Source organism: Macrobrachium nipponense, chromosome 2 (assembly GCF_015104395.2).
Source record: "Macrobrachium nipponense isolate FS-2020 chromosome 2, ASM1510439v2, whole genome shotgun sequence".
Lineage (NCBI taxonomy): Eukaryota > Metazoa > Arthropoda > Malacostraca > Decapoda > Palaemonidae > Macrobrachium > Macrobrachium nipponense.
In genome coordinates this window covers 129,932,382-130,054,881 of record NC_087201.1, presented here as the reverse complement: position 1 = coordinate 130,054,881, position 122,500 = coordinate 129,932,382, and the positions used below count along the sequence as shown (strand labels likewise).

General features: G+C 36.6%; 2 protein-coding genes across 2 annotated transcripts in view; one reads left to right on the top strand and one right to left on the bottom strand.

The window, feature by feature from the left end:
* Positions 1–3,683: 3,683 nt before the first annotated feature.
* LOC135221311 (uncharacterized) lies at positions 3,684–98,819 on the bottom strand. Its single transcript, XM_064259115.1, has 4 exons — positions 98,289–98,819; positions 63,848–64,286; positions 9,568–10,626; positions 3,684–3,895 (listed from the first exon to the last, which is right to left on the bottom strand). Exons 2-4 carry the CDS (start codon positions 63,897–63,899, stop codon positions 3,684–3,686), a joined length of 1,323 nt encoding a protein of 440 aa, XP_064115185.1. The 5' UTR covers positions 63,900–64,286; positions 98,289–98,819.
* Positions 98,820–116,686: 17,867 nt separating this feature from the next.
* The window catches only part of LOC135220988 (5-oxoprolinase-like), a 44,103-nt gene continuing 38,289 nt past the window's right edge, over positions 116,687–122,500 (top strand). The window contains exons 1-2 of the mRNA XM_064258692.1: positions 116,687–117,061; positions 121,963–122,154. Of these exons, the coding sequence (XP_064114762.1) occupies positions 116,891–117,061; positions 121,963–122,154 (363 nt within the window). The 5' untranslated portion in view covers positions 116,687–116,890. The remainder of the gene's footprint in view (positions 117,062–121,962; positions 122,155–122,500) is intronic.

The window sequence follows — 122,500 nt, the reverse complement described above, 5'->3', positions numbered from 1 at the left end:
TGTCATGCCACCATCCATGACAAATCTGCCAGGCTGCACTTCCAGCCATGATAACCACCCACTCACTATTTTGATGTAGGCCCAGTCAGTAGCTGGCTTTGACTAAGACACCTGTCCATTTCACTGATAACCTTAGAGGAACCTGGTCATCTTAAAACTATGCACTGTCAAGTGTTCTATCACCCTGCTGCCTTTGATGCAGCAGCTCAGTCATCCAGTTATCTGAACTGAAGCAGCCTGAAGTAAGATTAATTTTCTTCCATTAAAACAAGAAATTTTTTACTGATGACTAACATATACCCCTTATTATAAATTAAAAAACCTAATCACCCAGCATTGAACACTGTAACCTACATGTCAAAGCTACCATATCACACCACCGACTGTGATGAAGCCACCCAATTCATGTCCCCTCAGGGAAAAGCAAGATTTCACCCTGCAATCTATGACAAAGCTGCTTGAGCACCCAGATTGGTTACCCCCACCAGCCATCTAAAGCCGTGTGTTCACCACTGACATTTTTAGTCATCCAGTCTTGCTGCCTGGTCATTTTGAAGCTCTCCAAGTCCCCATGTCAGACTGAATAGCTATCTTAAAATGGTCAGAGGGGGTGAAATGCTGGCTTTAAAATGCCACACATAGGGAACATGCACTAGGATAAATATTCTACTTTAAACAGGTTTGAATTGGCCAATGGGGTGAACAGCTAGTTTTAGAGAGGTAGCAATGTGAACTTCCCACTTTACAAGCTGTTGGGGTGAAAGGCTGGCTTTAAACACTCAATGTGATAGACAGTTACTAGCTTTAAAACAGCCTGTGGGGGAGGGTCTACTTTAAGGCAGCTGGTGGGGGAGAGAGTTCCAATTTAAAGCATTCAGCAAGATGAATAACCAACTTGTAAATAATTGGTGTGATGATCAACGAGCTGTTAAATGGCTGGCAAGGTGAACGGCCTACTTTTAAATACCTGTGAGGTGAATGGCCAATGAAGTGAAAATTGTACTTTAAATGGCCACAGCTAAATAGGCCAGATTTAAGACAGTTGATGCAGTGAACACCCATTTTTTTATATTTTATATCCAGGTTTAGCCAATCCAGTCTTAGGAACAATTATTGGCCTTTCTCCATTATAAAGCTAGTAATTTCTGTATAAGCTTTGCTCATGATTCATGGGTACTTTAGCAGGAGTTGATTAAGAAAAGAGGTATGACCTTGAAATGATACTTTATTAATCAGCTAAAGCGGTATTTCTATGAATTTGCTGGCCAATCAGCAGACAGGAAACTTACACAGTAACTAACGGACCAATAATGTACAATTATTTGATATCAGCCTTTACAGCTCCTAAACAACGAAAATCAGGCATTGTCGTGAGAATCACAGAATTTGGCGACTTGCTGTCAGAAGCTGGCAACATCCTGTCACTTGCAGCGTGAGAAATGCAGCTTGGAAGTGCTGGCACAATTCCACCCTCCCCACCGAGAACTGACCGGCCGTTGAAGAGGGTATCCTGCTCTTGAAAACAGAACTGGAGGAGTAATGTCATCCGGCAAATATGCTTGTTTCAGGTGGTCGACTGCGACCCAATCTGTCATGCTGTGGATATCGATGAACGATGAGGGAGGCTTTCTGCTTGAGGTCGATGACCTGGTAGGGGCCCGTGTAAGGCAGGGTCAAAGCCGGTCAAACGGCATTGGTTCCGATAAATACGTGTGTTGCATTGTGTAGATCCTTTGGCATAAAGTTCTTGCCATTTGGCTTGTAGGATGGGCGGCAAGGGGTGAATTTTCCAACAATGGTCTGGAATCTGATAGTGTCGAGTGAGGTGTTAATATGGGGGAGAATTCGCCAAGTATCACGAGCGCACCATACTCCATCACAGCTGCTGACATATCAAGGCCCTCTTTAGGTATGGTCCAAAGGCCAAGGAGGACCCATGGGAGATATAAGCACCAGGCCGAAGAGTTGAAGCAAAACATGAGGGAGGGCTGTTTTTAAGGTGCGATGGATCCTCTCCATCATACCTTTGGATTTGGGATGGTAGGTGGTTGTGTTATGCAACTAGGTGCTGAGGAGACAGTTTAGGGCAGGGGTGGACGAAGTTTTCTGTGCAAGGGCCACATTTAAAAATTGACAATTCTATCGGGTCGCATAGTATATAAAGCAAAATAATTAATATTTATAACAGAAAGACTTAAAGGCTTTTAAAGAAAAATGCATTTAGTTTTTATTAATTAATATTGTAACACACTGTAGAAGATTCACATGAAATGCATTTACTTGAAAGACAAAGTAACTCCCTTATTTTTAGAAAAAATATTTTTATTAGCTAATATTATAAAATAGAAAAACATTTATTTGAAAAATAAAGTAACTGTTTAAATTTGAAGAGACAAAAAATTATTAATTAATATTTTAAAGAAAAAACTTTAAATAAAACATATTAAGAAACAAAGTACCACAATTAAAAAAAATTATTAGTATTTCAGGGTAGAAACTTCACATAGATAGCCTCTACAAACTCATTTTGGGTAAAGTTTGTAAGAAAATAAAAGCTATTCTGAAATAAAATGACTAACGTCTTATCTCTTTGGCATCTGCCAGGACACTGAAATGATTCAAACGAAAGGCAATAATATCATTGGCACAGTAACATAGTTGCCAAATTACACATTTGCGGGTAAAGTGTTAATGTTCACAATATTAATTGGCATTGTTTGGTAACTGTCTCTAACATTTGGCAGGCTGCATGAATTCCTCTGGCAGGCTACCTGTGAGCCGTAGTTTGCCCACACCTGGTTTAGGGACATCCAGTGCTGCGATGTGAAGGTAGTGCTTCTGTCTTACATGACGTGATCGGGTACACCGAATCTGGAAACCCATGATGAGAGGAAAGCACTGGCACATGCTGCTACTGATGCATCTTATTGGGCAGTCAACCATTGTGAGTAAGTAACGATGCCCTTTGGAGTGCAGGAAGGGTCCTACAATGTTGATGTGGACATGGCCCAAACAGGGCTGAGGTTGATGAAACGGAGCCTACACCTGAATTTGTGTGATAGAGGATTTTGGAGAATTCACAAGAAGAACATTCACGGGTCCATGCCTTTGCGTCTTCTCATATGCCATACCAGATGCAGCACTTCTGGAGGATGGCTGTAGATCGTCCTGATGGGTGTGCCAGACCATGTACGATGTCAAGGGCATGACATCTAAGTGACTGTGGGATCCATGGACATGGCCGGCCAGTTCTGATATCAGAGGATGGAGGTGGTGCTATTGTTGTTGAAGGGGACGTCGTGCCATTGCAGAGACGTTAAAGAGGTCTATCAGGCATTGGGCAATGGGATCCACTGTTGCTTGTCCACCAATTGCTTGTGATCGAGGCCAAAGTGTACTACATTGATGGAGATTCTGGAGAAGGCGTCAGCGATGGGGTTGTGTTTCCCAGGAAAGTGGCGAAGGGTGCAGTTGAATTCAGTGATGGCTGACAAGTGGAGGCGCTGATGGGGTGACCAGGCATTGGACTGCGGTTTATTGAACGCATTATTGGCAGGTGGTCAGTTTAAAGGGTGAAAGGCTAGTTTTTCAGGTAGTAGACATCGGAAACAGGAGTGTATGGGAGGGCCAGAGGTCTTAATGTGGTGGAAAATACTCTGCTTGGCAGGGATTTGATAGTATTGTCATGGTTCAGGCTTGAAGACATCTGGGTATGTGGAAACCAGGTAGGCCAACTCATCTTTGGAATCTGTGACATGGAGGGTGTGTTCCGTGGGGGCTGCAGTGATGGCCGTTGTGGACAGACTTTTGGCATCGATGGGGCACTTGATGGCGATGTCAACAAGCACTTGGTGGTGTGCCAGGAAATCCACCACGAGGAGAGATAGCAAGACATCTGCAACCAAAAACTGCCAGTAGTACTTTCTGTTACTGAGGTTAAGGACGAGATGCTTCTGACCGAAGGTAAGGATGGGAGAGCCATTGGGAGCAGTGAGTGGGACATCAGATGGGTGTGTGCATTTGGTTACTTGACTAAATACAGGCATGAGGGAACAGAAAGCTCGTATCGACCAAAAAGCTAGTACCTGTGGCAGAATCAAGGATAAAAAAGACAGGCGCTGATGGAACATGTATGATTGGATATGTCAGGATTAGGGTTAGATTCTGGTAAATATCCCTCAATCCCTGGTTGAGGGATATGCCCCTGTTATGGCTACTGTGAGGGCAGTAGCCATTTCACGCATTTTTTGACCATGGGCATCCTAAGAGGCAGTTCTTGGTGGCAGGGGTAAATGTTCTGTGGTATCAGCAAAACTGAAATGCAGCTGCAATGTGTGGCTGGCGCCCTTTTGTTTCAGAGGCTGGAATGGACAATGAAGATTTGTCCTGGAAGGGTGGAAAAGGCATGAGCGTGACAGCAGTTTGCAGTAGCATGGGCATCCATGAGATTGTCTGCTAGGGTGGTGAGGGTATCGTCAACTATCTCCAATGTCAGTGGGTGCTACCCTTGCTGACGTTGGCAGGCACTGCAGCCAGTGTCCTGAGAATGTCAATTGATTTGGGAGGGCATTGATCACGTAATGGTTGCTGCGCTGGGTCAAAGATCTGTTGTACATGAATGGCTGGGGATGGCATGAATCTGTCTAGTGAGACCTTCTTCAAGTCTTCCTACTGAATGATGTTGGTGCCTTTAGCATTCAGCCACTCTGTTAGTTGGGGGAAGAGGTTGTCTGGCAGGGCAGCGTGAACATAATCTGCCTTGGTCAAACGATGAACATACGCCCTTGGTTAGAAATGTGACTTCAGTTCGATGGAACCAAGTGTAGGAGTTAGTCGGTGTGAAGGTCGGAAGCTGGACTTGGGCGATGGTATCAGCAGGAGTGGCAAAAGGGGGCCAGGTGATGTTTCGTCGTCGGAAGTCTCAGACATCTTTGCTGGGTGTTGGAGTGGCGGGGTCACCACTTTAGCAGGAGTTGATTAAGACGAGGTATGAACTTGAAATGATACTTTAATAATGAACTACAGCGGTATTTGTACGAATTGCTGGCCAATCAGCGGACAGGAAATTTATACAGTAACTAACGGATCAATAATGAACAATTATTTGATATTAGCCTGTATAGCTCCTATACAGATGAAAATCAGGTGTGCCGTCCGTTGGCTCCACTGCTGACTCTATGCGTTGCTATAGTCATTGCCGTGAGAATCACGGAATTCGGCGACATGTTGTCGAAAGCTGGCCATGTCCTGTCGCTTACAGCGTGAGAAACTCAGCTAAGAAGTGCTGGCACTGTTATGCCTGTTTTTATGTTTCAAAACGTGATTATATAATGTGGGAAACCTGAATATTTATATATGCATAAATGGTGTCGTGCCTTATATACTTATACTTATAAATCTATATTTACAAATTGTCTGTAAAGAAACAGAGCTCCAGGAATAGTTACCACCACGGTTTATCTGACAGGTCCTGTTCATAGAGCCACTGGTTACGTAATACGTATAACTCTTAAAGATATAAAGCAAAGAATAAAATAACCCAACTATTTCACTCACAGCATACAATACCTTAAATGATAAGCGCGCATTTTATATTACCATTTACGCGAAACACGACTGAGAATGTTTATATCAGTAATTAAAAAGTCAATCATTCAACGTACAAACGCTCGAAAAAAGTAATATGCTGTGGAAATATAACCGTTCGTCCTGAAGAGGGCAACTTAATGAAAAATGTTGATGATGCTGAACAACACCCACGCTAGGACACATAATTTATCTTCAAAACGTCAGCGCCGTAATACCTAATCAGGCTGAAAATTAAGCTAAATACCCTATTGCAATTAAGTGTCATAACAAAATCCTTTATCGACTAATTGAGTACGTACCAGATCATTTTATCTCTAAAACTTTTAACGATAAACAGAGCAGGCTGCTGCAATGTTTTTAACCAAACCTAACATAGTTAATTTTTGCTGAAAGAGACCTGAAATAACAGAAGAGATCATTTTCCCTCTCAGCAGGAGAGACAGTCATCTAATCGATGAGTAATCAGTAATCACATAATAAAAAAAATAGGTACATAAGACTTATAAAATATCCAATATTGGGAAAAGTCAGAGATGTGGATGCAGAGAGCAATTAGATGAAAAATAAGATCTAGACGGACTAAAATGCTTCACTTGATGAAGAAAAAGTTACTTAGATCAATTCAATATCAGCGTAGATGGAAATTACCGTACAAGAACGCGTAAGTAAGCAAACACTTAAAAACTGTTTCCTTCTTCCACACGAGTATAAAAATGAGAGTTTAAACCAATAAACCAATATAATTTTGGGTCAAGAATCTACCTTCACATTATTGCGAACGTATCAGTCTGTGAGCAGGCTACCTGCGTAGTAAAAAAAATAAATAAATGGACAGAATAGCTCACAGGTACTCAAGTACGAAAACTTCACAAAAGCATTTCTTCCCCATCCTTTTATAAACTTTCAAGACTGGCCACACTTTTTCCAGGGCTTCGAGACTTCGTTACCTTTTAGGAGGCAAGTCTGCAATCATCTGTGGTAAATCCACTGGATAATGGATGGCACAGAGAGGAAAGGATCCTGGCCTTTCCATGATTTAGCAAAGGTAACAGATGGCCTGTTTTTTTAATAAGTTGTGTGGGTGTCTTGAAACTTTTAGATTAATGCATTAAAACATTCACGTAAAAAAAATTGAATTATTTACGGGTATTAGGAATAAATAAAATGTTTTCTAACAACTTTATGATAGGGCAGTTACAGCTACAGAATAAAGTTAGATGTTCGTCTGATTTGGAGATGACATTGCTGTAAGAATAATAAAATTATTTTAAACCACATTTATATAAAAAAAAAAAAACCTGGTCAGATCAGTTTGCTCTCTCGATTGGTAGCTAAAAGCTTCTATTTTGGTGGCCCTTAAAGGCTTCATTCTCTGTTCCGGGTCGAGGCGTTAATACTTACTTCTTACTACCGGTTTTTTTTTTTTTTTTTTTTTTTTTTTTTACTTGATGTTATATCTATCACATCTTTATTCCTCGGCAAAAGCAAAAATTTTACTTAGTATGTAAGAAGAACGTACATGTGAACTAATTTCCACAGACTTAAAACTGAGAAACGGCTTAACTCGATGTGGTGGTAAGTTTTATTCGTTCTCAGTTTACGGCATCAGTGCTCTGCTTCCGGTAAAATTTTAGAAATGTTTGTTGATTTTCTGCTATTCTTTAATTGAACAGTGGTGATCTTGTCACGAATTTTAAACAATTTCCATGTTCCATCATCGGCAATCGTTGACTTAGTTTTTCGTATGCTAATGGACAGCAACTAAAAAAAATAGAAACATTTAACTGTACAGGCGTTTTACCTTTTTACATGAAATTCGATTTATTTGAGTGCCGGCGTATTCAATAATAAATGTTGAAAAATTAAAAACAAAAGCTTGCTCTTCCGAAGAGTTCTAACAGACGGAAGTGCAGTTCCAGGCAACGCAGTTGCAGTGCAACGAGTTTGTTTATATTTACTTTTGGGAGACGGAAACCGGGCCAAAAGGACTGCGCATTTGATTTGCACACATATCTAAATCAAAACACAACATGGCCTACATTCCCGAGAGTGCTTACATAATGTTCTGTGGCAATATGCGTTTTATATGACTTATGTATACTAAATTTTATCACAGGCACCAGCATTTCCAATGGGTATCGCAATTTAAAATGGACTCGTTCTTTTCAGCACAGCTTCTCAAAATTTCCATTTTGTCTAACATAAAGGCTTTGAGTACTTAATTTGACTAAATGCAGTCATTATTACTGTCATTCTAGCTAACTATAAATCTGGTTTTGACGGACAAGACGCTTGAGTTTAATATCGTCATAAAGGAATAAACGAAACTGCTCTCAGCAGCAATCAGTAACAGTGCTTTGTGCAGTGCTGCGTTCACTGAACCAGTGATCTTGACCCCAGTTATGATTAGTCGTGTAAATTATTGTTCGTCTTTCTTTCAAACAGACAGTAGAGGCACAATTGTTTTAAGCCGCCTGAGGATTAGACACACTTGCCTAACCATCAATGTTTTGGAAGGTAGGATTACTCTTGTGCGTGTTCGCTGTAATAAGATGTCATTGGGTGAGCATTCTTCTGAGATCATTTACGAGCTTTTTCAAGTGAAACCATCTAATCATTTATGATGAGAATCAATAAAAGCTCACTGCTTTACGTACAAATTTAGATTTGCACCGATGAGCACTGATAAAACCGTTGTTAACTATTCTATTTCCACTTGCTAAACGTTTGTCCTATAGAAAGGTTAATGCCATTTACAAATATTTACGGTTCAATTATATGTTAAAGTATATTAAGAGCTATTTTATCACTTATAAAGTATATTTCTTACACTTGGTCAAAACTGGTTCCGTTGAGATTCGCTATACTTCTCACCAGGCGCATTAGTAGTGTTTGTACTCCTGTACATCTCCAGACAAAACAAGATTTATTGCTGGAGGCGCTGCAAATGAAAAGGTAACCTTTTGGGTATGGGAAGAATTCCTTTCTGGGTGATATTATGTATGTTTTCGAATAGTATCTCTTCATGGTATCTACGTTAATCTGTCAGAGTGGGAAGTGTACTGTGTTCCAGATGTGTATGGAAGATGAAGCTGAGAGTGTCGAAATCATAGAGAATTTTCGGTGACATGTGGACGTTGAAGGTTCTCAACAATAAAGTCATCGATTCAAAACGAGTGCCGGTGAGGAGTGTCTGAGAGCGCCGGAAAACAAAAGGGATGCACAAGCGGACCAGTTACCAGGCCTAATTTACTACTAAGGTATTTCAGATACACATGACTTTATATTAATCAAGGAAATATCAGCACGAAGGATGAACAAAATTTAAATTCCAGATGAAAAGAGCTATTACCTAATGATTATTCTATTTAATGCCCCTTGGATAAAATGTACAATCCTGAACCACCATGGCAGTGGTTTGGAAAACATTTAACTCTATAATTTAAACTGTAACAATGTCTCAAGTGTAAAAAAGCTAGAGTCTTATTATTTGCATATGAGAACTGAGATGATGCATCAAACCCATTAGGATGTGTAACTATAAAGCTCATATTATCAAACTCTGTTTTTAACTTTCGCTTCGTTCAAAAAATGCAGACAAAGAAAATATAGCATCATTGTTTCGTAAATCCACCACATCAACTCAAATTGAATCCTGTTATAAAACTGTTTCGTGTGGTTGCAGAAAAATCATTTACTGGAATTAAGGATTCCCTTTTGCTAGCTTTACTAAGCCAAGAATCCACAGTGATTAGACTTTTATACTCTTCTTGTGCTTCAGATATCATAAACATAAAACAACAATCAGGAAGTAAAAACTTCGAATCTTCTGAGATTTAAGCACTTTAGTCTACTTCACTTCTGAGAATATTCTCAAAGGAAGATTTGGTAAGTATTGTGGTCATTAGACAGCGTATTTGTTTATGATGGTTCTTGAGTTATAAGAATTAATGTCTACAGATTGAAAATGAAACTTACCTTCAGCATGAAGAGGAACCGGTGGAGGACTGTAGAGAGTTGCGTTGGATGCAGTACTAGCTAAATCCGTCGCCAGTGTCGCATCGTCTCTCCCATCTGAAGGAGTATAGAGGTCAATCTCTGAATAGTGATGTTCCAGCTCAGAAGAGGACTTTTCACCTGAAAACACTTGGGAAGTCCTCTGTGAGAGACAACTTTGAGTGGGTGACTGAGTTAACTGTGTATCTTTAAAAGTAGCACCTCTAATAAGTTCTGATGACTGGGGAATTGAACACTCTTCTTCATTTATGTTTATTTCATTCTCAGTTGTGCCCTTATCAGGTGAAGCACTGCAGGGTTTAACTATTTCACTGTCGTTAACCTTGGTAGAGATTTGTTCCTCTGATAAAAGACCAAGATTACTCTCTATCTCACCTAGGGGCTGTCTTTGGTCATTATGTTTATCAGATCGATACAAGTTAAATAGTTCAATATCACTGGAAGTTTTAGAAATAACAGAACTCACTTGGGCTCTGTCTCTTACATCTGGGAATTCTGTTGATCTTTCAGGGTGATAGGGTGAGATTCTACTGGAAACAGATGGAGAGCCAGACTGTAAACAGGCCATAGCAGGTAGAGAGAAGACATCAGGGTTAGGAGAGCTCCTTACAGGCGGTCCCCTTTTTGGCAATGGTGGTGGAACATCTTCGGGCAAAGGACTGAAAACCCCAGATGGAGTAGCAAGAGGAGAAGAGAAGGCAGAGCCTGGTGGTGAGATTGGCCTAAATACTCCCTTAGGAGAGTCAGTATCCTTCGGAGATACAATCTGTCGAGCTATTGAAGTTACGGATCCTGAGTGGGATAGGTTAAGAGACTGAACTCCATCACTGCCAAGGGCTGTGGCAAATACCGAAAGTGGGGCTTGGCAAAGTGGTGATGGTATCTGTTGTGACTGAGAACTCTGAGTGGGTGACTCATTGGAAGGAGTTGTTATCCGACTAGAATTTGACGAAAGGTAAGAGGCCAAGCTGCTAATGGTGTTCTCCAGGTCTTCCACAACCGTTTGAGTATCCATGGCACCTGCAAATATAAAATAAAAAAATTACTGTTTATATAAAATGTTTGAAAAATGAATACATTTTTAAGATAATGTTTCATAGAATACTTTCGAAAAGTACTTATGTACACTATCATCACACATACATAAATGTACATACGGAAATAAACAAACGCACGGGCACACGTAAAGATTCAAAGAGTCTATGAATTTAGAACATGTATGAGACTTAATATCTTACAAGACCAAAATTGTGTAGTGATTATGATGCTCCTGACGGGCAGGCCTAAAGCAAATTAAGTTGCTTAAAAAGAATTGAAAATGTCTTCAAATTCTAGGACTGTAACGCTTTTATGAATTTTGTACCATTTTCATAGTAGTTACTGATTTAGTATGCTATACAATGTACAATGTAACAAGAAGTGAAAATCATGTATCTGTCTACTCATTTTTCTTCATAAATATCCAGAACTCCTCGAATAGTCCTTTCATTAAAAAATTGCAATCTTTTTGCCCTCGAATGAGAGAGAGAGAGAGAGAGAGAGAGAGAGAGAGAGAGAGAGAGAGAGAGAGAGAGAGAGCCTGTCATTTGGGGAGGGGGCACTGCCAACCGTTGACCAAAAACCTTTTTCATCAAAGCATATCTCACATCGCATCTCCCCTCGTTTCCCGGACCTTTCATTATACAAGTTCTTTGTTGTCCAGTTCTCCCTTTCTACTTAGTAATTATTATTTCTCCGCTCAACTTTCAGTTTCCCGGCTTTCGTTTTCAATCTTCGAAGGCTTAGTCAGGCACATTTCACCTGCTCTGTTATTCAGATACTTAGACTGGGAGAATTTCATCCGGGTTTTAACGTTCTGTTCCCTTATTTTCATAAGCAACTTCCGACTTCCATCACGATGCGTCTGTTTCGTTCCATTTTAACATATGTATTATTTATTTACTATCATCAAAATTAATTTTCTTTGTGTCCCTATTTCTTTTCCTGTTCTTTTCAATGATTTTTCTCTTCAGGAATAGACGTCAAAAGAACTCCTACTCAGAGCTACCAGCTGTTACGAACTATGCATTAGGAACATAGTTAAGTAATATATTTTACTATGCGCACCATTTAGAACTCTGCATAATACATTAATTATGGAAGTGCTACGCAACATGTACACGATGAACTGCTGCAGAGAGCAATATACCTTCCAAGAAATTTTACGTCTGAAATATGACGAACAAATTAATAATCGTTTGAGTATGTCGAAAAAGTTGCTTCTCTTTTTCACATGCATAACTTTTGTACGTTGGGAAATTTCAACAAGCTCACACTGAGTGGCTTCATTCCACGTAAACTGATACAGGACCGCCTTTCATAATTACTGAAACTAAAACATGACTGAGCATCGTAAGTAGGTGTCAAGTCATTCTATTCTTATCTTCAAACTACCCTTAATAAATGTTACCCTTTCCTCGGTCTACTAACCACGGTGGGATAAATGTCACTTTTACTCGAGACTTTCCACCACATTCACACCATCAAATGCATTTAGTGACACTATCCAATTCAAGTAACCGGCAAACATCATTCTCACTCAGTTTTCTTCCCTAATCGTTGCTACATTATTGGTAGGGGTGTAGGAATACTACCATCGTAGGTCCTGCGTGTCGTAAAGGACGACTAAAAGGACAGCTGCTGCCTTGCAGTCTTACTTTTTTAGTAAAAGGCTAAGCCCACCGCCAATAACTGAGGAAACTGCTACCTTGCAGTCTTACTTTTTAATAAAAGGTTAGGCCCACCGCCAATAGCTGTGGAAACTGCTGCCTTGCAGTCTAACTTTTGTAAAAGGCTAGGCCCACCGCCAATAACTGTGGAAACTGCTGCTTTGCAGTCTTACTTTTTAGTCAAAGGCGAGGCCCACCGCTAATAACTGTGGTTGATGACAGCAAGTGCATGCGGTCGTAAAAACCCCTTTGCCAAATGTTGTAAAGAAAGGCACATCAGGCAACCGACCCTTTAGTGTAGGGATAGCGGTGGGAAAGAAGATTTCATATTGCTAAGTATCTGTTCCTCAAGACTGATATTTATATTCTAATCACTTTTTAAACGAGTTCTTGGTTTGATTGCTTTATCTTATCAGCTAATGCATATCTAGTTTGCAGGTGACTGGCATCATACAATGCCATGTTATTAACACAGAATACGCAAATAATCCATGTGCCTGACAATCTCATGCATTGTTTTCATTATTATAATAGATCTCTGTCGGGATGACTTTCTGTCTTTGTATAAACTCACATAGATTAAACTGATAAGGACTGCTGCACATTAAAGCATACAAGCGACGAATGTGGCTATGGAATTTATTAACAGCTGTGTATTAGTGTATTATGAACTCAAGGATTTTAGTCCACTAATTATATGATTCGTTGTCTACAAAATGATGCACAACAGAACTGTTTATGAAGCTGTCGTTGGCCGTAAGATATAAATCATAGCGATAAGGAAATTAAAGATGACCTGTTCATTTTACTGCTATTGTGCAGATCGTGTTTGCAACTCTACAGTATATTTCTCCACTGAAAAGATCATTTCAGATTTTTTTTTACTTTGTGGTAACTTTTGTGTCGGGATTAGCAATCTTTTCATTCTTTCAGGTCAGATTCAGTTACCCTCATCAAGAACTCTTCATCATTTCACTATGACAGAAGCTTCGTCAAATTCTTCATAAGGATTTCAAAACCACTGCTCTTGCTATTCGTCGAACAAAGGCGTCAGAAACTAGATTCAAACTACTAATGTAACGTCGTTTTGCTTTCCATTTATTTTCAAAGGTAAGTAGACAAGTTTTTGTTTCCTTCTTCTTTGTCTGTTATTGCGGGCACAGCTTTTGCCATGATAGCGAACGTGGGAGCTGAATACAAAAGATTTCTGGGAGAGATTTATTTGTGCGAAGGTAAATTCCCGATCCGTATAAATGGCGTGCCGTCTTCAGTGTTGAATGGGATACCGTATACACTACTTAAATGATATTGGAGTTTTCCTCTTCCATCCATCTCCAATATCCGCTTAATGAAACGATTTCTTCAAGTTCCGCTAAACTTAGAGCGCTTTCTTTAGGAGCCGTATTTCAATACGGTGTGTCTATCAAGATAATGAAATTTTCTTGTCTTTTTATAGCCGAAATCAGTCATCCTGAGGACATTTCCAGATTATCGGGGTCCATTCCTTGAAGAAAGCCTCAGACAATCACAAACGAGTCTCTCTCTCCTGCTGCAAGGAAGAAAAATTAATTCACAGTGGAATATTGATCACAGCTGAGCCATATCATCCATCATACCCAACTCTTCCAATCCAACACGGTTGTAGGACACCTCCCACCCCACCCCATCCTTCCCAACCCCAAACCCTCTCCTTCCTTCTCCTTCCGTCAGGGCAACCGCATGCAACGTTATTCTCTTTTGGGTTTCAATTTTGGCATCAAAATTCCAAATACTTTCAGTCAATTGTAGCATCTTATTAGAGGTAGATTCCTATGGTACATTATCTCCGAAACGAACATTTGTCATAGAACTACCACCCAAAATGAAATATTCTAAAATATCTAGTTCTCAGAAACAGCAAAATCAAATAAACATGTAAACATTATCGAAAAAAAAGCTACAAGTAAGTTAAGATTACTCACTGACGAAAAGAGTAAACTCTGAAAATCTAATCTCGCTCAGGGTACAATTTGCTACTGCTTTTTTTTAATGATAATAATCTCGTGCGCACCGTTCTTTAACTGCTGAATGCACAGTCCACTGGGATTAAGGACACCAGTCATGTTATTGCTGGGCAAAAACGTGGCTCTGTTTGAAATACCTTAACATAATAGTTCTTAACATATCTTAGCAGTATGCTTAAACTATCTTAAAATAATAATGTCATTGTGAGAAATTTCTCTAACACAACATACCACGATAAATGACAAAGGAATTTTAGACGAATTACATGTTTCCGATTTTGACAATGTTATAATGAATACCACCAACTTATAAATGCTATCACCTTTTCAGAAGAAAGACATCGACAAATATACCGAGAGCAGGTTTTCTTATGTTCACAACTCTTTTAGCTCAACATACTTGAGCTTCTTCCAGTGGCTTTCTACAAATAAAGGCCTTTAGATTTGCTTTATTGAAATGAGGTCCCTCCAGGATGCTGGAAATTGTTTTTATTGATATGCAACCCTTCTCACTCTTCAGCTGCTGTCACTGCATGTCCAGCGTATATGACCAAACATTCTGTAAGCATGGCTGCATGTGTCCAACACAATATTAATATGATTATGCTGGTGTTGAAGTTGTTAAACAAATTTCTGAGAGGATCTTTACTGATTTTGATTCCATATGAGATTGAATGAATCACAAAGCATCTACTACACGACAAGTTCTGATGTCTGACTGGGGTAGTTCATTCACAGATAAATCAGATCTCAGTACGTGAGCTTGTGCTGATTTATCCGTGTATGAAGTTCACCAACTGAACTAGAAAGAGAATGCTGCAAAAATGTAGTTTATGGTGAAATAACTAATTTCTTTTCTACATCTGGCTGCTTGCAAGAGCCTGGTACACTCCGGAACTCTTCAGTGCCTTTGAGAAAGCAGATGGTGGAACAGAAGAAAACATTTCATTGACATACTAATGTGGAATATCTTCCCCATGTTGTGTGATTATTTCTATATCTCTCTGGACATCTTTGGGAGTAGTATCTCTCTATTGGTGTGACGAGATGCAACGCTTGTATTTCAGTAAGTCTTTGATATGCACTGAGCAATTTCAACCAAACTTGGTATACATATAACTTAGCATCTGGGAAACAATACTCTGGGGGTAAGACATCACTGGCACCAAATGGGGGTGTGTGAGGAGGGGGGTAGAAAAGGGGTGAAAAGTAAAAATAAGTGAAAACAACAAATGTTAGTGTCTAATCCATAGTTTTTTTTAAGTCAATGAGATTAATAGTGACAATCCCGATGCCCTTCAAGTCCAGGTTCAGCCCCAATAGGGAGGGCTGATGTAGCAAAAACGTAAACTAAATCATGTTGTGAAGCAAGTGTAATTGTCACGTTGTGCGCAAGATATTAACAAAATCTTGGAAAATCACATATAATACTTAAAAAAAACGGAAGGTGTATACTTTTCGATGTACACATTTCTCTATGTACATACACTCTACTGTTTACGGCAGTCCCGAAGTAAACATGTAGCCTAGTTGTTACCACAAAAATATATATTTTTATGGTTGCTACCATTTTAACACCACGAAGGATTAAAAAGAATAGTCATTAAAAATAAGACCCAGAACTTTCATTTGATGCATTCGAATTTCTCTTACAAACCTATCTGATGAGGCCCTGCTTCTTCTGTTGATGTACCCAATTCATGGTTTACAGTTTTGTCCATCCTATCATAAACCATTTTCCTGGCTTCCAGTCCCATAATCCTACTGGTACTCACGTTCAGTTTCAGTTTTTTCTTACAGACACTTTCAGACTTTTCCGACAAATTTTGCAGTGTTTGTTTTTAATTGTCAGCTACTAATATTGACAATTGCATCAGCAACAGCCAGCCACTCAGCATTCCATCGCAGCTTCCCTCATCCCACAAACTCGTACCTCTTACCTTTCCTTGAAGTTTTGATTCTATCCATAAAAATGTTAAACAGACATTAAGGCAAAACATCTATGACTAAAAACTATTACTGCATCAGGCCTGTCACTCCCTCATCTGCACTCAACTGAAGCGTTCTTTTCAGTTTTCATCATAAAAGCTTTAATCAAAATCTGCATGTATATTGCCGGTATCTCCAGTCCGCAGCGACTGGCATGAACCAAGTGATAAGTATAACGAGATTTCAGAAGTTAAGATTATAGTGTACAATAACTCTCTGGGAATTGCTACAAACTTTTGATGGCAGCATCTATCCTTCAAAAGCTCGTTGGAGTCTATAAATACTGCTTATACATTTTTGAGCAGCCCCTTCGAATTCATGCTGGACTTTTCTCTTTTTTCATAGGATATTATTCTCATGCACGATATTTATGACAAAGTTAAGTCAAAGTTTATCCATAACTTCAATAACCAGTTGAATTCCATCTTAATTATTACATGATGTCTCCTTTTTCTGCTAATTTTACGGACGTTACGTTGTGCAGTCCTCTTAAATGCTCCTTGGTTGTGCGCTCCTACTACTCCCTAAACAGCAATGAATAATTTTGGCTGCAAAATCCGCAAGTTATTTTGTGGAAACTGCAGTCCGTCGGAAAATCAAAAAGATCTCTCAGTCATCCATACAAATCACCTCCAGATTATGAACTTTGCTTTCCTCAGTGTTTCATGAGTCCTTCAATCTGTTATTGTTTAAAAGGAAGCTCGTCGTTATCTACGTTTTTCTCTTATCGTCCCCTTTCAATATTTTCACTTTTAATATCTTCATAGCGTACAAAAATATAGAACATTAAACAAATAGATATACTTGACTATGTCTGATATATCAAAATGATTATAATGTTAAGCGGTAGATATATATACTTGAGAGTATTGAATACAGGGAGTAACAACGTAACCTCACGCATGTTACAAGGAGCAAATAACAAAAAAACAGATACCGAACTATAACTTAAAACCAGCATTTTAACCGTTTTCATAAATTCATGAACACTTAATTTTGGTTAGATTTGACGTAAGAGCACAAATACAAAACTATATAAACAAGAAAATGCTCGACATTCAGCATGTATCAACATTAAAAAATATTCAGAACATCTACTCTCATTATTGAGATTGCCTTAGGAAATGTCAAAGGATGAAGATGAGAGAAAGCAATAAGATTAATTAATTTCTTACGGTATTATTAGATTGCACGTACTACAGTAGTACTACTATATGCGACAGCATTTCTAGACATGAAAAGGTTACTGATGCCAAACTATAACAAACAACAATTTTCTGATACAATTAAACTTTATTTTCTTGCATTTCTTAATTCTTTCAAATTATGAGGCCAACGACAATTATATAATAAAATTTGTGTAAAATTATTCTTCTATATAATTAAAATTTGCTTTCGAGTAAATGATCACAGAAACAGTATAATTTGGCTACTGTGGACTTTCTGCCTAACAGTGAGAATAAGTATATTGGCAAAAAACTACTAGTATCGAAAATTCAATGGAATGTATACAGATGCAGCTTCCATCTTCTGATCAATGGGAGGGTCAATTTGATGCTTTCATATAAGAATCTCTGCTAGAGACAAAGAAAACAGTTGAAGGAGAGCCTGCAATAAGAGACTGAAAGACTAGCCAGGAAGGAAGGGATATTCATTTCCTGTTCACTATACTCTTTTCGGATAGATCAGGACTTTGGAGTGAAATATTGATGTCAACAGAGCTGCTATATAATGATATCTCGGTCTTGTGCCGATGGATTGCCCATTTTGAAGCGCTGTTTCGAAATAATGGTTGAAAATGAGTCATTCCAAAGCTGATAAATTAAAAGTTATTAGAGATTAGGCCAATGAGGCTACAGTAAGATGCTGTATCTTGGTAGTGTCACCATGACTTGATAACTGACCTGGATGTGTCACTTTGGAATCGACAATGAGAAGTTTTCAATAAATATGCAAGAGGATGGCAGAAGGATTATAATCATACAGTTAACATCTATACACACACATATATATATTATATACATGTGTGTGCGCGCGTGCATTTGCATGAGCAATGTGTATGTGCAAGAATATTTGCCACCTCATGTATATGTGTTAGTATACTTTTATGTCTTGTTGTTCGTTGTGTAATGTTCAAATCGCTTCCCTACGAATTCAAGTTAATTGGTTAAAATTGTCTCTCTCAATAATAACTTATCTATTTTAGTTAAGCTTAGTTTGAAAAGTACCGTTGACAATCAAAATGTGTCATTTGAACGCTCAAAAATTTGTAACAATAATTTATTATTTCACTGCATCTCATTCAATACTTCCATACCTAATACTTAAACTTTTTGTGCCCTCATCTGCAGAAGGCATCAACAAAGACTACGAAGCGTTGTTATCAAGACCCTGCAATGCAAGACGCGGCGCATCCGGCAAGAGACCCAGTTATCGTGATAGAAGGAAGCCTCTTGAGCCAAGAAAAATAGGGAAAACGTCTGACCTCCGTCGCGCTAAGCCCGAAAGTCATCTTTCTCAAAATCCAGATATATAGACCTAATACCCCTCGACCTTTAGCGGCGGAGCCCTATGATACGAGTTTTCAATTATCCGTATCAGAATTTTCCACAAGGCAAGACGGAAATTTAATATATCTTACTTGGCTGTCGCTTTCATCCCTGGCTCATCTGTTATGGTGGGGCACAAGCCAGATGAAATTGTCGCCTCCTATAATACCTCAGTTTCCACCCACTACCTTAGATTCTCCTTCAGTGCGCCACAATCAGATTCAGGTCATATACGTCAGCTGGACACGGAAATGTTTGCCATGCAACATAATAATATAAGTAGGTAAGTACCATTTTTTGTGTGTCATAAAGCCCTGGAAGAATGTTAGTAAAAAATAAATTACTTTTAAAATCTGTTCAAGATTGTTAAGAAGGAATCTCAAACCACACCCCATAAAATTAGATAAAGAAAATCAAGCTGTAATTCGTATCTTAATGAATGATGTTAAAAACCGGAATTTTAACAAAGAGCAAAGAAACGTATGCAAACACAAAATTCTAATAGAAATAAAATCAGAATCCAGGTAGGAGGAAAAAAAAAGTTTTGGAAAAAAAATTCAATGGAATTCGAGGGGATTCTGTAACAGCGCCATAACGCATCAGATAACGGAATTTATTGATGTCAAATTCTGACTTTTATTGCTTCTCTGAAAAATTTGGGTATTATTCTTCGTCGAAGCCTTTGTAGATGAATTCATAAATATACATTTAAATGCATACAAATCTTTTTAATTGTAAGCCTGTATGCGTATTCAAAACACTGATTTTTTTTTTGTGCAGTTACTTTTTAACACACTCATGGATACAAAAAGACGTACTTTTCTATGCGAACATCCTGTTTAGGTGACTGTGTAGTGATATATATATATATATATATATATATATATATATATATATATATATATATATATACATAATATATATATATATATATATATATATATATATATATATATTATATATATATATCACACAATCGAAAGTCCTGGTTTCGATCTCGATGTGAGTCAGAAACTTATTTCTGTTCCACATGAGGCTGTGTTGATTACCTGTCTTATTCACTCAGAAAGGATAATTCGAAAGAAATGTAATCAATTGGGTAGGGAAGTTGGGTAAAGTTCGCGGGTATGTTAGGCAGTAAGTCTGCTGAGGTAAAAGCCTTTGGTACAGGGGTGGGTACTTAGGTTCCAGCTTCTTTTAAGATTTGTGTGGTTCAGTTGGTAGTGCCCTTACCTTTCAACTGAAAGACAGGTTCGCTCCCGATGTGGGTCAGAAATTTATTTCTGTTCCACAGAAATAACTAACAGAAAATGTGGATGACATCTTGAAGAACTGCAACCGTATAAGAGGAACTTTTACAGTGGTTATCAACAATTCATTCTTAATAAAATGGGAGAGACTTTACCTTAAACAACCAAGGAAAATCTCTTGGGTCCCTTTTCGAGGCACCTATGATCTACTTGATGGTAGGATAGCCATTTTCATTCCACAAAAGAGTTCACGAAAGAAGGTTTCGGGAGTGGCAGTGGAAGTTTAGCAGACTACTCCTCAGTATCTTCAGCAACTCTAACTTGATGTTACCCTCGATGATACGGAAGATGACATAGATGACCAATGTAAGATCTAGATTAACGTGTCGAATAAAAAAAATCGTAAAACGAGCCAAAATTCGACCACCTCATGACAGCACTACCTGGTTCAATTTATTCACGAAAGCATCTACAATCGTCATGTCTTCCTGCTACAACTAAATTTCTGCTTAAACACGCACACGCGCGCACACACACACATATGTGTATATATATGTGTGTGTGTGTGTGTTGTGTGTGTGTGTGTATGTGTGTGTGTGTATAGTGGCAAATAAAAGTACATCAAACAAGAATAAAGAAAAAAATATATAAGACTAAGAACGCGATCAATGCAACAAAACAATTACTCAACTCATCCACTATTTCAGAGCTTCTCTAAAAGAACTGAGACAGAAAGGGTTGTGTACGAGTGCGTGTGGTGGGAGGGGGAGATATAGAGGAATACATCTCACAGTACTTCATTCTGTAAGAAACCGTATTCTGGAATACTCTATACTTCCATCATATGTCATATCAACCAAGAGTTCACCTTGCATTGAATATACATTGACAAATACATAATGGATTAGCTATTAAGCTGTATACGAAAAAATGTCTGTTTATAGGTTTCATACCAGTTTTATGGAGTTTAAGCCTTTGTCATTCCTTCAAGATCGTTCAAAATTTTACATTTGCGTCGTCCCAGAAGGTAATTATAGTTTCTAATTCTGAAGTTCATGAAAGAATTGTTTAATGAATGTGTATATTTGCAAGCCGGCATCCTAGCATAACCATCTTAATGTATAGATTAGCTTTAGTTACCCATCCCCTGGCACAACTCACAGCCAAAACAATAAAAGGCGATCACAGGATATTGACGTCTGCTGCCTGTCCGTTCTATCCTCATTGCTTCGTCTCATTTGATAAATAAGATATAATTTTTGTAAAATAAATTCCTGTTTCCATAAACATCATTTCCCATTAGTTCCTTTTGTAGAAGACTGCCGAATTTTTATTCGAACGCAACAGACAATGAACATATCAAAGAAAAATTCAAGCATTCTGAATTACTACAAGGTCAGTACAGTAGGCTGAAGTTGAGAGTTAAATCTTGTTCCCATTTATGTTAGTCAACTGGATATTATTTATCATTTGATGACTAACGTTATTGATTGCAAAGTGGTACAGCCGCCAAGTTATCATAAGGAGCAAAACCTCCTGTTCTCTGTTGAGCTGGTGGTTTTATCAGTTTTTCCACGTAGACCGTCGATGCTTGATGTATTTTCACCAAAACTATGAAGTTTTCTTCAGCAAAAACCATGACCAATTGGGGGTTTGTTGAACTGACGCCATGCCGTATCAGAACCCATCTATGTATAGCCATATTTTCTTAAATGGCTTCCAACATTTCTTATTTGAGCCACATACGTAGAAACTTTACTGAAATCTCCCTTTCCATCTTTTTAATATATCATAATGCTTTTGCCTTAATAAAATACTACATGTATGCTGATATGTATTGTCTCAACATACGCACCGTCGAATGCTCCACAACTGACAATAGGAGCAAAAGAAACAACGGATATGAATGCTCTCATAGTATTTTAATCCATATCAGTCTACTGATCCTTTATGAATATGTACGTAGAGGATTTTCCCTCAAGTCAATGACATCCTCCATTGATTACTTCTACTTCCTACTGACAATCCAAATCTAGCGACATTGTAGGTTGCAATACTTTAAAGAATCCACTGTAATAAAACTCAGTTACATAAGCAGAAAGACCAGCTCATTTGAATAAAAAATTTTAGCAACCGTCAAGAGAAAACTACCATCGGCTGCCTTTCTGCCTTTCCTGTCCTATTTGAGAAAGAAATTATTATCTTATAAATAGACACGTCAGTCACAATAAACGAAAAAGGCTGCAGGTCTGAAGAGATTTTTCAGTGCCTGTTCAAACGCACGATGAAAATCGTAGAATTACACGAGAAAGAATCCTCTTCTTGGGTAGAGAAAGACTGTAATGATTTTTGTGGAATAGGAACGCACCAATGGAAAGGACATGTTTTCATTATGACTGAGCAAACGGGGTCTCAAGAGAAAGGTAAACAAGCGTATCGACAGGGAGTCTTCCTATTGCATTCCCTCGCCCTTTCTCTCTCTCTCTCTCTCTCTCTCTCTCTCTCTCTCTCTCTCTCTCTCTCTCTCTCTCTCTCGCCTACTCTGCAGGCTAAAACTCTCACGAATACACACAACCTCGCACGTAATTCGGTGAGCATTTTTGGCAAGCTTTCTATCGCTTTAATACGCATAATCCAATATCAAATACCGAACATAAACACGCGTTCTAAGTTAAATCATAATCGCGTTAGAGGTGGACTCATTTTTGGCACCGGTATACTATGATTTCATCTCTCCCAGTGAAATATTGGTTTAAATGTCAAAACTTGGGTCTCGCGGTAGACATTTTTGTAAAGAACTTTCTCGTTTACTTTCTATACAATCTCACTCTCTCTCTCTCTCTCTCTCTCTCTCTCTCACTCTCTCTCTCTCTCTCTCTCATATATATATATATATATATATATATATATATATATATATATATATATATATATATATATATATATTTATATATATATATATATATATAATATAAAAACCACACAATACGTGTAGAACACAAATAAATTTCTGACTCATCAGGTTCGTGTTCTAATTGAAAGACCTCGGTTCGATCCTGATGTGAGTCAGAAATATATACTATATGTATGTATATACTATATTTGAGGGTCTGGCCTCCCGATGAGTTACATAATCTGGAAAGTAACGAAGACTGACACAGCCTACAGCACGCTACCCTAGAACCAAATCATGTAGCTCATTGTTTACAGAAATTTCATAATTAATATCCTATATTGACTAGTATTTTGTTATCATTGATTAACTTTATAAAATTCATTCACTTATTCAGTTTCAGAGGTTTATCCACAAAATACGTATAATGCAGAATACCGTAGCAAATGAGTAACTGGTTACCTATCTACACCTGCAAGATATGAAAATTACACGAAACTCATACAAGAAAAAAACTTTGTATTCCTGTTTTAGTATAAGAAACTCAAAAATACTTTATGAAAAAAGTATTTCAAAGATATACAAAGTGCGAGCAAGCTCCAAGTAGGTGTGTAGTTTTTTTACCCGAATTCATGCGTACTTGTACCCACGGACACTCGCACAAACGAACAATATATGCACGGTATTAAGTACATTACTACATTGAATAAATACAAAGCACAATGCAATGAGAACTCAAGTATTGATAGTGAAGCTAAACAGTGTTGACAAAGCCATGTAAGCAGGGAGTGGGATTGGTGCCAGAGTAGGACACAGAACTAAAAGGAAGAGTAAATAAAGTACCTGTCAACGGGAGAGACGAGTCACTAATAACAGAAGCTGATGAAGACCTGAGCGTGCTTATGAATGGGCAGGGGAGACTTATCACTTGACAATCTTGCATAGCAGTGCAGCGAGCAACAAAGATTTTGTTTTACTTTCCCTTCATATGATTACATACAACGAGATGTATTACATTTGACATAGCTAAGTTACATTTTATATCTCTTATCCGAAATTACTTATCTTTTCACGTGTAACAGTTAACAAAACAGCATTTTTAGTTTGTCTATGTTTTATCAATAATATCCATCGAATTACTGACATGCAATGATTTATGTTTAAAAGATTTTCATTCTGATTAATCACACAAGGGAACCTTTATTATATGTTATATTTCATGGATTACTTCAGATCTAACAATTAGCTATTACGATTTACTTTGTGATTTTTACGACAATGTATAATATATATATATATATATGTATATATATATATATATATAAAGGTTTTTTGCCACGAGGGAAAAAATCAAAAGCGAGATAGCCAAGTACTTTCGGTCCTGTTCGGACCCTTTACTGAGGCCTCAGTAAAGGGTCCGAACAGACCGAAAGTACTTGGCTATCTCGCTTTTTCATTTTTTCCTTCGTGGCAAAAAACCTTTATTTATACATAGCATCACGTTTTATATACTTCGTGATCAAGTTATTGCCATGCATATATATATACATATTCTATATAATATATATATATCTATATATATATATATATATATATACAATATATATGATATATATACACGCGCGCACACACACACACACATATATATATATATTATGACGAAGTGCCACTCTCCCTCTTTGTACATACATATATTGTATATATTTTATTTTCAACAATTTGTACCTTTTCCCTATTTGAGTATTTCGGTCTCTCTTGCTTCAGCGCCATCTCTTGACCGCGCAACCTACTTCCACTCTGTGCTCCTTGCTTTTGTATTTTCAAACCTTTCTTCGGACCTTAACTATCGGTATGAAGTAGGAGTATACTTTCAACTACTAACAGTGACAGTTATGATTGTTATATTGTTCTTACTTGCTATTCAGTACCGTAACTATATTGTGGAATATTTAATTTATGTTTGTGTTGGTGTTTTGATATCTAGTTTACGTAATTGTTGGATTATTGGTATTATATTATAGATAAATACGTGAGCAGTGTTTCCTTTGTCACCATTTGAGTAATAATGGTTCGTTGGTAAGATACTAAGCTAAGGTACGTTAAAAATTCTCTTAAGACCTGAGATATTCCATCATAGAGGTGACTATATATATATATATATATATATATATATATATATATATATATATAGTGTGTGTGTGTGTGTGTGTGTCTATGTATGCATGTATGTTTATAAAATTTCCACAATGTATCTATATATATTTTCTCACCATACCGTATATAAGTACGCAGAATAAAAGTATTTTTGTCCTAATTCACATTAATAAAATGTTTCCGGAGGGCACAAGAGACTATGAGTGTCTTTATTTATTTTATACCAAATAAAATACCTTAGCTGTATTATATAATCCATTAAACATCTCAATAAGCATTGAAGAGAAACTGTTGTTATAATTTGCAAGATGAGTGGAAAACTTTGTGTATGATGCATGCTTGAGAAGCTTAATTTGCTGTCACATAAATTATTATCAAAGTATTCAACCCTGTTTTGTGCAATATGAACTTCTTAAAAAAACTTAATGCTATTTACAAAACGGATTCTGAACTGACAGGAGATGAATCACATGAAGGGCCAAAGATTTCAGTAACAAAGGAAGAAACAGAGATACAGATATTGATATAGGTTTAGATATGTTAAAAACATTACTGAAGAAAAAATGCTTAGATGTACCGAAGACTAAATTATTACGAAACCTTCCATGACATGTCGTTATTAAGACGTGTGGTTTGTTTGCCAGTTCCATGGCAAACAAACAAATACTTGCATTGCAATTGTCAACAAACATGTTTGCAGTTATCTTCACAAATCTTTTCCAAATTACTTGTCATGCGAGGCATTAAAAAAAAAAAAAAAAAAAAAAAGATCGTAGGGCTCTTTTAGATACAAAATAATGGAGGGGGGGCGGGGGAAACAATGAGCTCCTAACCACAGCATCAGGATGGAATTTTCAAAAAGTAATTAATGTTTCTGCAAGAATATCAGCGTGTGTGTGTGTGTGTGGTGTCGTTTTAATAGCTGCATAGAAGTCTCAACTTTCCGGCTTCCTCACACTTTTTGAGATAAACGTCACTGCAGGCCCTTATCCATGTAAGGATTAAATTAAGAAACTTTCCCCTTCAGTATCAGGATTCGACCCTACGTACGGGAGGTTCCAGTGACTTAACAAAAAATACATGCACACATACGTATATAAATACATACATGCCTACACGCGCGCACGCATATATATATATATATATAAATGGCTGGACGAGGTGGAATATTTAGGGGCTTCTGTACTAATGGCGTCTGACACTACTTGCTGGCCATTCTGAGAGTACTGGCTAGACACAAAATTCCTTAACTTCGTTGACTGTATGACCAGATGTATGATGAACGTGGATCTTTCATGTTCGTGTGTTTCTATGTGTCTCATGTACTATTTAAAAAGATTTTGTTGAGCCCAACATTGCTTAGTTTTCCTCAAAAGTCATATGAAAAATTTTGTAATGCACCTAGCTCGGTTTCCTCAAAATTTAACATGCTGGTATGCTAAACGTTTATCTGAAAATACAAAACTATTTTACCCCATTAAACATTTAGGCTATGCAAAGTTCAATAAGTAGCAGAAATGTAATAAGAGATTTGAGTAGCACCTTATGGTTCTCCCTTTCTTATTTTACCTTCACTTACTCGCAATATCTGCCCTCAACAGGAGGTTGAACTTTAAAACGAACGCTACAGAGGAGGTAATTACATCCCCGCCATGGCTCAAGTATTCTTCGTCAAAGAAGGTATTCTTCGGAGAACAAAGACTTGTACAATTCTGTTTCATAACCATTGTTTTCATTGTCAGCTTTTCGTCGTGATTCTACGAAACAAAGGAAAAATATGGTAATTTTTCCTCCTCTTTTCATCTGTTTCCTCGTCGCATTTAACAGTACACAGCCCGAGGCTTCTAATGACACGAGCAAGTTATTACAGCACATTTAGTTAGCCATTCTATCCTGCCACACGCCCGTCCATAACAGTAACTTTACCCTGCATGACCTACAGTAAAAAATGTATGTCCTTGTCAAACTTATCACAAGTAATGACTGTTCTTAAAAATCACAGTTTACTAGTTAAATATTTTTGTTCAACAAAAGTGGGGGATTTTCTCTCCATTTCAACATTAGCATAAGAATTAGTTATTTCTTCCAAAAATCTGTTCAGCCAAAGAACATCAGTGGAATAGCTACAACACTGATAATGGAGTCGGACGAGGAAAGTAGCGTAGCCATCAAATGGGGAATATCAGACTAATGTAGGATGATATATCAGGAGTTAGTAATAACCTATTTAGAGAATTTTCCTAAATAGCCCTAAGCCCACCTGGTGGTCCACAATTTGCCTCATATAACGTTAAAGTTAATACTGCTATAACGGCAATGATCTTAGCATAGTTAAACAACAAACTGAGAATCTCAAGGCCAATAAATCTCTTTTACCCACACACTGGCTTAATTCAGTGGATTATTCTTATTTACAGGACTTTTGAATGTTGTTTTGATATCATGATTACACGCTTTGGCCATAGCATTTTCAGTGAACGAATGTTCTTATGGGTCTGTGCGTGTTTGGCCTCGTGCACACGAAATATAATGTATTATGGCCAATATTTTTATGTGAAAGCTGAATGTTTTGGCACTCAGTGAGAGAACATTGAAAGAGAAGTGTGTTGGCATAGGAAGGACCAAGAGTAATTCTGTTTGGGGTACCTGAATGATGCAGAGCCAGCTGAAGACGGGTAGCACTTATGATGTCAGGAAAGCGACAAAGGTAAAATTTGAGCGTAGCTGGAGAAAACGCCCAATATTGAGTAAGAAATGGGAACAAATCTTAGGAAGAGTCTGAATCTCTGACTGACAGTGTTTGGAGAATGTTAAAGAATGATTATGTCAGGTTATCTAAATGGAAAAGATAGGTAACAAGAAGAGACGGTACTGTTGGTTGGTACGAAGTTCCCGGAGTACATGTCAACGGACACAGTTATATGCAAATATAAGAAGGAGGCCTGATGGTTTTCATAAATATACATGGAAGTGAGAAAATCCAAAGGAAAAGTGTGCTAGATTTAGCGTTAGTACAGAGAAGAAAGCCCCTAATTGGCGTGATCGGTATGGTCTTGGCCTGCCACTTCGGTGGCCGCGAGTTCGATTCTCAGACATTCCACTGAGGGGTTAGAGATGTGTATTTCTGGTGATAGAAGTTCACTCTCGACGTGGTTCGGAAGTCACGTAAAGCCGTTGGTCCCGTTGTTGAATAACCACTGGTTCCAAGCAGCGTAAAAACGCCATACAAACAAGTTCAGAGAAGAGCAAGTTGATAAATTCACTGGTAAGAAGAGGCTTGGGTGCAGATATACCTTCACTATTTACTTGAGGCAAATGTTAAGAATTATACATCTTGCCTGTCAAGCCAAGCACTGGGGCAAATGTTAGGAGAAATATTAGGCGCCTTTGACATTTTAAAAATAAGATGTAATAAGAGAAATTAAAAACTTACGACGTCCATTAAAAGATAACAAGACCGACGGTAAAATCTATGAAATATGAAGATTTCACTCAGTATTGGGGAGGTAAATCTGATATTCCATCTTTATTATTCTGGAAGGAATTTCATTGGCCAGCTCCTTTTCTCTCTCTCTCTCTCTCTCTCTCTCTCTCTCTCTCTCTCTCTCTCTCTCTCCTTCCCCATTGTTATCGCCAAATATTATCCCCGAATATCTCCAGCGGAAATACGATTTCTGTCTAACCTTCGAAAAGCGACAGGTGAACTGTTTAATGTTATGGCTTCTTTAGTAGAGAAAAAGAAACGTTATTTATTTTTGCTTAAACTAACCTTGTTTGATAAAACCTTAGATGTTTATTGAACTAAAGTGAGTACAAGACGTTATTCTGTTCATTGTCATGTAAAGCGATGTTAACGTTATTTCGATCAAACCCAACAGCGAATGATCAAATAAGTTTCTTATTTGCTTGCAATTCACAAGCTTTATGATGACATACAGAAATTTATATATCAACCATCTTTAAAAATTACCCATAATGAACCAGAGGCTATTAAATTCCGGCTTGCATGAGAAAACACGCCATACTTTGTGCTGCTTGTGGTTCTGCTGTTATTATTATTATTATTATTATTATTATTATTATTATTACTGCGAGCAAAGCTGCATCCCAAGTTGGAATAGCAGAATGCTTCAAGTCAAAGGGTTCCAATACGGAAGTTAGACCAGTCCAGAAAAAGAAACACCGAAATATAGAACAAACTACGTAAGATATGATAAAGAAAAACGAGATAACACTATTGAAATATGAAATGATACTCGTGTGAACGGGCTCAAAGAAATTAAATGAGAAAGTATAAGCATTCAGTCTGAACTTCGTCCCAACGATTCAAAGACAAAGATCATTCTCTCATTGGTCCCTGCTGGAACAGAACTTCTGGAAAACTACGCGGTACTGAACCTCACTAAAGAAAAGGCAAGACCTCTACATTTAATGGGGCGGAGGTATATCCTGAGAGATTCTGAAAGCAAAGGATGATCAAAATGACGAAAAAGTTTATAAAGCATGCGCAATGAGCTAATCGAACGACGGTGCCAGAGATTAATACTAGTATCAGGAATAAGAAATTTAAAGAACCCAAGCTTTTCTTCAGCAATTTAAGATCTCAGTGGAGCCAGGGAAAAAATACTTTCAATTTTATTAGTGAACTTCATTCCCCCACAATCTGCATTAATCTGGCTAAATCCCTATTGAGAGAATCGGCAACCACATGTCAGCAGTCAAGATATAGGATCCCTAGTATCATTTGCATAAGCAATAAGCTTATTTTCTAGGCTAAACCACATATCAGGCCTATATAAGAGTGTTGAGCTAAAATCTTTATGCTGAGGAACTAGAACTCAAAAGATCACATTCCCACAGTCACCATAGTGGAAATCGACGCTACTTTTAAGGCATTAGTTAAGAATTCAATAATAATGATAAGAATTTCTCCCAAAACGCCCATCTGTATGAGTTTGAAAATAAAGCCTATTGTTTAACGAAGGTTCTTGGGAATTTAACATGTATAACACCAAGAATCTATTTATGTAGTACGGGCGAATGAGTGAAGTTAATTCGCTCAAACCCCCTATCATAGTGTTTAAAAGCCAAGACTATTAGCAGGCGTAAAAACATTTGGAGCATACAAAAGTAATCGTAAAAGAACTTCACAAAAGTAATCGCAAAAGAACTTCTCATTTTTTTACCTTTTATTTGAATAGCCAAACCTTTCAGTAATCCTTCTCCTGCAACGAGTAAAAGTCTCTAATAATTAGTGGACCATTTTTAACCCGAAAGGTCGGTTATTCATGATGATAAAGCGACAGAAGCCGCTTAATAGAAACAAGTCGTTAACGAGGTTCCAGTGACCTCCAGCATTGTTACCGTCATCATTAATCTACCAGTTTTAATTCACGCTCCGTGCACCTCCTTCCCCCGTCCCCGAGAAACATTGATTGGACACAACAGTTTTCTATTCTACTACAAAATTGTTCCCCGGCAACTTCTCACTCTCTGTCCCTCTCGATTGGCCATATTTAAATTCGCCTGATAATTTTATTTTGCTGGAGTATGCCATTCACTATCTTTCAACGACTCTCCCCTTGAGGAAAAAAATATAATGAACGATCTCTCAACTTCACATTGGTCTATCCCAAGACAAATATAATTTTTTCTTTTACATATTTGTAAACCATAACACCAAACTTGAACCACTGCAATATTCCTTCGTACAATATTACTTGTATCTCCCTGCATCTATCATCGTACCGTACATTCCCTCGCCTCGGGTATGTGAATCCTTAATGCTTTCCTTTTCTCTCTTCTATACCCTACTAGCCCTGCCCCCATCTCCCCTCCCTTCCCTTCCATCCTCCTCCTCCTTCCCCAAGATGAAAAGACTTCCTACCCCTCAGTCTCAGGTTGATCTATCGTCTTTCTGTCCTACTTGATTAAAACACGACAAGGGAAAAATGGATTGCTGTGCCGCACTGGTGGCACCACGGCGCTCTCGTCTATTGGAGAAACCTGATGTTGATCAAAAGGATAAAAGCGCGGCTCGATAAGGTGTTCGACGTCACATGTCGATTTTTCTTTCGAGAGAAAAGGCCATTGGGAGGGGCAATCGAATTCCACTATCCTTCCCAGGAACAAAGGAAATAAGAGAAAAAAGGGGGAAGAAGGAAGAGAGAAGGAAATGAAATTCAGCCTTCTTAAAGGATGAAAGGTTAAAGGTATCAGGGAAACCAGAGTAGTGACAGAGCACCAACAAACTTGGCAGTGGAAGGCAGCGACCAATAAAGAAGCTTATCTCCAAAAGTATAATCGCTGTAAAACTCGCGAATTAAGACAGGCATACACCATTATGTAGGCATTTACAAACAAAGACAATCTCAACTCCAGAACATTTCTAGATAATGTTCAGTACATAGTCTATATGTATAATTTTACCTGCAGTTATCTTCAGGACAAAAATGTCAAAGATTAATATTTTCAACAAGCCCCTCTTCGAAAGGCATGAGTCATTTGCTAAAATGGAGACAGTCTGTGACATCGCAATATCAAATTATGTAAGTAAAGATATAAAATGAACGTAAAAAGACCCCGTTTATGTTAGTATCTTGTGATGCATCTCGACTTTGAGTCTTCAACAAATAATTGAATATTCATTTACTTGTTCCATAATCGCAAAGTAGGAAGGTTTATCCAGTGTCTTTGGCATTTTCGTTGAACTATTATCATATAAATCATATCTCTCAATGTGATTTTTTTCAATTAGACAGATATAATTCACTTGATATAGTCTGTTAACACCGTTACAAAGGATTCACAGAAACCATTCACTGATTTTTATATAATAACCAAAAGTTTAATCTCATGTTACGTATTTATTTAATGTCAAACAAATAAAAATTCACTCTCTAACCAATAGCTTTAAGTAATCACTTAATCCGAGATAAATAAAAACTCGAACTATTACGTTAATGAGAATATTCCATCCACAAAAACAGTAACTCAACATAAAAAAAAAAAGAATCAGAGGAGACTGGAGGTGGAGGTCAATACGGTTTCCTTACAACGAAGGTGGGAAACATACATACAACATTAAACGGAGTTATGTTTTATAAATATGGAATAATCAGTGGAGTATGAATCCTTACTTTCCACAAGATTGAGCATTGTCATAATGTAGCTATTACGTTAATAATCCAATACCGAAACGTTAATAACTGTTTACGCTTGTATGAGAGCTTTGAAGGATTCTGTTTAAGCTTAACATGATAAAATCTACATAAATACGTGTACTGCGCATGTGGCTCTAAATGCCAGGAAAGATGAAAGCTGAACCATATCGCTTTATGTTATTGCATGATATCAACGCATAAACTAGAGAGAGAGAGAGAGAGAGAGAGAGAGAGAGAGAGAGAGAGAGAGAGAGAGAGAGAGAGAGAGAGAGCAGCTACTGATGTTTCATGGAAATGATCTTGTTTAATTTCCTTCGCTTTCAAATATGCCCTATGCTTAATCGTGCTTTCTCAAAGCAAATCAAATATAAACGGACATTTTCGAACAGTATTATTTGAAAATTTATAAAACCGTGCAGATTTTTTGGGTGAACCCGGGATTCAATATATTCATAATTTTCTCATAAAGTTTCCCGTGATGACCAAAAAGGCCGACGATCTCGAATGAACTTACTCGCTGCAATATCGTTTTCCAACAGAAACCATCCGAACTTTACGTTTAACTGTTGATTTACTATACTATTCAAAATTCTTCAAATGTAAGTCTTGAACTCTCTCTCATGTTAAGTATCTTGCTTTCGGTTCCATTTAAATTATTTTTTCATGTTCAGAAAATGAGAAGCTGCCATTGAGAAATTTCACAAATAGTACAACATTACGAGATCTTTCGTCAGCTCCAAACAGTAATCAACTATATGTATATAGGATTTATATTAATCTCCAAAATGTGATCCTATGAAATGTAGTCTAGTATATGTAATAGTGGTTCGCATCAAGACGTTAATATTTTACTGTATTTTTGAATAATGATGCATTATGGGAAAAAAAACTCATACTATCGGGAAAAAAATTTGTTTAAGAGGTTTATAGCGAGAATGGCACGTGGAGATAAGGTTTCATCAAGTAGAATTTTAACTATGAAAGATGAATAATCATCATAATTATAAATTATTGTTTGTTTGTAAGTTTGTTTGTACGGTGTTTTAACTTTGCATGGAACCAGTGGTTATTCAGCAACGGGACCAACGGCTTTACGTGACTTCCGAACCACGTCAAGAGTGAACTTCTATCAAAAGTTATATACATCTCTCACCCCTCAGTGTCAATTGGAATGCAAGACAAACGAACTCGCGGCCACCGAGGCGGCAGGACAAGACCGTTATCGTATTGTCGTCATAGCCAAACGAGTAGTTAAGAATTTCCTTTTGCCTGCCATGTCTGCTCATTTATTTACTAGAACAATTATTCTTTTACTAAACCTAAAATTCTTCAGTTTGCGTAGTTGTTATAACCTCTGTACCTGTTTCATCCAAAATGAAAGAAATGACGGGAATAATCAAGTATGTATGTGTGTGTAAGAGAGAGAGAGAGAGAGAGAGAATGTGTGCGCGCGCTCGTGTCTATGTTGGGTAGTGGGGTTCATAACCAATAGATTGTTTGTGTTCCACAGCAATAAATAGAAGTACGCTTCTTGTCTAGTAGGCGGCTTTCACTCACAGCAACATTTCGTGAACAACAGTTGGTAGACTGCGGTGGGTAGGAGCCAGGGTGAAAAAAGACACAGCTATAGTAACCTCATCCCAAATGATTTATTGGCTACTCGAAGGTAAACACCCCTAAGGGGTTTGATGTATAATGAGAAAATATATGCATTAACAATATATAAAATAACAATACATACTATATACATACTTTATATATAGTTATATCAGTAAATTCTTAGGTTACTGCGCCATCAGTTAAAATTCAATTTATACTGACTCACTTTTTATCTTATATCTCATCCACTTTTCTTTGATCTTATATCTTATCCACTTTTCTTTATTTTGGTCCGACATTCTTGCACATAACGTTAACGCAATTTATCCTTAATAATCAAAACAAGTTAAAATCTGTTCTAATGTGAGCAAACAAGTTACAACTTTCGCAACTTATCAACCCTTACTGGTTACAATGATCGTTTAATCTGTACTGGAGCTGGGATTTCTATGTCCCGGAAGTAATTTCCAGTTCCTCCTAACCTAGATGCACGTAGTCCTGATTCCCTCCATCGTGCAGTCTCAAAGGACTCTGTCCTGAAAGTTGTGGATGGGTGCGTAGATGAGAAACATGACTAATGCTGCAAAGCTTAAACAGCAACTGACTAAAAAAAAAAATTGCCAAGGTGAAAGCGACGCAGGGGACACCAACAACAGCCAGGAAAGCTCTTGATCTTGACCTTCGCTTGTCAATGAATTTCAGACTTCCAGTCTTTCAAAGAAATATCCCATAAAAATAAATGTACAGTAAATGAATTTAAAGATACTAATGTGACCCAGTAATATCTGGGCAGTTTCCACTAAAGAACTCCCACCCCCAGAGCAGAGTCAACAACCCAGTTTCCTGTATCGACAAGTGAAACATAAGTCTTGCGCCTTCAGGTGCTGCTGAGTAGTAGGAATGATCAGCTATTCATTTCTGACAGTCAATTCATTCCCTGTGGTCCTGTTGGGAGCAGCATCGCCTTAGATTATGTACACTAAAGTCCACTGGAACCTAGCAATATAAAGAAGACCTTCGATCCACGTCCCAACAGAGGACTCCACTGCAACGGTCGAATGAAATAGTACAAAAATTAAATCACACTCGTACTGTACGGTAGGAAACTTATGTAATAAATTACACAAAAGTGATGTTAATCCTGAAATCCCCTAAGCAAAGTAAATCTCATTCTGGAGGTCACCCCACATTCATAATGCTGTATTGTGTCAAGTCTTCGAGGTCTCATGGCTGGTTTTTGCATTTGAAGATATTCTTGGTGACGTTGCATTATTGGTGACGGTTGCATTGTAAGCTGTTCTTGGTCATGTCCCATTCATGCTCCATTGTAAATAACTGATGGATAAAACCGTTTTAAAACACCTATGTGAAAAATATGTTATTCGGAGACACTGACAACTTTTAATCGATATCACTGCGAAAGTTGCGTAAACATTCGCACCCCTTTGAGCTATCTTTTTGTGTTGTCATGTTTTTCAGTGGACTTTTGGATTTTCTGTGCGCAGAAAGAGAAAAACTAATCACACTAGCGTGATTAGACAGTACGTATATTTATGGTTTTCATACCTCTAACATAACTGAAGGACTCCTCTTACTCATACGTTCTTTCACATTCTGTGAGAAGGTAGGTCGGGGGCAGGAGTTGGACACTTATGCGCAGTTGTACTCATCTAAAAATAATAAAGAAATCTCAGATAACTAGTTTTGAATTCATAAAGGAAAGCCTAGGATAGTGAGATCAGAGAAGCCCATTTACTGTTGTCTAAAGACCATCATTACCTTTGGGAATGATTTGCCTGAAGTCTATATCTGTAGAGAAATTAATCTACGGATTGATGCCCTGGTGTTTATGTCGCCGTTGTTTTCAGTGGTTTTTTTTTAATCACATCAAATGGTAAATAATGTTGATTGCAAAACAACTACGACGGGATACGCGAAAGATCATCTTTACGTGACTCAGTACATAACAGTTTATACGAAATTAATACTGAAGAGAAGTACACCATCTCTCCATTACATAAGCTCATATCTTTTCGAATACCGGTACTGAAAGATAATGTGCTAAAGGAAATACGTCTTAGGAACAGATCGTACTTTTCTCAGCAGTGTTCTGTTACTGAACTTGTCCAGAAAATAAATGAGGTTATGCGTAACCTCAACAGTGTTCCAATTCAATAACCAAGGATTTGCCCAAAAGGAAGGTGTAGCTATGGGTTCCCCCTTGTCCCCCGTATTTGCAAATCTATGTATGGAGTTTGTTGAAAGGGAAATCTTAAACAGGTGTGATGATACAATAAAACCATTGCTCTGGGTTAATTATGCAGACGACATATTCGTTGTCATCCGAAGAAACGATCAGAATTAAAAGACTATTAGAAATAGCCAACAGTATTCTCCCCTCCATAAAATTCACAATAGAGAGAGAAGTAGATTACAAGCTACCTTTTTTGGACGTACTAGTCATCAGAGATCACAATAATCATGAATTTAAATTTTCTGTGTATCGCAAAACAACCAACTCAGAAAGTTACTTACATTTCTATTCATTCCATGCCAATAACATTAAGAGCAATGTAGTAATGAACTTTGCCCTACGTGCGTTTAAAATATGCGACCCGGAGTTTGTCGATGGAGAAATTCAGCACATACGATCAACCTTCCGAGGACTAAGATACCCCGATCATTTTATTGACAAAGCCCTTTCACGAGCTAAGAAAGCATTTTATCGTTCTGTTAACAACCCCAAGGAAAAACCCAACAGATTGTTACCCCTCCCATTTAATCCCAACCTCGACAAATTATGTAACTACGTATGTTAACAATAGCCAGAAAGATACTAAAATAGTTTTCAAATACCCAAACACGATTAGCCATAAACTAATTAGAAACAACAATAACGATAAGAATACTACCATTCCAGGTGTTTACGAAATCCCCTGTCATGACTGTAAGGAAAAATATTTTGGGGAAAGTGAAAGAGGACTACCGACCCGATTAGGGGAACACAAATGCGCATATGCACTTCATGCACAGGACAATGCAATAATTTCCCATGCTTTTCAGAACAACCATAGACCGAATTGGGATGGATCTAACATAATTTCTAAAAATAACAATGTCCAAACCAGAGTCCAAACAAGAAGACTAGTGGAAGGCGCCGCCATAAACTTAGAAGCTTTTTGCGGTAACAAGTCGTTCGCTGGGGAAGACCCATTAGTCAATTTTTACATTCTTAAAAACTTTGTTAAAAATTTTAATTTTAAGACAAGCTCTGTTTTTTCTCCGCCTGTTTCTGCCCCCTCTTCTGCTCTACTCCCTCAGACATATTACAGCACGGGGGACGTGACGTCCAGCAATGTTGGAGCCGCGCCACCAGGGGAACACCATGCAGCATCATCACAGCCCACAAGACGTTCCAGCAGAATAGCAAACAGGAATTCGAACATCATAAACGGAATTAACTAGTTGGGCTGTTGAGCGCTTCCTCCATTTGCGTTCGTCTTTGCGGAATTGTCCTGTTCAGAAGTTATGTTATATGTGCACTTGACTGAAGATGAACCTAGTACAAGGTTCGAAAACTTCTATCTATTAAAGACTTTATACTTCACATGCGATATTATTGTGGACCTACAACCATTGTCATCATTTTCGACACGGAAAATTGTGCCCCCTATTAAGTCTCTTGCTTGACTCCAGTTAATAGGATGATCTAAATCTCTCATATGTAGGAATAATGCACTCGATATTTGCTAAGTTCTCACAGAATATTGGTGCTGTTTGAGACGTTGTGAAAGAGATTTACCGGTTTGTCCGTAATAGACTTTATCACACTTTTTGCAAGGAATTTCATATATGCAGCCTGGAAGATCTTTAGGAGAATTTTTTATTACTAAACTCGAGACATTAATATTACTGAAAACAACATTCATGTTAAAAAATATTAAAATTCTAGAAATTCCTAAAAACCTTTCATCATAAGGTAATTTTAGAATGTATATGCTTACTAAATTCAACTTTGTCATTAGTTAAATAAGCATAACATTCTAAAATTACCCTATGATGAAAGATTTTTAGGAATTCCTAGAATTTTAAAGTTTTTTAACAAAAATGGTTTCAGTAATATTAATGTCAAGAGTTTAGTAATAAAAAATTCTCCTAAAGATCTTCCAGGCTGCATATATGAAATTCCTTCCAAAAAGTGTGATAAAGTCTATTGCGGACAAACCGGTAAATCTCTTTCACAACGTCTCAAACAGCACCAATATTCTGTGAGAACTTGGCAAATATCGAATGCATTATTCGTACATATGAGAGATTTAGATCATCCTATTAACTGGAGTCAAGCAAGAGCCTTAATCCCATGTAATGACATAGTTAAAAGGAATATCATTGAATCGCGTTTCATCAAGTCAAATAATGGAAATGTTCTAAATTTAAGTCTTGGTTTATTTAAACTTGATGCCTTCATAATGAAAAAAGTTGTAGATAATAAAAGCAAAATTAATATATTCAATATTTACATGTTTTGGACTATATGATACGTTGTAGTTTCTGTTAGGGTTAAATCTATATTTAAGTTTGTGACCGTGTGATATCCGATAACCCTGGATTATCTCTTTAATTTTTACCCTTTTGACAGTTAACCATCTGGTATTCTTGATCTTGTTCTTTACCTGATAACTTTCTTTCCAACTGTATTTTATTCGTTCCTTGACAATGTCTTAGTAAAGACGAAAGCGCTTGAATTTCTGCCTATCATTTTCCTGTGGTAATCGCTTATTTAATCAAGTCACGTGCATCTACTGTGATTTTTTAAATATTATATATATATATATATATATATATATATATATATATATATATATATATATATATATATATGTACGTACATATATAGGACGAGAGAGAGAGAGAGATTGAGGATGGCACACTCTGTAAGTGAGTGCGATGAGCTACCGGTAAGTTTTCTGTTTGAAGCACCTAAAGTTATGGAAGTTTTATGCCTAAGGGGTTCATCCATGATTCTGCAATTCCAGTGTAAGTGTGGCAGCAAACATTTTGGGACATAGTTTTTCTCTTAAAGAAGTTTTATTACAAGCAATTGGAAAAAAAACCTCTGGCTTTATGAAGGTTCCTGCGAGACACTCACCAGTATCACTAAAACAATAGCTTTAATATATATATATATTATTATATATTATATATATATATCTATATATATATATATATATTATATATAGTATTATATATATATATACATATCTATATATATTAACTATTATACTATAAATAAGAATCACAAATAATTTGGAAACATGATGATATAAATATGAATCACAAAAATTTGGAACGTGATGACATAATATAAATAAAGGCAAAAGACACGAAGGAAAGTGAAACAATGGAGTACTGCTGCAAGGCCTTTCGACTCTTTCGACCTTTACTCTATTCAGCGTTTCTTAACCTGTGCGCCCCGTGAGGTGCTAAGGTGCGCCCCAAGAAATAGAAAAATTATATTCTAATGTTTGAAATATCTGTTATTGTTTTCATAAATTTTGCAGACACCAAGTATGTGTTTCTATGTCTGAGTCAAGTCTTCGACATTTGACATTTTAAACTGGAAGGTAAATTCCTTAATCTTTCCTTTTCATTTCATTGGGGGTTTGAATTAGTCATTGCTGGCCTCTTTTCTTTAAGAAGTTCCATCCTGCTAATCTTCTTGGTAGTTGTTTAGCTGAAAATGACAACCGTGTTTTTTTGTTTTTGTTTTTTTTTTCTTAAGGCTACTGGACACATTTTCCTTTCACGAACACCTTTCTCACAAGTTATGTGTTTGTCTGTACTTTGCAAAATTCATTGCTAAATGAAAACTTATATTTTTAATTATTTCATCCTTAATCTCAGTATCGGAAAAATATTTTTAAAAAATAATAATAGTTTTGTTGCCGATATATGAATTTCCATGAATAATGTATTAAGAACCAGTCCTTTTTCCAGTACTTTTTGACTGGTTCTACAAAATCTTCAGTCTCATTCGTGGTTGAAATGGAACTGACAATCTTAATCTTTTATTAGTTTTGGTAGATTTTTTTTATATTTGTTTTCATGATTCTCTCTGATACTTGAATATTAAATTGTAGAATTGTTGTAACGATGAGTAGTATATTCTTCTGTTAAAATAATTCCTTATAAAAAAAAAAAAAAAGTTCCTGCATTTTCCATCGATTCTCAGCCACAGTAGCTGCCTGTCACTCTTAACCTCTGATATCCTCTAATAAAAACAAAGCAGGAATAATACTAAATTTCCCCTGAGGCCAGATACCAGAATAAACTAAGCCTAATCTAGTACAGTAATCCAGATTTGTGGATCCAAGTTAATGACTTCACCATATGGTCAGTGGTGGGTGGAAGGACATAGCTAATACCCAATTTTCCTTGAGGTCGGTTGGCTATAGAATTAACCATTGCAGCAATCCAGGTTATTTGTTTGTATGGTGCTTTTACGTTGCATGGAACCAGTGGTTATTCAGCAACGGGACCAACGGCTTTACGTGACTTCCGAACCACGTCGAGAGTGAACTTCTATCACCAAAAATACACATCTCTCACTCCTCAATGGAATGGCCGAGAATCGAACCCGGGACCACCGAGGTGGAACGCAAACACCATATCAACCACGCCACTGAGGCGCTTCAATCCAGGTTAGTGACTTATAATCCAGGTTAATGACTTCACCATATGGTGGCTGACATGTCAAAGCGGTTTTATGATTCGTGACGATGACCTCCGTGTCCTGTTTAAAAGCAAGGGCATCTGCGATTCTGGTATTTTGTACGGGCTGCTCGGTGAGCAAGAGCCCGTGCAGACACAAGGTCAGCTTAATAAAAATCAGCAACAACGATTCTGACCAGTCAGTCAGTAGATACCTAACTGCTGCTACATTACTCTTCAAAGGTCTCGTTCAAGACACTCAGATAATCATAATTCGTTGACTTTTTTTATTCAATAGAAAACCAGGTGGACTACCCATAAAATGGACAGATTTTTAAGCAGGATACGTACCAGCGAGGAACTTAATTCTAATAATGAAACCGTTTCGAGTAAAGTGAAGTGTCCAGCTAAGAAAATTAAGATTAGACCTAATCGGAAATACGACAAAAGTTATTTAAGTTTTGGCTTCACGTAGACTGGAGATGAAAATCGGCCTCTCCCATTGTGTTTGGTTTGTGGTTGCAAAAGGTCAAAGGAGTCGATGCTTCCTAGTAAATTAAGTAAACATTTCCAAACATCGCATTGCAGTCTTCAAGGAAAAGACGTAAATTATTTCAAAAGAATACTTGACCAACAAACAAAGCAAGCATTTGCTTTCAAAAGTAGAGTAACGTTGTCTGAAAAAGCTCACATTGCATCTTATGAAGTATCGGAAATGATTGCCGTAAAGATGAAGTCACATACTCTTGCTGAATCTATTATTTTGCCCTCTTGCAGAAAGATGGTGAAGACTAAAATGAAAGGTGCGCCCCAAAGCTTCTGTTAATTCATAGATGCGCCCTGAGGTAAAAAGGTTGAGAAACACTGCTCTATGTACATACGTATATATCCACTGTCAAAAATTTTTTTTATTATGAACGTTGTTAGGCATCATTCTTGAAAAAATATTACGTCTTTATAAAACAATTTTCAATAAGCAGCAAATGCCTTTTATTACTCGAGTTTAAAATATTCAATTACAAAAACAGACAGACAGATGGACAGATAAAATGCACTGTAAACAAAAATAAAAGAGAACGGGGTTTTGAGGAAAACTTAAATCAGTGATCAGAGAACAATAAACAATCATGTTAAAGGAAAACATGCGGAAACAAACATGACGAAAATATGAAACAGAAACAGATGCATGACTTCGGTTTGAAAAGAGATGAAAGCGCCAGTGAGTTGTTCGAACACACGAATCAATGCTTCATTGTAATGAAGATAAAAAGGAACGTGCACCCAAAGACTAATGTTAACACAAGCACAAACAACCACTTACTTGTATTACACATAAGTGGGAATAATTCTGACCAACAAACAGATTGTATAACATGTAAAGTTAGAGCTACGGTTCGCTAACATGTACAGTTAGAGCTACAGTTCGCTAACATGTAAAAAAATCAAAGGAGAGAGAGAAGAGAGGAGAGAGACGAGAGAGAGAGAGCCGATAGCCTCGAGTTAGATAGAGAGATGCTCCTCTTTGATGAAGAAACTTAAACAAAAAAACAAAAAAAACAAAAAAAACCGCGAGGGAGAATGAATTTTCGAGGCAGAAGGAATATACGCACACACATCTGTTCAGGTTCCAATGATTTTTCTAGGTTCCCTAGAAGGAAGTCTAAAAAGCCCTGAGGGTTCTCATGCAATTACTGAAGCCAGACATACTCACACACGCGCGCGCACAGTGAAAACCAGAGAATGAGGACAGTTGTAGGTTAGAAGACAAAACAACGCTTACGTTGCATGGTTACCGGTGGAAAAGAAAAGCAGAAAAATGTGCAGAAATGTGTGCGCTGGAATTCTCTTTGTATGTGGAGCTTCTCTCTGTACTGGCAGTTTTCCTCACTTTGATTATGCATTGTAAGAATGCCTCCACAAAAGAATATTAACATCAAAGTCCTCTTCGGATCTAAAGAGCCACGTATCACTTCCTTCCAAAGATCTTTTTAAGACTGTCAACTTTCTGCAGTTCGTGGAGACTAGACTTATTATGCAAACTAGCAATTCTGAACAGGAGAATAAACTCAAGAATGCTTATCACTTCATTTCAGACACATATTCACTTAGAAGAAACGCTAACCACAACATTCTCGACTTCTTTAACAAAGTGGATATAATATCTTAGAGATATGTTGTTTTTTTATCTCCATAACAGCGAAACTAAGATATATGTAAAAAGCTTGCCAGGTGAAACACAAGCAACATTCATTGACAAAAATTACAACTTTCTCTTCTAGACTTTTTCGTGGTGAGGAGGGCTGACATTTCATGAGCACAAAGACACGTGCCATTTAGTACTCCTGAAAAGCACTGAATATTCAGCACTTTCTTATATTAGTCATGGAATGATAACTGTGAAAAATGCTACGTGAATCACACAACAATCGTTCAGATCATTCAGTATCTCTCCCATGAAAACGAATAACTAAATTAATAAATCTGACGAGACCCGGAATAAGCCTAAACCTTCCTTCCATAAATCTGAACAGATAAAATTATCTGAGAATATACGAAATGGCTAACACATCGTTACTACTAGACTATATGCAGCGCAATTCATATTAGTTCTCAACTGGTTTACGACAAAATGCAATAAATAAACAAAATACACCGTGCAAGAGCAAAGAAATCAATCTATTACTACACCGTTCAAGAAAGGGGAGAAAAAGGAAGACGTAACCGTTATATAAAGAATTAAATACAGAAATAAGACCACCGAGATATTTTGGAAAATCCGGTTTATCCACAAAATAGTTTCATTGTTTTTTTACCTTTTTCGGTACAAGATAAAAATTGGAATTCTAACAAAGAAAACAAGTTATGAACAATTTGTTTATACAAAAAAATTCTGTAAGGACAAGTCCAATTTTTTTCTAAAATTCAGGTGTTTACCAAATGAAACTCGGATAAGGTATAAAAAGAGCCTATGTCTCACCTGAGGCCTTATATTTCCCTAAACTCATTTTATGGTGCCACTCTGTTATGACGTAGATGTCCTGATTTCGGTAGAAATCTGAACAGCCTTTCCAATACAAACATACCTGATTGTAGGGGTTTTATTATTTTGGAAATAGAATAAAAACGAAGGCATAAAATGCTATCTTTTCACTTGTTAAGCCGCGTTTAAAGAAAAAGTGAAGGACAAAAACGTCTGTGTCAATGAAATTCTTTATCAAAATATAACTAGAAATTTAGAAAGAAATGGAAATGGTTTTTCGTTGGAAGTCAACGTAGAAAAATTATTCAAGTAGATCTTCAAGTAAAATATGAAAATGAAGGCAATCTATCTGAAAAAAAAACTCAAATATTGGGGTTTTCTGTTTGTAGTTACGCTGAAGAGACAGAACCGAATGATGCGAGAATTGGTGGTCAATGTCATTCCAGTTATCATCATCGATGACGCAGTTGATTATAAAGGGAAGACCACTAAAATCGAGGGATATAGAGACACAGAACTGTATGAAGTGAGAATTGATGAGAAATTCAATTATCATAAAAGAAATGGTTACTGACAAATACGCAAAAGCCAACAAATAAATCATAAATCATCTGACAAGACTCGAGATCATTTAAACTTTCCTCCAGATGTTTTAACAAATAAGATTATTTCGCTATTGTTACATTCTGTGCAATTCAAAAGAGTTCTGAACTGATTTATGATAAAGTGTAAGAAAGAAAATACATCGCGCAAAATATTATGTAAAGATAATAGATGATATGTCATGGCAGTGAGGGTGCAATTCACTCCCTAGATAGAAGGGTAAGCTTCTTTGAAGGAAAAGTTCCAAAAGAATAACATGAGGCATTATATACGAGAATACCTAGAAAAGCTTTTACTTACAAAGTGAAAAGCGGGTCAAAAAAAAAAAAAAGTTTAGACAAAGATAAAGATGTTTTATAAAGGTATAGAGTGGAACTGGTTTCCGAGGTGTTGAGAGCAAAGAAAAAATATCAATGGCATTCATGGACCTAGAAAAAGTTTGATTGGCGTAAAGGGTAGATTGTCTAGAGCGATCAGAAGTTTTGTGTGAGCTCCAGTTTAAGACAAGGATGTAAATCTATTTTTATGACTAGTCAGATGATGTTGTTACGAATTCTCTCTCTCTTCTCTCTCTCTCCGCATATATGTATATATGAATATACATACATACATATATATATATATATATATATATATATATATAGTATATATATATATATATATATTGTGATGGTAATTGCTTCATAGCAAAGGAAGTTAAAGGAAAGGAGAACGCATTTTCGAGAAGTTCGGCAGTAAGGAGGCTTTCGCGCCCGTGTTGGAGGCGCCTGTCTTCGTGGTTGTTCTAGAATCGTCGGGCGTGTTGTGGAACGCAAAAACGCGCCAATGTTACGTGAGAAACGCCGTGATTCTCTGATGCAATACCTCGTCTAGATTCATCTAAGAAGTTCTAGAAATCCCTGGAGTCGGTGACGTTCGCCGTAGGCTCCGCCCCCAGGATGCCGTATAAATACGACGGAGGAAGTAGCAGCAGGAGGGAGGAGGATATAAAGAGAGTGATCGTAAGAGGAAGAGATCGTAAAAGAGAGGATCACCAGTTAGTAAGAGCCACAGATCAGATTATCAGTGAGAGATCAGCAGCAGCAGAGATCTTCCGTGAGATACGAGAAAAAAGGATCCGACGAAGTATCAATCAAAAGAAGAGTCGTTCGAGTGTTGGTTGGATATTGGTCTAGTCGTCTTCCGGTGTGGACGGCCGAGTTGTCTCTACGTTGAGCAGACTTCGGAGAAGAAAAGGGGAGAGTTCCTGTCTTACAAGTAGACTATGTTCCTGCAATACTGAGTCAAAAGGGGAGAGTTCCTGTCTTACAAGTAGACTAGTTCCTGCAATACGGAGTCAAGTGGACGTCTGGAATCGCCGCTCTACTTTTATGAAGCCACCTCTTCGAAGTGCCAAACTGTTTAGCAAGTATTCTTATTACCTCACTGTTTCCCCCAGTTCATGCAGTGTAAGATTCTATCTGTTTATGTAAATAGGAGATACCATTCTGCATTTACCTTTGTTAGTAAGCTTGTAAATAAACCTTTGTTGTGTTAGTGTTTCTTTCTATATTCGTATCCCTAGTTTCAACTGTTTGTGTTGATATATTTTTTTTTTTTATTATTTCATATCGAACCTGAAGCGGACCTCTCTCAGAGGCCGTAACATTATGTCGACCCTTTCCAGGATATTTCGACACCGTAACATTGTCTCTGAGATCCCAGAGTCCGTAACATATATATATATATATATATATATATATATATATATATATATATATATATATATAATGCACATAATCATATAGGTATATTATATACATGATATACATGCATACACACACACATCATATATATACATATATATATATTATATATATAATATATATATATATATATTATATATATATATATATATATATATATGTGTGTGTGTGTGTGTGTGTGTTTAATAATGAATGCAACATCAATGGGACATGCAATGAAATGCCCTTTTCTAGTAGAGCAAAAGACATCAAAAAGGAAAATGTAGGACTAAGGGTGAGGCTTCCCACCACTAGGGTAGTGATACACGTTACCTAAGAAGAATGGCTGTTTAAGAAAAGTCACTGTATCCAACTAAGTTTAAGCGATTAGATATAACACAGGAGCTTTAGGCCCTCACTAAGGTCCTCTTCAGCTGAAGGTCGAAAGCTCCTGTTCCATATTTACCCTGCTTAAACTTGGTAGTATGAGACGGTGGTTTTTTATTTACCATTCAAGGCGAACACGAAGAATGAGAATTCATTTCTGAGGATTGATTGCGAGTTAAAAAAAAAAAAAAAAAAACAGAAGCACGAGAATTACAAATCTTGACATGAGAGAAGTTTGGGATCCGGGGAAATGTAATTGTGGAGGAAACTCAGGATGGGTGATGTTTTATGGATGATACGTTGCTGATTGGTGATATTAATAAGTATTGTACTTATGAAACTGGGAAACATTCTTAAAACTTTTGCAGGTGAAAAAATTATGCAAATGAAAGCTTTACCTAAGCGATTATAGAGCATAAACAAATAATAAATGGATTTATGAATACTACCTTGCAAAGAACTTAATGAGTGTTAAAGAGTAAATGTTCTATAAAATAATAGCATGAGATAATAGGTTGGAATGTCGCAATAACCTGTTGAACCAACCAATCTTCGCGTAGCTCATCTATGATTGATCTTGTCCGAAAAAAATCACCTTTGGTGGATGTATTTTCTGAACAGTATAAATACACCAAACCGAAATATAAAAAAAACCAAGCGGTATAGCTGATATAGATCATAATGTTTTGTTGTTGTATGGTTTGTGGAAATTATGAATAATTTGGAAACGCTGAGAATACGGAGGAAAATTACTCGTCAATTCAGAAGTCATATTCTTGTTGAGACTGATTAATTAATAATTTAGTCTGAGGTCACTGAAACCAAACCTAAGAGAATTTTGTTTTTCTTGATACCCATCCAGATTAAAATTCCTGATCCTTGAGAACTGTTCAAACTAACAGACCACACAAAGAAAAATACCAAATTTTACATTGTCCACTTACCACCTGTTATTTCTCGTAATATACTTATATTCTTTAACTATATTTCATTTATTTAGTTAATAGCCTCTTCATATTCAAAGATATAAAGGTTACATGTAAACATGCTGTATATGTTTATATCCATATGCGATGGTGGGTATGTATGAGCTGGCTTGGATCGAACTGCCATAAATCGTTTCACTTATATGCCATTCTTGACTATAACAAAACAGAAAAACACACACACACAGATTTATTAACAAAATATTTCAATAATAGTGAAAAATACATTTTTCTCTATAGTATGCTGTTAATCCAAGGAGAAACAAAAGCAAAAATGAAAAGTGGTAACGGCGGTTGTTCCATTATTTTCACTTGACGAAACAGTCACCAATTCTTTAATCTAAGTTCGTGATTTAGTGCAACTGCATTTTTTTATGCAGAGAAAACAAAATGGTGATGGACCTTTCCAAGAAAATCCGTTTCGAAATCCAAAATTTCATCACAACACTATAGTTCTGGACATTCAAACTTTGCAATTAGAGTTTCGATCTGACTTCTAGCGTTACCTGACTTCCATTGATATCTGTCTTTGGATTACGTTCCAAAAAGTGTGATAAGCAACAACAAGAGTCGATGCCACAGAAAGAGGATAAAATGATATCACCCGGGAGATCCAAATAACCGCTCCGAGTGAAATTGGGTTCAACGAGTTATGCAGAATCTCCAGGTTTGAGTGCACTCAGCCCTGGATCAATAGGACCGCTCGAACGAAAACCTGATTGGATATCAACTCTGCTGGAGCTCTATCCGATTTTCAAAAATTGAGCTAAAACAGTGGTCACGGTTCTGTAAATCGTAACCATCCGTCTACTACGTAAATGAACTGTGTGCTTTTGATTCTGGTAGTTTTCATGCCAGTTCTGCCAGGGGAAAAAAATAACGTGTGATGTTTTTAGACTGAAGTGGCAAAGTTTTGTTTACTGCATGATAAAAAAAATGAACAGATAACTAGTAACACTATCATCATGGTACATTTTCTAATACTTGTTCCGTTGCACCAAAGGAAACGCTAACAAATTAATAATTAACACAGCAGCACTAAGCAACAACATTTTCTCGCACTTTCAAAAGTCATGGCCCTTAACAACTCATATCACTATAGTAGATTCACATCACCGGTGCATCTGATGTCTAGGCCAGTCCCTTACGACGCTCCTGATTGGCTGTTGATAAGCCAACCACAGGGCTGGAAACTCCCAATCTCTCTCAAGAGACATAGGCAGGATATATGTTCCACCTCTCCTGAGGGATAAGTCTTTCAAAAGCATTCCTCAGGAGAGGTGGAACATATATCCTGCCTATATGAACTCTCGAGAGAGACTGAGAGTTTCCAGCCCTGCGATTGGCTTATCAACAGCCGATCAGGAGCGTCGTAAGGGACTGGCCATGACATCAAATGCACGGCTGATGTGAATCTACTATAGTCTTTCCTCTTATGGCTTTCTTTAATTCTAGATTTAAAATGATTCCAACCTAAGTCCGCATTTATTTCGTTTTTGCCTCTCCTTCCCACGAATTCACCATACAATCAACAACTAAATTCAGTCTTGTTATTCCTTCCTCTCTAGCCTCAGACTCTCCAAACAAACAGCAACAGACTCTACGTAACTCTACAATTAAAACAACATGATTCCACAATTTTAGGATAATTACTCAAATAAGGAGAAAGCATAAGATTCGGGACTTTTGGAAAATTTCTGAGTTTTTATATATTTACACCATGCAACAGCAGCATTGTAAGAATGATATACTGATTTTCTTTCGGGAATCTTAAGAGAAGTTTGCTAGAAGTATTACTAGAAGGAGAGAGAGAGAGAGAGAGAGAGAGAGAGAGAGAGAGAGAGAGAGAGAGAGAGAGAGAGAGAGAGAGAGAGAGATAAAAATGAAAATACTGTATAAATCAACCTTGAAACCTGGCCCATTTTGTTGCATGAGAGTCGTACAATATCCAGCTCTGCCAGTTCCAGTGGGTCAGCGCACATTCAGAAATTCCTTTCATATTAGATTAGTAAAATAGTTTCTGTAGTTCATCCGACAAACATCACTGCAGGGAATTAACAAACACGAGTTTTGCGCGCCGTGTTTTCCTCTTGAAAAAATGTGGCACTGGCTGCTGGTAAAAGTAAATATAGAATGGCTTTTATGCTTCTCCCGTTGGGCCACATCAGTTTTATCTGCCTCGATATCCCAATATTGCTCGAACACTCGAAGCAAACTCAGGAAAACCCAAAGCTTCATTACTCTGATTTTGATACCTAGAATTCCTCATTCAGTTATCAATCAAAATTAATCTATCAACACAAGAGGCACTTATGCCAGCGTGCAACATCGTTTCGTAAATACACAATGACGATATATTTCTTCACAATACCATAATGTTTTCAAAACTTTACATAATTCATTACAGGATGATTCTGTTACTTCTGAAAGATATATGAGATACTTAAAAAGGTTGCATGACAATTCTTATGATGGCGCAAAATCTCATCTCATAGACAGAGATCCTCCATAAAGGATATTGATATCCTGAATGTGCACTGAGACTACCTGCATGTTCTTTGGTAGTTCTTTATATCTTTACCTGCACTGTTCGGATAATATGCAATTTACTATTACACACAAACAATTTCCTAAAACCTCGAAACAATTTGTTGTATAACGACCTCGATGCTAAGCGGAAATCTAACTGACATAAGCTTGTACTGATTGCTATCTACTTTATTTTAATTAGTTAATACGCATATACTAATACTATATATATATAATAATATATATATATATATATATATATATATATATATTAGTTATATATTCAATACCAATATCGCATTTACTATAACTTAGGAATACCTTACACCCTGGCCAGTATTCCAACCTTAGGCATACAATCCTGACTAACTGTAATCCGTCAGTCATCTAACGGCTACCTGACACCCGTCCCTACTCTAGATCAACATCTCTCAGTGGCCCTTCCCTCTCCCCGTGCATAATCACTGAATTTTCGCACTGGCCTCGTTAGATGCCATAAATTTTAGCATTCCTTTCTTGAGCAAGCAGCCTATGATACTTTTATTCTGTACTACATCCACGGCCTCAATACACTAGGACTTTTCTCATCAATTTTTCCTGATTCTCTTCTACAGGAATAGATGGTACTTGGCTGCAAACCTGATGCCCCACCACTTGGTGATTGTCACTTATGGCAGAGCGGCGGGAATGTAACTTGGTCCTTTCCCAGCATCCTATAGTACTGGAAGGCATAAATGCACTTGGATTAGGCGACCAATTTCATTGTTATTTAGGGAGAATTTCTTCCAACAAGGGATCCACAGCCCCTCCTTCTGCCTTGGGACATAGTTCATTTGTATCCTGAGCCAGTGAATCATCCAAGGGCAACAATGTCTAGGTAGTGACGCCTTAATCACCGCGACAGGGTAAGTGCGCTTGTTTCCAAGTGGAAGCTTCTTTTCCTTTGCGACAGTCTTATCACATTCACATTACAGTATCTTCACAACTATCAAGGCCACCAATACCAGGAATATGTCATATGAAAGCATAACTTCTACCAAGATAACAGTCCTCTTGGCTAATAAAATTCATACTGACTATAAATGGCCTACTCGCAAACCTTGAACATGACAATTATACATAACCAAGGAAAATTTAGGTTTAAACAAAATAAAAAATAAACAAAACAAAATATGAATATATTTCAAGATCAGTGTACGTGTGTGTTCTAGTACTATATCTTAGTTAAACATAAAATGAAAACTGATAAATTTCCCAAAGACAAGCAGTTGAAAAATGGTCAAGCAAAATATTCTTTCATCCAGAATATCTACAACATACTTCATACTGAGGAGGGACAACATTTCTCATAAAAGAATGTATTACTCCTCTCTCTCTCTCGATAGTTTAGACAGACCAACGCTACGTCTGCTGTTTTCTGCCTATGCCAATGTAGCCTGGGGACCTGTGGCTGGGTCTGAACTAAACTTTTCTCGAAAGTTTTTGGTTCCTCCCAGACATTTTGAACTTGTCAGACTTTCTTTGGGTGGCGCGAAACATTCGTTGAGCGGAAAGCGATGAATATTTCCGGCCTTTGAAGTTTACCGCCGACTAGCAGTGATTCAAAGAGCCCAAGAAATGCTGCCGGCACTTGTGAAAAAGTTTGGCTTCAACTAAGGATAACTATTTAGCATATATCGCCCTAGTGATGCTTGCAATTAGCAAGGCAACAGCACAAACGAGAAGATAATTTCTGAAGGGTACTCGAGCAAATTATGGACAACTATGGTTTCTCAGTTATGCAAAACGATTCTCATGTTCATGAGGCAATCTGGATCGTGAATGTGTCATCATCATCATCCCCAACGCCGTGCGACACAAATGGACTGGACTCGATGAAATGACGCCACTCATGTCTTTCCTGATCTTTGTCTTTCACAAATCTCCACTCATCCCCAGCTTCTCACTGTTTTCATCAGAGTTGGTCTGAGCGTTTAACTCTTCTGTTACATACAGGAGCCCAGTTGACATTCTCCGATACTGTTCTCCCAGGGGTTTTATGAGACATGTCCGAGCCATCTCCATAAGTTTTTTTTATAAAGGTAGCGACTTGATAATATCTTCAATGAATTTTTCCTTCCTTACTATTCCATTGCCTTATATTCCAACTGGCGGGTGATGGTGTTTGAAAATACTCATTTTATGAACATTTTTCAGTAACGCCTTTCTAGCTTCATCTCATATAACCAAAAAGTAGGGAATTAAGCAAATACCATAACAGCATCATCGAGCACTTCTGTCAAGGTGTGAATGTGGGCAAAATTTTTTAAAACTGTAACTCTTTAGCCCCTCACCTTGAGTAGATCTGCGATCGATCCTGTTTTCCTTTAGGTGGAACTACCTCTGCTGAGGCAGGATGGACCAAGAGAATTACTGTGCTGGGTCAGGGTTGGCCTGATTAGATTTTATGAAGATTAGGCTGTCATGTAAAATGTTCAACGTTCGACCATTCACGCATACAACAGTGAAATGAGGGAGTTGGAGTGCTGGGATTGCAATATAAAGGGATCCAGAAACTAAAGAAGGTGAAATACAACGATCTAAAAGAGAAACTTGGAGAAAACCGTCCATTTGCACGAAGTAAAAGTTAGACGTTAAACACCAAGACTGAAGACAGAAAGCGTCAATGGAGTAAAACGCTAAAATTGGATACAGCTCTGAGCTGAAGGGATGCAGCAAAAGCCTTCTGGTAATCCCTAGAGCACACCAAACATATATATATATTATATATATATATATATATATATATATATATATATATATATATATATATATCAGTAATGCCTGCTGGCTGCAGTGCACTACTAATATATATACATACGCGTGTATATATATATTTATATATTATATATATATATATATATATATATATATATATAATATATATATATATATATATATAACTCCACGTAAGAAGGTAAGGTGAGTGAAAACCGGGACTTTGGACAAGTACTTTCGTAGTTTATTCTAATTACATTCTCAAGTTCACACTAAATACAAGAGAAGGTAACATAGCTTTATATAAAAAAAATTGACAGGGGCGCGGTTAGTTTGTTAATCTGGGCAAGCGTGTTCTTTAAGCAAAAATGACAAGGAACGACGATCAAGGGACAATCCAGGGTGAAGATTTACATTCCTTGTTGACATGGCTTCAATGAAAATGACTCCAACAGATTCCTTTTGCGGTGATCGTTGACCTTGTAGATTATCGAGGAATTATCGCAGTTGATCGCATGGCCTGTCTTAAGCCAAGGATCCACAATGTGCCATTATTTGTTAAACTTCTTGAAATGGCATATTTGTGCTCAGCATCTCACTTTTAAGTCTCAAGCACGCGTTCCTCCGTGCTACATTGTATATATGTATGTATGTATATATATATATATATATATATATATATATATATATATATATATATATATATATATATATATATTATATATATAAACATATACACGCACACATTGTCACGTGGTAGGATGGGAGATGTGGAAGACTGCTAGCTCTTTTATGGCCCTTGACACTATAAGCAATTTGACTTGGATTTGCCACCTACCAACCAGATCTGAAAAGGTGAGACCTTCAGTGAACAATTAAGATAATCATCAATTTCTTGGGCTGCAAGGTAAACACCGGGTGTCCTCATAATACATATAATTCACTAAAGGGGATCAGACGAAATATACAAGAGGTAGCAATACAGCTCCTAGCACTCAGTTACTGTACTAAATGACAATCTCAAGTTAGGTTGCTTGGGTGAGTGTGTTGGCACCCTCAAGGTGCGTAGGTTTGGTCTTGCAAGACGTACGGGTGTTTTTAACAAAAACGGTGGCACTCAACAGCCTCAGGGGTACTCAACAGTAAGGTTGTTCCAAAGAATGCAGGTGGCATAAAAATGTGTGTGGGGTGTTCCAAAGAATGCAGGGGCCACTCACTGTGCGTAGACAAGTTGGTTCCCAAGGGAACGTAGCAGTGTCCCAGTGAACAACTCAACAGGGGTGAAGAATGTAACATAGCTGATTCCCAGACAATCAAGGGGGACTCGTAGCACAACATGAGTAGTGAGTCTCTACAAGACTCGGCACAGTACACAGTAGCTGTGATGCAAAGTAAGGGTCATACAGCATGTGACACAAATCCCTTAGTAATTATCTGGCTATCTCAGCATGTAGGTTGCACGAAATAAGGCTAGGTAGCAAGGAGGTTTTTGGTGAGCCAACTAATAGGTTGTTGTAAAACAACAGTTCGTAGTTCCGTGATATACATTCACAAACTAAACTTCAATTACACACACGAAATTCACACTGTTCTCTCAATGGGAATCATCAAAGTTTGATGGCAAGCGAGATAAGGGAAATGGAAAGTGAAAGTCTTTCACTTGAGATTAGCGAGAACTGTCAAAAGTTACTCTCTCTCTCTAGGCAAAACACTGTGAAAGTCAAATAGACAATAAGCAAATGTGAACTCAGACCTGAGGAGAGCCCTTCATCATGTTGGGTGGACTTCACACTGACAATGGAATACTCAATATAGAGTGGGCTAAATACTAGCACATACTTGCCCAGTATTTGCCGAAATTTAGAGCGTACTAAATACTGGCACATACTTGCCCAATACGTGCAAGAATTTAGGATTCCCTACATTCTTGCACGTACTTACCAGTATGTGCCCGAATTTAGCCTGTGCTAAATACCGAAACGTACCAGAATGTGCCAGAAAAGCGCTCGCTAAATACGGGCACGTTTTGTGGAGAAGGAAACTTTTCTGAAAAAGGAGAACTTTTGAAAATGTAAGATTTTCCATCTAAATCAAACTTGTTCTTCCATTCGAGAACCAGGGATGCTCTTGTGCTGCTGGTTTTAATCCCCTGCTCACATTCACTGTAAACTCTAGGGCGTAATGAAGATGAAAGTGCACATCATATTTCCAGGTGGTTTATGATTATCACATGTAAAGGGCAACTCAATAAAGAGGGTGGCTTTTTGCCCGTAGAGCAAGTTCCAAGTCTGACATCACTCTATGAAGGAAAATAGTCTTCTTTGGAAACAAATTCCCTAGAACATTTTCTTATGTCTGTTTGTTTTTAGCGCATGCATATTGACGAGGGAGCTTTTTCGCATGACTATACAGGAACTGCAACTCATAACTGAAAGAAAAGCTTCTTTCTCTAGTACGCTCATATTCCAGTTTGATTTAAGAAAAGCAGTTTTTGTGACAGGCCGTACAAGCCATAAAAAAAATAAAAAAACTTATTTCCGCAAAGCAAAATCTTTCGTCGAAAAGCGTCATCCTGTTAAGCCTACCTGATTCTAGTGAGAGTTCCAAAGAAAAATTCTCTTGCAAATAACTTTTACTTGAGAGATTAAACCCCATTTTCCAGTGATAAATTTGTATGAACTGCAAATAGCAATTAAACACGAAAAAGTTTTAATAAGAGTCCTTTACAAAATTCTTTACTAATCTACAACTGAGTTTGACATTCTTTGAACCAGATTTTAGGGATGGGCAATGCAATTAATGATTATCCTGCTGAAAATGCACATCTTAAATTCGTAAAAACATGCTTAATTGTAAAAAAAAATAATAATAATAATAATGCGTACAATGTTCATATTAATCGCAACTAACGATCCGAGGGAAGAAAGCTTGTCGAGTAGGGGATACATCAAAGGCACTTGATTAATGACTTGCAAGATTTAATAGTAAATAAGAAGAAAGGAATTCGTAAGATTAATAACACCTGATAAGATAAAAATAAGGTAAAACCATATGTTAAACACTTCCAGCTAAGAAATATACACAAAAAATAACAGCTATTCTGCTAATATACCCTACCAGGCGTCCTATCTTAAGACATTAAGAGCTTTGACGGGACGTCCTTAACCCCAAGGGAGTTCTAGTCTATAAGAATCTTAATGTCATCTCACAGGGAGCATCCTATATCATTTGCCGCCTAGGCTGAGTGCTTTATAATACAAATATATCCGTTACAATGACAGTATTTGGAATGGTGAGACTACTAGATGGATTTACTCTTCTGTCCAGTATGGAGATGTTTCCTGGAAATGAAATGTCAAATAAAAATGTATTCAAAATTTTATGTTTAATAGAATGTGTCTATTGAGCAGAAAAAATAATCGTAGTACAGACTTAATTAAACCCTTGTGTCAAGTAAGAACATTTTTTTTTTCCTAAATTTAACCTAAATATTATACGTGGTGAAGAAGAGTCGGGAAAAAGATTGATTTTAATACATTTTTGATGGGGTAAGATTGTGACTTAAAAGCAGACTGGGCTTTTGATGTAGTCGGGATGTGGAGTGGTGGACTTCATTATTGCGTATGGTTGGGGCATTATTAAATATCTTACTTTATCTCTTGCATTTTCCTGATAAAGACACATAAAAAAAACTACGCCTGTAAGTTAACCAATAAACTTTGGTAAGGAGCGACTGAAAAGTATATTCCAGCCACGTTTGTTGGAAAAAAAATGTGGAGTATAACCCTCTTGTCACTGCAGCTTTTGTGTAAGGATTATCATTGGAAATGTTTTTAAAAAATCCTTGTGTTCACGAAATAAAAACTTTTTTAATCCCTTTGTCTGACAGAACACAAATAAGAAATAGATTTACTTTGGTCCCTGTTTGGTTAAGGAACTACGAAATAAGTTTAATGCAACAAGTATCTATTGGAAACCAAGTTCAGACATTAATTTTTGTGGAATATACAAGGGAAAAAAGCTACCACTGTAGTGTGTGAATACAGGAGAAGCTGATTTATTCAAATAGTCGTCTGTGATTGGGAACGACTGTGAGCACATGTACACTAGACCATTGTATTCCTGGGAAGGATTTGACGTAAAATTTGGTATAACTGGAAAGTGGAACAGATAACCTTCCAACCCTTCTGATTATTTGAGAGATACAGAAAAAAAAATTACTTCTATAAATCGACTCTGCCATTATGATTATTAGAGAGGAACTGTGAAATAGATATTATCTATACAATCATACAATGTTGTTTACACTGAGGGATATCGGTATGGTACTGATGTATTTCAAAAGTTTGATTTATGGGCGCGATTATAAAATACATTCATTTTAACTATGGAGGACAATGGAACAGATTAACTACAGTCATTGTTTGATATGACGGATTTTGGGCGATTATTTTAATACTTTTGAGGTGTTGGCTGAAAAAGCGAAATAGATTTATTTTAACCCTTGCATTTGGTGCACAAGAACTGTTGAAGAGATTTGTGGTTATCTGGTGCTCGGTAGGATAGGATTTCGAAATCGGTTTATTTCCAGCCCGTTGGAAAGGAAATATGAAACACATTTCTTTTAACTCTAGTGTTGCTTGAGGAAGGAATGTGAACCATCTCCATTTCGTCAATAAAAATGAATTATTCTTGTCTGGGAGAGACTTTAGAATAAATTTATTTCAGCCCTAAAGCGTGGTGGGAAGGTTGAAAAGATTTATAAAGCAAACAATTTCCAGCTATGAGGAACATCGTACAGGAACTATGGAATTCATTCATCTGAACTCTTCGTTTGATCTGGGATGATGACAGTGATGATGCAGGAATTTAAAGAAAGCTAATTTGAACCCATCATTTTTCAGTCTTGTTTGTGACATATATTTAATTTAACATTGTGTTAGTCTGAGCCGAAACTCAAAACAGATTTATTTGACCTTTGTCGTGTTGTTTGAAGAACGGGTGTGAAATGTGTCTTTTAATGGCTGAAATTACTGCAGAAGACCAGACAATTACCAATCTCAGATCTTGTGGTTGCTAATTAGGGGCTATGAAATTGATTTACTGAGACCTTTTTGCTTGGTGCAGTGGAATGCCGGAATACGTTTTTCATTAGCACTCCATTTTGTTGGGAAGACCCTGCTACAGATTCTTACAGCTTTGCCTTCTTTATAGTTGCCCGGTGTTTGAAAAAAATTGCTGGGGAGTTTAAAGTTTAAACTAGGTCTTTCAATCCAAACTTACTGGCATAATTACTATTATACAGAGATAACGATTTGAACAAAAGAATATAAATACAAATACAAAATTACTTGCAGCCTGCAATATATGGATACAGACTGTACCCATACATATATATATATATATATATATATATATATATATATATCTATATATATTATATATATATATATATATGTGTGTGTATATATATATATATATATATATATATATATATATATTATATATATATATATATATATATACGCACATACATTCTGTAAACAAATTTTAGAGTGCACTAGATCCCTAAGATTCGTGTCTCGTAACAACCCAACATATATATATATATATATATATATATATATATATATATATATATATATATATATATATATATATATAGATATATATGAGAAAGCCAAATTTAGGAAAAAAAAGAGAGAAATCTACTTTACCTACAATGTATGAGAATGAATATTGAACACTGAGCAGCGGGTGATATCTGCATTCTCAAACTGCGAATGCGGATGTTAAGAAATTGTCAATGCAGATGTGGATGCGGATTTATAGAAAATGCGGATGTCAGATGCATCTCTGTTATTATACATATATATATATAATGTACATATATAGCCTATATATATATATTATAATATATATATATATATATATATATATAAAATATATATATATATATGTATATATATATATAATACATATATATGTATATATATATATGAATATAACAGAGATGCATCTGACATCCGCATTTTCTATAAATCCGCATCCACATCTGCATTGACAATTTCTTAACATTCGCATTTGCAGTTTGAGAATGCAGATATCACCCGCTGCTCAGTGTTCAATAGTTCATTCTCATACATTGTAGGTAAAAGTAGATTTCTCTCTTTTTTTTCCTAAATTTGGCTTTCTCGTTTTATTATACAGAATACATGTTATACAATAACCCATTTCATACAGTATATACCTTATAAGTAGCTTTGTTATACCATATTTGTTTTAGTAATTTCATGTCATTTACAGCAGTTGTAATAATAAAGGCATGCTAATGCGAATATTGGCTTTGAGTTTTGTTACCCTTATCATGCAATGAGCATGAAATAACATTGTGCCAAGGCAATTAAAACTTTTGTGTAAGCTCTTACTGTTTGTACGTTCATATGAAAGTATACACACACACTAAGTATCAATTATGTTTCTAATTTCAATTAGTACATCAAACATTGTGTGGTAACATAATTTTGAATTATGTGGCTGAAAATTGTCTTTAATAATTAGATATATACAAATTATTTATATTCACAAAGTATCTGCATCCACATCCGCATCCGCAAGGGTGTGGTCATCAAATATCAGCATCTGCATCCACATCCGCAAATTTTAAAAGATTGATATCTGCATCCACAAATCCCATTTTCAGACGACGTCCGATACATCTCTAGTATGTACAAATTGTGTATGTGTATACAATGAAGGGTGTATAATGGATCCCTTAATTTCGCGTCTTGTAGTAATAGCCTATATATATATATATATATATATATATATATATATATATATAATATATATATATAGTATATATAGATATATTGTCGTACAGCTGAAGGAAGGAATGAAAGCAGTTAACCAAGTGCTTTCGTGTATTTTTCACACCTCCTGAGGAGTGTGAAAAATACACGGAAGCACTTGGTCAACTCCTTTCATTTCTTCCTCCAACTGTACGATAACAAGCTTTAGCGATAGATTGTCAATATATATATATATATATATATATATATATATATATATATATATATACACGTATGCTTAAAAAATCACAGTAGATGCACATGACTTCATTAAATAAGCGAATACCACAGGAAAATGATAATCAGAAATCCAAGCGCTTTCGTCTTACTAAGACATCAAGTTTAAATAAACCAAGACTTAAATTTAGAACATTTCTACTATTTGACTTGATGAAACAAGATTCAATGATATTCCTTTTAACTCTGTCATTACATGGGATTAAGGCTCTTGCTTGACTCCAGTTAATAGGATGATCTAAATCTCTCATATGTACGAATAGTGCATTCGATATTTCCCAAGTTCTCACAGAATATTGGTGCTGTTTGAGACGTTGTGGAAGAGATTTATCTCGTCTGCTCCGTAATAGACTTTATCACAAGACTTTTTGCAAGGATTTCATATATGCAGCCTGGAAGATCTTTAGGAGAATTTTTTATTACTAAACTCTTGACATTAATATTACTGAAAACAACATTTATGTTGAAAAGCTTTAAAATTCTAGGAATATCTAAAAACCTTTCATCATAGGGTAATTTTAGAATGTTATGCTTACTAAATTCAAGTTTGTCATTAGTTGAATAAAATGTTTTTCTAGCTCTTTTCCATGCCACATCTACAAAAGTCCTTGGGTATTTAAGTTTCAATGCAATATCATAAATAGTTTTAATTTCAGCGTCAATAAACTGCGGGCTACAGACACGTAAAACCCATAGGAACATCCCAGAAAAAACAGAGAATTTAACATTTTGATGGTGATTGGAGTAGTAATAGAAGGGACTACATTATTGAGATTATTAAGGAATTCCTGGAGATTTTCGTGAACTGGCCAAATACAGAAAATATCATCCACATACCTAAATTATATCTTTTTGGGGCAAAATTCTTGGTAAGAGTTTTGTCTAAAAAAATTCCATGTAAATATTGCTAAGGACAGGAGATAAGGGATTACATATAGCCATGCCAAACTTGTACCAAAAATTCCCCATTTCAACTAAATTGCCTCTTTTGTTCATTACTACTCCAATCACCATCAAAATGTTAAATTCTCTGTTTTTTCTCAGTAGCCCGCAGTTTATTGACGCTGAAATTAAAACTATTTATGATATTGCATTGAAACTTAAATACCCAAGGACTTTCGTAGATGTGGCATGGAAAAGAGCTAGAAAAACATTTCATTCAACTAATGACAAACTTGAATTTAGTAAGCATAACATTCTAAAATTACCCTATGATGAAAGGTTTTTAGATGTTCCTAGAATTGTAAAGCTTTTTAACATAAATGTTGTTTTCAGTAATATTAATGTCAAGAGTTTAGTAATAAAAAATTCTCCTAAAGATCTTCCAGGCTGCATATATGAAATTCCTTGCAAAAAGTGATAAAGTCTTATACGGACAGACCGGTAAATCTCTTTCACAATGTCTCAAACAGCACCAATATTCTGTGAGAACTTGGCAAATATCGAATGCACTATTCGTACATATGAGAGATTTAGATCATCCAATTAACTAGAGTCAAGCAAGAGCCTTAATCCCATGTAATGACAGAGTTAAAAGGAATATCATTAAATCTTGTTTCATCAAGTCAAATAATAGAAATGTTCTAAATTTAAGTCTTGGTTTATTTAAACTTGATGCTTTCATAATGAAAAAAGTTGTAGATAAATATAAGCAACAAAATTAATATAGTCAGTTTTTACTTGTTTTGAACTGTAAAGATACTTTGTAATTTCGGTTAGGGTCAAATCTGTTTAGGTTTGTGACCGTGTGATATCCGATAATCCTGGATTATCTCTTTTAATTTTTACCCTTTTGACAATTAACCATCTGGCATTCTTGATCTTGTTGTGTACCTGAGACCTTTCTCTCCAATTGTATTTCATTCGCTCCTTGACAATGTCTTAGTAAAGTACGAAAGCACTTGGATTTCTGACTATCATTTTCCTGTGATATTCGCTTATATATACGTATATATACATTTTAGGGTGTACTGGATACCTTCTTCTCGCGTCTCGTAACAACCCATGGCTCTTCACACACAGTTCCCGAAAAGACCTGTCACTTCCAAAGAAGTGGCTTTTCTGTTTGCCTTTCGCTCCCCAGAGAGTTATTCTTCACCATCTCTGCTACAGCTCAAGTAGATGCATCTTCCCCCTCTGCCACCGAGAGCTTTACAGTAGATTTATGACAGTGTGAATGGACGGGACCCTTCCCTTCCCTCTCTGTTTGCAAAAGCTACGTATAATAGTTTTTTTTTTTTTTCATCCTAAATCTTCTTTGCAAGTGGCGTGTCCCAGCGGGGAGGCTTAAGGTTTCATATATTCTTTGGCCTAATGATCTAATCATATCTCAACAAGTTTATCTATGCTCAAGGCGGATTTGTTTATCATAAATAAAAAATCGGCTATCTATCAGAATTTCATCCAGAATGCTCCGTTATTTTCATGGGATTTTAAATCATTATGAACGAAAGTTGAAATTCCTGTAAGGGAATGAGATAATCCAAAAGTTCACGACTGCTCAATTTTCGATAACCATTCAACGTTCGGGGGACTGATCACACCTGAAAAATCCTACGAAATCATCGATACTGGCAATGAAAGAGATTTTCATATAAATCTTTCAAATCATATTCATATAAGCGAAAAACCACCTCACGCTTTGCAAGATTCTGTAAACATCGTTCATGATATAAATGAAAATGTAATTTTATACTGCTGATCATATATCAATAATAGTTGATTTTTATTTAACAATATTGAAATTAATATCTGTAAATGTGGATGTCACCGTGTCGTTTATATATATATATAGATATATATATATATATATATATATATATAATATATATATATATATATATATATATATATATATATATATATATATATATATATATATATATATATATTCAAGTAATGACTTTTGTAAATATATATGGTTTGGAGTGTTTTTGTTATCAAGCAAATTCCCACACCCACGAAGTTTATGGAAGTGAAGTGCAAATGAAAAAAATGAATAAAAATAAAATGGTGTTGGTGAGATGAACTGCTTTCGTAGAATATTAAAAGTAAGAGGATTGGAAGGGGGTGAGAAACGCGGACGTAAATAAAATAATTTGTTAAAAAGTTATGAGAATGTTTCGAGATGTTTAGTCGTGTGGAAACAATGTAGAACGATTGATTAGTGAAAACGGCACAAAATACGGAATTGTTTGAGGGGAGAAGGAAGAGGAGAGGAAGACTTAGAAATGGCCGGATAGATAGCGTTAACAAGATATTGGAAGGGTAGGGCCGCAATACCCTGTTAGCGCAAGAATGTATCCAAGGTAGTTTTGCATAGTGCAACAAGTGTAGGGCGTTCATCGTGCTGCTGATAAGCTTTTATGTGAAGGATTACAACACCTTTAATGGTGTGAAAGTTTTCTAAATAAGGTTAATAATCCACGATTCAGCAGTTGTTTAAAATTAGAATGTGACAGTGATATTGTGTTCTCTCTCTCTCTCTCTCTCTCTCTCTCTCTCTCTCTCTCTCTCTCTCTCTCTCTCTGGGGAAATCCAGATATAGCTATATATATACATACATATATACGTATATCTACTTACATATATATACATAGATTTATACACACACACATAAATACATATATGTATGTATGTATGTATGTATGTATGTATAATGTATGAGAAGCCAAATGCAACACTACTAATAAAAAATTAAAGATATATAATCAAGGAGAAACCTATCAATATCTCTACCATTCGCAGGTCTCCAAATCTCACAATATTTATGCTAATTCTGCTCTATATTTTTTAATCATAAAAAATAGGGTCGGTGACAGAAAGATCAGCAAACGTTCTTCATATTCCATTAGGATTTTCATATATGAAAATACTAATCTATGACACCTAATACTTGTCACTTGTATGCATAACTTCCGAAATCCTACATAGTACCTAATTCACTATTTAGCTACCTACATGAATTTCTGTCTCGTATTTAGTTCTACATTTTACCCTTACCTCCTTTTGAAGTAAAATCATAACATTTTAATGAAAATATTATACATTTACATCACTCCACCTAAATTTAAATAACATTTCCATTTGACATGAGCCCTGAACTGCGCCGTTATCTCTACACTTACATTATAAAAATAAAAACGAGAATGAATTTATATGGACCTACCTTTTTCCTGCTTCCGTTTTCTTCCATCGGCGTTCCCAGGAGGCAGCTCCATTTTCTTTGGTCGTTTGGAACGTCAAACATCACTTAACAGATACTAATAATGGGAAAGGAGCGCGTATTCTCGTTTGCATAAGACCCTGCCTGATGAACGAAAATCCTCATGCATTATTCACTTGGGCAAATGGATGGCGAATTTAGAAATAATATTCGACTTGCATTCTTAATGAATGAGGCAAAGGCACCGACGCATTTGGGTACCAAAATTCGCGGTACACTAAACACTTTTACACTTTGCAGATCGTATCACAACACTTTTAAACGCTTGCACTTATCATAATAATTTATCGCTGTATTCTAAGTGAAAATATGCCTCCATTTGTTGGTCCAAATGACATTTAATGGCGATGGCCTGTTTAAATGTTTCTTCGTTCATCTCCACCTGCAAAATGGAAATTTATATATTAGAAAAAACATTCCGAAGAGAGTGCAACATTAACATACAGATATTACGGAACTCTAATGACCAACCCTCATGATGACACATTTCATCTACTTATTCATCGCATGCACTAATTACTTCACTGTCAATTAAATAATCTGTAGTTGATTTTAATTTGTTATTCCTTTTCTTAAAATACTTCTGCTAATTTCATGCAAGTACAGCTCATAAAATCAAATCAAGCGCACAGGTGCTTTAACTTTTCAGACTAACTAATTCAAGTTAGAAATCGATGAACAGCCAACAGATTCCAGTGAGATGAAATTTGATTACGAGTTGCCTTGAAAGGTTTCATCTCTAACAATGATTGCAAAGATAATCGATAATGAAAGTTAATGATATTATTCATTCAACTTTCATTCTGTTTGATAAATACAAGCTCCCATTTCTTACATAAAATCCCATGATAAATCAGAAGTGGCCGTAATTATGGGCAAAACGACACACGAATAAAAGCAACTTTCAGAGGTTGTGCCTAGAGGTTAATGTTTACAGAAATATTTTTTTTTATTCCCAATTTACATCGCTGTACAGGAATCCCAAGTAAAGTGGAAAGCATGTAAAGAAAATCGACTTATCAGGAATCGGATTCGTAGAGAGAATTATTCAGCCAACTCAACAGATCCGTTTCCCGCTAGTTGACTGTTGTGATTTAGTGGTGGGTGAGAATGCATGAGGAAGAACTGCTGTCTTAGTTTTTTATTTACAAAATATATTTGTAGCATTAGGATTTCGTACCTACGAAATGGTCAGAACCTTCTGAAGGGGATCAGTGCAATACGAGATTGCAACTACTTTGCTGTTGCAATTAAAATTATACGGCTACTTTTGACAGCTGGGTTATCTTCAGTTTTCCTCTCGCTTCCTGTTTGAACAAACTTTTTTAAAAGTGATGGCAAGATGATTTGGAATACTGCTTTCATTATTTTCAAATTGGATTTCCATGGAAATATAAACATATTTTTAGTCATGTGAATATCCAGAGTAGTGCATGAATGATCGAGGATAATAAAGTACCATTTCGGCAAAAGGTATGTAAATATGTTTTCCAAAATACCAAACTGTTTTAAAAGCAAAATGAAAAAGCTCTAAAATAAGGTTGTATAACCAATAATTCATATTACTGACTAAAAAATATAGCAAAGCTCATTCAACGCAAGCTTCCCCATTCCCATGCTACAAAAAAATAAATAAATAAATAATTGCTAGAAGAATTCAACTGCAACTAAACTAGGTTTACCACAGCCTAAAGGAAGATTCCCCGGACATCAGCTAAAAGACCTGTTTACAGAACATTCATCCGTTGACTAAACCGCTGAGAATAGAAAGTGCCTGCTTCATACTATCAAAAGGATAATAAAAAGGGCCTGCTTCATACATTATCAAGGGAGGAATAGTGAGTGCCTGCTTCATACATTATCAAAGGGAGAATAGTAAGTGCCTTCTTCATACATTATCAAAGGGAGAATATTGAGTGCCTGCTTCATACTTTTATCAAAGGGAGAATATCAATTACCTGCTTCATACATTATCAAATAAAAAATAGTAAGTACCTACTTCATACCTTATCAAAAGGAGAATAATAAGTGCCTGCTTCATACTTTATCAAAGGGAGAATATTAATTGCCTGCTTCATAATTTATCAAATGAAAAATAGTAAGTGCATACTTCATACATTAAAAAAGGGAGGATAATGAGTGCCTGCTTCATACATTATCAAAGGAAGAATAGTAAGTGCCTGCTTCATACATTATCAAAGGGAGAATAGTAAGTGCCTGCTTCATACATTATCAAAGGGAGAATAGTAAGTACCTGCTTCATACATTATCAAAGGGAGAATAGTAAGTACTGCTTCATACAGGTATCAAAGGGGAGATAGTAAGTACCTGCTTCATTCCAAATTATTCCAAAGGGAGAAATAGTAGTACCTGCTTCATACATTCTCAAAGAGAATAGTAAGTAACTGCCTCACATTATCAAAGGGAAAATGTGGGACCGTACCTGGGTTTATTACATTATTCAAAGGGAGAATGAAGTGATGCCTGGCTTGGTTCAATAATTATCAAAAGGGCAAATGTGAGTGCCTGTTTCATAAATTAATCAAAGGGAGATAAGTTGATTGCCTGCTTCAACATTATCAAAGGGAGAATAGTAAGTTGCCTGTTTCATAACCATTTCAAAGGGAAAGGGGAAATGAGGGTTGGATTGCCTGCTTCATACATTACAAAGGGAGAATAGTGAGTGCCTTGGGAATAAGTACATATTTCAAAGGGAGAATGTGAGTGCCTGCTTATCATATCAAAGGGAGAATTAGTGAGGGCCTGCTTTTCCATCCATTATCAAAGAGAAAGATATTGAGTGCCTGCTTCCATACATTATCAAAGGGAGAATAGAGGGCCTTCTTTATTACAATTTCAAAGGGAGAATGGTGCCGTGCTTTTCTTATACATAGTATCATTAGGGAATAGTGAGTGCCTTCTTTCATACATTATCAAAGGGAGAATAGTGAGTGCCTTCTTTCATACATTATTAAAGGGGAGAATAGGGAGGGCCTCTTTGTTCATACATTATCAAGGGAGAATAGTGAGTGCCTTCTATACATTATCAAAGGGAGAATGAGAGTGGCTTCTTCAATACATTTATCAAAGGGGGGAATAGTGGAGTGCCTTTTCATACTTATCAAAGAGAATAGTGAGTGCCTGCTTTCATACATTATCAAAAGGGAGAATAGTGAGTAGCCTCCTTTCATACTTATCAAAGGGAGAATAGAGTGCCGTCTTCATACATTATCAAAGGGAGATAGTGAGTGCCTGGCCTTCATAACATTTCAAAGGGAGAATAGAGAGTGCCTGCTTCATAAACATTTATCAAAGGGAGAATGTGAGTGCCCTTCTTCCCATACATTATCAAAGGGAGAAATAGTGATGGCCTGCTTCATACATTATCAAAGGGAGAATAGTGAGTGCCTTCTTCATACATTATCCAAAAGGAGAAAAGTGAGGGTCCTGCTGCATACATTATCAAAGGAGAATAGTGAGTGCCTGGCTTCATACATTATCAAAGGGAGAGTAGTAGTGCCTTGTTCATACATTATCAAAGGGAGAATAGTGAGTGCCTGCTTCATACATTTTCAAAGGGAGAATAGTGAGTGCCTTGTTCATAACATTATAAAGGGGAGAATAGTGAGTGCCTTTTCATACATTATCAAAGGGAAATAATTGTGATGCCTGCTTCATACATTATTCAAAGGGAGAAAATAGTGAGTGCCTGCTTTCAAATAAACTTATCAAAGGGAGAATAGTGAGTGCCTGCTTCATACATTAATCAAAGGGAGAATAGAGCGTTGGCCTTGCTTCATACATTATTCAAAGGGTTAGAACTAGTGAGTGCCTTCTTTCATACATTTATCAAATAGGGGAATAGTGAGTGTCCTGCTTCATACAATTATCAAAGGGGTGAAGCATAGTGAGTGGCCTTCCTTCATACATTTAATCAAAAGGAAAAAGAAAAGTGATGGGGCCTGCTGCATCATTATATCAAAGGGAGAATAGTGGAGTGCCTTCTTCATACATTATCGAAAGGGGATAGGATTGAGTGCCTTATTTTTTTGTTCATACATTATCAAAGGGTAGGGAATAGTGAGTGCCTGCTTCTACATTAATCAAAGGGAGAATAGTGCGTGCCCTGCTGCATACATTATCAAAGGGAGAATAGTGGAGGGCCCTGCTGCATACATTTATCAAAGGGAGATAATATTGAGTGCCTTGCTTCATACATTATCAAAGGGTGAGAATAGTGGAGTGCCCTTCTTCATACATTATCAAAATAAATGGAATCGTGCTGCCTTCTTCATACATTATCAAAGGGGAAGAATAGTGAGTGACCATTCTTCCATACATTTCAAAGGGGAGAATAAGTTGAGTGCCTGCTTCACTTACATTATCAAGGAGGGTGAGAATAGTGAGTGCCTTCTTCCATATACAGTTTATCGAAGGGAGAATAGTGAGTGCCTGCTTCAATCCATTTTTTTTATCAAAGGGCGGGAAGAATAGAGCAGTTGCCTGCTTTCATAACATTATCAAGGGAGAGTAGTGAGTTTGCCTAGCTGCCATACATTTTTTATCAAGGGAGAATAGTGAGTTGCCTGCTTCATACTTATTTCAAAGGGAGAAGAGTTGAGTGTCCCTGCTTGCATACATTATCAAAGGTGAGAAGTAGTTGAGTGCCCTGCTTCATACATTATCAAGGGAGCAATAATGAGTGCCTCCTTCATAATACATTATCAAAAGGGCGAGAAATGTGGAATGGCCTTCTTCATACATTATCAAACGGAGAATCGTGAGTGGCCTCCTTCATTTACATTTATTATCAAAGGGGAAGAATAGTGATTGCCTGCTTTTCATACATTATCAAAGGGGAAAGGAAAGGTATGTGCCTGCTTCATACATTAATCAAAGGGAGAATATTGGGAGTGCCTTCTTCATACATTATCAAAGGGGAGAATAGTGAGAGCCTGCTTCAATACAATTTATCAAAGGGAGAATAATGTGAGGGTTGGGTGCCGGCGGTTGCTTGGTCATACATTATCAAAGGGATAGTAGTGAGTGCCATTCTTCATACATTTATCAAAGGGATAATTAGTGGAGTGCCTGCTTCATACATTATCAAAGGGAGAAATAGGTGAGTGACCTGCTTCATACATTTATCAAAAGGGAGATAGAATAGGGAGTGCCATTCTTCTATACGTTAATCAAAAGGGAGAATAGTGAGGTGCCTGCTTCCATACATTTCTCAAAAGGGAGAAAATAGCGAGTGCCTGCTTCATACATTATCAAAAAGGGAAAGAATAGTGAGTTGCCTGCTTCATACATTATTTCAAAAGGGAGAATAGCGCGTGCCTTGCTTCAATACATTATCAAAGGGAGGAATAGGTGAGTGCCTGCCTTCATAAACATTAATCAAAGGGAGGAATAGCGAGTGCCCTTCTTCATACATTATCAAAAGGGATAAGTAGTGATGGGTGGCCTTGCTTCATACATTATCAAAGGGAAAGATAGTGAGTGCCCTTCTTCACTACATTAAATCAAAGGGGAGAAAGCGAGTGCCTGCTTCATACATTATCAAAGGGAGAATAGTGAGTGCCTGCTTGCATGCATTGTATCAAAGGGTAGAATAGTGAGTGCCTTCTTCATACATTATCATAGGGAGAATAGGTGAGGTGCCTTTCCTTCATACATTATCATTAGGGAGAAATAGTGGAGTGGACCTTCTTACAATACATTGATCAAAGGGAGAATAGTGGCGGTGCCTGCTTCATACATTACAAAGGGAGAATAGTGAGTGCTGCTGTGAGTGCCTGCTTCATACATTATCAAATGGAGAATAGTAAGTGCATTCTTCATACATTATCAAAGGGAGAATAGTGAGTGCCTTCTAGGGTAGGTCTCTTTGGAGGTGCCGATCGGTCTACCCGCCTCTTTGGAGGGGTGCCGATGTCCTACCCCGTAGGGGGGCCGATCGTAAAAGTATTTGCCAAAAACACACTAATCAAGACAGGCTAATGAAATTATCAGGCATTATTAGCACTATAATAACGTATATTTTCTGTGAGTTTTATCATCCTACAGGGAAAATAAATGATTTTATAAAAAAAAAAAATGTCAAATTCGGTGTCTGTTGCACAAAGGGATAAATTTGGTGATCGGTAAAAAAACTACTCTCTTGAATAGAAATTCGGTCTGTAGGCATGTTGGTATATCCACCTGGAACATGCACTTAAAGTATTATCAAAATAGAACAGTAAATAAGCACGTATTAACAAAAAAAAAGAGCAACAACTTCAGCGAAAGCCACGCCGATAAATGAGATAATAGCTAGGAAGAAATATTCAGAAAAAATTCAAACCTCGATTTAGGGTACAAAACCTTTTGAGAGTTTGTAGTTATTATGTCACTTGATAGCCTAAAACTTCTAAAAATTATATTATTTAGGACAATCAAAAAAATACCCACCCCCCTTCCCGAAAAAAACCAAACCAGAGAAAAAACGAATAAGCGATTTTTTCTTGGGACAAGAAACTTGAAAAATTAGTTTAGATACCCCTGATAACCCTAAAGCTGTTTTTTGAGAGATAAACTATAAAATTTGCGATTTGTATATATATCGGCGATGGTTTTGCTGAAGTTGTTGCTCTTTTTTTTGTTGTTACATGCTTATTTACTGTTCTATTTTGATAATACGTTATGTGCATGTTCCAGGTGGATATACCAACATTCTGTCAGACTGAATTTCTATTCAAGGCTGTAGTTTTCTCACCGACCACCAGTGTCCCTTGTACAAGAGACACTGAATTTCACATTTTTTTCATGAAATAATTTATTTTCCCTATAGGATGATAAAACTAACAGAGAATATGCGTTATTATAGTGCTAATAATGCCTGATAATATCATTAGCGTGTCTTGATTAGTGTATTTTTGGCAAATATTTTTTTCGATCGGCACCCCTCCAAAGTGGAGCCTATCCTTCATACATTATCAAAAGGAGAATAGTAAGTGCCTTCTTCATACATTATAAAAGGGAGAATAGTGAGTGCCTGCTTCATACATTATCAAAGGAGAATAGTGAGTGCTGCTTCATACATTATCAAATGGAGAATAGTAAGTGCATTCTTCATACATTATCAAAGGGAGAATAGTGAGTGCCTTCTTCATACATTATCAAAAGGAGAATAGTGAGAGCCTGCTTCATACATTATCAAAGGGAGAATAGTAAGTACCTGCTTCATACATTATCAAAGGGAGAATAGTAAGTGCCTGTTTCATACATTATCAAAGGGAGAATAGTAAGTACCTGCTTCATACATTATCAAAGGGAGAATAGTAAGTACCTGCTTCATACATTATCAAAGGGAGAATAGTAAGTGCCTGCTTCATACATTATCAAAGGGAGAATAGTGAGGGCCTTCTTCATACATTATCAAAGGGAGAATAGTAAGTGCCTGCTTCATACATTATCAAAGGGAGAATAGTAAGTACCTGCTTCTACATTATCAAGGGAGAATAGTAAGTACCTGCTTCATACATTATCAAAGGGAGAATAGTAAGTACCTGTTTCATACATTATCAAAGGGAGAATAGTAAGTACCTGCTTCATACATTATCAAAGGGAGAATAGTAAGTACCTGTTTCCTACATTATCAAAGGGAGAATAGTAAGTACCTGCTTCATACATTATCAAAGGGAGAATAGTAAGTACCTGTTTCATACATTATCAAAGGGAGAATAGTAAGTGCCTGCTTCATACATTATCAAAGGGAGAATAGTAAGTACCTGCTTCATACATTATCAAAGGGAGAATAGTAAGTACCTGCTTCATACATTATCAAAGGGAGAATAGTAAGTACCTGTTTCATACATTATCAAAGGGAGAATAGTAAGTACCTGCTTCATACATTATCAAAGGGAGAATAGTAAGTACCTGCTTCATACATTATCAAAGGGAGAATAGTAAGTACCTGCTTCATACATTATCAAAGGGAGAATAGTGAGTGCCTTCTTCATACATTATCAAAGGGAGAATAGTGTGTGCCTTCTTCATACATTATCAAAGGGAGAATAGTGAGTGCCTTCTTCATACATTATCAAAGGGAGAATAGTGAGTACCTGCTTCATACATTATCAAATGGAGAATAGTAAGTGCATTCTTCATACATTATCAAAGGGAGAATAGTGAGTGCCTTCTTCATACATTATCAAAAGGAGAATAGTGAGAACCTGCTTCATACTATAAGCAAAATGGGAGATAGTAAGTACCACCTGTCTTCATACATTATCAAGGGAGAGGAATAGTAAGCCTGACTGCGGTTCCATAACATTATCAAAGGGAGACTAGTGAGTGCCTGACTTCATACATATCAAGAGAGAATAGTGAGTGCCTTCTTCACACATTATCAAAGGTAGAATAGTGAGTGCCTGCTTCATACATTATCAAAGGGAGAATAGTAAGTGCCTTCTTCTACTTATGAAAAGGGAGAATAGTGATTGGCACCTTCTTCATCATTATCAAAGGGAGAAATAGTGAGGGCCTGCTTCATAACATTATCAAAGGGAGAATGTGAGGCTGCTTCAATCATTATCAAAAGGGAGAAAATAGTCCAAAGGGGAGAATAGTGACATTAAATCAAAGAGAAATAGTGAGTGCCTGCTCATACATTATCAAAAGGGAGAATAGTGTGCCTTGGCTTCATACATTATCAAAAGGGAGAATAGTGAGTCCTTGGGCCTGCTTCATACATTTATCAAAGGGAGAATAGTGAGTGCCTTCTCATCATTATCAAAGGGATAATTAATGAGTGCCTTCATACATTACAAAGGGAGAAATAGTAAGTACCTGCTCATACATTATCAAAGGGGAATAGTAAGTACCTGCTTCATACATTATCAAAGGGAGAAATAGTAAGTACCTGCTTCATAACATTATCAAAAGGTATAATAGTAAGTAACCGCTTCATACATATCAAAGAGGAGCATAGTAAGGCCTGCTTCATACATTATCAAAGGGAGAATAGTAAGTACCTGCTTCATTACATTATCCAAAGGGAGAATAGTAAGTACCTGTTTCATACTTATCAAAGGGAAGAATAGAAGTACCTGTTTCCATACATTATCAAAGGGGAGAAATAGTGAGTGCCTGATTCATACATTATCAAAGGGAGAATAAGTGAGGGCCCTTTTCATAAATTATCAAAGGGGAGAATAGGGAGGGCCTTCTTCATACATATCAAAAGCGAGAATAGTGAGGGGCCTTTTCATACATTATCAAAGGGAGGAATAGTGAGTGCCTTCTTCCTACATTATCAAAGGGAGAATAGTGAGGCCCCCTTTTCAACTTATCAAAGGGAGACATAGGAGTGCCTGCTTCAACATTATCAAAATGGAGAATAGTGGGGCCTGCTCATACATTATCAAAGGGAGTATAGTGAGGCCTTCTTCATACAGTATCAAAGGGAAATAGTGAGTGCCTTTTCCATACATTATCAAGGGAGAATAGTGAGTGCCTTCTTCAATACATTATCAAAGGGAGAAGAATAGTAATGTGCCTGGTTCATACATTATCAAAGGGAGATAGTAAGTGAAGTCTTCATACATTATCCAAAGGGAGAATAGTGAGTACCTGCTGTCATTACATTATCAAAGGGAGGAAATAGTGAGTGCCTGCTTCATACATTATCAAAGGGGAGAATAGTGAGTACCTGCTTCATACATTATCAAAGGGAGGAATAGTGGTGCGAGCTTCATACATTATCAAAAGGGGAGAATAGTAAGTGCCTGCTTCAACATTATCAAATGGAGAATAGTAAGTGCCGCTTCATACATTATCAAAAGGGAGAATAGTAAGTACTGCTCATACATTATCAAAGGGAGACTAGTAAGTACCTGCTTCATACATTATCAAAGGTAGAATAGTAAGTACTGTTTCATCATTATCAAAGGGGATGTGAGTGTGCTTCATACATTATCAAAGGGAAGAATATGAGGGCCCTCTTCTATACATTATCAAAGGGGAGGAATAGTGAGGGCCTTCTTCATACATTATCAAAGGGAGGAATAGTGAGGGGGCTCTCATACATTATCAAAGGGGAGAATAGTGAGGCCTTCTTATACATTATCAAAGGGAGAATAGTGAGGGCCTTCTTCATACATTATCAACGGGAGAATAGTGAGTGCCTGCTTCATCCATTATTCAAGGGAGAATAGTGAGGGCACTTCTTCATAATTATCAAAGGGAGTTATAGTGAGTGCTTCTGCATACATTATTCAAAGGGAGAATAGTGAGTGCTGCTCAACATTATCAAAGGGAGACTAGTGAGTGCATTCTCATAATTCAAAGGGAGAATAGTAAGTGCCTGGCTTCTACATTATCAAAGGGAGAATAGTAAGTGCCTTCTCATACATTATACAAAGGAGAATAGTGAGTAGTACTGCTTCATACATATCAAAGGGAGAATTGAGTGCCTGCTTCATACATTATCAAAGGGAGAATAGGAGTCGCTTCAACATTATTCAAAGGGAGATAGTGAGTGCCTGCGTCATACATTATCAAAGGGAGAAAAGTAAAGTGCCTGTTCATACATTATCAACAATGGAGAATAGTAAGGCATGCGTCATTACATTACCAAATGGAGAATAGTAAGGCCTGCTTCAGACAATTATTCAAAGGAGAGAGTAAGGCCTGCTTCATAACATTATCAAAGGAGGAGAATAGTGAGGCCCTTCTTCATACATTATCAAAGCGGAGAATAGTAAGTGCCTGCTTCATACATTATCAAGGGAGAATAGTGAGTGCCTGGGTCATACATATCAAGATGATAATAGTGAGGCCTTCTCCATACATATCAAAGGGAGAATAGTGAGTGCCTGCTTCATACATTATCAAAGGAGGGAGAATAGGAGTGCCTTCTTCATTCCATTATCAAAGGGGAAGAATAGTGAGTGCCTTCTTCATAATTACAAAGGGAGAATAGTGTGTGCCTCTTCATAGTTATCAAAGGGAGAATAGTAAGTGCGCTTCATAAGTATCAAAGGGAGAATAGTAGTACCTGCTTCATTACATTATCAAGGGCGAATAGTAAGACCTGCTCTAATTATAAAGGGAGAATAGGAGTGCCTGCTTCATACGTATCAAAGAGAGAATAGTGAGGGCCTGCCTTCATACATTATTCAAAGGGAGAATAGTTGAGTGCTGCTTCATCCATTATCAAAGAGCGGATAGTGAGTGCCTTCTTCACACATTATCAAAGGGAGAATAGTAAGTCTGCCTCATAATTATCAAAGGGAGAGAGAATAGTGAGTGCCTTGATTCAATAATATCAAAGAGGAGAATTAAGTGAGTGCCTTCTTCAAACATTATCAAATGGGAGGAATAGTGAGTGCCTCTTCATACATTATCAAAGTGAGAAATAGGAAGTGCTGCTTCATACCATCTATCAAAGGGAGAATAGTGAGTGCCTGCTTCATAACATTATCAAAGGGAGAATAGGTTAAGTAACCTGCTTCATTACATTATCAAAAGGAGAATAGTGTGTGCCTTCTTCAATACCTTATCAAAGGGAAGAATAGGGAGTGCCTTCTTCAACATTATCAAAGGGAGAATTAGTAAAGTGCCTGATTCATACTTATCAAAGGAAAAGAATAGTGGAGTGCCTGCTTCATACATTATCAAAGGGAGAGTAGTAGTACCTGCTTCATACATTATCAAAAGGGAGAATAGGTCAAGGTACCCTGCTTCATACATTATCAAAGGGAGAATAGTGAGTGCCGCCTCATGACATATCAAAGGGAGAAGAGTGAGTGCCTGCTTCATACATTATCAAAGGGAGAATAGTGAGTGCCTGCTTCATACATTATCAAAGGAGAATAGTGAGTGCCTGCTTCATACATTATCAAAGGGAGAATAGTGAGTGCCTGCTTCATACATTATCAAAGGGAGAATAGTGAGTGCCTGCTTCATACATTATCAAAGGGAGAATAGTGAGTGCCTGCTTCACACATTATCAAAGGGAGAATAGTGAGTACCTGCTTCATACATTATCAAAGGGAGAATAGTGAGTGCCTGCTTCATACATTATCAAAGGGAGAATAGTGAGTGCCTGCTTCATACATTATCAAAGGGAGAATAGTAAGTGCCTTCTTCATACATTATCAAAGGGAGAATAGTAAGTGCTTGCTTCATACATTATCAAAGGGAGACTAGTAAGTGTCTGTGCCTGGTTCATACATTATAATCAAAGGAGGTAACAGGAAATGAGAACCTCCACATGAAAAGTAAAGAAAGTGTAACGGAGGTGCTCACAAGTCAGCAATGCAAGTCTCACTATGAGAAGCATTTCGATCAACAAGACATGGACGATATGTGAAGATCAGTCGTATGGACGTTTACGCCGTTTTAGTAAAAAAATGTTTTTCAGCAACTTCCCAGCTCTCAAAACCTTCTGGACTAAACTGAAGCCCTGACAGGTAAGGTGTGAATTACTATGTGATTCCACCAAGGAAATAGTATGTTTACCAAATTATCATGAACATTTTCATCGGGTGCTTTTATACCACATGCATCGCTTATTTCATTGTAAAATAAAAAATAAATAAAAAACTTGATAGAATGCAGAAAAGGTAAGTGCTTTGAACCTCGATGAATTGAATTAAATCATGAAAGTTTGGCTTTAAAGGCACAGAGTAAGGTACTTAAAGCCACTCGACGAATAAGAGAGGGTTATGGAGCCGTCGGACAGCAATGTAAAGTGCTCCTGAAAACAAAGATGAAGTGTCGTTATCTAGAACCGCTATCTAACGCTCAGTTATACCTGCGAAGTTCTGCCTGAACAGTCGACCTGTACAGGCAGAACTGAACGTTACTGGGTTTAGTTTCCTGCACAGGTCGACTGTGCCGTGCCGGCATAACTCCGCAGGTATAACTGAACGTTAGTGGCGGCCTTTAGTTCCACTAAGAAGTAATATTCAGAGGCTGACAGCAAGATAGAAGAAAAGCAACATCAAGAGGGGTTGCAGCTAGAGGCCGACGGAACACTTTAAGAATCCTTTGGAAGTCTAAAATATGTGTAAGAAAAATATACTAAATATTCAGGTAAGGAAACTTGATTTTCCGAGCAACACTGCAGACAAGAACACTGAAAATGTTTTCCAGTAAAAACACATATATTTAAGGAAAATATTTAAGTATATTTCACCAATACACAATCACTTCAAGAACATACGAATGTTGGCCCCAATAGGTAATTAATTCCTGAGTTTTAATGAAAGTTATGATGAAAAGGAAACCAATTTTTTTCGCAAAAAAAAAAAAATAAATAAATAAAGAGACTATTTCTAAATAGCTCGAGTGTTTTAAATCCCGCAGAGATGTGAATATGGATAATATGATAATTGTAAAAGGTGACTAACAAATCCATTTATTGGTTTCATTACTTTTGTATTTTTCTCTTATCCTTTCCTTGTGTGACCTATTTCTTTGTGTGTGTGTATTCATCAACCCCACATAGAAGTGGGAAAAGATGCAGATAAGGAATATATAATATATATATATATATATAATATATATATATATATATATATATATATATATATATATATATATATATAGAGAGAGAGAGAGAGAGAGAGAGAGAGAGAGAGAGAGAGAGAGAGAGAGAACGTCCATAATAGGAAGGCTGCAATAGGTTTTTTAATCTCTTGTTATAGAAACAGCTGACAAAATCAAATGTATAGAACCCAACTATCCCAAATAAGACACACCTTAACCTTCGCCCTATAGAATACAACTGTTCTAATTGCGACAAATTGAGACTTCCTAGTAATCATTAACAAAAAAAATCAAGACATGACACTTAGACGAGAGTCGATTACCTATCAACAGCTAAAGTCACACTTTCAAAACTTTGAACTCTATTGATGCATCGGACCTTCTTTGTGATATTATTCCAGTTATTACCTAACAGTTTATATCTTGGCTTGTTATCATAATCGTGTGTAAATCGCTGTAAAAAATTTTGTAAGTTGAGTGTCAGAGAAAGAGTATTGACGAAAATAAGATAATAAGTTTTCATAAATTAAGATTTCATATCCTTTTACTGTAAAAAACGTTCTTAACAGTTTCCTTAATTTCTCAATGAATGATTAAATAGTTCGTTGCATCATCAGAGTTGCGGGCGGAGATCGCGCGTGTACACAAACACACAGATATATATATATATATATATATATATATATATATATATATATATATATATATATATATATATATATAAGCTGACCAACCGGCATTACCAGGGAAAACTCTGAAGAACTCATCTCAAAAATTTTCCTGCACCTCCTTAAACCGATTGTCCCATTTTTCTAGGAATTACCATGCTGAGTATCCCTGTTTTCCAAATATTAGAGCTGATTGTTCAATTTATCCAGGTATTACTGTGGTGACTGTCCCATTTATCCAGGTATGACTGTACTAACTGTCCCATTTATCCAGGTTTTACTGTACAGAATGTCCCTTTTATCCAGGTATCACTGTAGCGATTGTCCCATTTATTCAGTTGCTACTGTGGGGACTGTTCCATTTATTCAGTTACTACTGTGGGGACTGTCCCATTTATCCAGATGTTACTGTGGTGACTCCGTTTTATCCCGGCATTACGTTACTATGATCACAGTCCCTTTTATCCCGGTATAAGTCTGCTGACTGTCCCTGTTAACCAGGTATTACTGTGTTGACTGTCCCATTTACCCATGTATTACTGTGGTGACTGCCTTTTATCCACGTATCATTGTGGTGACTGGTCCTTTTATCCAAAAATTAATGTGGTGACTGTCCCATTAATCCAGGCATTACTGTTCTGTCAGTCTCTTTTATCCAGGTATTACTGTGCCGACTGTCACTTTTATCCAGGTATTACTGTGGTGACTGCCCATATTATCTAAATATTACTGTGGTAACTGCCATTTCTCTAGGTATTACTGTGGTGGCTGTCTCATTTATCTAAGTATTATTGTGCTGACTCTAAAATTTTATCCAGGGGGTATTACTGATGTGACTGTCTCTTTTATCCAAGTATTACTGTGGTGGCTTAGTGGCTGCCCCAATTATCAAGGTATTACTGTGCTGACAGTCCTTTTTATCCAGGTGGTATTACTGTGGTGATTGCCACATTTATCTAGGTATTGCTGTACTACTTGTCCTTTTTATCCAAGTGCTGACTGTGTATTTTATCCAGGTATTACTGTCGTGACTGTTCCATTAATCCAAGTATTACTGTGGTGGCTGTCTCATTTACCGAGGTATTACTGAGATGACTCTCCATTTTATCCAAGTAGTATTAACTGAGGTGACTGTGCCTTTATCCATGTATTATTGTGCTGGTTCTTCATTTTATCCAGATGGTATTACTGCGGTGACCAACTCTTTTATCCAGGTATTACTGTGGTGGCTGTCCTAATTAACCAGGTCTTACTGTGACAACTGTCACTTTTATCCAGGTGGTATTAATGTGGTGATTACCCAATTTATGTAGACATTACTGTACTACTTGTCCCTTTTATCCAGGTATTACTATGGTGACAGTCCATTTTATCCAGATATTAATGTGGTGACTGTCTATTTTATTCAGACATTACTGTGGTGACTGTACTCGAGGTATTACTGTGCTGATTGTCCCTTTTACCCAAATGTTACCGTTAAGACTGTCCCTTTTATTCACACAATACTGTTGTGACTGTCCCTTTTATTCAAACATTACTGTGGTGACTGTCTCACTTATCCAGGCATTACTGTTCTGATAAGTCCCTTTTATTCAGACATTACTGCGCTGACTGTCCCTTTTTTATCCAGGTCTTATTGTGATGACTGTCCATTTTATTCAAATATTACTGTGGTGACTGTCCCACTTATCGAGGTATTATAGTGCTGACTATCCATTTTATCCAGGTGGTACTACTGAGGAGACTGTCCCTTTTATCCAGGCATTACTGCGGTGGTTGCCCCAGGTATTATTGTGCTGGCTGTCCCGTTTATCCAGGTGGTATTACTGTGGTGACTATATATTTTATCCAGGTATCACCGTGGTGATTGTCCATTTTATCCAGGTATTACTGTGGTGACTGTCCTATTTACCCCCACTAGACCTAAACACACCCTTAACTGAAACAACTCCACTAAACCTACTTACAACCCACTAATCCTAAATTCACCCCTGCTAACCTAAGCACATCACCATTAAACCTAAGCTCACACCCCCACAACTAACCATAACCCCCACAAAACCTAAACGCAAACCTTGATACAGAATTATTAATCACAGGAAAGAAAGGCATTTTCAACGCTATATTTCAATGGTATCGAGTACGTGAAATTAGGTATGATAAATCTGTAGTTTATTTGCCACATAAGTTAGAAAGAGAAGGGGAAGGGGATATGGATTTGAGACCTACCGTATTATCTAAATTGGGTCAAATGATGGTTATGCCAAATTTTGTCTAGATCAGTCGAGCGGTTACCACATAGTTACAAAGGTAAGGGGGTATGGGTTTGAAACCTACCCTAGTATCTATGTTGGGTGAAATGATGCCACGTGCCAAATTTTGTCTAGATCGGTCAAGCGGTTCGGATTTCTATAGCACACAAAATCACAAGTATACATACAAACAAAGTTACAAACATACAAATAGTATGCATGCATACAAACTTTCACTTTTATATATAAGATAAACACATACACGTGTGTGAATGTGCATGCGTGCAAGCATATAACATTATATATATATATATATATATATATATATATATATATATATATATATATATATGAATAATTATCACATCACCGTGATTCATATATATCATTCAAGCTACAAATGTCCTTTAATACCTAATTCGCTCTACCCTCGGAATTGATATATTTTTCATATATGTACCGAAGGGGAATTTTTAGTTGATATATATATATATATATATATATATATATATATATATATATAATTAGGCCAATGTGTGTGTGTGCGTACGTGCGTGTGTGTGTGTTTGTGAGAGAGAGAGAGAGAGCGAGAGAGAGAGAGAGAGCTCAACATGGCCGAAAACAAAAGAGAACATATATATATATATATATATATATATATATATATATATATATATATATATATATTTCGAATGTGAGCAAAATGTAACTTCTTCGGCTGATTTTAACATTTTCCCGTGTTTCATAACATCTAACCTTCAACGTATGATTTCATGCAGAAATTTTCCCTCATTTTTTCAAATATTAAAAACGAATGAATTCTCGTGTTATTTATTTATTTTTTTTTTTCTCCTTCAAAAGACATTGATGACACTCGACATACACCACAGCAGCGATCGGTAAGGATGCAATAACCAAACCTTAACCACCGCATGGAATAGACGGTTTAGAGCCTGGCTACCTCATCCAATTAGCAACAGAGCTTACGATAACATAAAGGAAAGCTCTTATGAAGGGGCCCTTCTTGTGAAGATCTAGCTTCATTAAGTCTAATGTTAACAATAATAGTAATAATCAACAGTAATTATGTATTAATTCATATGAAAGTTCATTCTGATTACGGGCTGGGCCACTACTAAATAATCTATCTGAGCTTACAGAGGAAAACAGGTGAAAGGATATTCATTTTTTTATATGCATAGATGGCAACATACAAATTATACCGACAAGAGGAATATGCTTAACTTTTACTTGAACTACATTATATAACGGTCTTAGAACGGAATTTTCTTGTAGGGGTTACTTTATTGCAATAGTATCCACTGAGCTATAGAACTGATACACATGTACGAAATCAATACTGTTATATGTATTTCCTGACTAAATAAAATTCACTTGTATCCGGATGAACAGTCTGTTATTTTTGCTAACAAACTATTAAGCCCGGGGGTGCAAACATTTCATGGATCTCTTGTCTTTACTAATGAAAAGGCATCACAAGTTACCAAGATACCCATTAAAGTGTGTTGTTCTATTGAAAAAGAAAAATCTCATCACCGAATTAACGTATTGATAGAAAAACACGCTCCAAGTTATACCTTAACATCTTAGCAGTAAAGTTTTATCGTTAATCAGAATGGTTCTTACAAGCTTAACTTTTGTTAATTATATGAGACTAGAAATGAGCTTCAAGAGCAAAAGTAATGTTATAGGCCTAACGTGCCTTGAGTATGGTGAGCTAGGCTATCCTGTCTAATGTAGCCTAGCGCACGACCCACTGGCTATACAAGAACCTTTTCATATAAATAATTAAATGAATTTCACAATGCGTTAGAAACGGTAATTTTCCATTTTAAAAATGCAGCCTAGGCTATGAATAATCGTGGACATATTTTTTTTTATTTTTTCTCACGCACTGACACGTCATGGTTGTTAGGCCAAGGGTTCGTGCTGGCATACGCCAGATTGTCTCGGCTAACTAACCGGCATAAGCCAGATTGTCTTAGCTAACTAACCAACAAGATATGGAGCTCAGGAATGATCACGTTTGAGCTTGGGACGAATTATACAAGGAGTTCGCTGTATAATGAAATGAACCCAGTGACGAATTCGATGATTCGGAAATCTCCGCTTAAGCTGAGCTTTGGACTAGGCTATAAGTTTAAACATTAACGGCGATGGCTATTATGACTAATTTGAAAGTTTTGCTTCGGAGAAGCAACAAATTTTGATTGATATTTTTGACACTAAATAAAACTTCAGTATTCCCTCACATACCTCTCAGAGGTGGGATTTTCTTTTCAATATGGCCACGCTCCAAGGGTACTTCAAGACAGGCAAACCGCCGTCTCAGATGGTAGTCGGCCTTGGTCTGCATCTTATTAATTTTCAAATTTTATCGTCTCTTAACGGTTCTCGACTAGGCAAAAACTTACGCTGGTATATGGCCGGCTTAATTATTACTAACCAATAAAGCGACAGCTCAGTTTGTGTACATGTAGCGGGCACTAAGATATAAAATCACTGGAAGTTGGTTTACCTTGGGTTTGGTGGAGGAAGCACCTTAGTAGTGGTACCAGGCGTCCGGAAAACCGTTGGCGAAGAGGGGAAACCAAATTGCTGATGCATTGCTATTTTATGACTACAGTGTAGTTCACATAGTGATTCTCGAATGTCACTCAAAGGACTGACAATATTTGAAGACTTATTCCTGAGAACACACAATCAAGTGAAATGCAGTGGTGCCACATTTCCACACCGCTGACATCCACGCTCTCCAAAATTTGACATTCATTCAACCATCGGTAAAATCTAACTTATATAAAATGATACATGCTTCCCTTCAAAGTCTAAAGATCATTTCCCATAAGATTCCCTAATCAAGTTAATCTTAATCACTTTTTACGTTTGTTAAAACAATTTTAATTAGGTTCAAGTTACCTTAATTAGATGGAAACCTAAAGCTGTCACTCTCTGTCGTCTGCATTCGACGTGTCAATCAAGACCTCACTCGATCGACTTCTGCTGCTTTATAATCCGTCCTAAACCACAATTCTTTGATATATATATATATATATATATATATATATATATATATATATATATATATGTGTGTGTGTGTGTGTGTGTGTGTGTGTGTGTGTGTGTGTGTGTGTGTGTGTGTACAGGGTGGTCCAAAAGTAGGTGGAGAGTAAATGTAACATATTTTGAGATTACATAAACAATTATACTTACTAATACAATTATTACATTGACAATTAGATTTTATTGTGTGCAATAATACAAAAGCACTGAAATTTTATCAACGCAGGTGCTCAAACTGCTGTCCATCACAATTTATACACAGCTATTCCACTTACTGTCCACCTACTTTTGGATCACCCTGTATATATATATATATATATATATATATATATATATATATATATATATATATATATATATATATATGTGTGTGTGTGTGTGTGTATATATATATATATATATATATATATATATATATATATATATGTATATATATATTATACTTATAATGCAAATGACTGAACATATAGGTCAATGAATCTTATGAAAGAAGAAAATAATATATCTGACCAATTAACCCTAAACAGGGCGTGGGAATTTTTTCCACACTTGGTATGGCAGACCGTAAAGTCAAGATGCGACACGATCATCTTGTGCATCAAAACTTCCACACCGGAGGCCACATTTCCATGTTTCGGCAGCACTGGGTCACAGAAATGTCATTCCTATCATCAGTCAACTCTAGTGGTGAAAGCACTCGGTCGTCTTGCCTGAACTCGGGGAAAGCAAGTGTTGCTCTAGTGCTGTCATTAAAAAGAAAAAAAAACTGCATAGTGGGTGGTAGTGCCTTCAGTGGCACTGTAGGCATTACTAATACTAAAGGTTCTTACGGCGTCCCTTCGGCCCGTAGCTGCAATCCCTTTCCTTTCTTTTACTGTACCTCCATTCATATTATCTTTCTTTCATCTTGCTTCCCACCCTCTCCTAACAATTAATTCATAGTGCTCATAGGTCCCAGTGCTTGGCCTTTGGCCTGAACTCTATATTCTATCCATTCCATTCTTTAAAAGAGTCGTAATCGCAAACATGGGTAAAAGAGCTCTTGAATGAGATAAGATTAACTGATATCAAATGACTTTTATGATCATTTTCGAATGAGCGAAGAATGTTTTTTTTTTTTTAAGGATGGTAAGACCACTTTTAATTAAATACAATACAGTGATGAGGGAAAGCATCTCTGCGAATATCATTATACATATTAATGAAATGTTGCAGCGGAGATTGCTGTTGTTATTTCCGGAAAGCGTACTTTCAAGTACACTTCGCGTAGTGTGAGAACACCGCATAAGCTCCGCCCACAAGACAAGCAGGTCAATGACCGATTTAGAAATATTCTTAAATCCATCATTCACGGTCTTTGTGACTGACATTCCATCATTCCTCTGCTCACACGATCAGTCGGAATGACATTCACGGAAATACAGACAATTCGTGTGAACTCGGCTTTAGGAAAGGATGCTAATGCCTAGGTGTTATTCAAGGGTCACGTGTTATATTGCGTTATCTTGAAATTTGGATATTTGAAAGTCGTCGCATTGCCAGATGATTCCGTAAGCTATGTTTAAAGACTTGAAACTCACTTAAAAGATTAATGACCAAAGCAATTGTTACGAGGATTGAAATCGGTAATTTCATATCTTTTGTTTGATGTGAAAATACATGGAGCTATACATGTACGTGCTGGACTGAGTACCACAATGTTTTAGCATAAAGACAAAGTAAATGTTATTATGAGGCATTACGTAAAATTTTCTCTACTAGAATGACTACATTTAGCAAGAGCTGGATTACTGTTCAGTGTTGAATGCCATGAAAGCTCAAGTACTTAATATATACATACATACATGTATACATATGCATAATCTACATTATGTATATATCACGTTTCTGTATATATAATATATATAATGTATATGTGTCTGTGTGTGTTTGTGTATGTGTATGTATCCATGTATACATCAAATACTTTCTTTTACAGCACATTCATGACGAGAGAATATTTCAGCTCTTTGAATTAAACGTACAGTTAATCCAGTGACGAATATTTTGAACATGCATAGTAGGATACGAAATGCCTCGTAATGACATTAACTATGTCTACACTAAAACCTCGTGATTCACAGTCAAGCACATGCGTGAATAGATCCATGTAGTATTTTCGTATCACTATACCGGAGAAATGAAACGAAAGCAATGTCATTCCGCACAACAGTGGTAGCAAATATCTCTTGCCATAAGCTTCTTAGGCGTGCTGCAAGTCGACAGACTCACCGGTTATACCGAGGGAACATGTGGGAAAAAAAGACTAACAGAGCTAACATTTACAAAATGGAATCTAGCCGTCTGCATGAACGTGATAGACTCATTTCTTGTTTGTTTGTTTTTTTTTTCAAAGAAATAAGTGAAAATAATCTAAGTAAAGTCATCTAAAAAAAAAAAATGAGGCCGAAGTTTCTTGTGCGCATTCAAGTTTTCTGCACAGCCTATAATATTGCATGAAACTCTAAGCCACGGCCCATGAATCTCAACCGTGGCTCATGAAACTTTCAGCCACGGCCCGATGGTGGCCTGTGTTGTTGGCACCTATAGTTGTGCCTAACGCACGATCGTGGCTAACTTTAACCATAAAGGAAATAGAAACAACTGAGGCTAGAGGGCTGCAATTTGGTATAATTGATGATTGGAGGGTGGATGATCAAAATACCAATTTGCAGTTCTCTAGCCCAAGTAGTTGTTAAAATCTCAGGGCGGACAGAACAAGTGCGGATGGACAGACAGCGCCATCTCAATAGTTTTCTTTTATAGAAAACTAATAATCTTTAAAAACAATAAGAAATGTCTTTCTACGTCAAATATTTTTAGATCCAACTTATCCTTGCTGGCTTTGTTGGATGGTTCCGCTGTGTTTTGCAATCACACAAGGTGAATAATATGTCTGTATGTAAGCAACTGAAAGCAAAGAACATCCTTTATGTCGAAATTCTATTGCTGTTACCATTTACCCTCTCCAAATCCGAAATTATCAAAGCACAAATGCATTAATTCATTACCAATTAGCATAACGCAACAGGCAGAAATAATCTAATGTAAATCAGAGAGAGGGTTCACATTACTGCCATAAACTCACTGAAATAACGCCACCAAGCATTGGCAATTGTTGTTGGCAATTCAGTGACTGGGAAGGAAGGAAGTGTGGAAGACTAGTGAAGGACACCACTTTCCTCTTCCTATCTTGGTTCAAAAGGAAGGAAATTTAGCTAATTTGTATAAATCGTCCATCTTAGACCCTTCTGTCAAAGCATTTGATAAGTTAATGTGTGTAAAGAATATGTTCTTTCACGGATTAAGAGATGTAGCAGAGTCTTTGGACCTATTTATGAAGTAGAAAAATTTATTACAAGTAAACACAGGTCGATGCCAATACACAAACCAGTGTCACTTTAAAAACCTAACCACAAATAATTATGCTGGAAAATGACGTATAATCCAACCAAATAACCAACACTGCGCCTCAATCAATATCATCTCTGGCTCAGCGCCTTTATATAACACGTATTTATAAAGGCCACAGATAGGTTAGACGACGTGATCTCTGGTGATTGAGAACATCTTTACTAGAGAGCTTGACCTTTATTCAAGAAATCTGTAAGATACCTTATCAAAACAAAACTAATGCTTATTTTGAACTGATATTTTACCATAGAATTCTGCCCTTCGCCTTCAGGAAATTGCATATATGACGTTTTCCTGCTCAGATTAACCAGGAATCAGATCCACGTATAAATAACTTCATCTCACGTCATGGGAACCCAGATGACTGCAGCCATTAACCTACGTGGGGTTGCACAAGCCAGAACCTCTTTAGCTCTGATGTTAATTCTTCCATTTCATTCCGTCTCACGCGTCTGCTGACCTCACCCTCCTCCCCTTTTTCAACGTACACGAATGATGATTTGTTCATAGCGCGATATCGGTCGCGGTGTCCATCCATTACTTCATAAAGATGCCTAGAAGATACCCCTGAATAATCTTTGGAATATGGTTTGCTTTCAGTTTTCATAATCTAATTTGCACCGGGACAGATTTTCTCTAAAAAGAAAACACATCGCCTACTACACGTAATCAGTCAGTTATTTTCGAAGTGTGAAGAGAAAATCTACAGAGGGCCAACCGAGAGTGGCTTAGTAACGCAGACTTTTTACGTAGACACGTACACATACAGTAGTACTAGAGGAACTGATTACTGCAATCATAATCTCCAGTAAAGACTGTGAATTTAACAAATTGCATGAGATTCCGAAATCTCTCTCAGCACAGAATTACTTCCTCCTAAATCTGAATATGGCCAGCGCAATAAGATATACTCTGATGGAACCAGTTACAAATATAAAATAATTTTATCTTTTGTTCTGATGAGGCTCTAACAGACACCTCCGCTAACATTTCCTATCTATTTTTTCACTATTTATTTAGCATAACAGACAAATACCTTTACTTCTTGCCATGATTGGTCAGTGGACTGTATGGATATGTAACCATAGATAGGTCTCGAATCAATTTGTTTCACAACCTCGGCGCCGTTTAAAGAGCCTGTGCATTTCTCTCCACGATTTGAAAAATCAATGTCATAAACAAACTAAAAATGCGAGCACTGTCTCTCAAAAGTAAATTATTACGAATCAAAATAATTATGCAAGTGATGCATAACTTACTTAACCGGTTTAAATATATGAAGCAAAGACTTGATTTGTCCTAAAAAGTGTCAACTAGACTCATATTCTTTTCAGTATTTAACTTCATATGGCCTAATCTCTTAATTAATGATGGCCTTTCACAAGCTAGCAGCTTTTATTATAAACTAGTCTAAGTCTAACATTATTATCTCCCTATTGAACCATGTGAAACGTAAAGGACACTTGAAAAAGTGACCCAATTAAAAGGAATAAGGAAAAACAGTGTCAACCGAATGAGCGCAAGGAGAGAGCACATCCAACTTAAATCACGCCTCTTGATTACACGCGTGACTTGTGGAAAGAAAAACCGCCACAAACGGAGGCGTTAGCGGTCACCGGCGTCTTCATCGTCGTTTCTTATGCTGGATGAGTTCTGTTCAATGCCCTGACAAATAGCCTATTCAAGGGTTTCACTTTCTACCTCACGAATGTCCTTCGATCTTCAATGTGTGTCAACAACGTGGATTCGTAATATGAAGTTCCTGAGATTCAGCGTATTTGTTCTTCATTGCATTCTTTCACTATGGAAGCTAAGAAAAATTTTTAAAAATAAATGACTGACTTTTTGATTTTTTGGCAGTAAATAAAAAGAAAACATTGAAAAATAAGGTGCTGAGGTATGTTATCAAAAATACAACCAATGCACGTCAATATATCTGAAAATTGAAGGTGCGAAGGATGCATGGCATAGGAAGCTGCAACTATGGTTAAGATCAATTAAGAATTTTAGTGGTGAATGAGGAGCGTGTGTCAGAATATGTTGGCTGGATAGGGACGGGTTTGGAGTCAAAACAGGTCCTTAACAAGAATCTGTTATTTATTCATGGAAATTTAGTATCTTTACGGATGCAGAGATAAATGTAGACAGAAATGGTATATCATACGTGAGTGTATTTTTGGATGAAAGAAAAGTCAGAAATGGAAGCGTACAGATATTACAATGTTGATTGTGAATCGTGGAGAGACATTACAGAAACTAGTGAAATAATTTGAACGTTTCGATTAAAGGAAAGAATTTAAATCAAACTTGTACTGGTGCAAGGAAGATGTAGCCATTAATGTTGGTTTTGCGGTTGAGGAATAGTAGAGGAATGTTTATAGAGGTGATTGGGAGTGAATATTAGAGGAAGATGGTAGGAAAAGAGAAGAGGCAAGTTACACAATGGGTTCTGAAAAGAATGTACCTGAGAACTAGCGTGTCTACGAGGGAAAAGTTCAAATGTATGTAGGAATTATTGAACCAACTATACCTCATGGAAGTGAAGTGTGGATGCTGAAAGCTTATGAAAGAAAAGAGGCGAAAACTGATGAGATTTGTTTTCTTTATATAGTACAGCTGTTGCAAGAGGGACGAACGGTAAGAAATATGAAGGTAAGAAAAGTGGTAATACGGTAAGCATAGTTGAATGACAAAATTGGGGCACTGAGAAGTTTCGATACCTTGGAAAGAATGGCTGACGATATGTTGGTAGAAAGAGCATAATTCTGTAGTAGGACTGGGAGGAAGAGACGAGACCTAGAGAATGCTGAACAGGTCAGGTGGCAAAGGTATAAGAACTGGATAACTTCAAGATCCAAGAAACGCGAGAATGGCTTTCAAATACACTGCTGTCGAAAGAGGGAATAGGAACAGTAAGGGGGGCATGAGGAAATGGAAGATTTATTGGAGGAAAACAGAAATTCTGGAGTGTAGTTGCACTACAGACAAGAGATCACGTATCGGTACCCAGAAGGGTGAATGAGTTAGTCAAGAAGACAGTGAGAGGAAACAAGAAAGCAAACACTTACTACTTTCGCATCATCCTTGTACTCTTGGTTACATGATCCAACATTTCTTTATAGTTTCATATCGAAAATGATAACCTGCACTTCTCTCTCTCTCTCTCTCTCTCCCTTTTGTACAGCATCATTGACTATTTAACTCAGATCCCCCTCTCTCTCTCTCTCTCTCTCTCTCTCTCTCTCTCTCTCCCCGTTGTGCAATATCATCGACAGATTATCAAAGGTCTCGTGGGCAAATGAAGAATGCAGATGCGGTTAGTTTATTAACATAAGACAGCGCCGCCTTCCATCGTATCAAGCTTATCTCGGAGAAAAATCCTCACGGCATCTTTCATGTAAGGGGAGTTGGATAAAGACTGATAAACTGGCACTTTACATCAAGGTCCTCAGTTCGATCGGCGAACTTTCCCGGAGAAAAGAAGAGAAGATTATTTCTCGGCTCTTTAATTTTATTTAATTTTTGTTTTGATTATTTTTATTCTTTTAACTTTCGTAATTTGACAAAAGTAAGAATTTTGTCGATTACTTAACATGAAAAATTTCTAAATGCTGATCAAGTTTATTCTTTTTTATTTACATCAGAGTTCTCCAGCAAATACTCCTAACCTTCTTCATGAATAGTTTGCGTAAACAGTTCAAGGGGATTTATAAGTAAATATTAAAGAAAGCAAATATTCCCTGTGTTCAGGATATCTAAATAGTCACCTTTCCTCTAAGCTGTTCAGTTTAGAACCTTATTCATGAATAGTTCATGTAAACGGTTAAGGCTGTTTCATATCCAAACATTATAGAAAATAAATATTCCCTGTGGTCAGGATATCTAGACAGTGGCCTTTCTTCTTGGCCGTCCAATTCAGAAACTTTCATAATATAGTTTCCTTTCTTTCCCAGCTGAGCGGTTTTAAGCTTCCTTTTTCCCTTCCCGCTTTTTGTGTTTTCTCTGTGCCTGGGGTGGTCAAAGGCATTGTGTTACCCTTACCATTGGTCCCTGCATCAGTAAAGAAAAAAAAAAAAAAAAGCTTATGTAAGAACACACACACACACACACATGATGGAGGCGCGTCAAATCTTACATTCAAGTAATGACGTGGCAGCTTTCCTTAATATTTTAGACAGCAGTCTCCCTTGTCTTGACTCAGAGAATGTGAGTTCGTTAATGAAAAACTCTCACGCCAAGCGGCACATTCTCGTAGTAATCCGATGCTTTGTCTTTTAAAATGCCACTTTAGAACTATGCAATTTTGAGGTTGGGGGATTCAGTTAATTCATATGATCATAATGCTGACAATCTTTGTATTTTTAATTCGTTTCATGCATCTGTTGAATTATATGACAAACGAAATAAACGAGGTTGTGACAGCTACTGCATGAAAGCCAGTTTGAAATGAGGAAAAAAGTTAGATAAAAACGAGGATCGGTATTATACATGGACTTAATCAATCAAGTATTGTGGATACACATATCGTGTTTCAGACGGGGGTATTCAACAAGAAAAAGCTCGAAATTTGACGACTAAATTGTTTCTAGACATTTTCAAAGTGTTAATCGTATCTAATTAGCTAATTCTATAACTTGCAAAGTTTGATCATCAATATTAATGCTTACGATAACCCGATTTTTCAACTCGTCTTAAAAGCTTTGCTAAGCGCAAAACATTTCAGCTGTTGCATCGCCCGTCATGTTTATCGTTCTGATTTTCTCACTTCAATGAGCAGCTCTCTCTCTCTCTGTCTCTCTCTCTCTCTCTCTCTCTCTCTCTCTCTATATATATATATATATATATATATATATATATATATAATATATGATATATATATGTATATATATATATATATATATATATATATATATATATATATTATATATATCTTAATTGAAAATAATACATAAACATTCTGTAGAATAATCTACTACAAATCTCATCCATGATTATGTACATATACAGATTTATATGCATATATATATATATATATATATATATATATATATATATATATATATATCATGCATTAACAATATTTAAGGTCCAGACAAGTCCCATCGTAAAAAAGAAAAAAAAAAGCGTTTAGAAATTATGGCTGATGAATTAAGGTTGTGTCGAATGCTGCAGTAGTAAAAGAAATCAGTGACCAAGTGAAAGCTCCGTACACATTACTGGAGACAGAAGAAACTTTGTCTTGTTAGTAAGTGACTGAGAGTCACAGAAGCTCTAGATTCTCGTCTAATTCCAAATAACTAAATGTTAGCCATAAATAATCTTCGAATTAATACAATTTTACTTGCTCTGTAACATTTTAAACAGAAAAATGATTGCATCCCTAAAGTCTTGACTCTGTGCTCAACCAACACTAGCCGCATAAATTTCATTTTTTAATTAACAGAGAAGGTCAACAAATGAGGCAACCTCGTGACCTTTTCCAGCCCATGCTCGATTAAATAAAAAAGAAAAGAGAGAGAGAGAGAGAGAGAGAGAGAGAGAGGCCTTAGGGCACAAGAAGCAATCGGGCTCTTTCTTGAAAGAAACTGTCTTAAAGGAACCGGGGAAAAAAAAGTAATGGAGATTTTTCATTAATTTGGAACACGTAACAGAACAATACTAGATTGAGAAGTATTGACACTACTGATTGCCCCAGATATATCTGGAAAGTGATTTCTTTCCAGATATAACTCATAGCTGCAGCAGAAAAAGTATCTATGAAAAAGCGTGAGCAAAGTCCTTTGGCGTCAGAGGGAAAAGAAACCAAGAGTTGAAAGCAGAGTCGATGAACAGACAGTTGTCTGTCAGAAAGTGAAACACAAGACGATGTTACTGCTATTAAGGACAATTCTAGACAGGGGTTGGTGAGGCCATTCATAAAGCTTCAGTAACTGAAATTAAAAGCAATTCAAGATATCATAACTTCTGTATATTCACGTGACTGAGAGATCATTTCTAAGACTGCCTAGCAGTAGCTTTTGCACTAAATCACCACGAGCGGGCAAGCATTGTAAAAACAAGTCTGCCCAGCTGCATGAAGGACCAATAATATTAGTCATTGGTAACCGGTCTGGTCCTTCCCTTCTCTTGTATCACCCTCAAATGTTTTTGTGACTTGATTTCTTACCCTCACTCTCACAAACTCCCTGGGTGCCTTCGCCTCCTCCTCCTACACATGATTCTGCCCTCTTGCAGACATGTGGGCACTCGTTCGCACCCGTGTACGATAAATAAAATGAGCTGATGAGAAACAAATGAAATCTACTCACAGTCTCATTTATCACATGCACACATACGTATTTTATATATATATATATATATATTATATATATATATATATATATATATATTATATATATATATATATAAATATTATTATATATAGATAGATAATAGATAGATGAGATAGATAGATATATGATATCGCAACCCACATGAGAAAAATGTGATTATGGCCGTACATATAAATATATATTAAAGAGTTCTTCAGAAAATGACAAAAGATTGACATAGCTGCATGAAAACACAGACACAACCGTATACATACAAATACATTTATATAAACAGATATGTAATTTTGTATATAGGTATATATATATATATATACGTATATTAAATATATATACATATATGTCTACATATATATTATATATATACTATTATTATATATATGTATGTATATATATAAATGTGCTTGTATGTATTCAGTTGTGTTTGTCTTTTTATGCAGCTGTGTCAGTCTTCAGTCTTTGCTCATTTACTAACGAACTCATTTAAATACCGACTCTTTAATGAGAACACGAAGTTCCTAACCGTTGCCGAATGTTAACTACTTTTTATCTGTTTATTTGCTAATCTTTGAAAAAAAAAACTTCCTGTAAGACCAATTACTGCATACTGAAATAATCATTTTGTAATTAAAGAGTTATTTTGTTGAAGAGCTATTGGGTATTTACAAAGACATTATGTTCTGTCTTTTATATCCAGGAATATTTACTGGGAAACAGCCTGTGAAGTGACATTCCTATTTAGCTGGAATGGTTTGAATTTGTCAAAATATATGTGACTGGCGCATTGCGTGAATGGGGTTTAGCAAATCACGGTCAAGCTTCAACCACAGAGGAACGAACATCACTGGTACTACGGCAGTTAAGATGTGAATGCGGCAGTGATTGTTCACGTGTCTTTTCTAAGACTACTCCTCAGCAGAAGCAACGGTTTAATGATAAGGAAAATGCTCTGCCAATATTCATCATCTTTCCTTTAATCATGAGACATTTCTCGTTGGTATTTATCATTGGGCATAATCTTTTCTAATTAAATTAGAACCAGAATCATTCAGGAAAAAACTAGAGGAAATGATTATTATTGCTAAGTATCCTTGGAGAAAAGGAGTCAAGTCAAGCATCGATAAAACATTAACAAATAACTGAATATACAGATAGATAGAAAGCCTAAAATCACATCTCTAAATGAATTATATTCTCACCCACTTTGAAAAAGTGGAGCGTAGTGTTAAAGCCTCACTAATCTGTTGCCTATCCTCCATCTCCACGAACGAGAGAAAACAAAAAATAACACTCTTTACTTTCCCATTAAAAAGTATGTCACGCGAAAATGATTCAGCAATCAAAAATAAAAAGGACCCGCCTTAGACAAACGTACTTATTGAAACACGGCACACGAAATGAAGCCTCGGACGAGAAGGGGGGCGGTGGGGTTATGGGGTGGGAGCGAGAGTTGGCGTCTCTGAAAGGGAGATCAGATAGCGCGAAACAACACAAGACTTACTGTTATCCTCCAAGAGTGCATCCTCTGTGCAATGGGATCCTCCGTTAGCTGTATTCGGAATCTGCTTTTTATTACAGCAGGTGAAAGGAAGTTTTGTACGTGAAACTTTTTAGGCGTTTTATACGTTTCATTTCTTTGAGTGCCGATAATAATTCCACATCCTTATGTTTTTGCAGGCAACCCTCAACAGAGCTGATATCTCCCTAAACTTAAAATAATTGTGATAACTAAACTAGTCGACTGGTGAAAGTACCTTTTCAAAAGTGCAATAGAACACACCTAAGGGAACAGAAAAAAAAACTATAAAGCGAACCATTCAGTTCTTTGCGCTGAATGGGACTGTTACATGTGCGTGTTTGTGTGCGTGTTCTTTTTTTTTATGCTAAACTTCTATTTTCTCTTGTGCCGAGTAAGGGAAGGGCTTTTTAGTGTCATAAATGAAGCCTGGGAATTTTACAATTGTTTACAATTTCGAAGCTCTGTCTTCGAATTAACGGAATTATTATAAGTCAACACGAGTAGGAATGAGATGAGTTATATGAGCAACAAGATATTCCAACACAGAGAGTGTGAACAGCATGCTTTTATTCATATTTTCTTCGGCCTTAATGCGGACTTTACAAAGAAATTATTGATTTTTATTATTGTGATAATTAGAATGCCCGGCATTGCCCAGATTGAAAAATAACTACAGCCGGTCCAGAATTGTTTTCAGTGAGGTATATTTGGCTTTCCAAAACAAGCTTTCTTTACTGTCAGACAGGAAACTATTTTATATTCGTTCAAAGGAACCACAGAGACGCTCTCAGAATGAACTGCATATTCAGTAATTTAACTATATTTATAATACATAGCTAATTCATGGATACTCAAAAAGAAAGCAGTGCTCAGTGACAGGAAAAAAAGTTTTACTTCTCTTTAAATTGTTTCTCACACTTATATTATCTTGTTTCTCTTCATCATTTTCTTATTTATTTGCGTCACTACAATCTTTAATTCCAAAAACCACCTGCAATTAATTTAATAATGCATATTTAAGTAAATGAAAAAAGCTGATGTTGCTAATTATACTACACTATGGAATAATAGTACTCCCGCCAAAGGGACTTGAAGATCCATCACACATAAATATCAGAACCATGAACAATCAGAATCCGAGAGCTCGGGAATATTCGTTAATATAAGGGATCATACTGGTCGTACCATAAACTGGAGTAAGTCCGAGCTGTTTTTCAGAAGTAACTGTCCGCTCAGAAGCAAAGTTCTGGAATCCGCCATCATCAATCAAACTAAGATTATGAACCTATCAAGAGGCAAATGGAAAATATGATTTCACGACCGAGCCCATTCTCATGCAAGTGCGTCAGGGAATCCGCTTACCAGCATCGACCCAGATGGGAGCTAGCAAGGAGAACTAATAAACAACGACTGATTGACTCCATTCATCACAGGACTTCCACCATTTCTGATCCTACCAAGGCCGTTATTCCACAATTGTATATTCCATACTAATGAACTTAGCATCTACTCACTCTAACACTAAGTAGAATTTTATAGAGAGGGACTATACTGCCTCCAGTCGGAACATTTTTTTTTTAATTGGTATATACTAGACCTTTCAATTCTATCCTAGAGTATTTCACCATTAAAGCATATTGACTGTGCTTACCAAAGGTACTTTGTCTTCACTTTCCTGGGCGGCGTCAATAACCTCGTCGTTGCGACGCCAGTAAGAATTAATAAATCAATCAATCAATCACTTTCCTGGGTTTCTTTATTGAATTTAGCCATTTTTCCTAAAGGGAGTTCTCCTTGGGCCACTTAAAACTACTCTTTGCACCCTAATTGCTCGGTAAGGCTTTCTTTAACACTTCCAGATTTCGTACTGTAACTTTCAATTATATTTAGCTAATCGTGTTTTTTTTTTAAGCATCTGTCTAAGATTCTTTCAATTTCTAGGGTTATTTTTTTTCCCAAATGAGTCATAGCTATACTCCCTTCATCTGTTCTGTTACTAATCGAATGGAGGATATTAACAACCAATTTATGACCCTGGTTAAGACAACCATGATTCCGGTAGTGTCGATCTTTACCTTAAACGCTTCTACTGAATCCGGTCAAATATCTTCCCCTCTTGCTTCTTCCAGTTTCTCTAATTTCTGTGACTTTACGCCTCCCCTCCGCCATTCATTACCATATTAAGAAACTTTCATTTTCAATTGTAATAATGTGCAAGTTTGTTCTCTTTTTTATGGGTCATTTTTGTTTTAATATCTGTAACTCTGTAATTCTCCCTATAAATGTTAGTTTGACATATACTGTTCCGCAGACATCCTGTTAACAGATCACTTCTAACAGCCATTCACAGCCTTTCTGTTGCTTCGTATACCTCGTTTAGATTTGTTAGTAATGGTTCCGTTTACTTACTTTGAAGATAAAACATTCCCACTGGTCCCCCACCCAGCCCCAAAAAAGAAAGTTCTGGACACTTGCCAACAGATTTCATAACAATTTCTCTACTTTCCTTTGCTATCCTGAAGGATCTCTGGTATGCGAAAATCTGTACGCTCTATTTCCAATTTCTTGGTTAATTCTATCCCAATAATTCCCATACTCATGAACCTCCTGCAGTACCCTTCTGATCATTTCCTTGACCCTGTGCTGTTTTTTTTTTCGAGTTATTTTTTCATTCCTTTTACTCAAGTCTTACACTGGTCTTATCTACTTAACTTTTATTTTGCACTTGGTGATAAATACTATATGGCCTCCGATTTCCTTATTTCCAACTAGTTTTCGCTTACCTACTCGGGGAGTAAGCCTACAAACTACTCTGTTGTTGTTGTGGTGGTTGGGGGTCAGGAAAGGTTGAAAAGGGTCCGAAAAAGGTGTTTCGCGTTGAGTTAAAGATACAGGATTTGTAGGTTAGAATATTTATGAATTATTTATTAGAATGAAAATGTAAAAAATGAATACTGTGCATATCAAACAGTACAGAAAAATGAGCACGCTTTAATTTATTCGATGTACTGAATTTAGAGGCTATATTTCTGTTCAATTATTTTGTGTTCTCGCTTATGATTGAGAATATATGAACGTGTTTAATTTGTGTCCTCTTTATATAACTGAGAATATTTGAACTTGTTTAATTTGTGTCCTTTTTATTTGATCCTTGCTGTTAGTATGAGTAGCACTAATTATAATTACTAATTACGAAGACCACTTCGCGATAAGTTAGAAATATAATGTATGCAACTTATGCGTTAGTGGAAAATCTTGCTCGCGTCCAGAGTAAGCTGGAGGTTGGATCATGCCTTGTCTTTTCAGAGTCTGATTCAGGCTCGTCTTCCTTTTCTTCTTATTAGTGTCTGGACTAGATAAAGGCATTTAAGTGGCCAGTACCGCTGATATTGCATAAATAAACAGAAATATATGAAGCCAAAATCCTAGACATTAGTTTCAGCTAATAGCTCCAAATCTTTGCCAATACTGAGAGAGTATGAAAAACAAGAAAATGAAGGAAGACTATTAATGCAACACCTACAAAATGAAAACACTTACTTTTGAGGGATAGATCCTGAATTGTAGACAGCCTTGTCTTTATATGCACTCAACATAGTTCACACTATCCATCTCGGCAACAATAGGAATAAAAACAATCAACTATTTTCAGTGGCTGTGATTTTGCCGTAGCTCATCTTTGATGCAAAACTAAAGTTCACATGAACTTAGACTTCCCATTTTCACCTTTATTTAAGACAGTCACTTAATGACCTTCATATAACACTTTGAACTGTTTGGTGTGTCCTTAGAACACCAATAACTGATAAAATACCACGTATAGCACACTTCATTCTAATTCCAAACTTACAAACACTGAAATTTTCTGCGTGAAATGCAAACGGAATGAGTCACACTACACCAACTATGACAGGACCTACGTAAATCCAAGGAAGGGCGAGAACGGAGCCTCTACTACCACAGTCAACACCTCGGTGACATCAGCGCAAAACCAGATTCCCGAGTCGTCGAAAGTTTCGCCAAAACTAGACTCCCCTCCATCGTTCCTCGCTTCTCGGAGACGCATACACACTCGCATACTCGCTCATACTACCCTCGCTTTGCCCACTCATCCTCCAGTGACCTTCAGAGAGCTATGTTCCCCTCGCCCAGCAGCAGCAGCTTTATCCTTCCTTATCTGCTCACGCTCCTCTTAGGACATTAATTTCAACTCCATTCACAAAAGCTCTGCGTCTTTGATAGACTGCTCTTACTGGTCTTTGTTTCTGTTGCAGACCGATTTATTGCAGGCAAACATACACTAGATACTTTTATAGAGAAATGACTTATTTCGTATCTGTTTTAGTCTCATATTGATGCATATAAATGCAAACAATTTTTATATCTGCATGTGTGAATAGTCAGCTTACAACGCGTGTAGCTTTCCTAGAAAAACATTTGTCGCGATCCTGCATCTGATAAAACGAAAGATGAGTCTCTTGTTACACATTTTAACAATGCAAACAACCTTGGCTCAAGACGAACATATATGAAGTGAAATATTCCAGCCAACTGACATCATAATAAGTTAATTAATAAGGAAAAATGGAGTCTAATGTACGTCTTATGAAGCAGTGAAACTGAAGCAACAAAATCCACTCATCTTAGATCTTAACCACTTTTCAAAAATTAAACTGGTCACTTGTCATAACACCAGCTGACACTAGCTTTATTTATCTGTGGCAAATTCTCATAATTATTCATTGTCTTTCGTAGGTTTTAATATTACTTATGAATTCATCTTCAGAAAGAGGATCATTTCATATCATACTATAATGGGCGTAATGTCTGTCTGTCTGTCTGTCTGTCTGTCATTCAATCACGGCCAAACGGCTGGTAAGATGGGCATGAAACTTGGCAGGGTTATGGTGGGGACCCCTAAAATGGTTTGTAATGGGGTTTCATCCAACCTTCCTCCCTCCTTTGTAGGGGGTTGGGGTGAGAAGGGATTCCCTGAAACGGAGCTGTTTCTGGTCGTGAAACGAGGCTGGTTATTCCCGTAGACTTAGTTACTTTACGATTTTTCATACATAATTTCTGTACAACTTCCTCCGGAGAAAGTCGCGAATATTTCAGCTCGGACACAATAGAAGATGAAAATTATCATCAATATCCGCAAGACTTTTTTAATAACTTAAATCCATCGGGACTGCCAGTGCACAAAATAACGTTGAAGAAGTACTGCCTGATAATGTTGCTTCGGAATTTCGATCCTGCCAATGGACATAATAAAAAGGAAACTGACAAGTTCCTACTTTCTTCTCTTTTTTGGAAGACACAGGATCATAAGAGCATTTATCAGTAGCCATAACGCACTGACATACAAGTTGCGTCTTTGCAGTAACATAATGAAAAGAAAGATACTTTATTATTCGTATCACCGTGCAAATTAATTGACAAAGAAACAAACCAATCAAGATCCCTGTTCCGTTAAATGAAAGTCACCGACAAGAGAGAGAGAGAGAGAGAGGGAGAGCCATTTAATGACATTAATGCACTGCAATTTTATAATTTTATCTTGCTTTCGAAAAATGAGAGAGAGAAAGAGAGAGGAGATAATTTGTGATTTGAGAGCTAAGAAATCCGATAATCCCATCACCGTCTTCGTTACTTGGCATAAATTGAGAAAGAGAGAGAGAGAGAGAATCATTAAAAGAGGGTAAACAATAATGAATACGAACTTCTTTACGTTCATTGATCGTCCCTTCACTTACTTTAAGAGAGAGAGAGAGAGAGAGAGGGAGAGAGAGAGAGAGAATATCATTAAAAGAGGGGAAACAACAATGAATAAGAATTTCTCTGCGTTCAGTGATCGTCCCTTGAATTACATTACGAGAGAGAGAGAGAGAGAGAGAGAGAGAGAGAGAGACTATTCATGTAATTGCCCTTATTTTAATATTGCTGAACAAATAGTACATATAAATTTTTCACTTCTGCACCCGTATTTTATCACCCATCGTAGACGGGTAAGTTTGCTAGTGTTAATAATGGTACGGCATATCCAGCTTTACGGATGAGAACAATATAATAGCAAACTACATTATTTATCACACTAGTATGCATAACCTTAAGCAAAAGGGTTAAGATCAACAGAAAAGTTTAGGTAAGGCCAGAATATCCAGCTTTTCGTCTTAAGTGCTTCCTCTTTTCTATGATTTATAGAAACAAAAATCCTAAAGCTGAGCAAGAAATGTGTCATTTAGATGATGACGTAAATGTAAATATAATACAGTTAGTCATCATGTCGACCAGTTGAGACACATTTCAGTGAAGATGAATATAGGAACTATGGAAAATAATGTACAGTAATATCTGCTAAATTGTGAACTCTAACTCTGCAAGACGTAATATATGAGGATAAGTTATTATTTGGCAGAATTCCAGTGCAGGAAGATGACTTCCTTGCAGAGATAATTGATGCTCCCATTTTCAATTACGATATGATTGTGTTTTGACAGCACTGATCACCCACGTAAGTTCTCTCTCTCTCTCTCTCTCTCTCTCTCTCTCTCTCTCTCTCTCTCTCTCTCTCTCTCAATTGTGACGTCGTCTGACCACCACGTACCGAAATCATTGCTCAGGGCAAGAAAAGTATATTGTATATAGTTTAACATGGACCAAGAGAGAGAAATAAGCAGCCAGTTGCAGAGAGAAAACAAAACGAATAAATAATAATAAAAACAAAAAACTCTCAGATATAAAAGAAAGCCTTTTTTGCTTTTCACTTTAATGGCATAATATGGTTAGGTGACATGTGATGTTGAATAATAATAGTAATAATATGTATATATATATATATATATATATATATATATATATATATATATATATATACTATATATATATATATATATATATATATATATATATATATATATATATATATATAAATGGAGAGGAGTAGAGAGAGAGAGAAAGAGAGAAGAGTAATGAAAAAAGAAGGAAAATATCGGTGCAGAACTGAGTGATTTACGAGTCTAATGTAAATAGCTACCAAGATATCCCATCTGATATCGTCCACTTAACTCGGTTGGTATCTAAACAATATCTGGCACAGTCGCACTTAATTCTTGCAGACGAGATGTGTAATGGTCTTTCTATACAGCACATGCTTAGAAGTCAGATAAATCATCTCTCTCCTTCCCTATTTACACAGTATATATATACTATATATATATATATATATATATATATATATATATATATATATCTGTGTATATATATATATCATATATATATCTTGTATATATATATATATATATATATATATATATATATATATATATATATATATATATATCCATGGGTAAACACTTTTCCCAAGAAAACCCTCCAGCCTTTAGTAGTTTTATTTTACTAGAAATTCATTCTTCTCATTTCAAAGCATGGCGGGTATGATTCACCCTTACCACAGACTCTCTCTCTCTCTCTCTCTCTCTCTCTGGGGAAACTACTTTAATCATCTTTCCTTGCTCGAGTGAACTGCCGACAGACCTTAATAGGCGCGGACCCGGGAGAAATGCTAAATCCTCGCCCAAGGCAAGTCAGCTTGAGGGGAGACACAGGATTGATCATGTGGATGCCGCCATCTTGAATTTAAGCCACGAGGTACCCATGGACTGACGAGATGCCTACTACCACCATCAGGATGCAAGACTCCTCATAATCTAGGGAGTTTATAAAAGGTCTTGAATTGGCAGGCAAGAGCCAGTGCTGGTATAAGGTCAGCTAAATCTGAAACAACAGCAGGCTTGCTCTCAGAATTCGTCGGACACCCGTCACAGACACCTGTCCTTCTTTCCCTTTCCCTTTTGCTGTAGGCTCAGTATTACTTTGAAGTGCTTGCACTTGCTGTGCACTAACCATCCACGCGCTGGCCCCCCTGAAGTATAAGGAACAGCTATTCTGACATAGTCAAGTGCCAAGTCTTAAGGTTGTTATACCCTACCATCTCCATGGCAAAAAGGTAGGGCATAGGCGGTGACCGGCTCTGCCATATCAATATTCCCACTCTCATTGTATGGTATATGTAGGTGGCATAAGTTATACAACGCAAATATAATTGGTCTCATTCTAGCTTTTAACAACAACAAAACAATATATTTCTTCTTAGAAATAACAAAACAATTTTACAGCTCTGCCAGTTGCTATCTTAGGTGTTAAGCTGACCTAAGGGCATAAAGACGTTAAACAGCTGGGATTAAACCCCCTAGTGGTACCATTCTTAATGTAAATATGTTTTTAGTTCCAAAATTTAATTTATTTATATAAATGAAGAATTGTTACGTAAAAGTTTTATATATACGTATAATGTGCAGTAATAAATCTATACATATTCCCAGCTTTCTTGTATTATTATCAGTATGACATTTATGACCCAAATAATCATCTTAGTTTTGACCATCCCTTATAAAGACTGAAAAACATAAACACATAACTTTTGTCAGATATGGTATTCACGCAATAGTATCTCGTATATTGATGATAAAAACATACAAAACCAAGGAAAAAACAATAAAATATTCCGAGTAAATGGCAAAGCTAGAGCAAAGTCAGAATAGAAAATGATATATAAAACTAGAAATCTTTTATGAATACTCTTAATAGAAAGAAACGAGGGACTATATTATATATAGATGACAGTTGCCGATAATTCCTGCATAACCTATGTATATATTTATGCCTCTCTCTCCTCTCTCTCTCTCTCTCGTCTCTCTCCTCTCTCTCTCTCTCTCTCTATATATATATTGATATATATATATATATATATATATATATATATATATATATATATATATATACTGTGACGAAGTGCCAAGTATCTGGTTACTACACTTACCATTCATTAATTGTTACCCCACAACAGCCAGACACCTGAACCCTCATCACAGGTACTAAACGACTGAATACTCTAATGGCAACAGTGATCCCTTAAACAACTTACCAGTATTGCAGAAAATCAGACTAAGTTCATCAAAACAGGTGTGAGGTAATCTTGTAAGTAATTAAATTAATTAAAGGGCATCACTCCATCAACAACTTTAAAAGTCTAAGTATTTCCCTGATTTCATAAGTCTAAGTACTTCATTGGTTCTAAGTCACTTCAAGTAAATTGAAGGAAAACAGCTCAATAACCGCTCTATGTTTCTACCTAAGCAAATCCTAATTATATGCACTAGCAAACTTACCCATCTACGATGGGTGATAAAATATGGGTGCAGAAGTGAAAAATTTATATGTACGATTTGTTCAGCAATATTAGAATAAGGGCGATTACACGAATAGTCTCTCTCTCTCTCTCTCTCTCTCTCTCTCTCTCTCTCTCTTGTCGGTGACTTTCATTTAACGGAACAGGGATCTTGATTAGTTCGTTTCTTTGTCAATTACTTTGCACGGTGATACGAATAATAAAGTATCTTTCTTTTCATTATGTTACTGCAAAGACGCAACTTGTATGTCAGTACGCTATGGCTACTGATAAATGCTCTTATGATCCTGTGTCTTCGAAAAAAAGAGTAGAAAGTAGGAACTTGTCAGTTTCCTTTTTATTATATCCATTAGCAGGATCGAAATTCCTAAGCAACATTACCGAGCAGTACCTCTTCAACGTTATTTTGTGCACTGGCAGTCCCGATGGATTTAAGTTATTCAAAAAATCTTGCGGATATTGATGATAATTTTCATCTTCTATTGTGTCCGAGCTGAAATATTCGCGACTTTCTCCGGAGGAAGTTGTACAGAAATTATGTATGAAAAATCGTAAAGTAACTAATGGTCTACGGGAATAACCAGCCTCGTTCACCGACCAGAAAAACAGCTCCGTTTCAGGGAATCCCTTCTCACCCCCACCCCCTACAAAGGAGGGGGGAAGGTTGGATGAAACCCCATTACAAACCATTTTAGGGGTCCCCACCATAACCCTGCCAAGTTTCATGCCCATCTGACCAGCCGTTTGGCCGTGATTGAATGACAGACAGACAGACAGACATTACGCCCATTATAGTATGATGATGTATACTGGTGAGAAACAAAATACATATAAAAATTTTAAATACAAAAATTTATTATAAAACTCAAAATTATAAGTGAAATTCACAATATCAGAGAAAATTACTGTTACTTGAAAACAAAGTAAAGTTTAATTAATTCTTGAATCAATGAAGAAAAATTAAGTTAAAATTAATTTATCACAAAATTCAAGAAAATTAATTCAATCAAAATTCAAAAGTGTTAGGTAATAATTGAAATCTGGAAATTAATTCACAAGTGCTAAACAACAATAAAACGTGAATTCTAAGTAAATGCAAATTAATACACAAGTGTTAAATTCAATTAAATGTGCAACGATCAAGTAATGAAAATAACTAAGTTAATTAAATTGTGAATGCAAATGAAAACACAGAAAAATGTGGAAAATACCAAAATTATAAAAAACACTAATCACACAGAATATAAAATAAAAACACACACTTCAATAAGAAAATGGATAAATGCACTTCAAATGAAACAAACACAAAACACAAAAATTTGCAATGTGTAAAAATGTAAATTGCTTTTCAGCCAATGTAAATATTAGTTCAAATTTTTACCAGACCATTGTAACTATTAGTTATTAGATGCAACTAATAAAAATATAACACTTTACCTTGGTATACCAACTTCTTTCTTAAAAAAATTCACCAATTCACACTATTTCTCAAATGAAAATGAAAGGCACCGTTACAAGATTCCACAAAAAGCACTAAATAATACTAAATAACTCTAAGAAATATCAAATCTGAAATCTACAAGTTACGAGTGACCAATTTACGTTACGTTAATATCAGTTATGGAGAGAGAGAGAGAGAGAGACAGACAGACAGACAGATCTGAAAGCCAGGAATCCCAAGTCTATAATGAAACGCTCTCGCTCTCCTCCTTGTATGGGCAACTCAAAAGACTGACTGGTTCAAAACGTTCTGGGCATGCTAAAGATGATGCAATCATTTCTAGAAGCTTCTAAATATGACGTAACTTTACAGAAAAATTGTGAACTCTACACTTGGCATTCGGCAAACACGTATGCGTATGAAACAAGTCAGCTCAACAAAGACACGTATTCAATCAAAACAGACTCGAGCAAAAGTCCCTATCAGACAAGATGACAGAATTCCCAAAACACAACGGAGACCTCGAGGTCTCTAATCAAACTTGTAGACAGATTAGGGAAGCAAACGGAGATCTCGAGTTCCTCTTATCTAGGGAAACAATCCTAGTTTTGAAAGGACAAAGATAATCTCTCTCTTTCTTTACATTCTACGTTATATACTTTTAAATCATATTATGCAAAATCTGAACACACATTTTAAGACATCCTAGCTAAGGAATCTGAAAAAATGTTGCAAAACTCTATTCTAACATTTTATACAGTCAAAGAGGGGATATATGCATTTTGAAAGTAGCAACCTATAATAATACATACATACAAGTATCAACAAATGGGAGAGCTTCCACGAGCTTGGAGTTTACTAATATGTAAAGGTAAATTAACATAAAAACAAGGTAATTAAAAGTGCGAGAGTCCAGTAGGCCTATATGAAAAAAAAAACCTTGGAACAATAGAAATATTTTCAAAGAAAAGTCAAGGCAATAGGGAACAATAACTGACGCATGGATTAAAATGGGTAAACGAGAATGGTAGGCCTTTAAAACTCGAGAAGTACAGTTGGCAGCGTGGGGGACAACTAAATTGCCATGTAGGAGCCGATAGGTATAGTCAGTCACATCGCTGTTAGCCTTTCACTGTGGGACCTGTATTGCCCTTTGTATTTGTGCTGGTTCAAGTTGCAAAGCATTTAAGTGACGTGTAACGTAAATTGTTCAATTGTGAATGACCAGAAATCGAGTTCATTTCCAAGCATCCTCTGTGCACCACTCGATTTCTTAATCAGACGCCTCATTCCTGAGAGGTAATCATTGGTGTTTTCGATTTACAGATTAGGAATTGGTCATCTGTGGTTTCTGTGCATCAACTTTTGCACAATATTAACTTTCCATACTGCCTTACGGCGCCCTTTGAAGAGGGTTTCTATCGTGTTTTCATTCAAGAATATAGGTAGTACCACACTGCTTCTTCATCGTGTAGTGGCTATAGTATTTTTTGTCCCCAGTTACGCTAACCAGCCTTATATTAGTTTCTATTGTGAATATAATTAGTTAAGTTAAAACCCCAGAGTACCTAATCACCCCTGCTTTGATTTAATTTGTTTTTGCTTGATCTTAAGGCCAGGGGTTGATAATCTCGCGATATCTAGATAAGTTTCCTGGATCTTCAGTGCATCCCATTGATTTACGAAGATCCCCAGGCAAATTCTTTGATGTATGGAATACTGGCATATAGTTTCTTTGTGGAACAGTGCTTATGGAAGGAGTGTCATATCATACAGAAATATTGTTCTTGTATAAATAGTTTTCCAATAACTGGTTTCCCTCACATGTTTTCTTCAAACATTGCAAGAATGTTCTAAATAAAAAAACTATCGGACTTCCCTTCCATAAGCACTGTTCCACGAAAGAAACTATATGCCAGTATTCCATACATCCAAGATGACAAATTTATAAGGAATCTCAAGTTTACAATTGAAAAACACTTTTTAATATGTTGCAATTTATTTTAATTTTTAAAAATCCCCTTACAATAGGATAACTTTTTAAATTTAAAGACAGACTGCCCAATATTGCAATCTTCAGTCGTGTATAAATATATTTTCCCCAGATGTGATTTGGGGACTTACGTGGGTTCGACTAAACGATTGCTAAAAGTCAGAGCTGATTCACATAATGGTGTCAGTCATCGTGCTGGCTGCAGTGCCCAATCCTGAATTTTCTAATATCAGAAATCACGCAAAAATTTGTAAAACCAACATCAATTATGCCGACGTTTTCTGTCTTAGGCCAAACAAGCGTTTACACGAACTGCTTATTTTAGAGTCGCTTTTTATTAAGCAGTTAGTGCCCAAGTTGAGCTCACACACCTTCTCTATAGAGTTGTATCTGCTTGAGCCGGCTTTCTTCGCTGCTTCTCCCTCCTTTCCGAATCATTCAGTCTTCAACTTTTTAGTCTAGCAGATGCCTTTTAAATTGCTTTGTTTTTATGAACGTATTTTGTATATTTGTTGAGACTCTTAGTCAAAGTTATATTCCATGTATTTTTAATGTGTTGTTTCTCTTTTAGCCTTGATGATGTAACTAGTAAGTGTTACGAAACGCGTCGGCAATACATACATACACATGCACGTACGTACAACATATGAATTTTTATCACATCACCGTGTCTGTACGTTTGACTGCCCATTTATCGTTATTTCCAAATTATTGTTTTCTTGAATAACTTGTTCTTCTATGCCATTAATCGAATAAATAGGTTTTCAGTTTCTCCTTAGAATGTCTAAGTTTTGACCTATCTCTTGACGGGACAATTTACTGAATGGTCTAAGGGCTTTGTATTCATACGTTTTCCACCAATTTCATTGTTGCATCTTGGTTCCTTTAATCTCTAATTTTCCATGTTCCTGCGATATTTAAGCACTTTGATGTACATTTCTGAAGGCCTTTTATATTTTTCGGCTTGTCGTTGTTCATCGCTTTGCACGTCAAAAAATAGGGCTACCGGGAAATTTCAAGTCAGGTCGCCGATAGAAGAAGCTAGCAGTGCGTAAGTAATTCATGAGTAGATTGTGCACTACTGGTGTGTAAAACTTGGTGATTTGCGCCCCTTGTTTCCACGAGACATCATTTCAAAGTACTCCTGTCAGTACCGCCATTCAAGTGGTGTATTCTACCTTATGTTCGTTCATTGGAAAATTGATGTTCATTATTTCATTCGCTGTAGCCCAAGTCTTGAAGGAAGGCCGGATTTCATTGTGGCTTGTTAAGTGTTATACTACAGATGGTGTCCTTTCTTGTAGGTGGTGATCATACTTTAACTTTTTTTAAACCTACTGTTATCGATTTCTTACGAATATATAGTTCAGTTGAGCTGAATATAGAATTTAGGCCAAAGTCCAAGCACTGGGACCTATGAGGTCATTCAGCGCTGAAATGGGAATCGACATTAAAAGGTTTGAAAGGTGTAACAGGAGGAAAACCTCGCAGTTGCACTATGAATCAAGAGTTAGGAGAGGGTGGAAATTAAAATGAAGAAAGAGAATATTAAAGGAAGTACAGTAAAAGGAACGAAAGTGGTTGCAGCTAGAGGCCGAAGACACGCTGCAAAGAACCTTAAGTAATGCCTACAGTGCACCACATAAGGTCCATTGACGGTGCTAGCCGGCTGCGGGGCGTAGTCTTATGTGTTAGCGTTTCGAAAATTTAACAAGACACAAACATCGTTTGCTCAACAGTTTTCATCTCAAAGGAATTCGTCTCTTCATAATCCATGAAAATTCGCTGCTATTTTTGCAAGAGTTGATGCTTTTACGAAGAAATTTAATCTATGCCCTATCACGAACTCGCCAATCGCTGGAATAATTAGTAGCAGGTACCTATAATGTAAAAACTCGCCGTTTTAGCAGGAATTCAGAATTTTCCCAGTTGTACCTACGACCAAGGGTACGACAACCATAAGAAGACGGCACGAATCCAACGGGTCAAAGGGGGGTTTACACGGTCAAACGGTTCGCCAAAGCGGTTCGACAAACAAGTGTTCGAAGTGATGTTCGAACGTGTGAACGGGGTATTTGGTTGTCGAACATGTTTATCAAACGGTTCGAAGGAAGTCTGTTCGGGTCTGACTTTCGTGGGCGGGGCTTCATTGTCCACAAACCGTTTGAATGTGAGAACGCGCGTCGAACATCAAACTTCAGTAGTGCTTCGAACCAAGGAGTCACCACATCAACTTAGGACGGAAATATGGAGGACAACAATGGGAAGAGGAACAAGATGGGAAACTTGAATTCTTCATCAAGAGTTATTTCAACACCCCAAGAGACAGTACCACTGCCAATCCCTTCGAATGCCTCTGTTTATAGTTGTAGTAGCAACACCAATGACTGATATGTCGCACTATTTTGCACATTTTCAACCATAATTACTTTTTAATTTTTTTTACCAACAATATAGATTTATTTTACTATATTTGAGCTGTCATAATATGTTTCCATTAGACACTTAGAAAAAACAATTGTTAAAAAGAATTTCCTGCCTTTAGATAGTCGTTTTGAAGAACCTTGTAGAGAGCATCACACGTTTCTGGTATGATTGATGATAAAGAGCTGGTGGAAATGATAGCTGAAAATTTCAGATCATTAAGAGACCTGCCTGTTGCTAAACAACGTAAAGTGACACTCAGTCTTTCATGTGGAGTTATGGCCTCTCTCATAGATGTATCTTCATACGTAATGAAAGGGGTGACACGCGTCAGTAGATTAATTTGTTTCTTCATCCATCCGCAAATAATTACGCCAGTCATCTGGCTCTAATTTCAAATCAACAAGCAAGTTGGTGTGTGAAAGTTGATCTCTTTTTAGCAACCAGTCCTTCGTCATCTTTGATCGTCTTTTTTTCCTTCTTAGTGCCACCGCTAAGCCAATGGCAATCAAATCGTCCTGGTCGATAGGCATAAGGGAGGCGGTGGTAACTTTGCTACAACGCGAGTCACAATGAGGTTTGATGTACAATTGGTGTGACTGTCTGACACCCCTACGAACCGTTTGACAAGCAGGTTCGAGAACCTGGTTTGACGAACCGTTTGATCGCGTAAACCGCGAGATGATTTGACGTCTTTCGCTGATATATTATCATGAGTTTTCATATTCTCCATTAACATGTCCTCACAGTCCGTCACCAAAACATGGTCGCCCATTTGTTATATCATACATACGAAACTTAAATCATGCTTACTGCAAATGAAGTATAGCCAAAGCTATATGCCTATTATTAACTGTGTTCACTGAAATATCCACTTAGAAATTTTGTTGCCGAGACCATGGATATGACGGCGGAGTTCGTTAGTTTAATAAACCTTCCTTAAAGACAGCCTTTCTTGAGAGCTAAACTGGTAAGAAGAGGGCGCTGACAGTTCCGAAGGCGACCGTCATCATTAGCTTCTTACCCTACGTCCCCTCCCCTAGAGCTTCTTGAACTCAGACTTTAGACCAGTTTCCCAACCTTCAAGGAACCCCTGAAACAATCTTTATATATATATATATATATATATATATATATATATATATATATATAGTGTATATATATATATATATATATATATATATATATATATATATATATATATATATATATATATATGCCTAAAAACTTTAAGGAAGTGGAACTTGAAAGAAGTTTAAAAAGAAATTAAGGTCATAACTATAAAACAAAACAATTATGACATAGGGAAATTGGGTAATTTTAGACAACTGTAGACTGTGACCGTTAATAAATGGGTCCTGAATGATGGACCAATTGAGGGACGACATATATCCAAAATTAAACAAGGACGATAATGACAAAGATGGTGACCTGTATTCACACAGGTCGAATATCAATAGTCGATTCTATATTATTTATATAAAGAAATTTCTTATATTATATATATATATATATATATATTATATATATATATATATATATATATATATATATTATGAGTGTGTATAATCCCAGAGAACCTTTATCTACAGTGTACTTACAAGATTTTTATCACATCATCGTGATTCATATAAATACATCGAACTAAAAATGTCCTTTATATCTAATTGGATCTATCTCGGAATTAACATATTTTCATATATGTTAACCGAAGGGGATTTAGTTGGTGATAATTTCGTCGTGTGGGTTCGAACCAGCACCCAGTGGGCTGAAGAGAAATCAGGACTCCAGTGACATCATCCACTCAGCCAACAAGTGTCTGAGTCGATAACATCACTTGAGTCCTGATTTCTCTTCAGCCCACTGGGCGCTGGTTCGAACCCACGAGTACGAAATTATTATCAACTAAAAAAATTCCCCTTCAGTTAACATATATGAAAATATACTAATTCCGAGATAGAGCGAATTAGATATTGAAGGACATTTGTAGCTCGATATATATATATATATATATATATATATATATTATATATATATATATATATATATATATATATATATATATATATATATATATATATATATATATAATATATATATATATATATATATATATATATATATATATATATATATATATATATATATATATATATATATATATATATAAGAAATTTCTTTATATAAATCATATAGAATCTACGATTGATATTCGACCTGTGTGAATACAGGTCACCATCTTTGTCATTATCGTCCTTGTTTAATTTTGGATATATGTCGTCCCTTAATTGGTTCATCATTCAGGACCCATTTATTAACGGTTACAGTCTACAGTTGTCTAAAATGACTTGATTTCCCTATGTCATAATTGTTTGTTTTATAGTTATGACCTTAATTTCTTCTTAAACTTCTTTCAAGTTTCACTTCCTTAACGTTTTTAGGCAAATAATTGAGTTGTCTGGGCGCCGGAAATTCCAGTGTCAGTTTTCCTATGTCTTGGTTCATTTTTTTTTTTCAGCGCCATTAATCTATATGTACCCTTACTTCTTGTTGTACTACTTACGCTTTTAATAGAATATTTTTGTAGGATATTTCGGTTTCATATACTTAACTACGATATGCTCGCCAAAATATATTTTATATGTAGAACTTGAAAATAACCAGTGAAACTAAATTGATTTATTGTAATTCTATCCCGGGGTGATTCATTCATCCTCAGTTTGGCTGCATTAATCTCTCTAGTACAAAGTCTGATAAAACCCAAATAGGAACCGTGTGATTACAGCGTTATTTAGAATCATTTTTAACGTAAACATCTTCCGAGTTCCTCGTGGTCTTTACTACTACCACCTTTGTATTTCTTGTATTTGCAGATTTAAGATAAACATTTAAAAAAACTTTTATTCTTATCCTATCAATGTGCTTTTTATTTAATCTTCATACTATTTCAGTCGATTTCCGTTTATCAAACTCTGCATGGTCTTCATTATACGTTCGCTAGTGGAGTTATATCTTTGGTGTTGTCCAAAATCAGAAAGGGAGTATTCGAGTGTTTTTATCTACCAAATAATGTCGGTCCCAGGGTACTTGTGGAACTTCTCTTAAGGGTGATTTTAACGTGGATTTGTGATGTTTTTCAATATTGTACCCTAATCTACTAGTGAGGTAACCTTCACCTTTCCAGGTGTCGTTTTCAACGCCTTTCCATTTCCACGCTTTTATCCTAAGCTTTTGGGCTACTGCTGTATAAAATACTGGATTAGGTCTAGAGGTACTAAAAGAACACATTTGCCATTATAGTACTCTTATATTTCTGAAGGTCATTAATGACGGTGCACAATCATGCTTTAGTCAAGTGGTTTGTTCTCAATGTCGACTGGTTTTTAGGTAAGATAGTGATCACTTTGTGATGTTCTGTAACATCTGGTGCATCACTTGTCAGTAACTCTCGATAGAACAGCGATAAACCATCTATACTTAAAGTCAAAACAGAAAAAAGAAAAAAAATTCACACCATAGTTTTAAATCATAAGTAGCCTAAAGACCTTATCGACAATGCCATATTTACAGAAGTTTTGTACCCCTTCGAAGCACATGAAACGGAGAGGTTGCAGACTGATTTTATTGTTTTTTTTCTTAGCAATTACTCGCAATAATCTCACTGCAAAGTCATGCTAGCAAGACATTGCAACAAGTTTTTTTTCTTACCTTTTCAATGCGTATAAGCTCGCATACTCTCACCTTCAAAGTTAACTTTGATCCGGCAGAAAACTTGGAAATTATGCTAGGCCTCCAGGAACTTTACACAGTTATCGTTATTTGACCATGAACGTTGTAATAAATTTGGTTTGCTTGATTTTGCATTAGGCTCAAAAACAGACCTCTACAAATACTTCTGGATAAGCCACAAACAATTAAATCTGTGAGAACAAAGGATGGCAATGTTAACTCGAAACGGCCATCTCACTCCCTTCATCGTTTGTAGAAGTGGTGGCGGTAATACAATATGAAAGGTAAAAATTATCAGAAATTCCATAATATCCATTAGCATTTATTACTCTCTCTCATCGTTCAATCGTGATTAATAAACCGCCATTCGACACTTTCGTAGGTTTATCAGACTAAAGAAGGACAATAATTCCGCGTAACAATATTTCTCGCATCTATGCCTTGGGTATCTTGAATACTAAGGTTTTACTGCGTTTCTTAACTACTCATGCTACACATTACTTTCAACTTCTCGTGTGTTTTCATTCTAAACCTGACAACAATAGCCTTGCATTAAAAATCATGATAAAAATGGAAGAAATTAACACATTTCATAAAATATATCACGAGTTTCAATAAACAAGGAGAAATCCCACTCTCCCTTCTCTTGTTTTGTAATCTGCTTTATTAGTCCATGCCAGGATCACTTGTATTACTTTCTATTATAAAGACAATCGACAACGAATGGTACCATGCTGAGAACACACAAAGACCATAAGCAACTACAACAGTGTATACACACGCATTCTCTCTCTCTCTCTCTCTCCGCATACACAATATAATATATATATAATGATATATATATATATATATATATCTATATATATATATATTATATCTATATATATATATATATACACACATATTATATAATATGATATATCTATATAATATATATATACACACATATATTATATATAATATATATATATATATATAATATATATATATAATATAGTTACCTCTTTTTAATATATGTGTGTTAGTACGTGATCAAATTCAAGTTTTGTTGTCAAACATTTCAGTGAGAAGTTAGGAAGGAGAGAGAGAGAGAGAGAGAGAAATGCATGTTGGTAGGCGGGAAAATGAATGGGATATCTAAAGGGGGTGAGACGAGTGCGTTATGTCTCCATGACTGTTTAATATCTTTATTATAGATGGGGTGACGAAAGAAGGAAGAAAAAAGAACATATATGTAGGTGCAGAGTAGTGGGATGACATGGGTCGTGAATGGAGTGTGAAATGGCTGATGTATGATGACGAGAAACTACTCATTTATATAATGAGAAAAAAATTGCAAAGGGGTTATTGAAATAGTGTGAAAATATTTTCAACCAATAAACAACTGATTGCAAATTTGAGCAAAGGCAATGTTATGAGGGTAAGCACAATCCAGGAAGATTGAGCAATGAGTGTTTAGGGGGAGCCTGTTAGAGGAAGAAGATCAAGAGGGAGACAAAGAATTAGAGGGCGAGATAAAGTGAAGGAAGATATGGAGAGAAGAGGTTTGGTAGAGGATGATGCCTTTGATAGAAGGCAGTGGAGAAGGCGCATCAGGCAACCGACCCCTTAATGTAGGGATAACGGTGGGAAAGAAGAAAGATGAATGGCACAGTGTATTTGTACGGTTCAGTGCACTGCTGATGAGCCTATTGAGTAAGAAACTGCAAGTGACGGATTTTTTTTAGGAAGGATTTTAGCCAAAATTTTTACGAAGGATTTTAGCCAAAATTCATCAGTGGCAGTATGGGTGAGAGCCACACTCTATTAGGTGATAAAACGCCGAGGGGTAAATTTCGCTAAGTTTGGATTGTTCTAATCTTAAGGTTTAGACTTTTCAATGCTTCTAGGCAGACTGTAGCTAATCCTGGTTGGGGCAGGGACTCTATATATATATATATATATATATATATATATATATATAATATATATATACATATATATATATATATATATATATATATATATATATATATATATATATATATAAATATTATTCACGATTCATCGCCAACTAGCTATAAAACTGACATTTGAGGCATATATTGTCGCGAATTTCTGCGATGTTTAAACGATTCGTTTAATCCCAGATGTTATGGGACGGACGACCTAACCTCTAAGAAGAAAAATCCACAAACAGGAAGGTGAAGAAGACTGAACAAGAATGGAATTTTACAAATATTTTATTTTAAAAATTCAATTCTTATTTCAGTCTTCACCATCCTGCTTGTGGATTTTTCATCTTAGAGGTTAGGTCGTCTGTCCCATATCTGGGATTAAACGAATCGTTTAAACGTCGCTGAAATTCGCTACATATATTGTGCGATTGCGCCTCAGTAAGTAAGTTTAACCATATCAATGAACCTTTTATAACAGAAAGGTTGAAAACTTAATCGTCGACACACAAGTATACACTGCCTCAAATGTCATGGTCATTGATATTGATCCTTCACAGCCGCATTTTTTGTATGCATACACACTTATCTTCACATATTTTAATGCATGCAGTGATACACGAAATGGATTTATGATACAAGATCCGGCTAGTTGGTACTATAAACATTAGCAATTTATCGCGTGTAAAAGTTACGATTAACCGTTGACTAAACTTGAACTGTGAGCAGACAATGCGTATGTTTTGAGAGGGGTAAGATGGCAAACTCACCGGGGCACTGGCTTGACCACCTCGTGATTTCCTTGGGATGTCAAGGCATTCAAAGGTATTATTATATAACTCGCAACAGGTGTGATTATGTGACCCATTACAAAATTATGTTGCATTTATCTGTTTGTACATGAAAGATAATTGAAATGTCATTTATTTTAATTCTATGACTGGTAAATCAAAACATTGTATGTTTTGGTGAACTATAATTGTACGTCGCTAACATAATATGTATTATAATACATGATTCATGTTCATATATTCAGAGCAAACAGCTAAGACGCCCATCAGGGAAAAACGTCTGTTTTATCAGAAAAAGAATTCTATCTTCCTATGTATACTATATACATGGACTACCGTAACGTCACCAATGAAAAAAATAAACAATGCGAGCGATGGCCATTGGTCGAAACCCTGTCCCTTTTGGCAGGGTCGAGTTACTGCCAGAATTAATGGCAATCATGAGCTAGAGAGCCTGGCCCTGATTGCCTAATGCTGCATCCAGTGCTGCCAGAGGAGCCGTAGACGACGTACTATCGTTGATACTGGCAATTTTGCCAAAGTTTTCCGGTATCTCCGATAGGTAACTACAGGTTGACACGAAATGGTCAGCATTCAGGATAAATTCTGCTTTGCCATAGATCGTGGTGGTACGTTTACTGACGTATTTGCTGCTTGCCCTAATGGAAAAATAAGGGTATTAAAACTCCTCTCGGTGGACCCAAGTAACTATGCTGATGCGCCGACTGAAGGTATTCGGCGTATTCTAGAACAGGTGGGTTAAGATTTTTTATTTTTATTCTACGCGGCAGATTAAGTCATATCTTGCATTCTTTATATATTTATGTAGCATTAGTCAGTATTGTGTTATTTTCTTCGCATTTCAGCTGTGTTATCCTAGGTTAGGCTAGTAAATTTGCTAATTGATGGCTATCGAAGGTAAGTTTGTGGTTGTTGACTTCATCGTACAACAGTTTATTTCACTGCTACTACCTAGGTACTACTAGTAAGTTATACCTACTAAGTAACTTGGGTGGTGCAAGGGAGACCTTGTCTCCCTGTTACCTAGCCCTATAATACAAAGGAATAACCGAATTGTAATTAGAAAGGTAAAAAAAAGAAGAAAAGAAAAAAATAGCATACCTACTACATCCATACACAAATAGAAAATAGTTTGGAGCATAGCTATATTTAAAGCCAATGGCAACGTATCAGTGCTCTATGAGGAAATAAAATTTTTTACAGGTTAAAGTGTTACTACTAACCCTCCAAACTGATATTCATACCTATACCTACCTAGTAGTAGTACCTATAACAATTTAGAACATAGGTAGGTAGTAGTACCTACTAATTAGACTTTGGAAAACTTGGAATGGAATAGAGCAATAACAATTTAGAACATAGGTAGGTAGTAGTACCTACTAATTAGACTTTGGAAAACTTGGAATGGAATATAGCTATTGCTCAGCAAATTTTGATCAGTACCTATTAAAATAATATAATGAATTAATCATATTGAAATAATATAATGAATTAATTACCGAACACATGAACCATACAGAGTAGAGTTTTGACTGCCTAAATTGTTTCTTGTTCGTTTTTGAACAGTAGCTAGGTAGTCCTATTGCTTTTGCAAACCACTGGTGTTGGTCTTTCTTCTCCTGTAGCCTACCTATGTACTAGTAACTACAGGGGGGACAATGGAAATTGGGAAACTAAGGTTTTAGGGAGAGAAAACTATCAACAAGTGCATTCCATTAACAGAAATGTAGAATATGCAAGAAGAGCCAATGGAAAATTGGTTGGCTAATGTTTGTAGTTGGTGACAGTAAGGAAAGGAAAAGTAAAAAGTCTGAAAATGTGGAAGTAATAATAAAGGAGAATCATCCTTAGCTAACTTTCATCTCCTAACCTAAGCCAGGATGTCAGGTCCTCCCTTATCAACCCTCCCCCCCACACAACCCTAAACATTTTGAAAGTTATTTTTCAGAATTGTGTCCCAGTATGTTTAGTCATTTCTAACCTCTCATCAATTTGGATATCAGGTCGCCCCCCACCCCTTAACCTATGTTAAAGGATGTGGCACTGGTAATTATAGTGACAAGGTGTTAGAAGTGCAGAAGAGTAGTACTCTGTTTATATGGGTTGCAGAAAGCTTAAAAGCAAATCAAGGACACGTTTTCCACATGGAAATTCAAACCATTACTTTTTATGTAGGGGTATCCTTTAGTGCAAGGTGGAGATAGTCATTGGACTTGTTAACAAGGTAGTCAATTGGTGGTTACAAGTGGGTGAGTGGAGGGAATACCCTTTACTCACTTGTTGTCACCCTTGTTGGTAGTGACTCACACAAATATTGCATTGCTTGCAGGGGAAACCTTGTACTCACTTCAACCGCAGTGAAGATTGCATTGGTTGGTCCCCCTCTGAAGTTCATTAGGAATTGAGATTGGAACACTTCCCAGGTGACTCCACCAAATCATTCCAGTTCTTTTCTTCCTTTAGCTGCTATTCCTTTTCCCCCACCTTTTTCATGTACTGTTCCTTCTTGGTTGGCGGGCAGGGTACATGTGGAAGGGAGTATGCTTACCAGTATGCCTTTTGAAGATGATGTGTGAGGTACCACTGACCAAGCATTTCCTTGGGAAGACCTCGATCCTTCTACCCCACTTGACCCAGACTACTACTGATTCTTTTGAAGTTCCAGGTTTATATTTGTCATTGTTCAAGTACTTTTGGAAGATGTGGTCTTCATTGAACAACCCAGGAAGTCCCTCTTTCACTTCGTTTTGGCTAATGAGTAGGGTTCACCCTCTTGTTGCAGTAGAGCATCTAGTGCCCTAGTCAGATCAAATACTTCCTGCCGTGATCAGTTTTCTGAGGTAGGAAGTGGAAAAATTGTAAGTTCTGTCCTACTATCTCCTCAGTGTTGAGTTTTTCCTCCTTTTTGTCCACCTTGTTTTCTCCTTCCTCTTGCAGAAAAAGAAGTTTTTCCTCCTTTTTGTCCACCTCCTTGTTTTCTCCTCCTTCCTCTTGCAGGAAAAAGAAGAAATCCAAAAAGCCTTCTCACAGAGATCCTGGGAGACTTTTGAGTGATCACCTTCCTCCATCCCATCTAGGGTCAGTTGCAGCATTCACTAACCTGCAAAGGGATGTCTGCAGTAGGAATGATTGATATGTAGGTTCCTGAACATGCTTAGCACCCTGATTCCTCAAGTGACTCCATAAACATGACTCTCCAGACTCCTAGTAGAGTCAGTACTACTTTCTCATTTAGTACATTCTCAGTTTCATGTATGTGTGTAGAAGGCGATCATGCGCAACAGGTCGCTGTTAATGATACCTAAGGGAATCGTAATATATGCAAAATTGTGCAGTATCTTGGTTTTTCTAGATTCACCTCATGCCCCTGATGTGACCGTGCAAGATAGCACTTTTGCTTTGTGCTCATTCTCTTATGGCCCCTACTAGTTTAGCTTCGGCTAATCTTCGGAAGTGAGAGAGATGCTGTGGTTTAGAATTATACTCCATTCATTATTCATCCTTGGTTCATGGCTTATTAATTAGTAGCATTGCAAATGATCATGGAACACATTCTGTGAGTAACCTTGAGGCAGGCTTCTATGTTGTTCTTTCTCATAGAAGAGGATCTGTCCCATGCTTTTTTGGATCTAATAGGACTAAAGGGCCCTGCTCCATGAGATTCCCAGGAGGAAAAGTTGGAACGATGCTTTCAAGAGATCATTGAGCTCCTCCGTGAATGCAATGAATCAGGGGAGGCAATCTCAGTACCCCACCTGAAACTGATCTCATTTATTTAACTCACCTTTGAGCAAGCTTCTCAAACAAGACCCTCATTCAGATTGCCATGGTCACAACTAGCTGTAGGTGTTTTGGTCCAGGTGAACTGTCGAATCTCTGTTCTCTAGCATATTTATCAAGCTTCTTCCCCATCATTGACACATGTTCCTGAGAAAGATTAGACTACCATCTTGCATTTGGGCTTGTCATTATGCCAAGTGATGATTGAACCTTGGAGTCAGTCACTATCAGCCACCTCTAGTACCTCATCTAAAGAGAGAAGATGAACTGCAGGATGTTGATGTTGGGAGGAAAGATGCCAACTCTTCCTCATACCTTGAAATACCAACCTATAGGCTACCTTTGTCTTGAGAAGACATGACCTGGTGTCTTCTCTCTTTTCAAGACAAGCTTCGACTGAAAGTATTCTTTAGCTACAGAGGCAGCAGTGGAGGAGAGATGTACCGACAGCCTGGACTTATTTCTTGAGAAGGGATATGGGATTTTCTTGGTTTCCTCTCCCTGAGACGATTTTGTTGGGGGAACAGAAATACACAAATACCTTGGTACACAGGTACCTATAAGAGGTGTGTTAGTTAAATGTCATGAAGTTTAGCTTGTTAGTACTTGGAACACTGTGGTGCCTGCTACACTAATAGGTGAATGTCTTGCTGATAGTTATCATGCACTGTGAATTCCATAGGGAGAAAGCATCATCTCTATTGAATCTCATTTTGGTGAGAAATTGCATATATTAGCTATTGATTTATTGTCGAACAATATGAAGCTAAACAATATTCCTCCCCCTGCGAAGTTTGTGGTATGCATTTCAGTAGTTAGGCTGTTATTTTAGCTAATCACTCATTTTATAAAGTTTGGTTTTCTCCTACCCATACCCTTCAAAATATTGGCGTGTGGTGCACCTCAGTAGGAAATTGACATTATGTAAGAGCATATTTCGTAAGAGCTGAATGAGTCATTGTAGCCTGTTTATAAGTTAAGTGGTGATAGGTACGCAAGTAGAAAGAGTATCTTCCCACTTACCTATCTATAGACCCTGTAGACGCAACAGTAGGGTGACTTATCATGGTGCGTATCAACAGCAGGTAAGTATCCAAGTAATAGTTTTTATTATAAAAAAATGTATATACATTTATGATGTAAAAATGTCAATTAAAAGGAATTGCTTTTAGTTAGTCTTGCCAATAGGGAAAACACAAGGTGAAATGCTTTAGTTGCAAGAGCAGTAGTATTATGAGTGAATGGGTGAAGAAGTCAATGAGTCTTCATTAATTTGTATCAAATACAGTAAAATAAAACTCAACTTGGAAGACTGAATTTTTATTCTAGGGTTAATTTTTTGCATAAAACTATTTTTATTATGAGACTTGGTCCCATCTATGTGTAATAATTGTAGTTATAATACTTTGAATGTTAGGTAAATGCTAAAAAGTAAGACTGTAATCAGCAGCTGTCCATTTAGTCGCCTTTTATGCCTCACAGGACCTACTGTGGTAGTATTCTTACACCCCTACCACAAAGGGTGTGTTTAATATATATTTAGCCTGGACTGTTAGGCTTTAAAGTAACAGTTGTGGAAGGGTAATATTAGATGATTTTAGGTGTTTGGGATGATGGTTTGGGGTGTATTTTTGTTTGAATTTGTTAAATTGTTTTAGTATGATGAATTAAGGTAGTTTTTTTAACTACTTAATTAGGTATATGGCAGTTACAAGCAGTTTTAGAGGGGATTTTGTATTTTTGTGGTGGGTTCTGGAGCCTATCCCTGCGAAAAAGTGTAAATATATGAACAACATATTGTAGTTATGGGCATTTTTTGGACCAGCCTGTAAAAAATTTTCCTCTTTGTTTCAGGAAACTGGAGAAAATCTGCCTCGTTCTTCACCTATTGCAACTAACAAAATAGGTTGGATACGTATGGGAACTACTGTAGCCACAAATGCTCTCTTAGAGCGTAAAGGAGAAAGAATTGCTTTGGCCATAACTAAAGGTTTCAGAGATCTGCTGCACATTGGTAATCAGGCAAGACCAAACATATTTGATTTGGTAAGTGGCTATTACTGATTAATAATTGATTGTTAATCTATTCTAAAAAAAATTTTCATATGAGAATTTGAGAATACAAACCATCACCTATTATGTAGAAATGGCCCTGGCTGAGCTGGAAACAGTCATTGAAGCTTGGTATTAAGGTGATTGATAGTGGCTTCCAGGTGAATGGCGAGGCTTCACCCACTTTGCTATTGGTATCTTTCCGTGTTGCCTTTTGCCAAGGTCAAGTTAAGATGTGTGTTTCTGTACAGTCACTATTCCCAACTTGTTTGTGAAACTTGACATTATAGCATCTTTATTGTGCTTTGTTTTGTAATTGTTCCGTATGTCAGTGATGCTA

Bases quoted from the DNA above. Each gene is read 5' to 3' on its own strand.
- LOC135221311 (XM_064259115.1), bottom strand. From the start codon at position 63,899: ATGGAGCTGCCTCCTGGGAACGCCGATGGAAGAAAACGGAAGCAGGAA. The intron at 10,627-63,847 runs GTAGGTCCATAT...TTATATTTGCAG, and splicing joins AAAACGGAAGCAGGAAAAAG to GTGCCATGGATACTCAAACG. The intron at 3,896-9,567 runs GTAAGTTTCATT...TTTTGGTTGCAG, and splicing joins GGTTCCTCTTCATGCTGAAG to ATGTCTTGCTATCTCTCCTC.